The 131,758-nt window shown below is 45.4% G+C and overlaps 1 protein-coding gene and 1 pseudogene across 5 annotated transcripts; one reads left to right on the forward strand and one right to left on the reverse strand.

The window, feature by feature from the left end:
• The first annotated feature begins 25,967 nt into the window (after positions 1 to 25,967).
• Slc23a2 (solute carrier family 23 member 2) lies at positions 25,968 to 116,906 on the forward strand. Of its 5 annotated transcripts, none has more exons than XM_029472175.2 (16): positions 25,968 to 26,023; positions 68,101 to 68,355; positions 75,453 to 75,551; positions 78,413 to 78,529; positions 80,467 to 80,624; positions 91,481 to 91,569; positions 92,489 to 92,553; positions 93,680 to 93,861; positions 97,473 to 97,593; positions 98,050 to 98,206; positions 102,355 to 102,502; positions 103,990 to 104,095; positions 107,227 to 107,356; positions 108,655 to 108,792; positions 111,128 to 111,223; positions 112,492 to 116,906. In XM_029472175.2, the coding sequence occupies exons 2-16, from the start codon at positions 68,248 to 68,250 to the stop codon at positions 112,722 to 112,724; spliced, it is 1,947 nt and encodes a 648-aa protein (XP_029328035.1). In that variant the 5' UTR covers positions 25,968 to 26,023; positions 68,101 to 68,247; the 3' UTR covers positions 112,725 to 116,906. The 5 variants fall into 5 exon arrangements, with proteins under 5 accessions (XP_029328035.1, XP_021039752.1, XP_029328046.1 ...); XM_021184093.2 differs by lacking the exon at positions 25,968 to 26,023 and adding an exon at positions 26,174 to 26,254; XM_029472176.2 differs by lacking the exon at positions 25,968 to 26,023 and adding an exon at positions 58,235 to 58,361.
• On the reverse strand, positions 68,852 to 69,986 carry LOC110310925 (heterogeneous nuclear ribonucleoprotein A3 pseudogene; annotated as a pseudogene).
• Positions 116,907 to 131,758: the final 14,852 nt, after the last annotated feature.

The raw sequence follows: 131,758 nt of genomic DNA on the forward strand, positions 1-131,758 counted from the left end.
GAAGTCTTCACAGATAATGTGATAGTACACCTCAGAGATCCCAAAAACTCCTCCAGGAAACCATCAACAATTTCAGCAATGTGACAGGGTATAAAATCAATGCTCAAATCAATAGCCTTTCTATAAACGAACAACAAACACTGAGAGAGAGATGATGGCCAACTCCCAGTTACAGCATCAGAGAAAATAGGGGAGCTTGGAATAAACCCAAGAAGAAGGCCTGTACACTCACTGTTAATGACTGTTTTCAGAACTGTCGAATAATGGCTTATCACTGGATGGTTCCCGTGACAACTGATAGGGTTCATAGGGTTATAATTGGTAAGGAGAAAGGGATCAGGAAGCCAGGTTATCTTTATTGCACAAGCAGTTTTGCTTGAGATTCCCAGGGCAATGTCTGGGGAAAGGAACAAAGTCCTAACAAACCAAGGTCAAGTTCAGTCGCCTTAACCTGGGTCATTGCTATCCTGATATAAAATATCTGTACAGAAAAAGAAGATTAACCTCAAATGGGCGAACGTCAGTACAAATGTTCCTTTTGCTGTACTTCTTCCTTCTCAACTGGCAGAGGCTCTGACCAGACTCCAGGATGACGGCGCTGTTCCTGTTCATGCCTCCATAATTCCCTTGTCTATTAAAAACATTTTATTTTAGATATAACTTATTATTTTATGTGTGTAAATAAGTTATGTATCCATGTATGTACATGCCACCACATGTATGTCTAGTGCCCAGGGAGGCCAGAAGAGGTGGGATCCCCTGGAACTGGAGTTACAGATGGTCATAACCCTCCTTATATGGGTGACGGCAATTGAACTCAAGTCCTCTGGAAGAGCAATAAATACTTTTAAACGCAAAATCAGCTCTCCAGCCCGCCTTATCCTCCAGGTTTCTTGCCTGGTACTTCTTGGGTTCTTTTGAAACACATTTTTTATGCTGTAGCTTAGCATGGCAGTGAACTTACTATGTAGCTCAGACCAGCCTTTAACTTGTGGCAATGGGACCTCATGTGCCTCATGATACAGCAAGAAATGTTCTTTGTTTAGATAGAATCTCATTGTGTATGTCTGGCTGGCCCAGAACTCACTATATAAATCAGGCTGGCCTTGAATTTGCAGAGATCCACCTGCCTCTGCTTCTTGAGTGTTGGGATTACATGTGTGCCTCACCACATCTAGAGGAATATTTTTAATGTGTAACTGAGTAAAATTGGTTTGTAAATTTTGTGGTTGTTGTTGTAGTTTGTTTTGTTTCTCAAGACAGGATTTCTCTGTTTAATAGCCTGGGCTGTCCTGAACTCACTTTGGCCTCAAACTCACAGAGATCTGTCTCTGTCTCTGAACTGCTGGGATTAAATATGTGTGCCACCATGCCCGGCTCCTCAAAGGTTTCTTATGTGAGAAAAAGAACTTGCCAGGGTGGGGTGGTAGGGTAGTAGGGTTGTGGGGTGGCAGTGGTGGTGCATGCCTTTAATCCTAGCATTTGGGAAGCAGGGGCAGCTTGGTCCACACAGCGAGTTCAAGGACAGCCAGGGCTATCTGGAGAAGCCCTGTCTCAAAAGAAAAAACAAAAACAAAACAAAACAAAAAAACAAACAAAAAATAGACTATTAATCAATAAGAACTTAGTGATTGATGGGCAAAAGATACCATCTCACTATGAATTTGTTTTGGCTTTTGAGACAAGGTCTCACTATGTAGTCCAAGTTAAGCCTTAAATTTAAGTTTCTTCTCTCTCAACATCCCAGGTACTAGGATCCCAGGCATCTTCCACATGTATAAAATATTTCACATGGGTCCAGGTGTGGTAGCACATGACTTTCATCCCAGAACTCCTGAGATGGAGGTAGGTGGATCTCTGTGAGTTTGAGGCCAGCCTGTTCTACAGAGTGACTTCCAGGACAGCCAGGATTTACAGATAGACTCTGTCTTAGAAAACCAAAAAACTTTCCTAATCTGTAACTTTCCACTTTCCTTGGCTGTGCAAGAGTTTTCAGTCAATGTGTGTGAATAGACAATGACGAATCTTTTTTTGGTTTTGTTATTTTTGGTCTTTTGAGACAGAACTGCTCCATTATGCAGGCCAGGCTGGTCTCAGACTCTTGTAGCTCTCCCTGCCTCCGGCTTCCAGTGCTGCCATTACAGATATAAGGTACTACACCCAACGACAATGATTACAATCCCTCCCCACCCCCCAGTTAAAACGTGTAAAGAGATCTCAATATTTTCATCTAGATTTTTGTTGGTGGTGGTTTTATTTTGAGGCATGGTGTCACCCTGCATCCCTGGCTGGCCTCAAACCCACAGAGATTCCCCCTGCCTCTGCTTCCTGGCACTTTTTGATGCATTTTCGCTTCCTGGAAAGCTTAGCATCCCAGTCCTATTTACCATGAGTCCACTCCTCATACATGTGTGCCTCCATCCAGAGATCATGCATTTGAGGAAGGCAGAGCATTGCTGCGGAACAGTAAAATATAATAAGGTGGAAGCAGGGGAGGTTTTTAAAGCCAAAGTAAGGAACAAATGTTTGGGTTTTTGACTCAGCGCCTCAATCATGCCTAGGCAAGCACTCTATTGCTAACTGTATTCCCTGTGCTTGAATTCACTCTACCCTGCTGTCTTGTACTCTCAAGGAGGAAGGAAGTTAGGTCACTGAAACATGTTCTTGAAAGATATTGAACCCTGGGCTCTTTCTCTTTTATCTTCTGCTTCCATGTCATGTGCAGCTCTGCCCCAGCATCTTCCTCCCATTCGTGCCCACACTCTGTCTCATCCTGCCTTGTCATAGGTCCAGAAAAAGCAGAACCAAGTGAATGACCATGGACTGAGACCTTGGAAACTGTGAACCCAGACTGCAGTTTCTGTTTCTCTTTCCGTTTTAAATGGTGGTGATTAAACCTACAGGGACTCAGGCATGCCAGTCTACTGTTCTACCCTGAGGCATGACCCTCTCCTATCTCTTCACTTTCTTAGCTGTCTCTCCAGGGAGACCTTCTGTCATAATGCCACAAGGTATAAAAATGTATATGCGCGGGGCATGGTGGCACACGCCTTTAATCCCAGCACTTGGGAGGCAGAGGCAGGCGGATTTCTGAGTTCGAGGCCAGCCTGGTCTACAAAGTGAGTTCCAGGACAGCCAGGGCTACACAGAGAAACCCTGTCTCGAAAAACCGAAAAAAAAAAATGTATATGCATAGGCCCATGTGAAGAACCAAAGCCAGGCAAGAGCCACAGAAGCAGGAATGCAAGTGGGCCCCCCTCCTGGCACACGATGGCTGCCTTCTCAATAACTTGCCTTCAGCTTCCTGGGAGCCTTGGCAACCCTGCCACCCCGTGATCCTCACTTTTAGAAAGTTCAGTAAATGTTTGTTTGCGGTTGCTTACATTGGGATTACTTCTTACACAGCATTAGCTAACTGATAGGCCTAGCAGTTCTGACCTTTCTGTGGCAACCACAAGGCCTGCAAACTGTGGCACGCTTGTCTGTTGCTTCTCCAGTTCTTCACTTGTCTTCCTTTTCACTAACTACTCTTTATCAGGAATAAACGTACTGCAAGAAGGTAACCCTGTCTCTTCAAGAAAGAGGCTGACATTTCTTCAGTGAGAATGAGTGGGGAGAGACACTTGCTGTGCAAACCCGACAATCTAGTGCCTAGTTCTCATAGTGGAAGGAGAGCACCGACTCCCGAGAGGTGACCTCTGATCTCCATGTGTGCACATGGCAAGCACTTATCTGCATCCCATACACAATAATAAATTAATTTTAAAGAGTCCATTTGAGAATAATGAAATGCAGGTAAAGGCCATTCTATTACTGGCGTGTGAGGTGTGGCAAATGCTCTCTGGCCCCAGTCACCTCAGACCTTTCTGGTGCCAAGCATCTATTAAAATGTTAGCATTGGCTAGGTATGGTGGCACACACCTTTAGTCCTAGCACTTGGGAGGTAGAGGCAGGAGGACTTTGTGAGTTCTAGGCCATCCTAGTTTACATAATGAGCTTCAGGATAGCCAAGACTACTTAGAAAGATCCTGTCTCCAAAAAAAAAAAAAAAAAAAAAAAAATGCTGGCATCATCTTCCATGGGTGTGGTTTTCCCTACTCCCTTCAAACACCAACCTATAGATTTGCCCAGGGACAAAGGCTGAATGTGTTGAGGAGTTGATAGCCCCAAGCTCCATTCTAAGCCACCCATGTCTCTTGGGAACTAGAATTGTCTAACCCTCACCTCCCACTCCTATCAGGCAGGATAAATGGCAGGTATGTACTTTCCAGTTTCTCAGAAATCCCTGCGGGGGCTGAAACCCACTCCTCTGGGCAGCGTCTCTTTCCTGTTTTACCTCCTCATCCCCCAAGATGGGTATTTCACCTGGCAAACATACCACCCATTTTACCTGTTAGTGCTTGAGCCTCGTCTTAGGGTCGGCTTCTAGGGGACCACACAGAGACTAGATGCACCCACAAAAGCCTGATAGGATACGTTCTGATTGTCTCCTTTGAATCTACTGAGATGATCAGTTCTTGCCTCTTTAGTCTGAAGCAGTGAAAGTCACATTGGCGCTTCAAGACAGGGAAACAGCATCCTTGTCATCCTGGATTCAACAGTACTGGGTGGCCCTTCTGTCTGTCATGCCTCAAGGGAGTCTGCCCCACTGCCACAAATTATGTATTCCTGTTTCCCACACTGGGGGGAAATCACAGGGTCAGCACATCTGGACTACAATGGCTCACGGTATCCCGACCACGGCACTCATGCCCCGCCCCTCAGGAGACATAGTTAATGCTGTTCCATAATTGTCAAATTGTGGGAAATTTATGATCGAAGCAGAGCCACCACCACGTTCTTTCCACTGCCCTTTCTAGTTTGATGACAGATCTGCTGGGAATGACTAGGTCTCGTTTCTTAGCTGTGGCACCACAGAAAGTTCTTGTTCCTCTGTGGTTATGAAAGTTGCTTGTGCACACTTGGTTTGGTGAAGTGTTTAGTGGCTAGAATTTTTAATTTAGATTCAGTGTCAGTATTCAACAAGTATTTCTGTTTGCTTGTTTCCTCTTGAACAACTTTTAGTGGTTGGTATTTTTCAATAAAGCTTTCAAATGGTTAGTCTGATGTACATAGTCAGCCAGGGAACAGAGAAAATTGATGAACTACGGCCTCAAAAAAGACACAGGAAAGAGGTCATTTGTTTTTCAAATACCCTATTCCATCCCTCAAACCCTAAGAATCTAACTAAGGGCTTAGTGGTAAGCACTTGCCCAGCATGTGAGGCCAAGCTGGATCCCTTGTACCACTCAGTGAAGCAGGAACAACTTTTATCAAATAACAGGTACATCCTGAGTGAACAAGAGCCCAGAAAAGCTAGGAAAAACAAAGGTGGTTCCAGTTGAAGGTGAGCCCAGCACAGAGAAGACATCGACTTCCTGAGTCAGGCAAGGTTAGGAGGCAGGAGGCTGACCTAACAGTGATGGAGAACTGGAGACCAACATTCAAGGATGTACAACCGTATCACAGAGCCACCTGGTCGTCAGCTCTTGGCTAAATGCTTCATCTTCAGGAATTGCCCTGGAAAAAGTTGGACAATCAAAGCTGACTTCCAGTGGTGATCCCCAACCTGGGTAAGAGAGAGGGAAAGACGCAAAATGGCTTTTCTTTTTAAGTTTAATTAATTTATTTGAAACAGTCACACCATGTAGCTGACCTAGAACTCACTATGTTGACTAGGCTGGCCTTGAACTAACAGAGATCTGCCTGCCTTTGCCTCCAAACTAGCAGCCCCCTTGGTGTTTTCTCCCTCCCCCTCCCCCTCCCCCTCTCCCCTCCCCCTCTCCCCCTCCCCTCCCCCTCCCCCTCCCTCTCCCTCTCTCCCCATCCCCCTCTCCCCCTCTCTCCCCCTCTCCCCCTCTCTCCCCCTCCCCCTCTCTCCCTCTCCTCCTCTCCCTCCCCCTCCCCCTCCGCCTCCCCCTCCCTCTCCCTTTCTTTTCCTGAGACAGGGTTTCTCTGTGTAGGCCTGGCTGGCCTGGAATTTGCTCTGTATACCAGGCTGGCCCCAAACTCATCTGCCTCTTCCTCGTGAGTGCTGGGATTAAATGTGTGCACTACCACCACCACCCAGCTCCTTGCTTTTCTTAAAAAAAATAATAATAATTTTAGAATTATATTTACCTATCGTGTGTGTGGGTGGGTGTATGTCTGTGTGTGTGTGTGTGTGTCTGTCTGTCTGTCTGTCTGTCTGTCTGTCTGTGTGTCAGTGTGTCTGTGTGTGTGTTGGGGGATGTGCTTGTACAACAGCTTTAATGAAGTCACAGAACCAATTTCAGGAGTTGGTCTTCTCTGACACTGGGAGCTACTACAAGCATGTGGAGGTCAGAGGACAACTTGTGGGAGTGGGTCTCTCCTTCTAATGTATTGTTCATAGGGTTCTCTGGCTGGGCAGGAAGAGCCTTTACCCTCTGAGCCATCTCCCTTGCCCAAGTTTGCTGTTCTTACACCCTCTATAAACCATTTTCAAAGACAGTTTGAGTAGTCACTTCAGCACAAACATACTAACATTCAAATAATACAAAGAAACTTAGCATGCCCAAAACACAGAACATACAGCCAATGGGTTGTGTTGGTAAAGTGATGACCTTTTAAGCATGAGGATCAGAGTCCAGTCCCCAGAATCCATATAAAAATCTGCATGCGATGGCATTCGCCTGTGATCCCCATCCTGCAGGGGCAGAGAATGGATCTTTGAAGCTCACTGATCAGCCAGCCTAATTAGCCCCATGTCCTAGACACACGCACGCATGCACACTGCACTTTGAAGTCAGAAGATGTTAGGATGAGGATGTTGGGCTGGATGAGGGGAGCAGAGACTGTATATGCCCTTGGATTAGAAATGCAGAGGGTCCAATGTGGTAGTGTATGGCTTTACTCTTAACACTTGGGGAACAGAAGCTAGTCGATCAATCACTGTGGGTTCAAGAGTAACCCTGTCTCCTGTTCTACATAGCAAATTCCAGGCCAGGCAAGTCTGTGTAGTGAGAAATTGTTTTTAAAAGGAAAAAAAAATCAAGAGGTTTGGGACATCCAGGGGTTTGCAGAAGTTTGACCTTGAAACAGTGACTCCCAGACTCTTGGACTGTGGGAAAGAGTCCTTGATTCTTAGCTAAAGTAGTTTTGAATTCCTGTGGGTTAGCCTCAGGGATGTGGTCATCAAAGAGGATGGGAATGGCAGTTTTATTTTCAAGGCCTCTTCTTCAACTTGGCTTAGCATTTGTGCTATATCTGATTCATATACTGTGCACAGGGATGGGAGTCATGATATTCAGGAGGAAGCCAAACGGTCTCCCCCAACCCCCACCACCCCTGGCAATCTTGCTAAACCTAGTGCCACCTGCCTGGTGGTCCCAGTACTCAGAGCACTTGAGAAGGAGGCCAGCCTGGGTTACATCCCTTTCAAAGTGATATAAAACAAAGCAAAAGCAAGACGTAGTGAAAAGTAGCTGCCCTGGCCACTCACCTATAACGGTGGTGTTTTACACTGTGGACCACAACCCTGAGCAGAATGGACTGGGGAGCGGGGAGGCTGATCCTCCATCCCAGACTGTGTTCCCCAGAGATCCAACATCACCTGAGGCTTGGAGGACAGACACATCCCAAACTAGCCTCAGTTCAACTGACTCAGAACCTAACTTAGCAATGTTTCAAGCCTGTACCAGATGGCCCAAGCCAAGGCTTTCAAATCCAGTCACCAGCTGAACCAGAAAGGTACAGAAATGCGCAAGGAGCCTGTGTATAGAGCCTGGGAAATGCCGACAGGATGTTTCTCAGCTTCCTGGGCACAGGGCACTTCATCTCAGTCAGAAGCCATGCCAGCCAGGCCTTTAGATTCTTTTCAAAAGGAGCAGGAAGTACAGTTTGCTGTGTGGAATCTTCAGACTTTTTTTTTTTTTTTTTTTTTTTTTTTTTTTTTTTTTTTTGGTTTTTCGAGACAGGGTTTCTCTGTATAGCCCTGGCTGTCCTGGAACTCACTCTGTAGACCAGGCTGGCCTCGAACTCAGAAATCTGCCTGCCTCTGACTCCCGAGTGCTGGGATTAAAGGCGTGCGCTACCACGCCTAGCATCTTCAGACTTCTAAATGCTGGCCACCAATGCTAACACGTATGTTTAACTTTGAGAAATTATGTACAGAGGAACACAAAGGCCTAAACATAAGACACTTATAGGTCAGTGAAAGGACTCAGAGGGCAAAGATACCTGCCACCAAGACAGACCTCATTTGAGCTTGGTCCCTGGGTTCCACATGGCGGAAGCCATAGAACTGAGCCCTTCAAGTTGTCCTGCGACGTCTGCACATGCAATGTGACATGAATGCACCCATCTCCCTCCACAAAAAATAAATGAGTAAATAAATAAAATGAAATTTAAAAACTTAAAGATACAAGGAAACAGGAAAATCTTCATGGTACTGGATGTGATGTGGCAACCAGGAAGAGTAGTAGTTCATGCTCAAAATCCCAGTGGTCAGGAGGCTGAGCGAGTAGGGTTGCTGCATCTATAAAGCCATCCTGGGCTACAGAGGAAGTTCTGTGCTAGCCTAGGCTACAGTGTGAGACCTTGCCAAAAAAACAAACAAACAAAAAAAAATAGACAAGTTGGATTTCATCAAAACTTCAAATTTTATGTATCAAAGGACACTGTCAGGAGGGTGAAAAACCAGCTCCCAGGATGGGAGATAATACTTGCAAAGTGTGTGGGGTTTTTTGGTTTTTGGGTGTGTGTGTGTGGGGGGGGGGGGGGAGACAGGGTTTCTCTGCGTAGCCCTGGCTGTTCTGGAATTCACTCTGTAGACCAGGCTGGTCTCGAACTCAGAAATTCACCTGCCTCTGCCTCCCAAGTGCTGGGATTAAAGGCGTACACCACCACGCCCGGCTGCAAAGTGTGTGTTTGATAAGGGTTAAGACTGAATACTAAAAGAATGGGCCAAACCCACAATAATAATATGCAATGCATGGCATCTTCTGGTCAAGAATGGGTGAGCTAGGCCAGATGTGGTAGTGCACACCTCAATCCCAGCATTCCAGGGCCAGTCAGGCAGATCTCTGTGAGTTCAAGGCTAGCCTCATCTATATAGTGAGACCTTGTCTCAGGAAACAAAACAACAAAACAAAACAAAACAAAACAAAACAAAACAAAACAAAACAAAACAATGAGTTACCTAAATCCAACAGTGAGAAGACACCAACAAACACAGAGGGACTGAGGGATGCTCTGCCAAACCCGAGACCTGGACTCTTCCAAGGCACAGGCATCTCCAAAGGCAAAGAAAGGGCAGAAACAGCTTCAGATGAAAAGATTGAGAGGCCCGACACAGTCAAGGACCACATCGGCCCTGAGTAGATTCGGGATCAAGAGAAAAAGTCTATTATTCTTTAGTACTTCTTGCTGCAGGGGGAGGGAACATGAGTGATACAGACCCAAGAAGACAGGGCCCACCTCTAAATTTTCCTTCTGAAGGTATTGTGGTCCGGCCCCAGAAGACACCCCAAGGGCCACCAAACACTGCAAATCAAGTGAACTGCAAGGGGGGGGGGGGGGGGACAGATCCTCAACTGCCCGGGCTCTTGACTGGCACCTGGCAGCAGGCCTCAACCAGAGGGTCCTGGAAATGGAGTAATCCTTCCTTATAGACGAATCCTGGAGCTAGAGAGAGAGAGAGACAGAGAGAGAGACAGAGAGAGAGAGACAGAGACAGAGAGACAGAGAGAGGAGTATGTTTGTGGTATATGTGTGTGGTGTGGTGTGTGTGTGTGTTGTGTCTGTGGTGTGGTATGGGTGTGTGTGTGTATGTGTGTGTGGGGTGTGTGTATATGTGTGTGTGGGGTGTGGTATGTGTGTATGGGTAAGTGTGGTATGGGTGTGTGTATATATGTGTGTGTGGGGTGTGGTATGTGTGTGTGGGTGTGGTATGGGTGTGTGTATATGGTGTGTCTGTGTGTGTATGTATGTGGTGTGTGTGTATGTGGGGTGTGTGTGTGTGGTGAGTGGGGGGTATATGTGTGTGTGTGTGTGTACTAGATTCTAGGAAGTGGGTGGGTGGTGCAGATTTGGGGATAGCTATGAGAGGGGGGACCAGGAAACTCTGCAGATGGAGACCTTTCATCTCTCTTGAGCACACCGGGCTGTACTGGAACCTAGAGCCTTGCAGCTGATGAGTATAGGCTCGCCTCCTGACAAACTACCTCCCTGCTGGACTCTACCTGCCCACCTCTTTTAGGGTGTTTTCTGTACCTTCCCCACTGCATTTAGAGGCCCAGTTTGAATTTGACATTATATTACTTCAACTTGAGCTTGATCACTCAGACTCCAACACCACCTTTAGAGTCTGTTTCCCCCAAATCCTTGTATTTCTGAAGGGTACAAATAAAGATAGGGTTGGGCATAGTGAGAGATAGCCTGTTTGCATTGGCCAGGGAGGGAAAGAAGCCACCTTGGCAAATTGAAGGTGTGTTTGTTATATGGGATGAGGAAAAACAGAATCTGGGAAGAAGAAAGCAAGGTGACCCTGTTGTTTATCTAAGGTGGGCTGCGACCCCTTTGCTGGTTGAACAGTTCTCTTACAGAGGTTGCTTGAGACCATTGGGAAACACAGATTCACATTTTGATTCATAACTAGCAAAATTAGAGTTATGAAGTAGCGATGAAAATAATTCAATGGTTGGGGCTCACCAAACACAAGGAACTGTATTAAAGGGCTGAAGCACTGGAAAGGTTGAGAACTTAAAGCAATCTGCAAAGAATGTTATCGGGACAACTCGAGGAAGTTGAGTGTCAACAGCATATCACTGAGCAGTGTGAGCTCAGCAGAGTTCATTCAGAGTATGACGCTGTAGTGTGTGAGAATGTCTTTCTTCTTGGGAGATTCATAGCAAAGTGTTTAGAGGTGAAATGTCATAATATGTATTATAATTCCCAAATGGCTCAGGAAAAAAAAAAAAGAAAGAGATTCAAGAGCCTTGGTGAAGGGTTTGAATAAAGATATAGCCTGTCTTCCTTGTGAAACTGATGTTGAGCACACACTCCTACACTATAACAATGAACAGGACCAAATGGGATCTCTCTGCCTCGGGGACATTATCCTAAATGGAACAAGCCAGTCACAGGAGGGCAAACTCTAGCAGTTCCAACAAGGACTAGAAAGAGAATGCTCAGGACGGCTGGGCTGGGGCAGGATAGCCCATTAGTGGGAAGTTTCCATTTTGTAAAATGAAGGTTTTTAGCTATCTGCTACCTACCAATGTGAGCACTACTGTACACTCAAAAATCATACCACAGAAGAAGGGAAAAGAGGAGAAAGGGGTGAGGAGGAAGAGAAAAGGATGTACGGAGAGGAGCTCAGGTCGAGATGCTTTCCAAATTAACACACTTAACCTCTGTCACATTAGGACGCGTGAGGGGAAAGTTGCCTAGGCAGTCAGACTTGGAATCCAGTGCTGTGCTTGCTTCCTCCGCTAAGCAGGTGGCCTTCCTTGGCTTTCCCTTGCCCCAAGGGCTTCAGCTTTCAATCATATACTCTCAGCGCTCAGTGGAGAGCAATGCAATTTGGCTTTCAGCCTCTGCAGTAGAGGAGGGTGCGCTGGAAAGCCAGTTCAGTATGGACTGCGAGTTTCCGGCGCACTCTTCCACACAAGATACGTTGCCACCGCAAGGGTAAATCCTGAATAGTCTGACCCACATCCTCTCTGCTGCTTTGTTCCATGGAACCCTCCTGACCCTGATGAACTGGAACCCTTGAAACTGTGAACAGAAATAAAGAGGCACGATCATGTGCAAGTCCAATCCAATCTCACGTACACACTTACTCTCATGCTTTCTCTGTATACCCACATTCACATACCAGCACAATTGTATATACACTCACACTCTGGCCCACACGCATACATTCTCTTTCACACACACGCATGTATGACATATTTTCATACACTCACACACACACACAAGAATGTGTCTTTTTAGAGGCTATTTAGAGGCTGGTGGTGTAGTTCAGTGGTAGAGAACTCAAATCTTCTCTAGCAGCCTTCTGTGAGTGCTGGGCTCAGGTGCGCCTGGCATTAGTCTTGTGTGTGTGTGTGTGTGTGTGTGTGTGTGTGTGTGAGAGAGAGAGAGAGAGAGAGAGAGAGAGAGAGAGAGAGAGAGAGAGAGGAGAGAGAGAGAGAGAGAGATCTCACTATATAGACTAGGCTAGCCAGAACTCACAGAGATCTGCCTGCCTCTACCTCTACACTTCCAGAGGGCTGGAATTAAAGATAGGCACCATCATTTTATAATTAGCCTTTTCTCTTTCTCTCTCTCTCTCTCTCCTTTCTTTCTTTCTTTCTTTCTTCCTTCCTTCCTTCCTTCCTTTCTTTCTTTCTTTCTTTCTTTCTTTCTTTCTTTCTTTCTTTCTTTCTTTTCTTTCTTTCTCTCTTTCTTTCTCTCTTTACCTAGCTGTTGTGAATAGCACCATTTTTAATTTTCTTTATCATCTAGTAAAATGCCTGCACACTGTTGAAGCTTGTAAATATGCCAACATTTACTTAACCAGGTCTTTTTAAGTTTTTATTTATTTTTTGGCAGGATGGTGGGAGTGGGTGGGGAAAGGTGGGGATGCGTTGAGACAGGGTTTTACAATCTAGCTTTGGTTGGCCTGAAGCCCCCACACCCCACCTCCTACCCATGGAGACTGGGTTTCTCTGTGTGGCCTTGGCTGTCCTAGAACTTGCTCTGGAGACCAGGCTGGCCTCAAACTCAGAGATCTGACCGCCTCTGCCTCCCCAGTGCCTTAAATAAAGGTGTGTGCCACCAGGCCCAACTTTGGTTCCTATATTTTACAATCAGTCTTTGACATGACAAAAATTAAGAATTAACAAAAATGTAGGTTCTTAATGATCTATGTAATTTAAAAATCTGCATTTAAATTTTTCTATTGTGGATTTGTTTGCTCAGCTGCTAGGCTGAATGTTTGCTTAAACTTTCTGCTTTAATAAATGAAGTAGACCCCGGTATGGTGGCACATACCTTTAATCCCAGGACTAGAGTGGAAGAGGCTGGTGGGTTTCTATGAGTCTGAGGTCAGCCTGGTCTAGGTAACGAGTTCTAGGATATCCTGGGCTACATAATAAGAACTTGTCTCAAAATGCATTAAAAGATGAGTAGAGAGCGAGCTCATGGTGTGACATGGTGACAGAGCACTTGCCTTACACTCACAGGACCTTGGGCTCAGTCCCTAGTTAAGGAGTGGTGGCAGATTGGGAAGAAAGGTGGCAATTAGCAGCTAGGGGACAATGCTTTGAAATGTCAGACAACCCTGTCTGAGACTCCACAGGCTGGAAAACCATCAGTGAGGTACTTAGCAGGTGGAGCAGGAACACTTGGAAAGGAATCAATCCCGTTCGACAGCAGGCTCTCCAGCAGCTGGCAGCATTGTCTGGCTTGGAGTTCCACTCTCCATATGCTGAATTCAGATTCTGGAATAAGCCCATTATTAAAAGAAAATCAGGCTTCAGGCAAATGAAGATATTTACAGAGCCCATCTGGCCCAACAATCCCAGACTAAATTCCTAAGCAGACTTCCTCCCAACTCAAGAGGAGCCACATCTTAAATAGTTAAGAGTATTTTATTGAAATGTCATCATGGCCTGGCATCATGGTGCAGGTCTATATTCCTAGTACTTGGGAGGCAGAGACAGGAGGAGAGCCAGCATGGTCTACATGACCATTTGGGGGTTCCAGACCAGTTATGGTTACAAAGTCTCAAAACCAACTCTCCTCAAATAAAACAAAACCAAAAGAATCTATCATAAGGCCAGCTGTATTGATTCATGGCTTAAATCCCAGCACCAGAAGGCTGAGTCAGGGGACCAAGACTTCAAGACTGAGCCACGCATGGTGGCATACACCTTTAATCCCAGACCCCAGGAGCCAGAGGCAAGCTGATCTGATGAGTTCCAGGCTGCCCAGGTCTGTATAGTAAGTTCCAGAAATCCTGTCTCAATAATCCATAAATAAGTAGATAAATAAGAACTCAAGGCTGGCCAGGCAGGCAGGTGTACTCCTTTAACCCCAGCACTCAGGAGACAGAGATCGATGAGGTCTACATAGCAAGGTCAAGGTAATCCTGGCTTTCAAAGCAAGACTCTATCTTAAAGAAAAAAAATCAAACAACACATACAAACCATCACAGGGCTGTGGATGTAGCTCACCAGTAGAGGACTTGCCTTGGACAACCAAAACAGAGCAAAGGCAACAGAAGCTAACCCATCATGTATAAGAACATAGGGGTGTCAGGCTCAGCAAATAAAGTGTGGGAAACTTAATTAAGTTTTAATTAGGGCTGGGTGGTGGTGGTACATGTCTTTAATCCCAATACTCATGAGGCAGAAGCAGGCAGATCCCTGTGAGTTCAAGGACAACCTGGTCTGTAGAGCAAGTTCGTTCCATGACAGCCAGGGCTACACAGAGAAACCCTGTCTCTAAAAACCAATAGATAGAGGGCTGAAGAGATGGCTCAGCGGTTAAGAGTACTGACTGCTTTTCCAGAGGTCCTGAGTTCAATTCCCAGCAACCACATGGTGGCTCACAACCATCTGTAGTGGGATCTGATACCCTCTTCTGGTGTGTCTGAAGACAACAACAGTGTACTCACATACATAAACAAAATAAATAAGTCTTTAAAAAAAAGAAACAGGGAAATGGTGACATATTCCTTTAAAAAAAGATGGATAGATAGATAGATAGATAGATAGATAGATAGAGATATTAAAAAAATAAAATGTCAGTTTTAATTTGGGATAAGCTATATGTATAGACACAGGAGCCCTATCCAGGGATGTGTTTTCTTTCAATCTTCTTGCTTTTTTTTTAAGAAAAATTTTAAAAAGATTTATTTATTTATTATATGTGTGTACACTGTGTCTTCAGACACTCCAGAAGAGAGCATCATATTTTGTTATGGATGGTTGTGAGCCACCATGTGGTTGCTGGGATTTGAACTCAGGACCTTTGGAAGAGCAGTCGGTGCTCTTAACCTCTGAGTTATCTCACCAACCCCCTTCTTGCTTTTTAATAACATTCATTTGGTTGTTCTTGGGCCACATGAAAACAAGACACAATCCCTTTACAAAGGACTTATACAAGAAAATCTGTTGCGTGCAATACTCTTGAACTAGGAACAACTGAATATAAATTGACAGCAGAATAACAAACAAATGGTGGCCTTTGTGTAATAGGACATTGTGCAGCTGTGCTGTGCAAGTCAAGGCGCCCAGACCACTTATAACCAGACCAACTCCATCTTGGGTTCAGGCTCCATCTTAGAGAACATGACCTAAGGTTAAACTCAAGTTAACCAACAAGCCTGCACCCAGCCCTAGTCTCCCTAACAACCACCAATCAGGAGGAAAGTAGAAGTTACAGTTACATCTAAAGATATTTACTTATAATAGTCTATGGTTTGGCTCCCAACTCTAGCCAATCATTTTAAAGGGCAACAAATTCCATAATAGCCCCCCCCCCCAATTGGATGTGTGCTAAGCCGGAAACCCCCTTGTTTGTTTGTCTGCCTCTATAAATGCTTGCTTGAAACTGGTCTCTGGGCTTCACCCTCTTGTCCCGCTGTATCAGTGATGGTGGTGTGATCCAAGCTCGAGCTTGAATACAGACTCCAGTGCAGTTGCATTGGAATTGGCTCCTTCGTGGTCTTTTGGAGTTTGAGAAATGGGCACAACAGTAACACTGGGGATAAAAACCAAACAAAATGCTGAGGAAACTGTCAGCCACAGACGAACACAGCCACATGACTCTGTCTAGATCAAGTACAATAAACGGACAGCTCTAACATTGACAGGCCAGTGATTTCCTGGGAGAAGTGGCTGGAGAGTATCTGAGAGAATGCTGGGGACTCTGAGTACTGCATAACCTCATCTGGGTGGCATTTCAGAGACATGTATTATGGAAAACTTCAGACAACCCATTATTCAGTGAACTTTACATATGTTATACCTAGGCTTAAATTTTTTTAAGATTTAAAAAAAAAAAAAAAGCCTTTTTATTATCCAGGCAGTGGTGGTGCACACCATGCATCTCAGCACTTGGGAGGCAGAGGCAGGTGGATCTCTGAGTTTGAGGCCAGCCTGGTCTACAAAGCAAGTTCCAAGATAGCCAGGACTACACAGAGAAAATCTGACTCAGAAAACCAAAACAAACAAATAAATAACCCCCAAACCCCAAACACAACAAACCAAAGATAAACAAACAACAACAACAAAACCAAACCCAACAACAAAACCCCCAAACAAAAAACTAAAACCCTTTCTATGTATGTATATGTGTTTATTTCTGAGTGTATACCAAATGAGTTTAGGTTCTCATAGAAGCCAGAAGAGAGCATCAAATCCCCTGCAGGTATAGGTGGCTGTGAAGTGCCCTGGGTGGGTGCTGGGCATTGGACTTGGCTCTGTGTCTCCAGCTTCTATACCTAAGTTTTAAAAGGGAGGGAAGATTATTTAACTTATTTCAGACCATGCTAGGTATTGAATTCATACCAGGGAATGAATCTATTTTTGCATTTGATTACTCTTTACTACCTCTGGGCTGATCACTAACTTTTATGGTGTGTATTTGTGACAGTGCCCTGGTCAATCGTGGTAACAATGATCTGTGGCATTCCTTGTCTTCCAAGGGCCTTTCCCGTTTTCCCTTGATATCCTTTTCCTAGATAACCCCATTGAATCCTTAGGTGAGATCACACCTCACTGATGGATGGCTGCTGTGTGTATGACCCAGCCCAGTCTCTTCCCCACCCACCATGTCCACACAAACGAGTCTCCCTACGGAAACCCATTGGTTGACCTGGTGGTTCTTTAAGAATTTCACAGATGGAAGCCTCCTAGATTGTCCCCCATCCCACCCTCTCCTATCTGCCTTATCCATGCTCCAAAGCTACCCATGCTTCCTCCCTTCTCTTCAGTAGTCTAGGGACTTCAGAGTACTTTGTATCTCTTCCCTTTCTGCACAGTCACTGCTCTTGGTCCAGGCCCAGTACCATATGCCACAGCAGACAGAGCAATTCTTAAAATGTAATATGACCATGTCTATTTCTTTTCTTTTTTTTTTAGATGTATTTACTTTTATGTATATGAGTGTTTTGCCTACATGTATGTATGTGCACTAGGTATGTGCCTGGCATTCTCAGAGGCCAGAAGAAGATGTCAAATCCCTTGGAACTGGAGTTACTGAGAATCAAACCCTGGTCCTTTGGAAGGACAGGCAGTGCTCTTAACCTAACTGCTGAGCCATTTCTCCAGCCCCATGTTTGTTTCTCACATCATATTTCTTATAACCAGAAACCAGCCAAACAGCATGCCTAGTCCTTTATTCTCAGTGATGGTTCAATGGGGCAGGTGAATATCAAGTGTCATGAAACCAGTGCCTTCCAGGCAGCGTATAGCCAAGGAAGAGTGGGGTCTCACAATCTCAGTGGTAGACGGCTTAAAATGAAGGTCTCAGGTCCCACTACTATAAAAAAGAATACATCTTTTTATCCTACATACAAATTCCTACTTTCTAAGGTACACATTCTGATAGCTTCCCCTCCTTCAGTCTGACCATGTGTCCTAGGCCTCATTCTTAGAGGTGGACTATACTGCTTTACACAGATATGGTTAAGTGGAACTTTTTTCAAAGTTTGGATGTCACGTTTAATAATTTTTGCAGAATATGTACAGAAGAATGCACGTAACTCTGTGGCATAATGAAATCTCTCAGCGTCTAACACTCAGATCATCACACCCAGCTCCTCAGAAGACTCCTGCCTCTGCTTAGTCACTGTCCACCACAGAATGACAGCATCTGGGATTCTATACTGCTGAGACCCTTCCCAAGGCTAAGTGTGTTAAAGGGCTTCTAAGTTCAAATAATTCCCTTTATCAAATAAAGCTAACGTTTTCAACCCACATCTGGTTACCAGGTTTTGATGTAATGATTCCTTGCATGCATTCAATGTACATTACTGCACTACATTATTACTGTATTGCATTAGAAATTACTATATGTTGTACACATTCCTCCAATATCTCCTACTGTTTCTCCCCCCTCCTATCACCTCAGGCTATCACCCTTTGACAGTTTTATAAAAATTTTCCTTTACCCCAGCAATGGAGACATTCCACGTTTTCCATCTAGCCTGCCTCCTTCTAGGTTTTTATGTGGTTAATTTTACATATCAACTTGACCGGGACAAGAGATGGGCAGATAGCATTAAAACCTTCTTTCTGGGTGTGGCCAAGCCTGTGAAGTTGTTTGCAGAGATTAGCATTTGAATTGGTAGACTCAGGAAAGAAACCTTAACTCTGTCAAGTGGGCAGGTCTCGGCAAATCTGAGGGACATACAGCTAGGATGAGAAGTCAGGAAAGCAGAGCTCATTGCTCTGCCTGGAGCTAGGAGGTCAGCAGCTGTAGCTCTCAGACATCGATAGGCTCAGGCTGAGTCACACCACCAGCTTTTCTGATCCTGCAGCGTGCATGCCAGCACATCCTGGGACATTCTGGTGTCATAATCGAGTGAGTGAATTCACTTAATAAATTCCCTCTTAGATGTCTGTATCTCTCTGTGTCCTAATGATTCTGTTTCAGGAGCCAGCAGAGTGTGTCTACCTGGCTTCCCAGTTCTCTAGGAGCCAGGGAGGCTGACCCCAGTTCTCCTTCCCCTTCAAAGCTTACCTTCATGGTTTGGTCAATTACCAGCTTGTGCATGGGAGTTCTGACTATGTTTGAAGAATGGGCATACAGAACTGCATAAACCAAGATATCTGCCCCGGGGAACTGACATCTTCTGGGAGAGAGACAAAGAAAACCATATATCACTCAGTAGGATTTCATTCTAGATGGTAAGAAGTGTAGAGAGAGTTTACTTACATCAACCCAGGGATTCGGAAAGTTTCCAAGAGAAGGCTAAAGTGAGATGTAATGAAAGAGAATGTTCCAGAGGAGTGGGGCCATCAAGATGGCTTAGGGAAAAATGTCCTCTGACCTATAAAAGTAAGCCCGTCATGTGTAGTTCCCACACAGAAATTTTTAAATATTAAAGAGGGGAGTTCAAGTGGGTCAGACAGCAAAACCAATAACAAAACCCCACACTCTATTTATCTATCCATCCATCCATCCATCTATCCATCTTTCTGTCTGTCTGTCTGTGTGAAACAAAGTCTATATAGCCCTGTTTGTCCCAGAACTCACTATGTGGATCAGACTGGTCTCACACTCATAGAGATCTACCTTCCTCTGCCTCCTGAGTGCTGGGATTAAAATAGTGTACCGCCATGCTTGGTTAAAAAGGGTTTTGAAGCCAGGACCCAGACGTACTTTCTTTGTTCCCAACACTGGTGTTAGACGAGGACCAGACGGATACGAGACTGGGGACGAACTCTGTAGAAACACTGTAAAGTAGGCAAAGCCGCAGGAAACGCAGCTGCAAAGCCAAATGAGGACGAGCTTCCTGACAGGACGTAGCATCCTTTGTGCCAAATGCCTCCAGAAAGTTCCAGCAAAGATCCCCAGATTGTGTAATTTGGAGAATGTGGCTAATTTGCTAAGGCAGTTTCAAAGGAGAACCAGGGACAGGAGCCAGATTGCCAGTGGGTAATGAGAGGAGAGAAGTGCACAAGATGGTGCTTTCTAGAAGCTGGGGTGGATAAGGCATTGGAGAACCCAAGTTTTATAAAGAAAGGTGGGGTCAGTCCTGCCATGCAGAGGGTGCCAGAAGGATGGTGGTCTTGGAGAGCCTTCCATGGCCTGCTGGTTAAAGGGATCTTCAGGAGAAAGTGGGTTTGTGGGTAAGAGTGTGTGTATTCAGGTGATGGAGCATATCTCTGTTGATCGATCTATCTATCATCAGAAGGCAAGAAGCAGTGTTTCTTGCCAGGGGTAGGAGTAGGGAAAAATATGCTAAGGTAAGGAGCTGGAAGTCATTTGCAGATGAAAAGGGTCTTTTGTGAAGAACCAACAAAGGAGCAGGAATTGGGGAACCTGTGAACCTTTTGTGCTACAGCTCAGGTCTTTGTGGCTGACTCTGAGTCACTTTGGGCATCACTAGGAGAGAGAGAAGGTATGGAAGAGATTAAAGGGCAGTGGACTATGCTTTGAGCTCTCTGACACATAAATCCTGTTCCCATTAGTGTGTGCTAGTGTGTGGAAAGATTCTGAGAACTGATGTTCTCAGTTAGACTGAGACTTTGATAGACATTGCCAAATCATAGTCTAATAGCTGAGTCCATTTCCCCTTTCTTCTACCACTAATGATGCAATTAATCTCTGCCCATCTGGTAGGTGAAAATATTAATGACTAAATTTTCGTTCCTTCTTCTGGGAGAGAGCCACCAGTCCTCAGAGATCAGTAGCTAAGCCCTGTCCTTCCAGGTCAGCTCTTCTCTACCCGTCCCCAGGTTGGATCCTTATCTGGATTGATAATTTCCTACCTATACGCTCATGCTTCTGATCTATATTCTCATCTTCTTCCTATCTGCATACTTGGCTTTTTCATGCAGATTTCTCATTCACACTCCTAGTTATTACAGGTCTCCCGAGGTCACTGCCTTTTGGCTTTTGCGGCACACAACTGCATCCTCCTGGTGATAACCTGGTGGTGCGATGTTCTTTATTTCATGGTCCAACGATACAGTGTAATGGTTCTTGCTCTTAAAACAGAATGAAGAAAATGAAGTTGTATCGGCACATACTTGTCACTCCAGCACTGAGGAGACTGAGGCAGGAGGATTACTCTCAACCTTTAAATAAAACTCGGATATATGCTAAAACAGAGATGACTCAAAAAAAGAATTGTACTAGGTGGAAAATGTTAGAAAAGAAAAACAACCCGGGCGTGGTAGCACACGCCTTTAATCCCAGCACTTGGGAGGCAGAGGCAGGAGGATTTCTGAGTTTGAGACCAGCCTGGTCTACAGATTGAGTTCCAGGACAGCCAGGGCTACACAGAGAAACCCTGTCTCGAAAAAAAAAAAAAAAAAAGAAAGACGAGAATTGTTTGATTCCATTTATGAGATGCCTAGAGTAGGTGAATTCATGAAGAGAGTGGAGCCGTGGTAACCAGGAACTGGGGAGAGAGGCTCTTGGCATTCACAGCGTATCGAGTTTCAATTTGTAGATGAAAATTCTGCAGATGGATGGAGTGATGGCTACAAAGCATGAGGGAACCTGACAATAGCGAGTATTGTCAGGAATGACTAAAGGGCAGGGCATGGCTGTGTATCCTTTAACCTCAGCGCTCAGCAGAAGAACAGGTGGATCACTGACTTCAAAGCCAGCCTATTATAGCAAGTTCCAGGCCAATTCAGGCTATACAGTGAGACCGTGTCTCAAACAAACCGCATCGTCCCTATGCCCTCCCGCAACAAAACCCCACAAAACAAATCCTATCTGATGAGTCTATCTGTTGTTCCACAGTAGACATATCTAAAGAGAGAGTGTAGACCTTGTGGTTATCAGGCGCTGAAGGGAGAGGAGGGAAATGAGATTACAGACCTGAAAATGCTCTAATATGAAGCGGTAATAATGGTTGTACCAATGAACTGTATTTTTAGATAGAGACTATTATGTCATGTGAATTATACATCAACTTACAAAAAGAACGCATGGGGGTAGGCAGGGAGAGAGCTTCGTGACACACAGTTCCATTTCTACTTTTCAATCCAGAGGCACAGAGGTTGCTATGTATGTAGCTTAGGCTGGCTTAACACTCCATCCTGCCTCAGAAAATTTGAGATTACAGGCTTGCTTTCAGCTTATTACTTTTGTTTGTTTATTAATTGAAATACTGCTTCAATGAAGAACACTAAAATGGAAAGAAAGGAAGAAAGAAAGAAAGGAGAAAAAAAGAGAGAAAGAAAGAAAGAAAGGGAGGAAGGAAGGAAGGAAGGAAGAAAGAAAGAAAAAGGAAAGAAAAAGGAAAGAAAAAGGAAAGAGAGAGGAAAAGAGAGAGAGAAAGAAAGGAAAGTCTCTAGGTGTGGCAGTCCTCTTCATTTAAAAGGCAGAGGCTGTTATGTTAGGTCTTTGGGGATTGGAGGCTAGCCTAGTCTACATAGCTAGTTTCAACCAAGTCAGAGGTATGTAATGAGACCTTGTCTGAAAAAAAAAAAAAAGGTACAAAAAGCAGCAGTGATTTCAGGCAGGTCTCCCAGAGCTGCCCTGGGCTGGAGAGTGACAGGGTGCTAGGTGAAGCCAAGGTGAGTGCGAAATTCTCAGTCTCTTGCAAGCACTTGCCCAGTATTAGGTGAAGGTTTTCCCTATCGCTCAATCTGATCTCTCCAAAATTAAAATGTCTTTCCTGAGTTTTCCTGAAGAGACAACTCAAAGTCAGAGTTAATGGCCAAGAAATGGGGTACAGACTGTTTGCTTTTGTATGAGCTAAGAATGTATGTTTATAGTTGAATCCTAAGTAAAATCTTAGCAAAATACTGTACTAGGGAGGTCAGGTGCTATTTCAGTGATAGAGCGCTTGCCTACCTGGGTTCCACACCTTGCCTCCCCAAAGGAAAAGAATATACTTAATTATACAATTATTTTTTATTGTATTTTGAGTTTCATTAAAAAAAACAAAACCAATCCAAAAACTATAGGGATTTTTTTTTTTTTTTTTTTTTTTTTTTTTTTGGCTCTTGATGCACAAAATACAAAACATTTTATTCTTTGGCCTTTTTCAGACACTGTTTTATGTAAACGCCAGAGAAAATGTTAGAAATACTCTTGAACTTCTAGGTATGTATAAGGATGGATTAGCTGCCAGCTACAGTCATTCCTATATATGAGGGGAATTTCAACCAAATTAACCAGTCATAAAACATTCTTGGGGGATTCTGTAAATTTGAGTTTAGGGAAGTTAATGAGGGCTGGGGGGAGCAGAACAGTGCTTATAGCTCTTGTAATAAGAAAGGAAAACCATGGGCCAGGTGTGGTGGCACACACCTTTAATCCCAGCACTTGGGAGGCAGAGGCAGGAGGATTTCTGACTTCAAGGCCAGCCTGGTCTACAGAGTGAGTTCCAGGACAACCAGGGCTATACAGAGAAACCCTGTCTTGAAAAACCGAAAAATAAATAAATTAAAAAAAAAAAAGAAAGAAAATCACAGAGAAAGGAAGTGAGAAGAAAATGCCCATGTCATTTTTGAATTGATGACGACAAAATGCTTATTTGTAAGAGTGACCCTCATACATAGGAGTGACTGTAGCTGGCAGCTAATCCATCCTTATACATACTTAGAAATTCAAGAGTATTTCTAACATTTTCTCTGAAGTTTACATAATAAAACAGTGTCTGAAAAAGGCCAAAGAATTAATGTCACCCATGTGTCACTGCACTGAGTGAATCTTTTGTACGCATGACTGCACTCAGTCCTCATTGGAGCCTTGAAAAGTTGAAGTCAGGGAGACCCTTGATGTCACCTCCTGTTCACCAGTGGTAAAATGTAGTACTTTGTTCAGAAAGAAAAGGAGGGCATGAGATTAAAAAGTCAAGGGTCTTGAATGTTATGTTTTGGAAGAGACTAGATTCTGTTTATCTTTGCTGGGTCATTATTTAGACAAAGGGGCCCCACAGGATTCTCAGAAGGGATGTCAAATGGTCAGTTGTGTTTTGAGATGATAACAAAGATGGTTTTGGGAGGCATCTCTTAGGAGGTTGGAGAGTTAAGAACAAGAGACGGGATCTGCAGGTACAGAACACTTCCCCTGTTCAAGCTGACTGCAGGTGACCCAGTGGACACAGAGTCAAAGACAACTTCAGGGTTTGGGGTAGCAAAAGCAGAGAACTCAGATAAAGAGCACTCTGTGAAGGGAAGATGAACTAGGGATGACTGCAGTACAGGGGACTGGCTGGTTTCAGGACCCCTCTCGCCAGGGCACAGAGAGCTTCAGATAGGCTAGTCCGGTAATCGTTATATACACTGTTTGCCTGTAACCTACAGAAACCTCTCTAGACTATTGTAATTCCGAAGGCAATGCAAATACCATGTAAATAATTGTGTTCTGTGCAGGACAGAGAGACACAGGGAAGGCTCTGCATACTTTCAGTACAAAAGTGCCCTAAACTGGAAAGTTTTGATCCACAGTTTTTGACTCGGTACATGTACATTCTGGGGGGACAAATGGGGTATTTATAGTTTCTGGAAACATTTGGGAAGTGTGTCTAGAAGTTCAGAAATGACTGGTCTGGAAAGAGAGGTAATGGGGGAAGAGGGTGGTGAGAAGCAGAGAGCATGGGGAGTCTGAGGAGAAAAGGACATCAAGGGGACCAACGTCTCTAGAAGCCCACACCTGAGAAATCCTCCCATCACCAACCTGGGTGGAAAAGAGTGGGACAGTTAGAAAGGCTGAGTGACTTTATCACATAAAAACATCTCCAGGAGGGGGTTAGTCAATGGAATGTTACTAAGCCAAGGAAGGAAAAAAAAAAAAAAAAGATCTGTAAACAGGCAAAAGGATTTGGCACTTAGAAGGTCACAGATGACGTCTGAGAAAGCGGGAGACTGATGGTGCTTTATAGTGCTTGTTGAGTGCGGAGGGTGGGGGAGGAAGAGATGCAGGAAACCAGGGAGGGAGGGGGGAAACCCGGAGTGAGGTAGTGCTTTAGGATTGGAGGTAAAACTATGAAGGGAGAGTTAGGGAGTGGGAGACAATATACATGGGGGGAAAATGAAGAAAAGAGATGAACTGAAAAGATCATGGGTTCTTGATCTTGGAACAGGCCTTTTATTCCAAAAGGTTCCATACTGTTGAGCAGAACACACATATTTTGTTTTTAAGGGTGGCTGGAAACTCTGGCATAGAAAGAGTTGTGTGCTTCTCCGGTGCTGGTTACATACAGAATCATCTATTTTCTTCATCTTCAGTGAAGATGGAATACTAACCTATGGTCTTCCAGAGTATACTGGATTTTACAATTCAACTTACTGTTTTTTAGGTTTTTGTTTTTTTTTTTGAAACAGGAGTCTAAGTAGCCCAGGCTGACTTCAAATTCATCGTCTTCCTGCCTCTGCCTGCAAAATGCCGGGATTACAGGTGTGCACCACCAAGCCTCACTGGTTTTATTTTAGTGTGAGAAGATTTAGAGAATTACATATTGATTCTCTCAGCTCGTCCGCACTAGCCTACTTTATAAAATGCCCGTCTTTGCTGGTTACGGCATGCCTCTATTGATCAGTGTGCCATCAGTCCTCAAGACTGCCAAACATAAACAATTCAGGAATAAAATCTGCTTTTTGTTTTTAAAGATGAGGTCAGCTGTGGTCGACCATTCTTTATGGCTCTCCGGAGTTGCTTGGGGATGAAAGGAATTACTGGGTTAGAAAAACAACCAAGACAGTGGTTTCAAGATGGAAGACAGAAGAGAGAGCTAATTATTAGGGTTTTGTTTGTTTTGGTGGAGGTTAAGAACGTAGTTTAGTTACAAATTAGTATCTTAGACCACCGTCTGCAGCATCACCTAGAAACTTCCTGGAAATGCAAATTTCGAAGCCACACTTCAGTTTCAGCACCTCTGGGGGTGATACCCAGTCTTAATGATGCCCCCCTGGGCAAGACTGCCCGGCCTAAGTGCTATGTGTTTATTGACACGCGGCCTTTTGACTCACAGCCTAAGTGCCCATCCAGCAGGCATCCCCTGGGGGGACACTTGAGAAATACAGAATCACAGGTTGCCCCTAAACCCGCTCTATCAGAACACACGCCCCAGAGAAATCAAGCCTGGTGTGTCTTCTCCCGCGTCAGCATAAGCAAGGAGGCTCTCTTTCCCCAGCGAGTTCGGAAGCCTGACGGCCCAATTGGATAAGCAGCGAAATTGCTTTAAAGCGCGTTACCCACTGGGCCGGGTACACTGCACCCCTCTTGCTGTCACCCCACAGCTACTGCAGGGCTTGGGGTCCTGCAGGGTAGAAAGGAGGCTCTGAAGTGAAAGTCTGCGAGCATCTAGCATCCCAGGCGGCCCCCCCCGGAGCAGGTGTGTGGGGAAGGGGTCTGCGGCTCGGCGCCCCGGGGCGCGCGGGCGGAGCCGGGGGTCGGGCGGGGAGGGGCCGGCGCGCGGGGCGGGCGGCTGCGCGGCTCCCGCCCCCGGCCCGCCCCTCCGCGGCGCCATTTTGCAGGCGGCTGCCGCGGGGACCCAAGGCGGCGGCAGGCACTGCGGCGCGAGCGGTGCGATCGGCGGGACGCGAGCCCAGCGAGCTGCAGGCAGGTGAGAGCCGGGCCGCCGCTCCCCACGCCCCACGCCCGGTCCGCGGCAGCACCTGCCGGCAACCCCGGTTGCTCGCCGAGCCCACGAGGCCGGCCCGCGCGGCCCCCGCGCGCTGTCACCCACCCGCGGCGCGGCCTGCGCCCCCACGCCGGCTCGCGCGGCCCGGCGGCCCCGGCTGCTGTGTCAGGCCGTGCGTCCCCGGCGCTCACTGCCGCCCCGCCGGGTGCCCCCGGGACAGCCACCGTGGGCTCGGCGTGCTGCGTGGCTTGCTGCGCGCCCCTCCCCAGGTGGTGAGCCCCGCATCCCCGCGCCCGGGGATTCAGGGTCAGCCCGAGGGGCGGGGGGTGGCGGTGCTGTTTCCAGTCTGGCTTCCTTCCCTCTTTGCGGAAGGCGACACGGAGTAATTTTAGATGCCGCTGCTCCAACGTCGCGACCTTTCCCGCTGGCCTGCCCCGCAGGGGTCCGGGGTCGCCTTGTTGCCTGCGCTCTTGACCGAGAAATTGACATTGGAGTGTGATAACTTGAAGGTGAAGAATTGTCTCCATCGTTTGGCCGGAGATGTCCCATTAGATGTGTAGCCTATGGGAACTCGGCCTTTATTCCGGATGAGGGGCTTTAAGCGGGTCTGATGGGAAACTCCTGATCTCAGCGCAAGGGGTGAGGGCAAGTGCACAGGGAAGAAAGTTAGCTTTTTGAAGGCTACCTGGGGCTGGGGCATTTGCAGTAGCTGTTAGTCTGCTTTTTGCGGTGCTGGGAGACCGGATGATGGCGAAGATGCTATCCCTTCTGACGCTTGGGTCCTCTGAACTAAGGCGGCCAGGGATGTGAGGATCTGGGATCTGAGTCCTGAGACAGCCTGTTTTGAGCTGTCATTAACTGGCCATGTGACTTCCCTTAGGCAGTTTTCTCCTTTCTGAAGACTAGGCTAGGTGGCTGAAATTTTTCTATGTTTTGTGTTTGAGTGCTATTGGGCTGAGGCCTTACCTGTTCCGTTTCTCTGCATCTGCCCTTTCATCTTGTGTGACTTTGCTGGCCTGCAGTCCTTTAAGGTATTTGACTCTGGTGAAGTTTGTGAGAGGCCTTCTTCACCTTTAGAAGTTCAGGATTCTCTTCTGGGTTATAGTTGACCTTATCAGGGTCACTTTGGAATGTAGAACTACTCTCTATGTTAAGCTCATCCAAAAGTTAATAGCTTTGGGCAGTTGAGGCTGTGCACCGAGTTAGCACTCAAGACACATCTGGTAGTTAGTTAAAAGGAGGCCCTGAGCATCCTCAGGCAGACATCAGCGAGGCACGAGGTATCTGTTCTCTAGACAATGTCTTTTGCTCAACTGTTAACTGATTCTTTTTATACCAGAGTATTTCCACCACCCCCACTCCCACCACTGTTTTATTCTTGTGGGAAGTCATTTTTGTAAAAAAGTAGGTGTTTGCCCGGCGGTGGTGGTACACATCCTTAATCCCAGCACCCAAGAGTCACAGGCAGGATTTCTGAGTTCAAGGCCAGCCAGCCTGCTCTACAGAGTGAGTTTCGGGGCAGCCAGGGCTACGCAGAGAAGCCTTGTCTTGGCCACCACCACCTTTAAAAAAAAAAAAAAAGGGGGAGGAAAGAAAGTGGGTGTTTGAGTGGCATTTTTTTTTTTCCTTTTTGTCCTGGCTGACCTGAAACTTGCTCCAGGCCAGCCTCAAACTCAGGGAGAGCTTCTAAGGTCCAGTTTAAAGTTCCACCCCTTGCCCCTTATTCCAGATACTTGCCTGGTGTATGGCACATTATGCAGAGATTAAAACCTCTACTAAAAAGCAATTAGGCTGGGTGTGGCGATGTAAATGTATAATCTTAGCAACTCAGCCTAGCTGGTGGAGATGGGAAGAAGACAGGCTCCAAGCCAGCCTGGGATAAAGGGCAAGACCTAGCCTTGTAAAACAACACAGAATATTTATTTATTTTGAGACAAGGTCTTTACATGCAGCCGTGGCTGGCTGGAATTCATAGATCTACCACATCCCAGTAGTGAGACTAAAGGGGTGTGCGTACCACCATGTCCAACAAGAAAGTTAAAACAAAAAAAAACAAACCTTCCTAATAGAAGTATTTAACTAGAGGGCTGGAGAGATGGCTCAGCAGTTAAGAGCACTGGCTGCTCCCCCCGCCCCCCCTCCTTGTTTTCTTAAATTACAGGATCTGGATTTAATTCCCAGCACCTACATGATGTCTCACAATCATCGTTAACTCCAGGGACTCCACTGCCCTCTTCTGGCCTCTGTGGTATGAACACTGCACACACCTGAGACAGCACGCTCCGGGGACACCACCCACACACGTTTTTTAAAAAAGTACTTGAATCAATATGACTGTCCAGGTGTGAGCTGAGCCAGGACAACACCAGTGAATATGCTCGAGAGGATGGGAAAAGGTCCACGAGACTTCAGCCCCACATGGAGAGCTGTAGGCAACCTCCCAAAGCTGGGAGTGGCAGAGGTGATCCTCCCCAGGGAGAGTACCAGTCGGCTGTTCAGTGCCAAATGGTCAGTCCTGACAGCACACATACAAGTAACCGAACAGTTATATGTAGGTATATGTATGTGTGCGCGTATACACACACACATATATATGTACATATATGCATACTATAATAATTAGTGAGAAAAGAGGCCCTGAAATTAAAGGAGATTGGGGAGAGGTACATGGGAGGGTTTGAAAGTAGGAAAGGGAAAGGAGAAATGTAATGGTCTCAAAAAGAAAAAAATTAGTGTTGTATATGGTTTAGATAGTTGTGGGGTCTTTTCTCTCCCTCCCCCTCCAGAGCTAAGAATTGAACCTAGGATCTTGTGCGCACTGTACCACTAAATTCCTTGCCAGTGCTATTCTTATAACTTTACTAGATTGAGTCCCCCTTATGGTAAGACCTTATTTAACCTTAATTATCAACTAAAAGCGTTCTCTGAATCTGAGCACATTGTAGGGGTTAGGAGCTCGGTAAACGATTTCTTTGGTTGGGAGAGCAAAACAGTTCACTCCATAGAGCAGAGTATGGATAGGGCTATCTTTACTTGTCATGCTGGGAATTGAACCCATGGCTTTGGCATGTTAAGCAGGGGTTCTGCAGAACTTCACCCCTGGCCCTGATTTAAGTCCTCACAAGGACATTTAGTCTAGCCATTGCTGTTTGAGAATTGGTGTGGATAGGGTAGGGCTGAGGTGGTGAGCAGGTCAAACCATGGTGATTTACTGTGGGGAGACATTAAGAATTGACTGGATTCCAAGGTACGGCTAGACAGGAGGATGATAGGAGAAAGAAGAGGAGGAAGAGTGTGTCATGGAGGAAGACAGACAGACAACAGAGACTCCTGCCTGATACCTGGAACAAAAGTGGTTGAGGGGCAGGTTCCGGGTATGTGACGTTGTGCCCAAACATGTCATACTCCAGTCAGGAAATGAGGTATCCTGAGCTTTTGTCCCCACCGGCAAGAACACGCTCAGGACAACCGGAATCTTCTGCGGCAAAAGCTTTATTGCTTACTTCTTCAGGAGCCAGTGGAGAAGAGAGGAGAAAATGGCGGAGCCCCATTTATGGAGGATTGTCCTCCGCCTCGGACGTGTCGCTCCCTGATTGGCTGCAGCCAATCAGTCACGGGAAAGGCAGAGCACATGGAGTGGAAAACTACCCCCGCACATGCGCAGATTATTTATTTACTGCTTAGAACACAGGATGTCAGCGCCATCTTATAATGGCGAATGTGAGGCAAACGGGATCTCTTCCTGTCTCCAGACTAAACCTTGGTATCTTCTCAGTACCCTTAACTTACCCCCCCCCCCCCCGCCCTCCCAGTCTAGGCAGTGTCCCACCCCCCCTACTCCCCCACCCCGAGTCTAGGCAGTGTCCCCCCCCCCCCAACCTCCCCCCTCCCCCAGTCTAGGCAGTCCCTGTCACTCCTGGGAAGTTTACTCCATGAAGAAATGTCATCTTTTTAGTGCCCTGTCAGAGAAGGCTCACTTATAGGTTCCTCTCAGAGCACCTGATGACTAGACTTCTGTCTCTTTCTCCAGGGTATCTCTTTAAGTACCTGGTGAAGGGTACACCTCCACTGTGTGTGTGATGCATGCATGTCTGTCTGTGTCTGTACACATGTATGAACAAGAGGACAACCTTGAGTGTTGTTCCACAGGTACTGTCAACATTTATTTATTTTATTTATCATTATTTTTTGAGATTGTATTTTTGTGTGGATAGGTGTTTTGCCTGCATGTAGATCTATGCATGCAGTATTCTTAGAGGCCAGAAGAGGGCATCAGGTCTCTCTGGGATTGGGGTTGCAGGTGATTGAGAGTGGCCATGGAGGTGAGGGTATTAAACTTGGGACCCCTGGAAGAACAGCCAGTTCTCTTAACCACCCAGCCATCTTCCTCATCCAGAAGGTGTGTTTTTGTGGCTGAAGGCGGGACAGGAGAGTAGTAAAAGGCTGTGTTTCTTTCCTGGGGTTGGGAGTGGTAGGTTCTCTCTTCATCCAAGGTGCTGCCAACCACCCCTGCTCTTAGAGACAGCTCTGCCCTTGACTCAGTGTTTGGAGCCGTGAGTGCTGAGATTGAACCCTAGTCTTCAAGAGGAGAGTCAGTGCTCATAACTACATTGTCGTCTCTTCAGTCGCTATTTATTTTGTATTGAGACAAGGTCTTAGAGCTTGGAACTGGCCTGGTAGGCTGTGTGACTGGCCATCCAGTCCCAGGAATCCACCTGTTTGCACTCTTCCAATTGCTGTCTCCCTGGACTCGCCATTTTTTCTTCAATATGTGTGGGAAGCTTACAACAAAGTCGAGTCCTCCCAGTTTCGTCATTGGAAGTGAGTGAAGCTAAATAAGAGTTATGTCTGTAGGAACCGATCTCAGCAGTAAAGGAGACCCTGCAAGGATGAGGCCTCTTGCCCCGGAAGGGACCACTGGGATGATTTGTGTGCTCATGGGTATGGGTCAGTAGTGCTGAGTCTGTTTGATCCACACCTCTAGGGTAACTACTGGGTTTGATTTCTCAGATGGCCCCCAAAACTCTGCGGACTTAACGATACAGAACTCCACTTCCAGATCTTATTCCTGGTGGTATGAAGAGGGCAGAGAAGCCAGCTGGCTGTGTGCTGGGTGCTCTACCTGGTACTGTGTGTGTCACTACTGTAGTTTGGTCATAGCCCTGTGGGGTTTACAGTTCCCATTTCACAGTGGGGAATGCCTAGGTTTGGAGGTTTCAGCTGCATGTTCATGGTCACAGTGCCATTGAGTAGCGGAGTCAGGATTTGATTCCAGGCTGGTCAGTCACAAACTCAGCAATTAGACTGGAGCCCTGCTGTGCCCTTTGGTCGTGCACTCTTGTCAAGGACTTGAGCTTTGGAGGTGGGGTTTGACTGGGAGGGTGGGACCAGCAGTGATGGAGGGGTGAGGTGAGCAGAGGGAAGGAAAGGTGAGGAGACTGCCTGCGGGGGGGGGGGGGTGGGGGTGGGTGGGGGGGGTGGGTGGGTGGGGGGAGGGGGGAAGCACACACTCCGTGCAGCCAAGAGCAGCTAGAGGTGGGGTAGAGGAAGTCAAAATGGCCCTTGACACCGTCCTGGTGGAAGGCCACCAGAAGATGCCTGGAGTGGGTGGCTTCTTCAGATGTTCCTTCTGAAAGCTCCAGGGTGAGTGACTGGGAGGAGGCTGTGGTAGCTGCTTCTTCTGCTCTTCAGGTCTGAGTTCTACGGTTGCCTGATCTGTGCTCTAGCTTAGACTCCTTTTGCTAATGTAGTAGTTACCCAGGACACTTCCCTCTGGTTTGTTGTTTTTAAAGCTGGCTTCTCTATGCTCAAATAAATACACGACTTACGACAATTAAAATTGACTAGGCATCTCCTTCCTTCCTCTTTTCTTTTCTTTTCTTTTTTTCTTTTCTTTCTTTGCGACTATGTCTCTCTGTGTAGCCTTGGCTATCTTGGAACTCACTCTCTGACCAGGCCGGCCTTGGACTCAGATCCACCTGCCTCTGCCTCTCAAGTGCTGGGATTAAGGTGTGTGTACCACTCCTGGCTTTCATGCATTTCTTTTTATCTAGAGCTACTCAGCTTTTATGATATGGCTTCACAGCATGTCTCACAAATGTGCCCAAGTCTCTGAGGCCATGGCATTTCCTTCAAGCCATGTTCCATCTAAACACCAATATGAACGATTTATTTATTTATTTATTATATGTAAGTACATTGTAGCTGTCTTCAGACACTCCAGAAGAGGGCGCCAGATCTCGTTAGGGATGGTTGTGAGCCACCATGTGGTTGCTGGGATTTGAACTCTGGACCTTCGGAAGAGCAGTCGGGTGCTCTTACCCACTGAGCCATCTCACCAGCCCGTGAACTGTTTTCTATCCCATCCCTAGTCTCTGCACCCAGGGTCAGTCGCCCTTGGTCCTCCCCATCTGCACCCAGTGTTGCATTTGTACTTTTGTCCTAAGGTTGAAGATTCTTTAACTTTGATTTAAAATCTTTTCCATAGTTTCTCTACACCCAGGATCTCATAAATATTAATTCATATTTTCTCTTGTTTTTTAAAATTTGTAGTTAGTATTTGTATTGGAGTACAGTGTGAGGTAAGGACTGTCTCCCCTCCAGTTTATTTCCATCACTGTTCATGAATTCACCTTATTAACATACCCACTATTGTAAGTGTTTGGACCTGCCGTGAGGTATACTGTTTGATCGTTCTTTCTTCTTTATTTAATTGCCTCTGTGCAGTCAGTCATTTAACATTTATTTATTATTGCATGTGTGCAGACTTATCACAGTTGTATGTGTGCAGTCACAGGATCACTCTGAATTGATTCTTTCCACCATTGGGTCCTAGGGATCAAATTCAGGTTGTCAGACTTCCTGGCAAGTGCCGTCATCAGTTAAGCTGTCTCTTTTTTGAGCTGTCTCTTTTTTGCCCAGGTAACCCTATGTTACTGGGGATGACCTTTAACATCTGCGTCTCCTGCCTCTTCTGAGTGCTAAGATTGCAACCATGGGCACCATACACAGGGTTCGTTTTGTTTTGTTTTGTTTTGTTTTGTTTTGTTTTGTTTTGTTTTGTTTTGTTTTGTTTTGTTTTCCAAGACAGGGTTTCTCTGTGTAGCCCTGGCTGTCCTGGAACTCACTTTGTAGACCAGGCTGGCCTTGAGCTCAGAAATCCGCCTGCCTCTGCCTCCCAAGAGCTGGGATTAAAGGCATGTGCCACCACTGCCCAGCTATACACAGGGTTCTTAAATTTTACTTTAAAATATTTTAAATTTAATCTTATGTGTATGGATATTTTTCCCATATGTACATGTACCATACGCATGCAGTACCTGTGGAGGCCAGAAGAGGGTGTCAGATCCCCTGGAACTGGAGTTAGAGTTGCGCTCCCACATGAGTGCTAGGAATTATCCTTTTGAAGACAAAGAAGCCAGTGCTCTTAACCGAAACCACTGAGATGTCTGTCTAGTCCCATATTTAACAGATATTTTGCTGAGAAGAATGGCCCATGCCTGTAATCCCAGTACTTGGGAGACTGAGCCTGAGGTCAGTCTAGGATCTGTGGTTCAAAGCCAACTTGAATGACACAGACCTTACCCCAAAACAAAGCAGAGCACAGTGAGTGCCTTGGATGCTCTGCTATGGCTGTGCCTGGACCTCTGCCAACCCTGGGCAGAGTGGAGGGCTTTAAAAGTCTTACAAGAACAGGGTGTGCGGATCAGTTCTCTACTGCCGCATGGTCCTGGGACTGAGCTCAGGTTGTTGAGTTCACCTGCGCGTGACTTAACCCCTGAGCCCCTGAGTGTCTCTAGGAAACATGTAGGACTGGCCCTGGTCACTGGGTAGTTCTCCTGTAAGTCCCCCTTCCTGGCTGGTTTGAGGATGACCTTACATTTCTTGCCAGGAGGAATTGGATGTGTTATATTTCCCTTTTAGGTTCTTTCCAGAGCTTTCTAGTGCTTAGCCAGACCATTATATTGTGTAGCTGCTTGCCCTTTTCTGTCAGACTCTTTGAAAACAGTCTCTTCCTCAGAGAAGTGTTGTGGATTTTGTTTTTCCCCATTAAAAAAAAAAAGGTTATTGCCTGGTGGAGATAGACTGAGTAGGTCCACAGCACCAGGTTCCCCTCTTTCCCCTCTCCCCAGCTCGTTCACCCACCTTGCAGCTGAGCTCTGTCATGTCGGAAGTCCCTTAGTTCCTGGGATGCTCATGTGGCCTTGCGTTTTCCTGCTTTCCATCTTTCCAGAGCTTTCTAGTGCTTAGCCAGACCATTATATTGTGTAGCTGCTTGCCCTTTTCTGTCAGACTCTTTGAAAACAGTCTCTTCCTCAGAGAAGTGTTGTGGATTTTGTTTTTCCCCATTAAAAAAAAAAAGGTTATTGCCTGGTGGAGATAGACTGAGTAGGTCCACAGCACCAGGTTCCCCTCTTTCCCCTCTCCCCAGCTCGTTCACCCACCTTGCAGCTGAGCTCTGTCATGTCGGAAGTCCCTTAGTTCCTGGGATGCTCATGTGGCCTTGCGTTTTCCTGCTTTCCAGTCACTGGTGGGTACACGTGCGCTCCCTTCCCGCTCCCTCTGTTTGGGGTCCACTGTAGACACTTGCAGGGCTGAGTGGCTTACGAGTGGAAAGCTCATCTAAGCCCTTTGCTTTTGCCTGGGAGGTGGACTGACTGGGCAGGAGTCTGGAACAATACTTCTCGTGACTGTCGAACACAAGCTGAGTTCCTTGTTCAGTGATAACTTGGTGCAGTCTTCAACTCTATAGAATTTCTTTTCACATTTGAAATTGTACACTTTTATTTCTTTTGGTGTCCGTCAACTTCTAAAATACGTTTTCTAGATTTCATTTTGACTGTCCCACTTTCCAGCAAGATGTCTCTGTCCCTGTACAGTCTGATGTGAGCTCGGGTGGAAAGACACCTACTCTCTGCCCAGCTGAGGTTGTTCAGATTTCTGGGGTCTCTATTATATTCTAGTAATCTATATGTATGTCCTTATGCCAGCATTGGGTGTGTCCTTATGCCACCCTGCCTAAATCACCATAGCTTTCTGTTCCGTTTTGAAGCTGTTAAAAACCAAGCCTCTGGTTTTGTTCTTTTGCTATTCTTGGACCTGTGTATTTTCTGGGAATTTCAGGATCAGTCTGTCAGCTTTTGCTACAAGGCAGATGGGATTTTGATAGTGATTGCCTGGAATCGGTAGATCAGATTTTGTTAATGTAACATCATAAAAATTTATGTGGTTGGGTGGCGGCGGTGGCTGCCTTTAATCCTAATACTTGGGAGGCAGAGGCAGAGTCAGGTGCATCTCTGTGACTTGGAGGCCAGCCTGGTCCACAGAGTGAGTTCCAGGACAGCCAGGGCTATTACACGAGAAACCCTGTCTCAAAAAACCAAAATAAATAAATAAGAATAAAAAAAATTGCTGACCCCAGGCCATTGATTTACCCCAGCCCCCATCACCCATTTATTATTTATTTGAAAAAAAAAAATGCTTGGAATCACTGTTCCTCGACTGAAAAGCAAACCAAACTCACCTGGGGACGTGGAGAAGCCGTGGATGCCTGGCCTCAGCCCAGAATTTGAGGTGCAGCTTCAGCATTCAGTCAAGTGTTGGAGTTTTAAAGATTATTTTCAGGCAATCTTACTGTGCAGCTAGGGTTGAGATCCAGTGCTGTAAAGCTCAGGCGTGTGTCACTTTCAAAGCCCCGGCACAGTTAGTTGATAACAGGATTGAAGGGAAACACACACGTTGCTTACTGACTGTAGAGCCTCTGTCTGTCTGCATGGATATTGTGTCGGCTTTGCCAGGTCTTAATTTAGTGCTCTCCCCCCCCCCCCCCCATTGCAGACTTTGTTCTGATAAATTAAGTGGTTTTGCAAATTGACTTTTCCTGGCTGTGTATAGTTTGTCCTCATTGGTCTGTGTAGAGAGCAGAGATAGAGGGGTCCCTGAAGGGTGTCACTTCTCAGAAATCTGACTTTGTAATCAGAAATGAACTGAAAAAAAATATACTGGCGATTCATAGCTGTTGTAGGAATGTCCTAGAGAACAAGGAAGCTGTTGGTCAGAATCACTGGAAGGCTCTCGGGAAGTGAGAAGCCATCCTTCTGCTCCCCAACCATGAAATGGGGGGCTTGTGGTGAAGTAGCCATTGCTTTCCGAATACTCGGGGTTGCTTGTTTTATGTGAAAGTAAAATTTCTGTATCTGTGTGTACATCCACACATTATGTACAGCTGTCAACCCAGAGGTCAGTGGGCTTTTAAAACTTCTTTAGATCAATGAGACTGCACAGTGGGTAAAGATGCTTGTCACCAAGCAGACAGTCTGGCTTTCATGCCCATGGCCCACAGGTTGGAAGGAGACCTTACTGTGACAAATTCTTTCCTTATTTCCATGTGCATGCCAAGGTGTGGGCCCTCCAATAAAGAAATGAAGGGCAGTAAAGACCAAAACCCATCCGAACACAACTGAATCGCTAAGTACTTCTTTAAAACCTGGCTTCTAACAACTTGATTGTCTGGAATGCATCACCTTTTACATGATAAGTCTGTTGAGTCTTTAGCTTCTGAGCTTCCCCTACCCCACCCCCCATTTCTCTTGCTGTGTGAATAGAGACAGTGGAGATTAGCCTTGTTTGTAAATCTAGGTGCATTTTTCTGGTTATTTAAATTTTTGAAAGGAGCATCATTTGTAATATGATGGAATTTTATTTTCATTTGCATGTGTATTTTTGTGTGTCCTTAGTCTCTGAATGTTCTCCTGTGAGTGTGTGTGTGTGTGTGTGTTTGATGTCTTTCTCAATTGCTCTCCACTTTATTTACTGAAGCAGGGTCTCTTGTCAGAACCTAGAGTATCAGGAATTCTTGCTATCAGCTTGCCATGGATCCTGTATTGGGCTTGCACGTGGCCCACATGCCTGCCAGACTTTCATGTGTGCACTGGGAACTGAACCCAGGCCCTGCACAAGAGCAGTAAGTGCTCCACAGAGCCATCTCCTCCAGTTTCTGATGCACTTTAATGATTTTGTTTTGAATTTATATTTTGTCAGGCTTATTTATTTACAAGTTTTCTTAGTCGGTTTTTCCTGGTGGTTTATAATAGTTCTTCTTTGTTTTTTGTTTTTGTTTTGTTTTGTTTTGTTTTGTTTTTCTTTTTGAGACAGGGTTTCTCTGTGTAGCCCTGGCTGTCCTGGAACTCACTCTGTAGACCAGGCTGGCCTCGAACTCAGAAATCCACCTGCCTCTGCCTCCCAAGTGCTGGGATTAAAGGCGTACACCACCACGCCCGGCGAATTTAGACTTTTTTTTTTTTTTTGGTTTTTCAAGACAGGGTTTCTCTGTGTAGCCCTGGCTGTCCTGGTACTCACTTTGTAGACCAGGCTGGCCTCGAACTCAGAAATCCGCCTGCCTCTGCCTCCCAAGTGCTGGGATTAAAGGCGTGCGCCACCACGCCCGGCTGAATTTAGACTTTTAAAGATATTCATTTTAGATTTATTTTATGTGTATGAACTTTTTGCCTGCATATATTTATGCGTGTGCACCACAAGCATGTCTGGTGCCTGGGGAGGTCAGAAGAGGGCATGATACTCCCTGGAAGTGGAGTATGGTTGTGAGCTATCTTGCAGGTGGCCCCAGATTTTTTCAGTGCTATTTTTGCAGTAAAAGGTGGACGAGAGGCTGTGCTGTTACCCACAAGGAGCAAGGGAGGGGTGGTGGGTGTGATTCCCAGACTTTCTGTTCAAGTTCTAAGTTTGGGTACATGGGTATCGGGAGCACCTATGCCCTAAGGCTTAGCGGCATGTAATGTCTGTCTGGGGTTGGTGTTGGAGCGCTCTTTTTGATCCTTCTGCTCAGTAGAATGACAAGATAAAATTCAAAACTGTCCTCATTATGCTTAGATGAAAGCCCCAGACGACTCTAATGCTGGATTTTGGGCTTTATTTGAACTGAGGCTCCCCCATCAGTCTTTAATAGGATTAGGGCTTCCTGGTCCTCTGACTCTGAGGTCCTGCTTGTGGCTTTCAGGTATCCAGCAGGATACAGTGTCCTGTTGAGGGCCTGCGAGTGCACCTTGGCACTTCTCACAACTGAGAAAGGAGACAGACAGGTCTCTTTCTGTTTCCTGAGCAGCTGGTGACTGCTGCCAGCCGGGTATGAGTCCAACCCCTCTGTGTCCTCCGCTGCCCCTTGGAGGGGGTGGGGCTGCGGCATTTCTAAGAGTTCCCTGATTGGTTGCCCTCTCACTTGCGGAGGTCTGGGCAGAGCCCGTTTCAGCGCTTCGGTTTTGGGCCGCGCGCGTTCTGAGTCACTGCAGTGTGCTTATCACCTAATTGTGATCACGCCAAGCCATTTTGGGAAAGGCGTTAGGAAGTTTTGGTTCATGCAGGTACAATGGCCTTTTCAGAGTGATTGGAGGTTGGCTGTTCACGTGGAAGGGAAAGCAGGATTGCTGTGGTTTTTTGGTTTTTGGTTTTGGTTAAAGGTGTGTTTGACATTGGTGATTGCCATTGGACTTTTAAACTTTACCGTTTTGCCAAGATATAATATAATTGTATTTTTATTATGTCGATCGTAATAATTAGGATGGTGAAGCCCTAATATTTTCTATCTCCTTTTTTCCAGAGATGAGAACATATTGTCCTGTTTGTAATATGAAATTAAACATGATGTCCTGGCTAGTATTATGTCAGCTTGACAGACGCTAGAATCATCTGTAAGGCATTTTCTTTAATAGTGATTGATGAGGCCCAGCCCATGGTGTGTGGTGGGTTGGTGGTCCTGGATTCTATAAGAGAGCAGGCTGAGCAAAAACGATGGAAACAAGCCAGTAAGCAGCACCCTTCCATGGCCTCTGCATCAGCTCCTGCCTCCAGGTTCCTCCCCTGTTTGAGTTCTCGTCCTGCCTTCCTTCAGTGATGAACCAAATAAGCCCTTTTCAACTTGCTTTTTGGTTGTGGTGTTTCATCATAGCAGTAGTAACCCTAACTAAGACATAGGCCAGTGAAGAAAAAAAATACCTTTAAAATTTTTTTTGAAGATATTTACACTAAGTTATTGGATACAGTTATACTTAATAATTTGATTTGCATATTTATTTATAAAATGTAGCCTAGGCATACAGAAAGCACATGTACACACATCTTTTAAAAATATATGTGTTACAAGTATTTTCCACATATTGAGAGTTTGTATCAGTAGTGGTGTGGGCCTTGAGTGATGGTAGCTCAGTGGTTAAGAACACTGGACACTCTCAGGGAACCCAAGCTTAAAACTCACCACCCACATGGCAGGCAGTAACCATATAACAATCTGTAACTCCAGCTCCCAGGGCTACAGTGCCATCTTCCCATCCACAGGCATTGTGTGTGCAGACATGCAGGCGCTCATACACATTAAAAAAAAAAAATCCTAAACCAGAAAATAAAGATAAAGCTAGAAGTTTTAGTCTGGGATGTGGGTGGGGCTTCTAGGCCCTGCCCCTGTTTGAAGAGCTCTTGACAGTTGCTGGAGGGGTAGTCAGGGTTGGGGATGTGAGCTGGGAGGGAGAGTGCCCGTGAGCTCACGGAGGAGCTGGACATAGACAGTGCCTATGTATGTGTGGATGGATAAGGTCAAAATACATTGTATGCAGGTTTCAAAGAGGAAATAAAAAAAGAATTCTCATCACCTGACATTGAGAGTCTTATAGTTTATACTTTGTATGTGTAAGATTAATTTATTTTCACTTTGTGTGTAAGAATGAGTTGGATCCCCTGGGACTGGACGTGCTTGTAAGGTGCCATGAGCTGAACCGGGACCCCCTGCAAGAGTAGCCAGTGCTTTTAACTAAGCTGACTCTTCGCCTCTCACCCATAACTAAGCTTTTAATTAACTCATTAAACGTTTTGGAGGGCAGGGCTTTATGTCGTTTAGGTGGGCCTCAAACTTACGACTCTTTGGCCTCAGCGTCGAGTGCTGGAGCACGTGTAGGTGTGTGTTTCTATACTCGGGCTGGCTCCAGATGGGCAGACGTGGACGTGAGTGCGCTCTGCTGGTTGGTTCTCTATTGCTAACAGATGGGTTGACTCATCCCCAAGCCAACAGACGGGCACCATGTTGGCTCTGTGGTATTTATGGTAAAAAATAATTGTTGTCATAACTTATTTAGACAATCCTTAAATATTGGTCATTGTTCTACTATGAAAGTGAATATAGTTATACCCATTTAGTTAATTTTTTCTAAATAGTTTTGTCAGGTATGTATTTTTAAGAGGTTTAAAGATCCCCCAGCGCTGGGGTCACAGGCAGTTTTGAGTCATCTGACACGAATGCTAGAAATCAAACTCAGGTTCAGCAAAAGCAGTCATGCTCTTAACCCCCGCCATCTCTCCAGCCATTGATACATGCTTTTTTTTTTTTCTTTTTTCTTTTTTTTCCAAGACAGGGTTTCTCTGTGTAGCCCTGGCTGTCCTGGAACTCACTCTGTAGTCCAGGCTGGTCTCGAACTCAGAAATCCACCTGCCTCCCAAGTGCTGCGATTAAAGGAGTGAGCCACCACTGCCCAATACGTGTTTTTTATTCAAGATAATTATATACTGTGCATGGAGGCATACTCCTTTAATCCCAGCAGTTGGGAGGCAGAGGCAGGAGGATCTCTATGAGCTGCAGGCCAGCCTGGACTACATTAGTGAGCTGTGATAGTAAAGGTATGAACTGCCATGCCTGGCTGGCTGCTTTTTTTTTAAGATTTATTTTCGACTAGAAATATTGAGCTGAAAGGGATGACTACTTTTCTGGTTTGCAGAGTGGAGGGACTTCCTAGGCATGAAGGTCGTATGTAGAAGGACTGAAAAGGTACTAGGTCAGACCTCGGATACACTTTTAACTGACCTTGAAGAGTTAGAGCAGTACCACAAAGGCTCAGGTGGGGGAAGCACCCACAGTTCTTTAAGAACTAGATATGTGGGCCCAAGGAGCCACGCTGATGCCGGTGCTCACTGCTTGCTTTTAGACAGAGAAAGGGCAGGTGAGTCGCCTAACTGGGGGACCCTCTCTGGTCTCTCAGGCTGGGGCAGTTCTTTGCATCTGTCCTTTTCTCCATTCACTTAGTTACTTGTTCAGTGTTCAAAGCAAAGGAACAGCTACCACAAACAAAGCATTTTCCTCGCTCACTTACATTCCAGGTGTAAGCTCTCTCAGCCCTTAGAAGCAGGAGCAGCAGCCACTGTGCTGACCTTGCCTGCTCAGCCTTAGTCTGCACTCAGGACCTTTCCGTCCCTGTTATTTAGATCATGACGCGGATTCTCTCCGCTGATTACTGTTTCTCCTGTTAAACTGACGCCACAGCCTGGCAGCTGAGAGAGCTGACGTGGGGCTAATATCCTTCCTGACTCTTTTTGCTGCTGAGCAATAAATGTCTCTCAGGGAGACAATGATGAGATCAGTAATTGACGTTAAGCCTGGGAAATAACATGCTGATAATTCTCAATTATTTCTGCTCCACACTTTTTGGTAATTTTATGTGTTTTCTGTGTGAAATCAAAGATTGGCAACTGCATAGGTTGAAATCCTTTATCTAGAATACCTAGGACCATAAGTATTTGACTTTTTTTTTTTTTAAGTTGAGTTTGTACGGTGAGATTTTAGGGATAGGGCCCAACTCTAAACATGAAATTTTTTTTTTATTTTTTTCTATACTTCTAATACATATAGCTTGAAGGTAACTTTATACAATACTTTAAAATAGTTGTATACATTAAGCAAAGTCTTGTGGTATGGAATTCTGTGTACTTTGTTATCAGATTGGGATTTTTGGTTAGAGATGCATCATAGTCTTGTTATAACTGTGCTACTAAGCAACAGGGATGCATGCTCCTTTGTGAGGGAGGAGTGGGATGACACTCCGAGCCCCCCCCCCCTTTGATGTAAGGCCTGTGACCTGTGAATGGAGGGTGAGTTTTCTTGTCCCCCAGAGTGTGGGGTGGGAGGGAGGGACTCTAAGTTGAAGGATGCTCTCTCACTGTCAGGCCTGGTTTGTTCCTGAGACCCTTTTTAGTGGCTAGGAAGCCACATCTGTCAGATCAGCGTTAAAACACTTCCCCCAAATAAGTCTTTCACGTGTCTGGGACTTTGTTTGCACTTTATATAATTTGAGGCTAAAATGAGATCTTAACTGTGAATTTTGAAATTTGCCCTTGGGGAATACTTATCTTATTTTTAAACGAATTCTTTTAGCTCTTTCTTTCTTTCTTTCTTTCTTTCTTTCTTTCTTTCTTTCTTTCTTTCTTTCTTTCTTCCTTCCTTCCTTCCTTCCTTCCTTCCTTTCTTTCTTTCTTTCTTTCGATAAGATCTCATTGTAGCCCTGGCTGACCTTGAACTTGTGATCCTCCAGCCTCTACCTCCCAAGTATGGGATTTATATCAAAAGAAGCATATACATGTTAGAAAATAATTCAGAGTTTTCAGAATTGTGTTAGTTAGGAAGGTCTCACACTCTGATGCTCCTCTTCCCTCTGCAGAGCAGCCCAGGGATGTTCTCCTCGGTGTATGTAAACACATGCATAGATAGTTACTGTTTCTCAATAAAGGGATATTGTGCAGCCTGCAGTTTTCAAAGCACTGTACCCTTACTTTTAGGTGTAAGCAGTCCATTTTAAAGGACTACTTTTTCATGTTGTACCTATTAGACTTGTTAGTTTTACTTTAAATTATTTTGCTTTTTATTTATGCGTATGTGCCTGTGTGAATTATGCAGTGTGGTGCTGTGGAGGCCAGACGATGGTAACTTACAAGCCGTAGGCGTTTGCTTCACCGGGGGTCTAGCGGCAAGCACTCAACCACGGAGGCTCCATGCCCTGTGCCCTCCTTACACCTCTTGTGGTGGTTTGAGTGTGCTTGGCCCCGGGAGGGGCACTATTTGGAGGTGGAGGAAGTGTGTTTCTGTGGGTGGCTTTGAGAGACCTTCCTCCTAGCTGCCTGGAAGTCAGATTGCTAGCAGCCTTCAGATGAACATGTAGAACTCTCAGCTCCTCCTGCACCATGCCTGCCTGGATGCTGCCATGTTCCTACCTTGATGATAATGAACTGAACCTCTGAACCCCAATGAAATGCTGTCCTTATAAGATTTGCCTTGGTCATAGTGTCTGTTCACTGTAGTAAAGCCCTAACTGAGACACCTCTTGACTCATTTACAGTGGTGATTGTTACAGTGTGCCTCTTTTCTCATTGTAGCCCTGGCTGACCTTGAACTTGTGATCCTCCAGCCTCTACCTCCCAAGTATGGGATTTATAGCTCTATATCAAAAGAAGCATATACATGTTAGAAAAGCATATACATGTTATGAAGATTTTATTTTGGTAAGTTACATTTTTCTGACTTTGCATTGTTTTAGAAAGAAAAATACATTTCTTTATTCCTATTCTAATCACTTAAAAATTTTCCTCCCTTCCATCCAACCACCCATCCATACATATTTCTGAATAAAAACAGAACAAAACAAAAACAAAAACCCAGGTTCATGCTGGCTTATTGAGGGTCAGACTGGAATTCCTCTGCTCATTTGCCTCTAGCCCACTGGAGAACGCTGGACTAGCTCACCCAAGAACAGCTGGTGAGAGTGGAAACTAATCAGCCTGAGAGTTTCCCATCAGTCTGGATGGCCAGGCTCATGGCTAGGGCGGTGCTGGCTGTACCCGAGATAGCCACTAAGTCTGGCTCTAGGTTTTCGCTGTAAATGTGACATGTACAGGCACATGTCACCTTTCTGTTGCCGTGATGAGATACGATGGCCAAAGCAACTTCTAGAAGGAAGACGGATTGTCCATAGTCACGGCAGAGGCGTGGCAGCAGGTGGTCAGAGCAAGAAGCTGAGAGATCATATGTCCAGCTACTTCACAGGAAGCAGAGAGCAAACTGGAGGAGGGCTGGGGCCGTGAATTCTCTAAGTCTGTCCCCAGTGATACGTCCTAAAAGTCTATAACCTCCCTCAACCGTGCTGCCAGCCGAAGAGCAAGTGCTGAGGCACATATGCGTGTGGGTGACAGTCCTCATTGAAGCCACCCGACGTTGCCGTTTAATGATTCTAGAGGAAGCCGGAGAGCTGTCCATCCTTTAGCTTTAGAAGCAGGGCATGACCATCCCAGTGTGTAACTAAATCCTGATTTTGGTAGTATTCGAGCAACATGGAGCACTGGTAAATTAAATGCAGGGGCTTCGCTGTCCTGATGGGCACAAACTCCTACTTCCTCACTCTGTGTCCCGAGGCCTGTCAGAAAAGAAGCCCTTTACTCTAGGATGTAGACCAGTCGGTCCATGAGTTGTGCATGGGTACACAGACTTCAGAGTACTGAGCCCTGTGTGAACGGCGCCCTTTCCTGTGTACAGATACTTGCTTGGGCTGAAGTTTAGTTGGTGAACTGTGATAGTAACTAACAGCCACAACTAAGCATAAAGCAGAAGAGTTGTGATGTACTCCAATAAACTCACCAACACTGCTTTAGAAATGACTCCCTAAGCCGGGCGTGGTGGTGCATGCCTTTAATCCCAGCACTCGGGAGGCAGAGGCAGGCGGATTTCTGAGTTCGAGGCCAGCCTGGTCTACAAAGTGAGTTCCAGGACAGCCAGGGCTACACAGAGAAACCCTGTCTCGAAAAACCAAAAAAAAAAAAAAAAAAAAAAAAAAAAGAAATGACTCCCTGTGTTTCTAATCAAAGCCCCGTGCTAAGGACATGATGTTTAAATCCATGAAAAAAAAAGTCCAGCCCGGTGTGGTGGCGCAAGCCTTTGATCCCAGCACTTGGGAGGCAGAGGCAGGCGGATTTCTGAGTTCGAGGCCAGCCTGGTCTACAGAGTGAGTTCCAGGACAGACAGGGCTACACAGAGAAACCCTGTCTCGAAACAAAACAAAACAAAAACAAAACAAAGGAAAAAAAAAGTCCAACTGAGAGCAAAGTTGACTTTGCAGGTAGTCTTCTAAAGTAATATTTTTGAAAATGTTTTGTGTGCCCGGTGGTAGGTCAGGGGCAGGGGCATCTGAATTTGAAGCCAGCTTGGTCTACAGAGTGAGTTCCAGGACAGCCAGGGCTACACAGAGAAATCCTGTCCTGAAAAAAAAATCAAAAGAAAAAAGACAAGACTGTATTTTGTGCGACAAGAGGAGAGTTTTGTTTTGTTGGCACTGGGGTTTGAACATGCTAAGTAAATATTCTAACCACTGAGCGGCAGCCCTAGCTCTTAATTTTTATTTTATTTTATTTTATTTTAGACAAGAAATTATGTTGTTACCAAGACTCACCTACTAACTTTGAACTTCCATATCCCAGGCTGACCTCAGACTCACTCTGTAGCCTAGGCAGACTTTGAACTTGTGAGCTTCCTGCTTCAGTCTTCTAAGTAGTTGTCATAGACCTGAACCTCCACAGGAACGAACGTGTCGTATGTGACCAAGCTTGGTTTGGGCTGGAGCCTTGAAGATGTTCTGTAACAGAGAAGCCACTGGAAGAGCTTTAGGATTGGGCATGGGTGGGTGAGAAGTGGGCTCCATCCCTGCAGAGCACCTCCGGCTAGGTCTAAGGTTGCTTTAGATTTTAATCCACCACTAGCTTTTCTCCAGCTAGGATTTGGTTCTGCTTCCTAGAACTTGCCCTTCAGTTTCGATCCTGGAGCTCAGCTGCTGTAACAGTGACTGGACCGGTCCAGACCGCCATGGGTGTTCCTAAAACACAAGTAGTGGAGCTGTGTGCTTCTTCATAGAGCTCTGCCAGGAGCCCCTTATCCCTGGAGCCCCCTGTACTGACCTCGCCCATTGTACACTTTAGGAAGAGCCTGGGAGTGCTGGACGAACTGTTAGGTGAATGCTGATGATAGGATGGTGGACTCCTCTAGGCCACATTCAGTGTCTGCACAGGACACCCCAAGACCAAGTTCTCAGCACAAAGGAGATTTATTTACCCCAGAACAAAGGGCAGGGAATGTGAGACAAAGACAGGAGATGAGGGAGAAGTGAAGGGAACAAGGGAGAGTGAGAAGGGATATTTGCCCCACAGAAGGTTCTACAAAGGACTGCCTCTGGATAGAGAGTGGACAGATGTGGCCCATAGGCAAATGGTGGTTAGGGGAAACCCATGTTAGGATGAGTTGGCTCGTTTGATTGGCATGTTAAGTAGGTGATCCTTGTTAAGTAGGGGCCTTTTGGTTGCTGGACTTCAGTACTTTGATAGCGGGACCTTGGTGGTCAGCCTCAGGAGGACGAAGTGGCCAAGGGAATAGACCTTGGTGGCTAGGATTAGGAATGTAAAGTTTAGCAAGAAAGAGGGACTAGGGGAAGGGGAAGGTCAGTCAGAGCCATGTTTGCCATGCTGGGGCCTGCTAGAGCCTGTCAGTAAGTAGATTAGAAAATAAACGTGTACCATCTTGACCCTCAGATTAATTACAAAGTAGGAGGTAAATATTTGTTTTGCTTTTTTTGCTTTTGGCTTTGCTTATTATTAGCAAAGCTTTGTTGAGTGTGTTGCTGTTGGCTGTCCCGGGGTCACCATGGCAGTGGCCTGCTCTCTCACCCTTCCTAGCACTCTGCAGTGTGGTCACCAGCCTTGAACCCTTGCAGAGCACTAAGAAGCTTTACTCCCTCTTTGTTTCTACTGTTCTCACCCCCAAGCTTGATGGACAGGCAGTGCAATGTTTTTGTGCTTTGTTTGTTTCACTACAAGAGATTAAACTCATGGCCTTTGGCATGCTTAATCTCCAAGCTGTGCCCACAGCGTACCCCTCCCTGCCCCACCCCCTTTTTTAACTTTAAAAAAGATGAGGCAAGGTCTTTCTCACCAAGCTATTTGGCTGGCCTTAACTTCTGTAGCCCAGGTAGTCCTGGCCTGTCTCATTCTCCAGGGAATCTGGGCTCACAAACCTGGGCTGCCAGCCTCAGCCCTAGTCTTAGTTAGGTTTTCCTTTTCCTTTTCCTTTTTCTTTTTTCTTTTTTCTTTTTTCTTTTGTTTGTTTTATTTTGTTTTTTGAGACAGGGTTTCTCTGTGTAGCCTTGGCTGTCCTAGAACTCATTCTGTAGACCAGGCTGGCCTCGAACTCAGAAATCCACCTGCCTCTGCCTCCCAAGTGCTGGGGTTAAAGGCGTGTGCTACCACTGCCCGGCCAAGTTAGTTTTGGCATTTTAAATGATATTGCTACAGCATCTCTTATGGGGGACAATGGCCTATTGGTAAGGTTGTTAGACAGTACCTAAATTAGTGTTGATAGATATTGGCAAATTGTCCTATAGAAAAGTTACAAGAAAGGACACTCCTAGTCCTACACTCTCTCTTATCAAAACCAAATGAATTGAGTATGCTATGAAATACTATGTCATGATATTTTTATTTAGTTTTAATTTATATATTGTGAAATCCTCTAAGTGTATAGTTACAAGACCTGTTATAGATGCATAGAAGTGCGGCAAATACTCTCAACCCCAGGCACAAGCCGGTGAGTGACAGGTGTGAGGCTGACGTGAATGTAGTGACTTCTAGGCTACTCAGAGTTACATGGTGAGACTAAAAAAACAAAAACTAACATACCTAATCAATCAATAAATGCAAAGTAAGTGCTTTTAAAAATATGTATATACTCCATATATATACAATTCATCTCCCGTTCACCATGTGGGTTCCCAGGATCAAACTCGTGTAGTCAGCTTCAATGGCAAGTACCTCTTCCCACTAAGCCATCCCTCCAGTCCAATCATTTATTTAAAAAGAAATTACGTTATTTTCATTTATAGTAAAAGACATCTGTGTTTACTATTAAAATAAGCCTAGGGCTGGAGAGATGGCTCAGCAGTTAAGAGCACTGGCTGCTCTTCCAGAGGACCTACAGTTGATTCCTCGCACCCACCTGACAGCTTACAATTTACTATAACTCTAGTTCCAGGGGATCCAGCCTCCTCTGTCCTCTGCAGCACAAGGCATGCACATGGTGCATGAATACAGACAAAACAATCATATTTATATAATAAAATAATAAAAATAAAAAAGACAGCACATTATAAAAATTAGGAAGACATATCCTTAAGCCTGCCACTATGGACATTTTTGTGTGTTTCTCTGTCTTTTTGCTCCCACATGTAATATTTCCTCTGCTTAAGCCATTGTCATTAAATAAACACAGATTATATTCCTACACCTAATGTGCATTGATGATGGAGGCATCAGGTCCATCATTGTCTTTAATGGGCATTTACCAAGTGTATCACCAGCTCAGCTTGTCTATCATCCTTGGGATTTGCTTCATTAAATACACTTCCTTATTTCTTTTTCCTTTTTAAGATTGATTTATTTTTATGTTACATATATGAATGTTTTGCCTATATATGACAGTGCCCCATGTGTGCAGTGGAGGCCAGAAGAGGAACTGCAGTCACTGATTATGTGCTGCCTGCCATGTGGGAGCTGGGAACTGAGCTTTATTGGAAGAACAACAAGTGCTATAAAATACTGGGACATTTCTTTGGCACATCTTACTTATTTCCTTCTTTTTCACTTGGTTGGTTGGTTGGTTGGTTGGTTGGTTGGTTGCTTGCTTGCTTGCTTGCTGAGACAGCGTCTCACTGTGTAGCCCTGGCTGGCCTGGAACTCATAGAGAGCCACTTGCTTATGCCCTTGGGTTTATTATCACCACTCCTTACTTATTTCTGTTCCTAATCTTGTTTTTTCTTCCTTGCCTAATGTTTTTTGTCTAGCTACTTCCCAATTGTCAAGAGTGTTTTATATTTGATCTTAATATCCACGGTTTTTATAGATTGAATCATTAAGGGATCAAAATATTTAGACTAGGATGGAAAGATGGCTCAGCAGGTAAGAGTTCAAACTGTTCTTGCAAAGTTTCCAGGTTCAGTTCTTGATATGCATATGATGGCTCACAACTGCCTGTAACTCCAGTTCAAGGGGATTTAATTAATCCCTTTTCTGACCTCTGCTGACATGTGGTGTACATAAATACACTCAAGCATATACATGCACATAATATTAAATATTTTAAAGTTTTAGGGCTTCTGAGATAGAGGCGAGTGTTCGTGACTGTATGTTACATGCCAATACAGTGTTATTCATACAAGGACTTACCTCTGCTTTGTGTTTTGGTTTGGAGGATTTTCTAGAAGCAGTTCATGTTTGTCTTAGTTAGGATTTCATTGCTGTGAAGAGATGTCTTGACCAAGGCAACTCTTATAAAGGAAAACATTTAATTGGGGCTTACAACTTCAGAGGTTCAGTCCATTGTCATCATGGTAGGAAGAATGACAGCACTCAGGCAGACATGGTGCTGAAGGAGTGGAGTGTTTTACATCTTGATCTGAGGGCTGCCAGGAGGGGACTGTCTTCTGCAGGCTAGCCACGAGGAGGGTCTCTTCCACACTGGGCAGAGCTTGGGTATAGAGACCTGAAAGTCCACCTACACTGTGACACACTTCCCCCAACGAGGTCACACCTATTTCAACCATGTCATGCTTCCTAATAGAGCCACTTCCCATGAGCCAAGTATGTTCAAACCACCACAACATCTGATACCAAGAGTCAACCATACATAAATTTATTTGTTTCTTCTTCTTCTTCTTCTTCTTCTTCTTCTTCTTCTTCTTCTTCTTCTTCTTCTTCTTCTTCTTCTTCTTCTTCTCCTTCTCCTTCTCCTTCTCCTTCTCCTTCTCCTTCTCCTTCTCCTTCTCCTTCTCCTCCTCCTTCCTCTTCTTCCTCTTCTTCCTCTTCCTCTTCTTCCTCTTCCTCTTCCTCCTCCTCCTCCCCCTTCCCTCTTCCTCTTCCTCTTCCTCCTTCTTCTGAGATAGGGTCTCAGTATATTGGTCTGAAACTCACTCTGTAGACCAGACTGGCTATGAACTCAGATCTGCCTGCCTCTGTCTCCCAAGTGCTGTGATTAAAGGCATGAACCACCACACCTGGCCTCATAGCCTTTTGATCTTCCTTCTTGAGATGATTGTGCAGTGAACTCTGAAACTTAGGGTTCCCAAAGCTGTGTTCCATTTACATTCTTGAGATGGCTCTGTGAAGGACAGTTTTGCTTCACTTTCCTGTGTGTGCTATGACTATTTTCCATGCTTGGACACTCGACTCTACATACCTCTCCCTACCCACTAGATTTTCATGAGCACTTCCTTCTTGATTCTGGTCCACCTGTGGGACTAGCTCCACGTCCCACTGGGGCTCTTACTCATAGTTGTACGCTCTGTTTCTCTCATTCACTCCAGACTGTCTAGTTAGATGGGTCCATTCCCACCGTGGTGCATAGACCACAGTCACAGTCAGAAAGCTGTATGATTCATCTCATTTCATTTGCTTTAAGACTGTCAGTACTATAACCAGAGATGCCAAGCTTGTCCTAAACTAAGAACAGACTTTTCATCTTCATGACTGAGAGCAAGCAGGTGACAGACAGCACAGTACTTGGCTTCCTAGCTGAGAGCACCTGCTGTGTTTGGAGCCAGGAGCATGCTTGAGGAGCAGTATAGAAACAGCTAGGACTATACACATGTAGAAGGATGTGGGGATCTGCCCCGTTAACAGTTTTGAGCAGTGAGGAGGAGTTCTTGTTCTATTGTTATCTGTTCCCAAGAGACCTTACTGTGTTTGGAATTTTGCTTTGAGTTTGCAGTCTGTGTGGTGTTGACGTCACCTTCTTACTTTCTGACTATCAAACATGTTACATAAAAACTGTTTATGGTGTGATTCTTAGCAACAAGACAATTAAATATTTACCAAAGAAATTAAGTAGTTTCAGGAACCCTTGTAAACTCATGGTGACTTGCATAAGAAGGAGAGAAAAAAGATGGCTGGTTGTGTAATGGTGGGCATGAAAGAGATTACAGGTAGGTCAGGACTCTTGTCCTTTCAACTAGAGAGAAATAGTTTTAAATCAGCAAGTTGGTGTTGGATCAGATATCCTACACATCAGGTGTTTACTTTGCAATTCATAACAGAAAACAGTAAAATTACAGTTATGAAGTAGCAACACAATAATGTTATGGTTGGGGGTTCACCACCACACGAGGAACTGTCTTAAAGGGTTGCAGCATTAGAAAGGTTGAGAGCCACTGAGTTCGAGGCTTTGTATGTGAAACTCAGTTTCTCAGATGATAATATGCTGTGGTGGTTTGAATGAGAATGGCCCCATAGGCTCGTACGCTTTGAATGCTTGATCCCCATTGGTGGCAATTTGGAAGGATTAGGAGGTGTGTCTCACACACTGCTGAGCTTGAGAGTTCAAAAGACTATGTCATTCTCAGCTCTTTCTGCCTCCTACTTGCCATTTGAAATTTAAGCACTTGGCTGTTCTGCTGCTGCTCTGCCATCATGGACTCCCTGAAACTGTAAGCCCAGTTAAATGTTTTCTTTTATGAGTTGCCTTGGTCATGATGCCCTGTCAAGGCAAAAGAAAAGTAATTGAGATATACCCTTTTTGTTATGACTTATTTTTATTTTATCATACGTATGGTCTGTCTGTGTGTCTGTTTGTTTAGCTTAAATGTATGTATATGCAACACATGCATGCCTGGTGCCTGCAAAGGCCAGAAGAGGGCATCAGATCCCCAGACACTGCAATTGTGGGTGGTTATGAACTGTCATGTGGGTACTAGGAATTCAGGTCCTCTGTAAGAGCAACAAATGCTCTTAACTGCTGAGTTTTTCTTTCTTTCTTTCTTTCTTTCTTTCTTTCTTTCTTTCTTTCTTTCTTTCTTTCTTTCTTTCTTTCTTTCTTTCCTCCATCTTATCTTGTGATCTTGTGGTGTTTGTTTGTTTGTTTGTAAAGACAGGGCTCCTTTATGGCTATTCTGGAACAAGCTCTATAGAACAGGTTGACCTTGAATTCACAGAGATTCACTTGTCTCTGCCACCCAACGTGCTGGGATTAAAGGTTTGTGCCACCACACATCCCTCCTCTTTCTTTAAAAATATTTTACTTTAATTATGTGTGGGTGTGTTGTGGGGAGGGTATGTATATGCACTTGAGTCTAGGGAGTGTGGAGCTCAGAGGTTATGGATCTCTAGGGTAATCAGTCCTATAGAAGATCAGGACATACTCTTAGCCACTGAGCCATGTCTAGACCCAGAGGCTCACAGTCTTCAACATGCAGTGTGGTCGTGAGACATGCTTATGTCTCTGAAACAGCATTTTCTTCTCTAATTTTCTAGTGTGTACTTAATTGAGATAAATTACACAATTATAATAGAAGTCACATACTTTTCTGGTAGTGATGTTAAATAAAATAAAAAGTAAAATTAATTGTAGTCATTAATCTGTGTGAGAAGTCTGCCATTAGATAATACATTTTTGGCTTCTAAGCTTTGGAATTTAGGGTTTGCATAATGTAAGCCAGACTTTCAGGAGCTGTGGAGTAAAATCCATTTATACAGTGTATCGTAGTTTCCTAGTGCCCAGAGAGTGCTGTGGACCTCTGCAGCTAAAGTGATTACTGCCCCACTTGTCTTCCTCCCTAGGATTTAAATGTTCTGTGTGTGATTTGCCTGCATGTGTAAGGGTACCATGTATGCGCCTGGTGCTCATGACGGTCAGAGTAGGAGCAGATCCCTTGGAACTGGGGTTGGGATGATGGTGAGCTGCCCTGTGGGTTCTGGGAGCTGATGCTGGGCTGTCTGCAAGAGCAACAAATGCTCTTTAGCCCCCTTGCCACATTGAAGATGTGTATAATGTATGTGTATATTACATTGTATATAATGTATGTGTATATTACATTGTATATAATGTATGTGTATGTTACATGCTTCCACGGTTTGCACAGGTCTTTATTTTTAGGCATTAGTGTTTTCCCACTTGTCTTTAGAATTTTAGTGAGCATTCTTAATGAAAAATTCTGAGTATATTCTATTTAAACTAAGATACATTCTTTAAAATGTACTTTTAGTGCTTTTGATGGATGACATTGGATGACTAGAGACACCATCCCAGTTGGCACTCTCATTAGCAGTATTGTACATCAGCTAGAGCTTTGAAAGTTATTTTGTCATTTTATTATTTGTTGAATTATAGATGTCATGCCTACTTCTACATATTTTATATTTTTATAAGGATGCTCATGCATAACTGTACTCCTGTCAGCAGTGCATTGAGACTCCTCAGCACAGAAGAGAGTCTAGGCCAAATGAGCCTTCTCTTAGGCTGATGAGTCTTGAAGATACCAAGAAAGGAAAGGGACGAGAACACAGCTATGTGAAAGTCAGAGAGTGTCCCCGAGGGCTAGCTCAGCACAGCGCAGCAGGGCTCAGTTGGGAAATGCTGTGGCCCTGGAGAATTCTTGGTCATACTCTAGATTTCGTGTTTGTGTGTGTGTGTCCAGAACCCAGTTTTTACTCACAAGCTCCTTCAGTGGACCAGTCCTATTATTATTCATTTATTAATTTGGCTTATGTGCAGGTGCCAGCCCGTGGAGGTAACTCCTGGAGCTGGAGTTACATGGACTCAGAAGTAGGCATGAGTCTCATAACGTGGATGCTGGGAGCCAAAGTCTACGAAGAGCAGCACGTGCTCTGAGTGGCCAAGCGGTCTCTCCAGCCCCAACTTACTTATTTTGTGAGTTTTTTGGTCTGTTGAATTCAGCTGGAGATAAACTGGGTAATAAGGTGACATTCTTAATCACACATTAACAATGTGTTAATTAAATCTCATTCTAATTTTTTAAAAAATATTTTAAATTATTAAGTTTCCTTTCCCTACAGCTTGTATAACATTCCATTAGTCTGCTACCTCAACCCTGGCCTTCATGTTCTAGGTCATTAAGTCGTCAGGTATACCACCCTCCCCCAACTTCCTGCCCTCCCACCTGATGTAGGCTGAAGGTCGATGTCTGTAGACATCACAGCGAGATTATGTGAGATTATGAAGTAGTCACCTCATTGAACAGCACTATAAACCCACATCTGTGACTCCCTCTTCCCTTACAGGTTTTGAATACAGTTTAATTTGAAGTATTCTGTTTGATTACTAGAAATGAAGTAGGTGCCTACAGGAGGGGGCGGCAAGCAGAACAAGCAGGTTTTTTTCCCACTGGATTACCTTACTTCAGTCGCCTGCTGCTGCACATGCTTTAGAGAGGGCCTCTGGCTCTCAACCATGTGAATGTTGGTTCCCACTCTCCTTCCCGCCCTGTCCCAACTGGGATACTCGGATAGGATCTGAGCGGGAGGAGGCCGTTCGTGTGGGTGAAGTAACTTCCACCTTACTGTTTCAGTTCTCCAAGTGCTCGCAGGCACACATTCAGAGTCATACATACCTTGAGATTATAGATCAGTGGGCAGTGTTAAATGATGCCAAGGACGGCAGTTTAATAAGCCAAGGCAAACAGTGCCCCCATTCTTCTCCCATAGATCCTGGCCTTTCAGTGTGAACCTTCACCTGCCTTCAGCTTCTCCCCACTGCACTCCCAGGTTTGGGTTACTTTGCCCAGGTTTTGTTTCTACATTTATTTTAAGTGTGCAGCTTGCTTGTCTTTGAAATATGATCATTACAGTTTTCGTGCATATTAAATGTTTAATGGGCTGGGGGACAGCTCAGTAATACTTGTCTGGTGTGCTTGAATCCCTGGCACTTAGGGAGGAGGGGGACTATGAGGTTTCTTCCTTCTTTTATTTTCTGCTGTGCTGGAATTAAACCCGAGGCCTGCAGATGGCTTTGTATAAAATATCTCTGCACGTGTGTGGGTGGGGATTAATATGTCCTAATAATGAAACAGAAACTTCTTTTTCACAGTCTGCCACCACACCCTTCTTCTTCTTTTTTAAACACACTGTTTAGTACTAGATGGTCCCTGCAGTCACCGGAAGAAGGGGAGGCTTTTCTCCCTCAGCCATCCCATCGCCCAGGACTGGCTGTGACTAGCTCTGTGATACACTGGGGAATGCTGGCTGGGCTGCACAGCCCAGGTGCTGGTTGAGTTATTAATTGAATGAGAGGTAAGGGGTCACCTGTTAATAAGACAGAAGTTGCTGTGTGAGTCAGCATCAGAAGTAAGTTGAAAATATTTTAATACTCTTCTGTATGTTGAAAATGTCCAGAATACATTTTCTTTAACTCTGTCCCAATGCTGGGGTCCCGTCCCAGGCCTTGCAAGGCCAGGCTAGCACTCTCCCACTGACTGAACTGTGTGGCTCCAGATCCAGACAATTTTGTTTTTGTTTTTTTGTTTTTTGTTTTAAACCTTTACAAGTGCCAACTAATTATTACAACACTAGAGGGCGCTGTTAATTAATGGGTTCTCTGCTTTTGGCGCTCACAGTGGCTCCCCTCATTCATTAGAGTCAGCAGAGGTTTTGTTCGTCTGATAATCCTAAATTTCTCATGTTCTCAGGTTAACAGGAGCACAGGCCGGAAATGTCAGTTGTAACATTTGTTTGCAAAGTCACAATCAAGCCACACAGATCTATTAATTTTTAAATTTAAATGTTTAATTGATGTACAGAATAACCCCTTCCCTTAGCAAATTCCCTTCCCACTTACTTTTGCGTGGGCCAGTGCAGGCCAGGTGCTCCTCTGTGTCTCCCAGCCCAGCCCAGCCCGGTTTGTTCCACTCAGCCTCGTCCCCTTCCTTCCGTGTTCAAGCGACAGCTGCTCTTCCACCTTTCCATCTCTCTCATGGGCCACCTTTTAGTTTCCTGGTCTGAACACACGATTATAAAATTACTTATGTTTAAAATTAGAAGCAATGTGCGCAGGAGAGATAGCCTTATTTGTCTTACCTCACTTGATATGTTTTCTAAATTCTTAGAGAAAAAAACAACAAAAAAGATATTACATTAATAAAATGAGATATTTTCAAGTGCGTACTCATTTTTTTAAACTGCATGTGTGTTTGTGTGCATATATGTGTGTGCATGGGCATGTAGAGGCCAGAGGACAACCTTGGGTGCCATCCAGCAATGTCATTTCCTTTGAGATAGGGGTCTCTCACTGGCCTGTAGCTCACCAGTCAGGCTAAACCAGCTGACCAGCAAGTCCTAGGGACCATCCTCACTCCCTCCCCAGTGCTGGGTCACAACCATGTGCCACCATGCCTGGCTTCTTATCTTTGAAAGGGGTTCTGAGGGTCTAACTTGGGCTTCAGGTTCACAGTTAGCCCTTTATTTAAAAAGCCATTTTTCTAGTCTCTCCCATGATGGTCCTAGCCCCTTCTTTCAACAGGATTTCTCTGTATAGTCTTGGCTGTCCTGGAGCTAGCTCTGTAGATCCATCTGCCCTTCCCAGAGTGCTGAATTTAAAGCTGTATGCCACCATGCCCAGCTGGTAATTTCTGATGAATTAAATCTTTTCATTGCATTTGTCCAAGTTTACTCTTTTAATTGTTTTGACTTATTTTTTGTCTTGAATTTAACCCTACACAGTTGGTAAGAACAGAGCTGCTCACTTGCCTCCTACTACACTGAGAGAGACATTAGTAGAGCTTTAAATACAGGCAAACATGAACAGCACTGGAGTCCCAACACATGAACAGCACAGGAGTCCCACTGTAGAGATTAACAGGAGTGCTCTGTCTGCACGCACAGCTCTTCCCTCGACACAGGTGCAGTGTGGGTCTAGCTGGTGGGAAACCCTGTGAGGCAGGTTTGTGTTAGGCTGTGGGAGTATCATAGTTCATTTGTACCATTTTTGTTTCTTCAAGGTCTATTTAATTTTATGCTTAGATGTGTTTTCTCTGTCTGTCTCTCTGTCTCTCTGTCTCTCTGTCTCTCTCTGTCTCTCTCTCTCTCTCTCTCTCTCTCTCTCTCTCTGTGTGTGTGTGTGTGTGTGTGTGTCTGTGTATCTCTGTCCTATGAAGTCATCATAGAGGCCAGAGGAGGGCATTGGATCTTTCAGGTCTGAAGTTCTAGTGATTGTGAGCCACCCTGTGGTGCTTGGAGCTAAATTCTGGTACTTTGCAAGAACAGTTGGTGCTGTTAACCAGGGAGCCGTCTCCACAGCCCTTTCTCATTTCTGCTTCTCAGAGTTCCTCTACATCCTTGCAGCGCCTCTTCTCTGGAATCCCCAGAGCATTCTGACTAATGCTTGGCTTCCTGGGTCCACTGACGATTCAGTGGGTGGGGGATCAGTGTCCTGGCCCTCTGGGGTCCCTTTCTTCTTCTCCAGGCTTCCCCTGCTCCAGGAGTCTTCTCCTCTGGCCCCATGGCCTCTTTTCCCTCCACACAACAGCACTTTCATCAAGGTTGTGTGGACAGTGGCCCTCTCTGTTCTCCTGGTTCTTCTCTCTCTAGCCGAGGGTCCCCTCTTCTCAGGTGTGCAGCTCTGATGGCAGAGCCTCTCCTGCCTCTCACCTGAGCCTGTCTGTGTTCCCTCTGGTCTGGGCAGTCTACTGTAAGAGATGGGGACAGATGCGGGAACGCTCTAGGAGGGGAGGTACTCCCTGCCTCACTTCAGTGCCTGCTGGCCCTGTGATGGAATCAAGACTAGGAAGGGCAGTCTGTCTGTCTGTCTGTCTGTCTGTCTGTGCAGTCTTTTCCTCCTCTGGGACTGTAGTTAGGCCCTGTCTACCGCACCCCAGGGACTTGGGCTGTGTGGTTTGTTGTGAGAGCTTATTTTTGTTGACTTTGCTTACTTTGTAATGATGGGGTCGTGCCGTGACATCACTGCAATTCTTTGAGTTTTGCAATCTGATGTCTTTGGGCCCTGATAGGGGGAAAGAAAAACTGTCAGTGAGTAGACGTAATCTCCCTTTCCAGTGAGCTGGCAGCAGCAAGGGCAGACTTGCTCATCTGAACTGTTTGAAAAGATAGGTTTTAATTTCTCTTCTTAGTTTGGGTTTGAGAAATACAACCGCAACAGCTGCTGGGGTTCTGTGACAGACCCAGCCTGCTCTGAAGAAGCCTGCTGCAAGCCTGGTTTCAAGACCATAATGGAGGCCTGCAGTAACTGCTCGTCACCAGGCGGTGGCTGTTGTGTAATACAGAGAGCATTTGATGAGGTGCGGTTAGTTATACAATTTTGGCCAAGCTCGTGTGGGATATAAGAGCTGAAATTTCTTCAGCACCTGAAAGCAGCTCCTGCTGCACCTCAGGACAGTCACAGACTGCACAGGCGCGGTGGGTCGCACACTGACTGTAGGACGGTTAGATTCCATTGAAGGTATGACCATTGCTCGGTATAAGAGCTGCTGCTTTGGGGGATGAGTTCTGAGGCTTACTGGACTGTGTCTGAATATGTCTGTGCCTGTTTCTTATGTGTGTTTGTGACCGTGTGTATACCTATGTGGCCATATGTCTGTTTCTCTCTCTCTCTCTCTCTGTGTGTGTGTGTGTGTGTGTGTGTGTATGTATGTGTGTGTGAGAGAGAGAGAGATGCATATACACGTGTTTTTATGAGGGAGACAGAGACAAGACTGTAGTGTAGGTGGGTGAGTAGTTTATAGTTCAGGTTCATCCAGATGTGTTACTAGAAATGTCCAGACTTCCTCAGTGCTGTCAGGGACTATTTAAAACTTGGTGACTGAACACTAGCATTTTTGCAACTGTCAGAAGGCAGTGCCCCTGGTCATACACGTGAGAGCCAGTGCAGAGCATGACAGGCTGTCTATAGCAATGAAGTGTCACCTGACTTCCTGGTCTTAAGTCCTGTTGGGACTAGCAGGGCTCTGTGTGTTCTGTCTGTTTCCTTTTTACAGCCTTTTAGAACTTTGGAGAAAAGCAAGAATGAAAGCAAAAGGAAATGTAAATAACAAATTTCATAAAGAGCTGGGGCCTCTTTTATAATGGAGTACATTAATTTTTTTTAAAAATCCTTAACAAATTATAGGTTTTTAGATTTTAAGAAGATTTGGTTTGAGAGTTTAAAGAAAATTATGATTACTGTGGTGTCTGACTCTAAGTGATTCCAGTTTCTGTGTTAGGTTGATAATATTATTATTATTATTATTATTATTATTATTATTAACATAGGGTTTTGTAATGTTACCATGGCTTGCCTTGAGTTTTCAGTCTTGAAAGCTTGCTTGGGCCAGGCAGTGGTGGCGCACGCCTTTAATCCCAGCACTTGGGAGGCAGAGACAGGCGGATTTTTGAGTTCGAGGCCAGCCTGGTCTACAGAGTGAGTTCCAGGACAGCCAGGGCTACACTGAGAAACCCTGTCTTGGGGGGGGGGGGGAGGGAGGAAAAAGAAAGCTTGCTTGGGCTTTGAATTGTATGCCATTGGAAAAAATACTTTGAAAAGGATTTCTTAGGAACATTATCCCTGTGGTGGGGGATGGGTGACAAGGGCAACAAAAGTAATTGCAGTGTAGTTTAGGCAAACCATAGCATCAGTCCCTTAGGTAAATACCTTATCTAGGAAAAATCTGCAGGTGAAGTGCAGTCTAGGTGGGTGGGCAGGAAAAGATAGAGGTTTGCAGATGGAGGGGGAATCAAGAGAACTGAGCAGGCAAAAATCTAACAAAAGTAGGTAGACATGTGAATTATCTAGGGTGTAAGTAAGTAGAGAGGGGCTCTCTGGGGTTATGAGAAGGAGGTTTGACTTTGACGTTTGTTACAAGGAAAAGATAGGAACATCCCAATGAGGACTGGTGTGGTCCAAAGAGGAGCTCAGAGGGATGGGTCAGAAATGCTTCTCCAACAGGCCTGGCTTCTCTCGGTGGGGGAGCAGAGGTGGGGAGCCACCCAGAGCTCACTGGTGTGCTCCTCCTTAGAGGGAGGGCTCCTGGTGCTGCAAAGAGAGGCTGGAGCAAGGGATCAGTACATTCGAGAAAGTTGTTTGTAGCTCTTGACAGTAAATCAGGAACTTAGGTCTTTCGTTGGCTTGTTCCAAAATAGCTACCAGTCTTCAGAGCTTTGCCCTGTTTTCATTTTAATTTTTAAAATGATTTCACTTTTATTTTAAAATTGTCTGTGCATGAATGCAATGCCTGTGGAGACTAGAACAGGGCATCCTGGAGCTAGAGTTACAGGTAGTTGAGTTACCCCACACGGGTGCTGGGAATTCAGCTCAGGTCTTCTGCTTGCTAATTTTATGTCAATTCAGTGCATGCTAGAGTCACCAGAAAGAAGTCTCAACTGAGAAAATGCCTCCATATGACTGGACTCTAGGCAAGCTTGTAGGGCATTTGTTAAATTACTGATTGATAGGGGAGGGTTTGGTCCATTGGGGCTGGGCGACCCTTGAACAGGTAGGTGGACCTGGCTTCTATCAAGAAGCAGGCAGAGTAAGTCAGTGAGCAGCATCAGCCTCACTCATGGCCTCCGTCAGCTCCTGCCTCCAGGTTCCTGCCCTGTTTGGATTCTGTCCTGACCTCCTTCAGTGATGAACATGAATGGACCCCATCCCCGCTTTGGTTGTGGTGATTCATCACAGCAATAGTAACCCTAACTAGGACAGGGCCTCTAGAGGAGAAGAAAGAGCAGAGGCTTGTTCTGCAGGAAGCCTGCTGTGTTCTCAAAATCCTTGCCTAGCTCACTTTTGCTCTTCGGCATGAACATACCAACCTCTTAGCCTCAGTTGCTCTACTTTGGAATAGAGACAACAACCCCTACCAGAGTTTTTAAAAGAGTTAAAGAAAATCATATTTGCATTTAGAATGTACGTTCATTTTTACCTTATTGCTTAGTTAGGGTTTTATTGCTGTGTACAGATACCATGACCAAGGCAACATTATAAGGACAGCATTTAATTGGGGCTGGCTTACAGGTTCAGAGGTTCAGTCCATTATCACCAAGGTGGAAGCATGGCAGCATCCAGACAGGCATGGCACAGGAGGAGCTGAGAGTTTTACATCTTCATCTGAAGGCTGCTACTGGAAGACTCCCAGGCAGCTAGGATGAGGGTCTTAAAGCCTACACCCACAGTGACACACCTATTCCAACAAGGCCACACCTTCAAGTAGTGCTACTCCCTGGGCCAAGCATATTCAAACCATGACACTGATTGATAAATTTTCATGTGAACCTTGCTTTTCAGAAGGATTGGGAGAAGCTCAGTTGGTGAAGTGTTTGCTACACGAGCATGAGGACCCGAGTCTGATACCCATGTGAAAAGCGAACCATGCTATGTTTATAACACGCATATTTGTATTTATCACTGCGGGTAAGGTGGAGACAGGTGGGTCCTGGGCTCACTGTCTACTCAGGAGCTCCAGACCTAAGAGAGACTTGGTTTGGAAAAACAAGGAGGGCATTTCCTGAGAAATGACACCAAGATTGTCCTTGGGCTTCCACATACACCTGTATGCACACATCCCCCATGAACACACTCCGTGTACACCCATGCACAGTTAGCTTTCCATGAGTTTCTGTAATGACTGGTGATTACCATATTGTTATTTGTTTGTTTGTTTTCGGGTACTAGAGAGGAAGCTCAGGGCTTGTGCATGCAGAGACTGCCGGCTCCTGTGCTCTCGGAGGTGCTGCGAGCCCTACATTTAGGTCTTAATTCTAGCTCTGCCTCTCCTCCCCTTTGATGTTCCAGCCACGAGATTTCCCGGAATAAACCGGGAGAACAACTGCTAAGTGTTGTTTCTCTGTGACTAGCATGCCCTTTAGAAAAAGTTGTTTCCCTAAAAGCTGTGAATGCCTTTTATATCCTTGTCCCTGTGTCCCTCATCTGCCTGCTGAGGAAGCTGAAATGATGCCAAGTGCTGTGGAAATGTAGAAAAGGAAGAGGCAATTCAGGAGCGCTTCCGAGGAGGCGGCCGCCTGAGTTCAAATCTGGAAACTAGAGATAGCCTGGAAATCAGACCTAGCATGGCCAGTGTAGATGGCAGCTGGAGCTGGGGAGGCAAATCCAGGATGAGGAGGCGAGAGATGGTTTTACCAGTTTTATTTAAATAGTGTTTGGGGAAGCAGTTTCTGCTGGAAGATTCCAGGCGGACTTAGCATAAATCTTCTGATGTGTAAAGGTCAGTTCACAGGATACTGGCCTTGCAAGCATGAAGTCTGATCTCCTAGAACCCAGCCAGGGAAAGAGCTGTGTAAATAGTCACATTTGTGACCCCAGCATCCCTGGGGCTCAGCAGGAGGTCAGTGTAGCTTGAGTTGACATGTTCCAGGCTCAGTGAGAGACTCAAAAGACCAGGTGGATTGTAATTGAGGAAGGCACTCAGTGTCAACCTCTGGCCTGTGATCCATGTACACATACATGTGTGTGTGCGCACATTGGGGGGGGGAGGGAGACAGAGAGAGAGGAGGTTGCTAGTAGACTTTGTATGCACAAGCGAACTGTGCTGACACTTGGATGGTTCTTCCTCTTCCCCCAGCTGAGTGTAAGTGAATGTGTTTACCTCCCGTGGACTGACTGTCACCTCGTGGCATCTCTAGGCATTGGGGCAATGGCTTCTTGAACAATTGTTCCTGCCGGGGCTCTGTAGACAGAACCTGGTTTCAGAAGTGGAATTTGCCATGAAACCTGGATTCCCCCACCAGAAACCAGGCTTCATCCGATCCTCTTGAAATGCTTTTCTTTTTCTTAAAATTTTTGGGACTGGAGAGATGACTTAGCAGTTAAGTGTGCTGGCTGCTCTTCCAGAGGTTCCAATGCCCTCTTCCTGTCTCCATGGGCACCAGGCCATATGTGGTGTACAGACAAACATTCAGACCCAATAACTAAAAAAGTAAACTGATCTTTTCCTAAAGAGAACAAATCCTTAAGCTAAGACGGTGACAAAGGGCTTGCTTACCAGCCTTTGGTGCATGAAGGTGATCCTTTTCATCAAAGCAGGGGTCGAGCCATTTGTATAGGATCCAGGCAGATTTAGTTTTGTGGGAAAGACTGCACTGCTCTTAGTGGGCACTTCCCATGCCTCTTGAAACTAGTGTTGTCATCTTGCTGTGTGCATTCATGGTTTCCCTGAGTGTTTAAGTTACAGTCCATCCAGGCTCGGGACTCCTGCTTTTGCGTCACTATAGAGCTTTTATATACGTGGTTTTCAGACTTGATTTAATTGACCCACGGTGCAAAGATAGCATTTTACCTTGAAGCTTGCTATAGAATACCCAAAGCTTAGTAATTTAAAAAGAAAGAGATTTACCTCATAATTTTGGAGACCAAAAGTCTAAACAGAATGCTGCTAATGTGCAAAAGGCCAGATCCAGGGCTCCAGCAAGGCCAGGGGCTTGGCTGACTGTAATTACCTCATGCCAGGTGACGTCATGTCCAGGGTCAGGAGAGATCACACAATAGAACTGGAAGCTAAAAGTATGCTGCAGGATTTGACTGCTTGTTTATAGCATCTCTTGTAACTGGGTTTCCAGAACTGCCAGAGTCCTTAGTGTCTTCCTGTTGGCTCCTGTGACATCAGCACACTGAGGATCAAATCCCCAGCACAGACGAACATCTAAGCACCACGCTAAGTTGCTCTTATCTTGGGAGTTGTGCTCAGAAATTGCTGCTGTGTCTGTTTTTGTATGTAGCCCTGGCTAGTTTGGACCTTTCTATTTAGTCCAGGCTGGTTTTAATTCCACCCCTGGGTTTTAGGCTTTGCCACTATACCTGACCTAGACTGAAACCTTACCTGTGGGATAACAATTCTTCCTGCCCTGGCAAGCTGCTGGCAGCTGGCAGCCTATTTATTTCTGAGTTTGCTTACCCTAGACAGCTGATATCAAAAGAGAAACAGGTGAGTGAGTTGCCCTTGTATGGTGGACTTTTCTCACTTAGTCTAAGTGTCTTACTGTTTTTTTTTTTTTTTTTTTTATTTTTTGTGTGAACAATTTTCCACATGAATAAAGGTTTCTGTGCAGTTTAAATTTTTTCTTCATTTATCCTATATGTGAGTGTTTTTGCCTGAATTTATGTCTGTGTACCTTGTGCATTTCTGGTGCCTGCAAAAGACAGAGCTGGATCCCTTGGGTCTAGAGGTAAGATAAGAAAGGCTGTGAAGCTGCCATGCGGGTACGAGGATGAACGGAGTTCCTCTGTAAAGAGCTGCAAGTGCTCTTAGCTGCCGAGCCATCTCTCCAGCCTCTGTGCAGTCTTTAAATTCAGCTCTATGGCATTGTTTTTAATGAGTGGATCGTAATTTTACTGTGCCACTAAGTGTTTGTCTTAGTCACTACCTTAGAATATACTGCTGGAAGTAGTGTTCTTTCAAGACATAGCATATGCAAGGCCCTAAATTCAGCCCCAGGACTCTAGTATGAGCCTTATGGTACACAAAACCAAATCACCTTCTCATCAACTCATTTTTCACCAGAAATATATGAGTGTCTGTTCTTCCCCATGCTTTCTTTCATTGGGAGTGTTAGAGCAGATGACACTGGCAGAGGTGGCTCATCATTACATTTGACTTTAAGTAGGACTCAGACATCTATTGTGCTGTTTGTACTCAGGGGACTGGAGATGGAAGCACACTGTCCTGCTCATGGTACACAGGGGATTATGGTTTCTGCTTATTTTTAAGATTGACTTAGAAAGTAAAAATGTTTATATGCTATTTTATATCTATTGCATTTTGTTCCTTAATTTTGATTTGTCTCTATACTGAAATCTAAAGAACTTTATATTATGAAATCTGTCAGTCTTAATTTAATCTTTAATGATAAGCCAAGAAAAGAGTTCCCTAGTCCTAATATGTAATTATGTAGTAGACTTTTAAAATATTAGCTCTTTCACTGATTTTTGTGAATAGTGAATTGTCTGTCATGGCCTGAATTACATCCATACCTACCTATACCTTGCTGTGCCACTGTGTGACCATACCTACCTATACCTCGCTGTGCCACTGTATGACTGTTCTTGCTCATTATTCCAAGAAGTTTTTTGGGGTATTGAGATTACATTTTTATCAGTTTTGCTTATTGAAAAATGAATCTCCTTGTAGTAGCCCCAGGAGGTCTCTGTTCCAGTGGTCACTCAAATCAAATAAGATTATGATCACAGACCAGAAATAATTGTTATTTATGTAATAAGAGTTACACAGTGTGCCTGGCATAAAGGCCAATTAACAAATAGAAAATGGCTATTATTACTGTCATTGTCGTCATTACCCGTCAACCACCCTTCCCTCTATCGAGTGGTCAGGGCCCAGACAGCCAGAAGCCTGGCGCATTGTCTATCCTTTCGTAAGGTTGTAAGGAGTAGTAGCAGCCTCGACACCCTTCATTAGGGAACTTATCTAGTGCTAGAGTTCTGGAAGACTTTCATTTTTTATGTTAACACAACACACACAATTTAAGACCGTTATTATTTGTGTGTATGTGGGAGTCTGTGCAAGTGTATATGTACCACTTGTGTGTAAAAGCCCTCAGAGTAGAAGAGGTGTTGGGTTTCCTAGAATTGGAGTTACAGACAGTTCTGAGCCAGCATGTGAGTGTTGGGAACTGAACAACAGGTTCTCGGCAAGAGCCGCAAGTGCTCTTAACTGCTGAGCTACCTTTCTAGTACCCACAATTTTTAAAATATAGTTTTCTAATGGTAAAAATATTATATGTATATATAATAATATATTATTATTATTTTCTTTTTTGAGATACAGTCTGTCTACATAGCCCTGACTGTTTCAGGACTAACTATACAGACTAGGCGAATCTCTAATTCACAGAGATCTGCATGCCTCTACCTCCCTCATGCTGGGATTAAAGTATTCACTGCCACACCATTCATTCATTCATTCATTCATTCATTCATGTGTGTACCTGAGTGTGGATTTGTAACCTTGAATGCCATGCTTACGGAAGTCAGAGAGGGAGTTGGAGCCTATAACTGGAGTCACAGGTAATTGGGAGCTGGGAATAAGAACAGTATGCACTCTTTTTTTTTTTTTTTTTTTGGTTTTTCGAGACAGGGTTTCTCTGTGTAGCCTTGGCTGTCCTGGAACTCACTTTGTAGACCAGGCTGGCCTCGAACTCAGAAATCCGCCTGCCTCTGCCTCCCGAGTGCTGGGATTAAAGGCGTGCGCCACCACGCCCGGCCCAGTATGCACTCTTAACCTCTCCTCTCAGCCATCCCTCTGGTCCTGTGTTATCAGAAATTTAAACAGTCCCTAAACTTTCCTCTGCCTTTGTCCCTTCCCCCTTTTGTGTCCTTTCACCTTTGCATTTCCCCCAGACCTTGGCATTTCCCATGCAAAACAACTCCCTGTGCGGGTGAGGTCATTGATCTTGTGTTAGTACACGGTATCTGACCCTGTGGCTGTCCCTGTGAGCCATGCATACACACCACATTCATTTGTTGTTCCTGTAACCCAAAGCCTTCCACAGAGTGTGGTCTGCGAATTGGAGGGTGATGGCCAGCACTGCCTTCTCCTCCTGAATAATCAGCTCTCTCCCACTCGCGGCCAAATACAAATATTGCCATTGGAGCTCACAATTGGCCTTGTGGAGAACTATTTTAAGTAGATGTGGCTACGGTAAGAGTGTAAGTGATCATTTTTCACTCCGGGAAGGTGTGATGGGTGTCTCGGATTCTCTCTGTTCAAGAATGCAGTTTGGAGTCTGGGAGATGGCTCAGTGGTTAACAATGCTACCTTCTCTCCCAGCACCTACATGGAGGCTAACAAGCATTTGTAACTGCAGTCCCAGGGGATCTGGTGCTCCCGGCACCAGGCATGCTCACAACACAGGCTTACAGGAAGGCAGAACACCTATAGACATAAAATTTAGAATTTAGGGGATTAAAAAAATAAGACTGTAGTGTGGCATGCCTGCCGGCTGCTGTGTCTTCTTTTCCCTTTCTGCTCTTGTGACTGTGATCAGCTGTCATGTGCCTTTGCTTAACTACCCCAAATGGAGAAGTCTTTAAAAAGAAAGTTTCCTACTTGATTCTTACACACCCTTTAGTTTGGTTAGACTTTCCTTCTTGGAGGGAAGATGCTTGCTGTAATAGGAAGCACCCTGAGTGTGCTCTGCCCCTCCCACCCTGCCCACTCATGTCAGTCTTGCTTCATATAGAGCCGGGCACACCGGGGCTTGTTGTGTTGTACGTGTGCCAGCCCTTGCTTGTATGCTTTGTGCGTTCTCATTTTTGAAGACAGGTTTTTCACATGTTTGTTAATCCCCGGTGGATTAGCTGTATTGTCCAGGTTATGTTTCGTGGTTTGAAATTGTTTTAATTTTTTTCTCTTTTGAAGTGTTGTCTACCTATTTGTTGCAAGATCTTTCTGCTTTTGAATTTTTCTTTTCTTTTCTTTTCTTTTTTTTTTTAAGTTTGGGATATTGGGTATTTCTTTGTTGAATAATTCCATCTCTTGGATTCTTCAGCCTTGTCATATCCATCTCGGATTTAGTAGTGGTGACCTCTCTCTTCCCACGCACGCCTTGTGTACCTTCTCTTTAGGTATTAGAGGGAGGCCCTGGGTTTCTTCTGAAGTGCGTTTATGTTACCTAGTTAAGCATGACTGCTCTGACTCCCATTTTGTGGCATTCTTACAAACTGAGAACGCATGCTCTTGTTTTGTTTGAAGTCTACATAGCCATGTAGGTTATTTTTATCTTTTATTAGATGTTGAATGCCTTCTGCCTTCCATAGCATAGGTAGAGGATTTAGAATTATTTAAGTCACCTTTTATTTGTGAAAAATTGGCTATATCTGCGTTGTCTTAAATTTTAATTAAAATTCATTTCTGCATTGACACAAGCCACTTTTTAAGTGCCAGATGCCTACATATATTAGCTGGACAGGGCAGGTAGAGAACGCTTCCATCAATGGAAATGGTCTATCTGGAAGCTCAGGGTTAATGCACATTATAGGAATACCTTAGCTGTTTTGTTTTTTTTTTTCTTCCTAGAATTCTAATATTTTGACATACCATTTTCCTTCTTTCTCCAGGGGAATGGTAACTGACTATAGTAAAGGGGGTGGGTTCCTGAAAAGCATTGGTGTCTTGTCAGCTGTTTGGGTACAACTTGTACCTGCCTAAGTCTCATGACTGTTGCACTGTCTTTTGCAGGTGATAGGAGGTGACAGTAACCGCCATCTAAGACTCCAGTGTTCCAGGTGCTGACGAGCTGCCTCTGGTCTTAAATTCCTGGCTTGACTAAGCCTTCCCTGTAACCACTCCAGGCCAACCGCTGTGTAGGTTGCTCAGCCTTCCTTGATGATGGGTATCGGCAAGAACACGGCATCCAAATCAGTGGAGGCTGGGGGCTCCACGGAAGGCAAATATGAAGAGGAGGCGAAACACTCGAATTTCTTTACTCTCCCGGTAAGAGTGTTTCCTGCCTGCAGTTCTTCTCTGGAGTATACGTAGGACACATGTTAACACTTGTGTTTTCAGTGAACATTGTGGCATTGAAAATCAACTGTCTCTCATGATGTTATATTGGCTGTACTCTTAGATAGCCTCAGGGGACCTGCTTGAGTTAACCCAGGAAGGAAGTACACACTGCTATTAATGGTTTTTTTGTTTTGTTTTGTTTGTTTTTTAAATTCCTTAATTTTTTATTCCTGGTACCACTACCACAATTTTCAGGGCAATATACCTGATGTAATGAAAAGAAAAAGAAAAAGACAAAGCTACAACAGATAAAACACCTCAGGAATGTACATCTAATTGACACTACATTGTATTAATCAATAGCTGCACTTTTTGCAAACTGTGGCTATGACAGTCCGGAACAAGAAGGATTTCCTGTTTAAGCTGCAGTAACTTTTCTGACTGTGGATCATCATTCCTTCTGTGGCAGATTTTTACAGTTCCTCTAATGCATTTGGGACGACTGTCTCAAAGTAACCTGCAGCTTTCCTGACAACTCCTCACTCTCTCTCCTGCTAAGAACTGTTTTATTTTTAAACCTTCTGCTACCATATCCACCACTTCCACCTCCAGATCCATAGCCACCACCATAGGGACTGCCTGAGCTTCTTCCACCAAAACTGCCCCCTTTCATGGGTCCATAATTTGATTGTTGCTGTCCACTATAATTTCCAAAGTCATTATAGTTCCCACCATCACCATAGTTACTTCCACCAAAATTTCCTCCTTCATCGTAACCATCATAGCCTCCTCCTCCACCACCACATCCACCGCCCTGGTTTCCATAGCCTGGTCCACCACCTCCATAACCTCCTCTACTACTGGACCAGGACCACCACCATAGTTGCCACCATCACCTCCAAATCCATTATATCCACCATCACCACCTCCATAACTACCTCTGCTGCCACCACCTCCACCACCATAGCCACCTCTTCCACCAAAGTTTCCTCCACGACCAAAGTTTCCTCCATGAGCCATAAAGCTGCCAGATCCACCTTCACGACCTCTCTGTGATCCAGCAGACTGCATCTCTTGTTTAGAAAGGGTCTTTTTCACTTCACAATTATGCCCGTTAATAGTGTTGTATTTCTGAACAACAATGTTATCAACTGTGTCATGATATCAAAAGTTACAAAAGCAAATCCTCTCTTTTTCCCACTCTGCCTGTCTTCCATAACCTCTATGGTTTCAATCTTGCCGTACTTTTCAAAGTCGTCTCTCAGGTTATATTCTTCCGTATCCTCTTTAATACCTCCAACAAAAATTTTCTTCACCGTTAAATGGGCACCAGGCTTTACAGAATCCTCTCTAGAAACGGCTCTCTTTGGTTCCACCACACGTCCATCATCCTTGTGTGGCCGAGCACACATTGCAGCATCCACCTCTTCAACACAAGAGTAGGTCACAAAACCAAAGCCTCTGGAACGTTTTGTTTGGGGATCTCTCATTACCACACAGCCTGTAAGTGTGCCCCATTTCTCAAAATGTTCTCTTAAGCTATCTGTGGTTTCAAAGCTCAGACCACCAATAAACAGCTTCCTCAGCTGCTCTGGTTCCTGTGGATCATGGCCCTCCATTTTGAGACCTGACTCGCCTCTTCCAACTCGAGTTCAATATCTATTAATGTTTTTAAAACCATTCCAGTGCTTACTGTGTTCTGGAGAGAGTCTTCATTTTCTCTCCAAAACTGTACTGTTAGGAGATGTAGTTCAGATCTAACATACATTAGCTACCTGAAACTGGCTGATGGTTCTTTGAGAATTTTATACAAATGTAATTTGAACATACTCATCTCCCCTGCCCCCCACCCCCTGCAAAATCCTCTTACCCCTTGCTACCCAACTCTGAGATTTCTCTTTTGTTTTCTTTTCCCACTGAATCAAGTTTGTGTTGCCCAGCTTGTCTTGGGAGTTGACTGCCCTGCTGTGTGGTTGACCACCCGTGACTCACATCATAAGGAAACTGACTCCGTCTCCCTGTAGCCATCAAAAGCCAGTAGCTCCTCAGGACTGGGGAGCTCTAGCACTGGGGATTCCTGTCTTAAAGCCTCTGTTCTTACAGTCCTATAGAGCCTTCTGCGACACCCTAATGGCCACATTCTAACAAAGTGCGCTGCAGTAGCTGGTACTCAGCAAGAGTTCACAGGTTCTTGCTCCTCTCCGCTGGGTCTCCTCTGGGGATTCCTGTTGGGTTGTATCTCACCTGGTCCTTTAATGCTACTTGTGACATGGCTGTCCCTGGCTCATAGTGAAACTGTAGGCTGCGTCCAGCTTTACATAGAGAGGGGTGGATGGCAATAAGGATGACTAATGTGTCTGGCACTTACCAAGCCCTTGGGTCATGAATTTCCACATCTTCTCTACAAAGAGGCTTACAAGCACTGGCTTAGAGCTGCATGCTGTGGCCTCGGTGTGGTCTGGTTCCTCTAAACCTCATTTTGAAATGTAATCCCCATTAGGAAATATGAAGAGATGGTACCAAGTAGGATTTTGAAGAGAAGACTAGAGCTCTGCCCTTTTGAATAGATAATCTGTTTGTGAATGCAATTAATAGATTAATGAGTGGATTGGCTGTGAAAGCCAGCTTAGCTAGGTCTCTCCCCAGGTGCTGTTCTCCACAGCTCCCAGACTCTTCAGGCAAAACACTAGACACAGCCTCTTGAAGCTGGGTCAGAAGCACAGCCATTTTCCTTCTTTTCTTTAACCTGTATTTTGTATGGATGGATGCTTTGCCTGAATATATGTCTGTGAATCACATATAGGCAGTGCCTGGATCCCCTGGTACAAGACCGTGTGGGTGCTAGGGACTGAACTTAAAATGTTTTGTGTCTCTCATCTCAGTGATGTGGAACCGGTATGCCCAGAAGCCCAACCCTACCCCTGCAAGACTGTCTTCATCCGGCAGCACCTCACTGCCCACATCAGCTCAACATTAGCTCTGCTCAGAGCCACTTCCTCAACCACCCTACAAGCCACGTTATTAGTGCAGATCAAAATCAAATCTTAGAAAGATTAAAAAGCATTTCAGTGTCTGTGCTTGGCCCCCTTCCTGGCTCCCCAAGGCCTCTTGGGTTAAGCTGGAATTTCCTAGCTTGACACCAGTGCTCACCCTCGATGGGTATCCTGTAGAGTATCAGGATTGAGTCTTATTTGCCCGGGACATAGCTAGGATCGTTGAAATAAGCATCTGAGCTTTTGTGTAGCCCAAGGAGCATCTGTTGTGTGAATATGAATAGACAGAGTCAGGAGGACAGTTGGAATTGTGAACTTTTGCCAAAATCTGTATTTGGAACCCTTTTAAAATTTAGAGTTTAGTGAGATTGGCTACAGTGGTGCTACTTGGTTGTAGTCCAGGATTCAGAAGGCCAAGGCTAGAGAAGCTCTGGAGTGTAAGGCTAGCTTGGGCTACATTTTGAACCTATCTCAAAAAATTTGTTTTTGAGGTATAGTGTATATAACATAAAATTTGGAATAGAGTTGTCAGAGACATTATATATATATATATATATATATATATATATATATACATACATACATATACACACACACACACATATATATATATACACACACACACACATACATACATACACACACACACACACACTCTGTTATGTAACTACTACCTCCTCCTAGTTCCAAAACACCTGTGTTCCCCCAAAGGTACATTTACCCACAAAGCAGAGCAGCCTTAGTTCATGAGTTACTCTACTCCAGTTGTTTTGTGTTAGGAAATTCATCCTGCCCATGTGTTCTCCTGGCTTCCCGGGCCGCTGAGTGATGCAACGTGGAATGCTGTAGCTTCAAGTGCAAACTTGAATTGGGCTGGGAACGTGGGTCTTGCTGCAGCTACCACAGACAACCAATGTCACATACCCAGTGTTCGTGTAAGAAGCTGTAGTGTGATTAGAATTCTGTGTGTTTTTCTGTTTATTTTGGTCTGGTTTTTGAGGTAGGGTCTTGTTCTGGTCCAGGTTGGCCCTAGACCCATAATCCTCCTGCCTCAGCCTCTGAGAGCTAGGATTATAGGTATGCACCATTGTACTTGGACAGAAATAGTTTTAAAAGCAGACCTTTGCTAAGTAATATAAGAAAATCCATCTCCTTTAGAGCATGTTAAATTAGAGCCCTATTCAGATCTCTAGCATGCTTTTAAACTTAGACTTGGGTCTACGTGCTTACAAATGAGAAATTTAATTTTTTGCTGCTACAAAAGTCAGTGGATTAGAAATCTCTCCAGAATTCCTCAGGCCAAGGAACTTTATACCCGCTGTTGCTTAGTTAGCTATTTAGTCTTTTTAATGACTCCCTCTTGGAGAAAGAACTTGTGTTCGTTATAGGAAACTACCAAGTGTGTAAAAGGAAAAGGAGGGCAAAATGACCTTTTGACCAACAACCACGGTCACTAGATGGGAGTAAGGTGTCGTTGTCCTTTGATTAACAGCCACGGTCACTATATGGAAGTAAGCTGTCATTGTTCTTTGCTTTAAAGGCAATGTGAAGACGATGCACATGTTGAGTCAGCAGGTCTGAATGTTCAGGGAGTGTGAAGAGTGGAGATTAAAAGTTGTGCTGTTGCTGTCCTTGACCCAAAGTTTATTGTTTCTGGATCTTTTGCCAACCATATGGATAGCTGGGGAGCTCTTGGCTTTGTGTGCTAATACTATTATTATTATACTTTACATAGTATTACTTGGACTTTTTCCTTTGCCAACGTGTGAACTTCAGTTTCTTTTCTCTCCTCTCTCCTCCCTCTGCCTCTCATCCTCCTTTTTCTTTAGACTGCCTCCTGCTTTGTAGCCCAGCTAGTCTTGAACTCAGCAGTATGCTTGTTTTTCTTTGTGTATTTGATGAGAATTTTATACAAGTATACAATGTATTTTGATCGTATTCAGCTTCCTGACCACCTCTTAGTTCTCCCAGACTTTCCCATTCTTCCTTCTAATTTTATCCCATGCTCTTCTTCCTGTGGAACAGAGTTCAGTTAGTGCTGCTGTAAGTATGTGCATGGGTGTAGAGCTGTGCTTCTCAACCTTCCTAACCCCTGACCCTTCTACATGGTTCCCCACGGTGTGGTGACCCCAACTAGAACATGATTTTGTTGCTACTTCATAACTGTAGTTTTGCTACTGTTATGAATCATAGTATAAATAAATACCTGATACGCAGGATGTCTTACATGCAATCACTATGAAAGGGTCATTCTGCTCCCAAAGAGGTCTCAACACCCAGGTGGAGAGCCATCAACTGGTTCCTAGGCAACCACAAGCGGCCAGACCACTAGAGAAAATTGATTTCCCTTTCTCAACAGCCATCAGCTGCTCGTGTTTCTCAGCTAGGAGTAGGACTCTGAAGCCCTGTTTTATTCATGCTGGATCCTGCATGGGTCTCTCCCTCTCCCCCTGTTGATTTGGGGGTGCTCTTTATAAATTGTTGATTCAGTCCTCCTTTCTCTGTATTACACCTATAGTTTCTCTTAGACTGTCATCAGTGTTTCTGTTTTACAGTGCTGAAATGTAAACTGTGTTTTTATCTTTTGCTAATCTACGTTTGGTTGTTGTGGTTGTGGTGTTTGAGGTAGGGTTTCCTTTTGTAGATCTCCTGGAACTGGAGCTACCTACATAAGATGGTTGTGAGATCCTCCCGTATGGATGCTGGGAGTTGAACCTTGGTCCTCTGCAGCCACTGTTTGTAATCACTGAGCTATCTCTCTATTCCTATATATGGAATTTTTATTACAATGATATACTTCTAACCAGTACAATCTGTACTAATTGATTTATGAACTAACTCTCTCTCTCTCTCTCTCTTTCTCTCTCTTCCTGAGTAGGATCTCACTCTGTAGCTCTGGTTGCCTCTATTCTGTGTTTTTAAAAACTATTTGGAGGCAGTACAGTGGCAGCATCCGCACTGCCAGCCTTGGGAGGCTGAAGCAGGGGTATCCCGAGCTTCAGGATAGCCTGGGCTATAGAGCAAGAACTTGTCCCCCAAATAAACAAACAAAATGTAATTCTGCTGTTGCCACTTGTAGCTAAGCTATAGGTGGTTTTCCTTGATGTTAACATATCAGTAAGAATCACTCTCCTGGGACTAGAAAGATGGCTTAGCAGTTAAGAACAGTTGTCAGAGGCCTGGGTTCAGTTCCCAGCAGTACCCAAGCTGGGTTAGGGGACTCATAACTGCCTGCAACTTGAGAGTCAGAGGATCTGACGCCCTCTTCTGGTCTCCCCTGGCACCTACAAACTTAAATACACATAAATGTCCATTTTTCTTCTAGTATCTGAGTGTAACTAGCTTATGGCTAGTTATTTATTGTTACACCTAAAAAGTGCTTGTTTTCTTGGAGTTAAAGCCTCTTTTACTTTCAGTATTGCATCTTTAGAAGAGATCCCTAGGAACGGAACCATTTGATGAAGGAATGAAAATACTTTGTTTCTTGTTTCTAACCAGATAAATCATGTTGTTCCTCACCAGAGGATGCACAGCATAAGGCTAGGCCTCCTTTGAATAGATTCCAAGATGGGTGGGCTCTCCTGCTTCCCAGTGTCTAAGCAGCTGCGCGCGCACAGCAGGCTGCTTAGTTATAGTCTTCTGACTGCCACACTTCCTCTTTCGAGAGCAGACAGGCAGCTAGCTACCTTGGTTCCTGAGGAAGTGATCCTAACCAAAGCAGTGTAGACACTACCACTCAGCAGCAGCCCGGTCACCTACATCGCAACCCTGGCTCATGGGTCACTTCCCTTGCCCTGGAGAGTGTTGAGGATTCTATGGCTAGAAGTTTCTTTGGAATGTTCCATTTCTGTCTTTCCTGGGGGGCTCTGGCTTACCCAGCTCCAGCTTCCTATGGGAAGCTCCACACTTCTCCATTTAAAGTAGCCTATACACATCTATTTCATTTAAGAAAACAAAGTTTGCCACTGCAATATGTAATATGCAGTTTAGGGCTCTCTTAAGAATTATGGGAGGCCATTTAGAAAAACCATATTTCCCTACAGCAGAATGGCAAGCGCTGAAACCCCTTCTCACCGTAGCCTTTCTCTTTAGGTGGTGATCAATGGTGGGGCCACATCCAGCGGAGAGCAGGACAACGAGGACACGGAGCTCATGGCAATCTACACCACAGAGAACGGCATTGCAGAGAAGGTACCCATGCTACCCCTTCCCACTGCCCGGCCCTGTTTCTGCAGGGCTTTGGGGGTCTGTATGTTTGTTTTGTAATGGAAGAGTCATAATTACTAGGTTTTAATTGTCTTAGTAGCAATTAAGGTTAAAAGCTCTTAAGAGTCATTATCTAGGTATTTGTAAAAGCCTTGGCCAGAATGTTTGAGAACAGTGGGAAAGAGCTTGAGGACCAAAAGTCAAGTCTGATTACAGAGGTGACTCAGACTCTAAGGAATTACCATGACTCTCTGGGTATCAGCTTTTCACCTATTAAATAGGAATAAAAATATAAGGTAAGTGTACCTAAGGTGGATATCTGAAATCAAAACTGCCAGCTACCAGTGTGGCATTCTAAAGCATGGTCCATGCATGCATACATTCATGTGTGTATGTATGTATGTATGTGATTATAGAGATAGATTTGCATTTACATATGTACACATACATACATGTATATTTGTGTGTGCTTATTCATTGTTTTTTAAATAAAATTTGAATGACTGTGTTTGTGTACTTTTTTTGTTTTGTATGACTATAATGAAATGAAGTAAAGAGAGTTCTATTCTGGCTTAAAAGGTCTGGAAGGAGAAGATAGGCAACCCTAGTTGACATCGCCCCAGAGAGTCTCATGGCACATAAGAACCAATGCTCATATCCTGACCCAGAAAACAGAAAGGGGGCAGGGGCAAGCAGGGTCCCACAATGCATTTCAAGAGTTCAGATCTTTGTGTCTGTGCCTTTGTTTGTATGTCTGTCTGTCTGTTTTGGCTAAAGTGGACTTTGTTTACAGTCCTCTACCCCAGCTTCCAGTGTTATCTAAAATCTATGTTTTAAAGGTCCATGGTATCTTAGGCTGTTGCCACCCTTGATGAAGCCTTTAACACATGGACCTTCAGGGGCATTCATTAGGCAAACTAGCATATACTAAGGAAGGGCTTTATTTTGCCCTTGGTTTTATTCCTTTGTGTAATATATAGGACAGTGTGGAATTTACCTTGTGTGGTGAGCCCAGTATGTCCTTAGTCCTGTCTGTGTAGAAGTGTTTCAGAAATTGCAGTTGGGTTCAGGTGTTTCTTAATGATTCGTAGAATCCATTCAGTTTTCACCCTCGCAGTTGTGTATAGAGATAAGCTGCAGATTAAAGTCCTGGTTGGAAAACTACAACAGCAGAGTTAGAGAGACACCAGGCCTCTCGACACCTTTCCCCCAGTGAAGGCAGGCGGGCAGTGTTGTAATTCTCCCACAACAATCCATAATAGTTCTCATGAAATATTGTCAACTAGGGAAGCTCACCTGAGCTTTGGCATGGAAAGTTTTATCAGGAATCAGCCTCTTAGGTATGGCTGGCCACCATGTAGCTGAATTTAGAGTCTAGTTTCCCAGTGAACACGCTGGTAACAGGTGACCCAAGGGTCCTGCCATAGATGGGACTGTTGTGTAAACTGTTACCTTACCCCAAGGCTTCAGAGGAAGAAAGGAAGGAAGGAAGGAAGGAAGGAAGGAAGGAAGGAAGGAAGGAAGGAAGGAAGGAAGGAAGGAAGGAAGGAAATTGTTGTTAAAATCCAAGAACAAAAGCAAACACCTGGGAGCTGGTGTCAGGTGAGGCCAGCCCTTCCTTTGGAAGGCGGAGAGAGTTTGAGTAGCCCAGCCTGCTGAGCCAGTCCTGTCCTAGTCTCTCATGTGCACGTGCAGTTTCTCTGTCATGTCTACTACTACAGTCTCTGAAAGACACAGTTCCATTCTAGCACATTCAGCACTGCAGGCCTGTGAGCGTCTGTTGCTGGACCAGAGGCAAATGTTTGTTCTGTAACATTTGTGTCAAGTGTCAACTTCATTAGGCTGTACCTTTTAACTGTAGACAGTGAGGCAGAATTCCAGTGTTTATGGAAAGGGACTTAACCCCCAAGTTTGCCCCCTTTCAAGGGACACTAGGTGGCAGGGCATGGAGTTAGCAGCTCCTTGTGGGCTATCTCCATCGGAAATGGACTACGGGCTCACAGTATTAGCTCTAGCCATTTTTTGTGGAACATTTTCATTTTGTTTCCTATTATTTTGTTTGCTAGGTTAGAAAATATTTTAAAAGTACATATCGTGTTAGTTACGTTTTAATTAATGTGGTGAAATACTGTGACAAAGGTTTGTTTGGAGCTATGGTTCCATGACTATCACTGCAGGGAGCATGGCAGCAGGCAGGCAGCTAAGCGCTCAAATCAAAACCACGACAGGAAGCAGAGAAGCCTGCACCCAGTGACGTACTTCCTCCAGCAAAGCCATGCCTCCTAGTCCTCCCCAAACAGCCCAAACTGGGGACCAGGTACTCAAATGTCTGAGATTATGGAAGACTTCTCATTCCAACCACCAGAGATTCTAAGACATGCAATTAATTATTTACAGAGGCTTAGAAACTAGAGCAATTTTAAGACTCCATGGAAAGAAAGACAGGGTTTCTTCAAGCCATCTGTTTAGCTGATGTCAAGACTGAATAATTGCTAGGCTGAGTTAGTTATCTTGGTGATCTTGACTTTTAGATGCATGCAATACTTAACATTTTAAAAATCTTTATTGCCACATAAAGTATTAGAAATGATATTTTTTAAAATAAATAAAGCCGAAAGAGTTCAAGATTTGGGCAGAGGCTCTGGTCAGGGTTGGTGCTCTTGGGAATGAGGCAATGTCATGGGAGTCAGAGCCCTCATTCTGAGAATTACCTCTCTGAGGTACTCAGGACAGAATGGCTGCACCAGCAGAAGGTGGTTCTGGGTAGTAGAGGGTTGTGCTAAGTCAGATGGAGCTAACATCGTTCCCGGCAGTGACTAGCCCCTCTTTTCTCCTCTCAACTCCAGAGCTCTCTTGCAGAGACCCTGGACAGCACTGGGAGCCTGGATCCCCAGAGGTCGGATATGATCTACACTATAGAAGATGTTCCTCCCTGGTACTTGTGCATATTCCTGGGATTGCAGGTGAGATGATTCTTCTAGGGTGTGTGACCTCTGGCCTAGAGCTTATACTGTTTACCGGCTAAATGTTTAAGATAGTCGGTGTTTAATTTTTATTTTATTATTTTTAGTCTGTGTATTGTGTGTAGGCATGTGACTACAGGTGGCTGTGGAGGCCATAGGTGTTGGAGCCTGATGGGGGTTCTGGGAACCGAACTCCAGTGTCCTGCAAGAACAGTACATGTGTTTATTAAACTGCTGAGCCATCTCTCTAGTCTCCAAGTTTTATTTTAACTAAGATTTATTGTAAATGTATTTTACAAGAATGGTGTATAAGAATTTTCAACATTAATTTCAGAACAGCAGGGAAAAGAAAAGAACTGGGAAGTAAATGCCGAGGGAGTGAAAAGTGATGGGGGCGGGGGGGGGTGGGGCTGCAGGGGAGGTGGAGCTGGGGAGGGGAGACAGCAGAAACAGAAAGGGGTCAGTAGCCTGGGCCTCCTACCCAGCCTTAGCTATCCACAATCCTGGAAAATATCATGACCAGGAAAAGAGGGAAGACTCTATTGTCTTTTAAAGGAAGGGAACTTTGCTGCCTCCCAGCCTTAGTCTGTCTGCCGTACCTTCGAACAGGTGGGGGATGATGACAATAGACAGGTCTACTGTGACTTTAGTGCTTGTCCTGCTCACAGGATTAAAGTGACTTTTGAGAAATGGGGGGGTGCTCTCTCCTTCTTGGCCTCCTACCTGGTTTCTGACTCCTGCGTTGGGTTTGGACCCTGTTTTGAGGTCTGACTTTCCACACTTCCTTGCTCAGTGTGTGACCAGTTCCCTTCAGGGTTCTCAGGTGGGGGAAAGTCAGTCTTGTTGCTCAGACCCCATGTCTACTGGGAGCTGGACTGTGCCTGGTCCCACTTCTGGCAGCCGGAGGGCTGAACGGGCTTGGTGAATAACCCTGGACCTGATATGAGAGGCCCACCTTTCAGGCATTTCTAGGATAGTCACATGGGAGTGACAACTCTTTTACCTCCTGTTCCTAACTATACACAGTACCTTGTGCACTGCATTGAGGAGTTTTCGACAGAACACACCTGCACATTTGAGATACAGTCAGTGTGCTTCTCTGACTTGGGCAGAATGGGAAGCTTTGGGGAAAAAAAAGAGGGAGTTCACAGAACAGAAATAAAGAACTAGAAAATTAGGGGGAGGAAGGGAAATGAATTGTGAGTGCTGGAGCTGTCCTCAGAGGCCACGGGAGGGAGGACAGGGCACTTAGAGGGAGAGTGAATCTCTGCCCAAGAGTGCTAGACCACAGAGCAAGGTAGAAAATGCCCTCTGCTCTGAAGTATATTCCCCAGACCTGAGAGGGCTGAAAGCAAACGAAAGAGCCCCACAGGCTAATCTCTTAGGAATGCAGATGTGAGCATCCCAGCTGGGTTTGCTGCATTCCTGTTACTCCTGGATAACAGGAAGACTGAAGCAGGAAGATTATGGGTTTGAGATCAGCTCGAGCCATATTGTGAGTTTGACACACTGTGGATTCCAGAGTGAGACCCTGACTCCATAAAACAGGAGTAAAACAAGACCTTGTCAGATCACGTCCTCGAGCGTGCCTAGCGAGGGTCTCCTTCACGGCAAGAGTTGTTCAGCACAATGTACTTAACATGCTGGACAAGTGTTAGTGGGCACAAAAAGTAAGTATGCCTAGTAAGAAGTATCTAAACTTCTGTGAGACCTTCCTTTGTGCTGATGTGAACTCGTGTCAGTGATGTCATAGGACATGGGTAATAGGGAATGGAAAGTTACAAAATGGCGGGACACGTGATCAGAATGTGTAACTCGTGTAACTAGAGCGTCTTCATGTGGTCTGTATGTCCTAAAGACAGCAGGACACCAGTGTTAAGGGCAAATTAAGCAAATCCAGGGCAGGTTTACCTTTCCCCTTGTCTCTCCTCGAGCAGCACTACCTGACGTGTTTCAGTGGCACGATCGCGGTGCCCTTTTTGCTGGCTGATGCCATGTGCGTGGGGGATGACCAGTGGGCTACCAGCCAGCTCATCGGGACCATTTTCTTCTGCGTGGGAATCACTACATTGCTGCAGACAACATTTGGATGCAGGTGAGACAGATGTACTATGGGATTTTTACACCCCAGCAAGGCACTGAGAAAGATGGGCACTTTGCTCAGGGCTACTGGACAGATCATTTGGTGGTACAGCATATCCCAGTGGCCATTGGTCTCAGCATACATTTACAAGGTGTCCCTGGCCCCATATTTCCTCTCTTCATGAAGGGAACAATTGTGCAAGTTGGAAAAAGTCTTTTCATTTCTGTGGCTGGCTGGCAAGGCACTCTGGTCTCTAGCACGCCGTCCAGTCCTCTGCTGTAGTTCTGACCCAGTCTCTTTGACCCAGTTTCTATCTGGTCTCTTGCACTGTCTCTGCTCTCTGTGCACTCCCCCAGCTCCTGCCATCTTTCTACCACTCCCCTCCTTGGGCTACCCAGGCTGTGTTTTTCCTAGTGTACAACTTGTGCACTCTCTGCATTTCCCAGGTTTCTACCTCAGCCTCTGAGCCCCGCCCTACTTCATGTCCTAGTGGCCTGCCCACAAAGCACCCCTGCACATCCTCTGCCCCACTTGTTCCCCTCCAGAGATTCCTGAAATACTCTGTTCTCCCCTGAATTTCTACATGTGTTTTATGTTCTTTGGACTCACTCTTCTAATGTGGCCTGCTCCTCTGTCTTTGCCCCACTTTCTCATGGTGCTCTTTTTGGTGCTAGCTCTTTGGCTCATTTACCTTTGCATCCATAGCCCCGTAACAGTGTGGAGCTGAACTAGGAAGTACAAGTAGCAAGCATTCCTAGCTTCTGTAAGCCGGCCTTTTCTTCGTTTCCACAGTCAGTCCTGTTCTCAGCACAGCTTCCTACTTGCCCAGGCTCTGCTGGTTATCCTCAGAGCAAAGTCTGTGGATCTCTCTCTCTCTCCATTGGAGACAGTGCAAATGGGAATTGCTTTTCCCTGCTAGGAAGAGGCAGCTAGAGGGATACTGAGTAGCAGGCAGCTGTGACCTGGAGTCCAATGTGCCAGAATCCTCAGAACTCTGAAGGGCTATCCTGCCAGGGGCCAGTGAGCACCTGGGGTGTTTGGCTGCAGTAGAGGTGGAGTGGGAAGGTGAAGGGCAGTTCCTTTGCAGGTCTGCTGGTGGAGAGAAGCTGTTTGCACTGGAGACCATGGGGCTGGCAAGCTGTTCCTGTTAGACACTGACCTAAGGGTCAGAGATGTTTTCATCAGGGGCTCAGAGGAGAGTAGGGGTGTCATTGATATGCTAGGGAGGGAGATGAACCCAGGCTTTCACAAAATGTCCAAGCCAGGCCGTTAAATGTGGTAGGAGTGACACTGGTATTTGGTGTTGATTATCCAAGACTTTGGGTCACAGATCTGGTGGAACATCTTTTGTTGGCTTTACATAGTACACAGGGCATTGCACTTTGAGGGAGGAAATATTTTTCCTAACTAGCTGATATGACCTATGGTTGTTAAAGTTGGCTAACATGGAGGTGGTGGAAGCTCTTCCTGATGGCTGCATCTGCCTGTGTAAGCTGCATTCCTATGCCATGCCAAAGGCCTGGCCAGGAGACTGCTGAACCTGTTGGGCAGACTTACATAAGATGACATAGCAAGTGGACCTCAGGAACTTCAGGCAATGCTCTTGGTCTTGATGGCACCCGTTTTTAAAGGCATCAGGCATTAGCCCATGGAGAACAGTGAGGTCAGCGCAGTTCACCTCTTCTGTCCCCTAGAGAGCAGCCAGTCAAGAAAGAACTAGAGAGGGTGCTGCCACCTGCCCACGTGGGAACTGGAAATCAGGAGCTACTTGTTGGCGTGGGGTGTCTGTGCAGTGACGAGCAGCCTGTCTCTCTTCACCATGTGTGGCTACATGCTTGGTTCTTTATCAGTAGGCCAGCATCCCATCTAAGAACCAGGCAGTGAGTGCATACTGTCTGGGAAAATGGGTACTATGGTATCAAGCTGGACCTGGGATGTGGGATTCTGTGGCTGTTGAGGCATGGGTGGTATCCAGTCTTGACCTATGAAAGAGGGAAAGTTCTGACAGCCCCACAGATACCTATTGAGCTATCTGTAGAAAGTGCAACTGACTCCAGGTGGCAGGCAGACAGGACTGTGCATGTATGGTGATGACCATACCCCAGAACATTATATAGGGTCATAAGAGAGGCAGGGATAGCATGTCTAGGACTTGAGGAGGTGGCAGTAGTAGAGATAGGTCCCAGAGACTTGTGGTTTGGGCCCTAAAGGATGAGAGTTATCTTTCACCTTGGCAGAGGTGGAAGCAAAAGCAGTTTAAGTTATGACCTAGCGCAGGATTCCTGTCACCAGGTGCGAGCCAGGACCGACTGAGCACTAAGACCCCGGAGTGGTAGGACTGTGCCTTGAAGGCCTTAGCCATATGACCACAGAAGAGTGGTGGGACATACCTTCTCAGCCTCAGGACATAGGCAGCTATCATATCCTTGGGAGGATGAGGGAGACTGCCTTCAGTGTCCCTGGGTGACAGTTATTGTCTGTATCTTAATCATCTTTTGTAACTTTGCAGGTAATTGGGCAGTTGTGGAGTGTAACTGCTAGATAATGGTGTGGACCATCACCAGTGCTGAGAATTAGCATCTCAGTTGGCGTTTGAAATTTCTCTGTTTAAAACAAGCAGTTCACACCAAGGAGATGCCAGAGTGGACAGATGGGGAGGGGTGTGGCGGTGTGGGGATGGAGCCCAGAGCTGGGCTGATCCCACCCCTCAGCTAAAGGATTGTATGTAGATGGTTTGTGCTTTGGTTTACTAGTCATTTTTTCAGCCTTCCCCTCACAGAAGTTTTTTCAAGTTAAGCTTTTGTGATTTCTTGGATTTCCCAACTCTGTGGTGGTTTATCTGTGTTGTGTCATTAAGTTCTGTATTATGTGTTTTTCTGGCATTTGTTGGCACTCGATGCTTCCATCGCACTGGGCAGCTAAGGTGATTGGGCCCTGCCTCTGAGGGGTGAGCCTCTTCTGAGGAAGCTAGAGAACAGGGAAGGAGGAGTGGCCTGTGCCTAGATCCTCCCCGCTTCATTATTGCAGCCTTGAAACTATTGTTCCATAAAAATAGAGTTCAGGAAAGATGTTGGATTTGGATGCCTTTAATTTCAGCTCTTTGGAGGCAGAGGCAGGTGGATCACTTTGAGTTTGAGGCCAGCCTGGTCTATATAGAAAGTTCTAGGGCAGCCAGTACTGCATAATGAGGCCGGTTTCCAAAAAAGAAAGAAAGCCGAATGGATCTTTGAGAAACAAAGATGTTGAAACAGATGTGTCTCTTTATAGACCTAAGGCTGAGCCCTGCGTGTTCCTCCCTGGCAAACCTAAGGCTGAGCCCTGCGTGTTCCTCCTTTGCAGACCTAAGGCTGAGTCCACAGTGCTCCTCTCTGGCAGACCCTTCCTTCCCGAAGCTTTGCTGCCTGAGAGTGTCTTCCTTGTCTCTGGAGACCACCATCGTTTCCATAGGGGGTTGTGACGGTCACTCCCTAGAGCATGTGTATGTTGGGTGGGCTGATTTCCAGGACACCTCTTCCCGGGCGTCCCCTCTGCCTTCCCGCATTGCCTCTCCCTGTACTTCCATCTTCATTGCTCAGCTCCTTTGATAGAGACTCAACAGTTCTACATTTGGTTACTTGCTTGGTTACATTTGGTTAGTTTTAACTACCCCTTGAGCTTGTTTTTAAAATCTCCCCCTCATCGGGATAGGGTTATTCAAATTCTCCTTAGCCCACAGCGCCAGCTTGCAGTGGGCATGGCTAGAGGCCCCCACCTCTGTGGAGTCACCGTGGAGGAAGGTTCTCTGAAACCCTGTGCTTCTCTGCCTCACTGATTTTTCTCACAGATGTGGCTAGAAGAGAACCCCACTGTCTTTAGAGGACCCCTCAAGCCTGCTCCAGGAGCCTCACTACTCTGTCATCCCCAATACTGTAAGAGTGCAGGTAGGGGCTACCAAAGGGGCCTCTCGTGGTCAGGCACAAACCTGCTTAAGCACATAGCAGATTCCTTTGCTGAGAGCCACTGACACTAGTTCAGTATCTGGTTTCTGATTAGCCACTGCCCATAAGAGAAAGTCTCCTGCTTTCTATCTTAATAGCTTCTTGTAACCATAGGGTGTGTGTGACAATGTGTAGTATATATGTAGTGGGCTGGTGGGGAGTGGGGTCTTGCACAAGTGGTATACTCCCTGAGGGCAGCACATTTTCCAGGTCTTACATCTGGGGACTTTGAGCCCTCACTATCAGAGTGCAGAGAGGTTGTTTAGGGAGGTTGGAAATGTCCCCACATTTCATCATCCCTGAGGAGTCCTTGTGTTTGTGAACCATTTGGAAGTGAAGTTGCAGATGGCATGCTGTTCCACTCTAAATGGAATGATAGTCTCTGAGTAACCACAATGCCATTTATCAACTTGAGAAAATAATTATTCCATCATACCATCTAATATGCAGTCTACATTTAATTTCCCCAGTTGTCCCTAAAAGATGTGTTATAGCTGTTCCCCAAGCCTCTCCAAGCCATGATCCAATTAAGCTTGTACAGTGTTTTGCTTGCTATGTCTCTCAACGTTTTAAAGTCCAGGCTAGGTGTCATGGACTCAGACCCCAGTTTGTCTGGTTGTGTCCTTATGGTGCTGTCTGACTGGGTGCATAGTCTCCCACTTGCTGTGAGCTGGAAGATGGGCCAGAGGCATGGATGATTCAGGGTGAATGTTTCACCCAAACTGCCAAGTCAGTGACATCATGACCCTTAGATTATGCCATGCCACGCAGCACATAATAGCTGGTTGTAGCATTCCCACAAATAAAAAGTTTACTGCCTACTTCACTAAGAAAGCATCTTAAATAGTGTGGTGAAGTGGAAGGTCAGTGCAAACCCGGAAGGAAATGACCTTGAAAGACATCATTTCTAGTCAGCTTCACTGGGTGACTAGACTCACCATAGACGTGGTGGCTTGGATCCCTTTGTACCACTTACCAGCCATGAGAATTCAGCCACACTGCCTAGCTCCTCAAAGACCATTCCCCCAGAAGAAAAATAATATGTAGCATGTTAATGAGTGTTGTGCAAGGTAGTGCCTGCCCCGCTGGTGCCGTGAGCTAGCTGTCATTATTACCTGGGCCCTGGAAGGGAGGTAGAAGTTTGGTGGAACAGCATGTCCCTGATGACTGTTACAGGATTGGGTGTGCCGGCCCCCTCTCACACAGGCAGCATCCTGACTTGGATGGATTAGAAAACAGCAGCAGTCATTCGACCCAGCCCCTCCTGAGGCCTGAGCCCGTCCGGCCTCCGTGGCGTGTTTGCTGGGGCAGGGATGCTGTCCACGTTTCCACAGACTACTCTTTATTGTGGTTGTTCTCATCTTCAAGGTCAGGGATTAAAAGACTGCCTGACTCTTGCTATTTTTGGATTTAACAAATTTCGTTCCCTCTACACTGTTTTTTGGTGGTGGTGGTGGTGGGGGATATTTCTTAAAACAGGGTTTCTCTGTGTAGCCCTGACTGTCCTGAAACTAGCTCTTATAGACTAGGCTGGCGTTAAAGTCACAGAGACCCATATGTCTCTGTCTTCTGAGTGCTGGGATCAAAGGCAGGCCACATCACCATCTGTCTTCTCTACACCTCTTTTTATTTGACCATGAGATGTGCTAGCCTGGCACATTCCCCATACCACAGGTTGCCCATTCTCTTCCTCCATGCTTCTCCTCTCTAGGCTGGTGGCTGACAAGGGTGAAAGGAATCAGGTTCTCACCAGATGTTAGGGGAAGGAAGCGCCTTCCACTTCACACAGCTTTGAAACTGTTACCCACTAGCAGTGCTTTACCAAGCATACCCATAAACCCCCTCAAAGTATTGATAAAAAGTCCTGTGCTAGGTGTGGTGTACATACCTTTAAGGCAGATAGGTCTCTGTGAGTTTGAAGCCAGCCCAGTTTACATGGTGATTTGCAGGCCAGACAAGGCTACTGAGACCTGTCTTAAAAATGGATTAAATAAGTAAATACCCATTATCTAATGAGTAATTATACTAACTCCTAATTGTATTAACATGCAATAAAATGCACCTTTTCTAAGGTGTGTAGTCAAGTGAGTTTTCCTGTGCACACAGTCACATAATGTTTATAATCGACAGCATTGCAGTCAACAGATAGAGAGCCGCGCCACGTGATGCAGCCTTGTATTTGGCTTCATTTTATGCTAACAGACAATGTTTGCAAAGGAGATTATCCAAAGGAAAAGGTGATCTGATATGGTAAAAAATGTCCGAGAGGTGATGGTTGTCCTGGGAGTATTTTCTTCTTGATCTCCCCCCCACCCCGCGCGCCCTCGCCCCCCCCCCCCCCCCGCCCCCCATCTAATCTCAATTCTGGCTACTACACATAGGGCCTAGAAACAATGAGCCCACTCAGTGTGCAGATCTCTGGTCCTCACTACCAGTCTTTAGGCTAATGGACTAGTTAGTGTTCTCTGAGCAAGTGGCTGACTTAGAGTAGGGCCTGGGAGGACAAGTTGAACCTGGAACATCTCATACTGGAAAGCTATGTTCAGAGAACAATAGGACACGTGGAGCTCCCTTCCGAGGGAACAGGAGCCAACAGGCTCTTCTGGGCAGGTTTGGGCAATTCAGTTATTAAGAACATGCATAGTAGTAAGTTATAAAACTTAAATTCATGTGCCTGCAGTGATGCTCAGGAAAGGAAGGTGGAGAAACAGTGGAGAAACAGGAAAACTCGTCTTTACAGCAAAGGTCGATTATAAACATAGATAAAACCCTAGGAGGGCAGTTTGGGCCACATAGCAAGAGTGTGGTTCAAAATATTATTGATTGGTAATTACCAGAGGATCGTAATATCTAAGCCTCATTCTAGAATTTAAAGTTAGTGGTAATCACTTCAGATTATTTGCTATTAGTGAGAAGACATGTCACCTGATGAGGTGAGTCATCCACCTTAAAGAAGCACCTTCACCTGATGGGTGACATCCTGATGGGTGGGTTCCAGGGTCACAAGTAAGTATTGAGAGGTCTCCTTGTCAGGATGCTGAGTTTGTGGTACACAGGCTTCGATTGTCCTGGGTATGGGAACTGTAGATACTTGAGAAACAATTAGAGAAATATAGTTATGCTTGAATATTAGGTTATATTACTGTTTTATTGTTGGTTTTCTTGGGAGATATAGACAGTTCTAATTGCTGCTCAAGTGTTTGAGTCAAGTAGTTTCGGTCTGTAATCTGATTCCCAACAGCTGAGTGATGAGTGAGCAAACAGCACCAAAGCGCTGCTAATTTACAGAGGTTCTCTGTGGCGCACTGCTTTGCTTTCCGCCAACGCCGTCCAGTCCCTATTCCTGGTGGTTGATTCAAGTGATGAAACTTGGTCCCTTAAAGCCCAGTCTGTTTGATCCGTAAGGATTTCTGTTTTTTCATTCTTCTGCCGTCCACACTCAAGCCAGCGTTCATTTGTGATTGATAACTTTTGCACCAGGTTTGGTCATCGTCTGTGCTGAGGAAGCACAGACTACACTTCAGTGAAGAATTCTGTCAGAGCAAATACACTGTGCACCTCCATGGTGCTTCCGTGGGGCACGGGGCCTTTGGACTGTCAGAGACCGGTCTCCTTCCATAGGGATAGCAGCGCTCCTGAGATCTGTCGTGCGCACTTCCTTTCTGCTCTCTTCTCAACCTGAACAATGCCTCACCCAGGCAGCACTGTAAATCCACATGTGAGGAAAGCCTAACTTCTTAACTTTAACAAAATTACTTTCCAAGCACGCTTGTAAATAGCTCCTTAAGCTCTTTACTGCTGGTCCTGGGAATAAGATTGTGAGTGAAAGGGCTGTGTCTTTCTCTTAGACAGTTGTAGTTTCTGGACAGGACGAGCAGACCAGTATAGAGGGGAACCATTAGAGGCTAAAATAATAGCAGGTCCTGGTCCTTGCCGGCTTGTCACCAGAGTCAACACCAAAGGACTTGGAGGTTGGTCAGGTAAGGACCACACCTAGATCTATGGCACAGCCTGTTCAAGTCTGAGAATAGCTTCCAGGTGACAGTCACCAGTCCCCATTTCCCTCAAAGTGATCCTTCCAGAGCTTAATCCCCTGAGCATTTTCCTTTTTGCCTACAGGTACCACTGGTCCCTTTTTACCTTCACTTTGTTCCTCTCTTGGACGTCCCCTGAGGTTTTGTATCTGTGTCCTATGGACTCCATTTTGCACCTCTTCTCTTTGCCTGGGTTCCTCATAGCCTCTCGGCATGTGGCTCAGTGCCTCTCAATCTTTTAAGAGAACCATATTTGATAGGTGGCAGAGCCCCACACACCTCCCCTCACACACCTCCCGTTATCTCCTAGGTGACTGATGTTGTCTCCTTCCCACAGCAGCAGCTCCTCAGGACCCAGGAAGCTTTCTCTCTGCCTTTGGTTGTGCTTGTGTCAGGCCTGGCTGCCATGTTATCAGATGACAGGATCGTTGTTATCCTTTCATCTAGAGCAGTGCTTCTCCACCTTCCTAACAACCCTTTCATACAGGTCCTCATGTTGTGGTGACCCCCAACCATAACATTATTTCATTGCTACTTCGTAACTATAACGTTGCTACTGTTATGAATTGTAATGTAAATATGTGATATTTCCAATGGCCTTAGGTGACCCCTGTGGAAAGATTACTCATACCTCCCTCCTAAAAGGGGTTGAGGCCCACAGGCTTGAAAACTCCTGATTTAGCACAAAGGGATTGGGGCCTTAAGGGGGTCTGAGGTTCAGCTGCACCTTGAAGTAATGGATCAGAAATGCAGATTTGGGACTGGAAAAGATGGCTCAGCAGTTCAGAGTACATGCTGCTCTTACATAGGACCCAGGTTCAGCTTCTGCCCCCCACCACTTGCAACTCCACCTCCAGGGGATCCTGTGCCCTCTTCAGGCATGCATACGCACAGACACATAATCAAAAATAAAATACTTTTCAAAGCTGCTGAATTGGTATCACCACCCCAGAATCAGAAGTTGTGCTGTAGACACAGACAAGCAGCGCATTGATAGACTTCTGGTGCAGTCTCCCTGGGAAATACTCCACCTTTTGACATAGCGAGGTTCCTGTCAGCTGTTCACGTGCTCCTGTAGCGTTTCCCAGGAATTTGAGTCATGTTTCTGATTTGAAATGAGGCCAGCTGAGCAGCTGACAGCCCATCTTAGGAGACTTCATTGTCACCTGCTCAGGACCCCAGAGCAGCATTGTCCCAGGCAGCACTGCAGCCTAGCTCTTACATAAAATGCTCACCTTAGGTGCCAAGATTAGGTTCGGATTAGGGTTTAATAGAGAGTGGAGCTCAGCATCAGCCTTGACTTCTGTCACTTGCCAGGAAGAGCCAGTGGGTGCAATGATCAAATGACTTTTAAGTGCAGTGGGTGTGGTGCACACCTTTAACCCAGGAGACAGAGGCAGCAGATCTCAGAGTTTGAGGCCATGCTTTATGTATTTGAGTTCCAGGCCATCCAGGGCTACGTTGGAATGACAACCCCCCAAAGAATATAAATATGAATACATATATGTATGCACACATATATGTATTCAATTCAATGTTATGTTACCCTATTATGCCTTACTTAACGTCTGAACCTGTGGTAAAATGGTGTTATTTGGACTGTTCAAGATGACTTCCATTCTTAATGGCACAGTGATATCTCTTTATCCTTATAATATATTCCTAAAATTTTATGTGAGGAATTTCCATAAGTCAGTGGCTATTTTCCCTTTGATGTACATTCCCACTAAAGAGGATCAACACATTTTGTGGCACTCCAGACCCCTCGAACACGGTAATTATAACCACATGACAGTTGAGGGTGTGTCCTGGTTGTACTTAAGAGGCCCATCTCCATCTTGTAGTCCGCATCCTACCTGCTCTTCCTGAGGTCACTGTGGCTAATATGGCCAAGAGGGTGTTTTTGACAAAGGAGCGTGTCAGAAAGGAGCACACCAGGTTCTGGGATTGCCCAGCTGCCAGCTGTTCTTTGGCCAGGACAACTTCTACTTCTGTGTACCCTTTGTCTCTGGCACAGAACTTATCAGGAGGCTGCTGGGTTCGAGTCAGACCACTGGCAAGGCCGTCTGGGCAGCCAAGGACGTGTGCTTAGCCTCCCGGGCCTGCAGACAGCAGGAGCACGATCTATCCTTTACCTTCAAATACTGTGGAAAGTAGAGATTACGTCCTTACGCCAGCTGCTAACTTAGTGCACACAGCTGGCTTCCAGGAAAAAGTCGTTGTGATTTGATTTCTTGCACTCAGTTTGGGAATGTGGGCAGGAGATTTTATGGGAAGTTTACCAGGTTTCTGAACCCTTTAAAATGTATTAGAATACTTTTAATTTAAGTATTTTATATGATTAATGAGAACATTTATTATAGATACTCTCATATTGTAACTTACAACTTTTTGGATACATATAGATCATTAATATGATTTTAATATTTATCTTATAACTAGGACAGACTTTAACTCTCGAAATGAAGCAATGGAATAATAAATGAAAATTTGAAATGGAGGAGGAGGAGGAGGAGGAGGAGGGAACTACACTGGTGTTTATTAGGGATCCCATGAGCTCAGGCAGCAGGAAAGCAGGAAGCCCAAACCCCCACTGACCCACCTCCAGGGGAGAGGAGACAGTAGCAGGAACACTGGGGTGTGAGCACTGAGGCCAGAGCAGCAGGAGCAGGGGGGATGGGAGAAACTAGTGGCTCCAGCTATGTGCTGTCAGAGGTCTTCACAGAGATTCTTTACAGGTGTGGCTGTGTGACTCATGTGCTGCGTGTCTATGGAAAAGACTGTTAAGCTGTCAAATAGTGAACTACCTCGGTAGTTCCCGATGCCGTGATCATGGTTTTGGTCTCGTTTCTTTTAGGTTACCCCTGTTTCAGGCCAGTGCTTTTGCATTTTTGGCCCCTGCTCGAGCCATCCTGTCTTTAGATAAATGGAAATGTAACACCACAGGTAATTGCAGTTATTTCCACATATGTCATTGGGGTCCTTTAAAGCAGGTGGAAAGGGGGCCTGGACACCTGCCAATAACAGCATTCCTTCCTGTATTGAGCATAGAATATACCATCCCGTAAGCAGCTTAGAATGCTCCAGTCTGTGGACCGTGCCTGTTTCTGTCTTTACATCTCCTCTTCATCCCTAACCTTAGGGCAAGCTAGGGCCAGAAATGACCTCGTTTGCCAATGAAGCTGATAAAATAGGGATAGGATGAAAATATTTGTGCTGTTTTCCTGCCTCTCTCTTTCAGTGGATTTTATACCTACCATAGTCACTCTCTCGCTGCATCAGCATCCTTCTCTGAAACATCTTTGCTTTTTAAGGATCTGGCTACTGTGGTTTTCTGCAAGTGACTTTCATTCCCCTTCGTGGTGATTGCAAAGAGCCTTACGGAGCCTGATAAACTCAAGGAGACGAGAAAATCAGACTTGTACTCTCAGAGCAGCTTATATTTTGAGATTCTAGGAGCCAAGCTTTCCTGGTCTTGCCTTCCCTGCTCCTAGGGGTCACTTTGTGACCATGGATTTTGTTTAGGAACTGGAAAAGGTCCCGCTTTATCTAGATTTTTCAAACCTCAGCCCGGCATTTGCTTTTGGGCATTTCAGGTAGCTGTTTGCAAAGAGTGGTTTCTGTGAAGCCGGCACTGGCTGGTAGCCCCACTTCAGTCAGCCTTTGACACACCGAGGAGCTCTGTCAACCAGTACATTTGGTTACTTAGTACTGGGAGTCCATCTCCAATAAGGCCTATTGTTGCAGGTTGAGTCTTAGGAATTGATACTTAATGCAATGAAGAAATAATTAATGGTTAATAAATATGTGCTATGAAACATTAGTGTCACTCCAAAGAAAAATCTCTTTCCTTTTTGTTTTCAAGAGATTACAGTTGCCAATGGAACGGCAGAGTTGTTGGAACACATCTGGCATCCCCGAATCCAAGAGGTAAATCCACTCATGTCTTTCTACCCGTCATGCTGACTGTGCCCAACAAGCTGCAGTTGCTTTTATTAAGTGCCTTTTGTTTTCAGCTACTGGGATGCCTGTTTCTACTGTCTGTTGAGCTTCATGTCCCCAGTCAGTCCCCAGGCCTGTCTGCTTATGTCGTCCAGTGTGATGGCTGAGGCTTGTTGGCTCTCGAGAGCAGGTCTGGCTGCTTTTTGTCTGTGTGTTGTTAGCTGTCTTGTTGCTGTGTTGGAATGCTAAAGACAGCTTGAATGGAGAAAGCTCACTGTCCCAGGCTTTGTCTGTTGTGGTGGGGAGGTCATGTTTCAGCTCACGGCAGCCAGGAAGAGAGTGAGGAACACAAGAAGGGATCAGGGCGAGATAGAGTTCCCAGACACACATCTCAGTGTCACTTCCTTCAGCTAGGTCCCATGTCTTAATAATGTCTCATGTTATGAGCTGTCCATTAACTGTTGTCTCTGGAAGCAGCATGATGGACACCCCCAGAGGTGAGCTGTTCTCAGCGGGGATCTCAGAACAAGCAAGTTGTTAGTCATGCCTCTGCTTATTGAAAGAACTAAAGATAATTTGGGGGGTCATAGTGCACTTAATTAAGCAGAGCTGACTAAAGCTCTCCCCAGATACAGAAAACTAGCTGATGAGTGCGTATATATTCATAGTGTCACCATGAAATCTTTAGATTTAGTACAAATGTCACTTTATGTGACAAAGACATTCTTTTAGAATTTTTGTCAGTAACTCTGTCTTTTAGATGTCTTTCAGGGGCTTGGTCTTTTAAAGATGTCTATACTGAAATATCTCGCAGGGCTGGATTGCTCATCTGAGAGCTGACAGATCTGTCCATCTCACCGTGCAGTGGAGAAAGCAGCAGACTTGTCGTTAGTCCCCATTTCTGCAGTTAACCTTATAGCAGCAATATCATGTTAGTGTGCTGGTCTTCATTTACCTCCACGGAAACCCTGCTTGCAGGGCCCTGGGAAGTATCCCAGCTTTCATGCTGCTATATGATAGGACTTGTTGCCTTGAAAAAATGTCAGTTGTACGATTGCAGGTAATGTTCTGAGTGTTTGACATCACTCTCAAACTTTACCCTTTTCTATTTCAGATCCAGGGGGCTATCATCATGTCCTCACTGATAGAAGTGGTCATTGGCCTCCTTGGCCTGCCTGGGGCTCTGCTGAGGTATATTGGACCCTTGACCATCACACCCACCGTGGCCCTCATTGGCCTCTCTGGTTTCCAGGCAGCAGGAGAGAGAGCCGGAAAGCACTGGGGCATTGCCATGCTGTAAGTGTTCTAAGAGAACTCCAGGGGTGGGGGACAATTTTTACCATTACGTGGGACAGCCTTGTGGAGTACTTGAAACAGTCACACTAACTTGAGAATGAAAAAATCTATTAAGACAATGTTCTGCCGCTTTAAGTTTAATTCAGTTCAGGCCAGGGCTAGTTAAGTGATTGTTTTAGATTGGAGTTTGAGACATGGTAAAGCTCACGTGGTTCCAAAGGCAGACAGCAGTGATGTGTGCGATGGGAGAGTTGTCAGATTTGTTCGTGGTATGGTCCTTGCTCCTGCCCTCTGAGGTCATAAGAAGCCTCACGCAAGTTTGCTGTGCTGAGCCGGGCGTGGTGGCGCACGCCTTTAATCCCAGCACTCGGGAGGCAGAGGCAGGCGGATTTCTGAGTTCGAGGCCAGCCTGGTCTACAAAGTGAGTTCCAGGACAGCCAGGGCTACACAGAGAAACCCTGTCTCGAAAAACCAAAAAAAAAAAAAAAAAAAAAAAAAAAAAAGTTTGCTGTGCTGGTTTAGATGAGGCTGGCAGCAGAGAGATGTTGTGGAAGGACTTCAGTGCACTGTGATGGTGAGGCCGCAGCCTTGCACAGGGTCTGCTTGGGCAGTGTTGGTCCTTCTTCTGCGTAGAACCAAATGCATTGGAGATGTTGATCAGTAGTGCACGTTAATAAAGACATGTAGGACGTTAACAATCTTCTAAGAGAGAATTCACACTCTTTTTTACATGTGTAGAATAGATGTAAGGATTATATCATAGGTGAGTGCGTCTGAGGATCTGTCAAAATTTTACCAACTAATAAAAAATTTAAAACAAACAATTTCCAATTTTTTTGTTTTGTTTTGGGAAATATTTCATATTTAATAACAGAGAGCATTTATTAATTTCTTTTACTGTGCCTTTGTGTTCTGTTTAATGGTCACATAGAAGGTAGGGACTGGTGTTCTGTGTGCTTAACGAGTGAAGAGACAGAAGCACAGTGAGGCAGTGTGACTTGCCAGAGTCACACTCCTAGTCAGACAGAAGTCAAGATTCTCTGAGTCCATGTAGCCTGACTGAGAGAGACTTGGCTCCTGCTCACTCCTGCCTCTGTGGTGTGCAGGTATGGAAAAATACCCATGCATAATTCTTCCTTTCTCACTTCACTGAAGGTCGGTCAAAACCCTCTCCATACAACATGTATATATATGTACTGCTAAGGGATTTAACTCAGTCAGTACTAGAAAGCTAACATTGTGTTTATAAAACATTAAAAATTAAGACCAATAACAAAAAGATTAGGGGAAAAACTCCTAAGAGTTTAAAAACACATGAAAATTTATATAATAACTCCTAGTCATCAAAGAACTTGGAGCCATTGCTAATGGTTAAGCACCTGACAGTAGCAACGCTAATAACTATGTAGTGCTTAGAGTGTCCTGGAGAAAGTGCATGTAAACTTTCCTCTCCAGCAAATCCTGTGTCCAAAGTGGGGGAAATTAATATAAAAGCAGAGAAACAAATAGAAGTAATACCCGAAAGCCATCTGTCTAAGCTAAAAACCTTACAGACCTGCCTGACAAGGCTGAGTGGAACAGAGTGTGTGCGTACATATGCAGTGAGGGCTGACCCTGTAGACCAGAGCGATCTAGACCAAAAACAGTGAAATTCTTCCAGAGAAATAAAAAAGGCAAAAATGGACTCCTCATACCATTCCCTGGGAATCCCTTTAGGAGCCCCATAGCATCCAGTGTCCACTATGGGAGAAGCACATGGACTTATTGCCACCCCATAAACTCTGCAGCTAGCTCTCCTATCACTGCTCCACAGGGTGTCTGGTTTTAGAGGGAACACACCCTAGATTCCTCTCCTGCCTTTCTCCACACTTACAGTTTGTTATACTCTCCCCTCCCCACTGCCACATGCCGCCCAGGACAGATTCTGCATCTGTGCTCCTCCCCGGGGCTTTGCTTCTCTTTGGTCCCCAGTTCTCCTTGTCCTGCCTCTTTCTGACCATTTCTATTCGATGCAGGGCTTAGCCATCAGTATCTCCCGGGACCGTCCCTCTGTCCCTCTTTTGAAATCCCAGTGTAGACTCAAGCTAGACTTCTATCAGATCTTCTCTCTTTCTCTCTGTGAGTCTCTTAAATGTATTTGAAAAGAGAACACTACAGTGCAGGTGGCTGTTGTTTGAAACAAAGATGACAGGTAGGGTTGGGGCTCTTTGGGATATTGTAGATAGTGTTCATCTTGAATAAATAAGCAGTTTCAAATACTATGTTGGCTTTGGTGGTAGAATTTCTGTTTTGTTTTTTGTTTTTATAAATTTCTCTGCCCCAGAGGAACTGAAGTGACTTGGGCCCCATGAGTGTTCTTAACCTTGACCTAAGCTCTCAGACTTCAATGGGTTAGCACTTCATCCAGTCACCAACGCAGGCAGCCTGTGCTCAGCCAGGCTTTGCACTACACCTCATTAGACATGCAACAAAGAAGTCAGTGTTCATAGCTGGTAATCCTATGTCCGCAATTGGGATTATTAAGCTAAGCTCTGAGGACACTCTTCTTGTCACCTTTACCTTAGGCGGCAAGTGAAAAATGTTGCTCCAGAAAGGGTTAGACAGAGTGCTAGGTGATCACTCACATCCATCCTCCTATCTATCCCTTTGCTGTTTCTCTGATATGATCGATCGACCTACCCGGGAGGATGAGAAATGGCCTCCCATTTGCCAGCCACTTGGGCCTTCAAGTCGGTCCAGGTGTCCTGCTCCTGGAAGTTCAGGAAGATCAGGAAGTTTTGTAGTCAACCCAGGCAGTCTTGCCTCTACAAACAAGTGTAGAAGAAATAATTAATCCCCCCAGTCAAGTAGATCTGACCGAATGGCTGGCTTAGTGCCCGTGGAATGAGCACGCTCACAGAAAGCTCCTCTCAGGAAGCTGTGCGCTTTCCTTTCTTTTTTAATTTAATTTTTTAATTTTTTTTAAGACAGGGTTTTTCTGTCATCCCTGACTGTCCTGGAACTCAATCTGTAGACCAGGTTGGCTCAGACCTGAGATTAAAGACATGCACCACCCCCACCCCCACCCCCACCAGCAGCCTCTGCACTTTTCTTGAATATTGAAGTTTCACCTTTCTTTTTTCCAAAATGAATTCAATATGAGTAAGTCAAAAAATAAGGGAAAGTGGGAAAAATAGTCACCAGTCATTTTAAAATGTGACGCTGTTCCCTGGTGGCATTTGGTGTGGGGGGGGCCGTGTGTGCACACTTCTCTTCCACTGATGTATGTGTACATGAGTGTACACTTCTCTCCTCTTGGCATGCGCAACAGCCTCTTAGCTGCTTCAGGCTGATTGCCTGTTGTAAGTAAACGCTCTGGTATTGTTGTATCTGGTATCATTTCCTTCCGTGGAGTGAGCTTTCCCCTTCTCTGGGGTTTCTTACTTTAGTCAGCATCAAGAAATTCTAGGCCAGCTGTTTGTGACGGTTTTCTCCAGGTAGGAAAGTGACATTTCCAAACTGTAGTGAGAAGGACTAGCGTTGCATGCATAGTGAAGAACTGAATACATGAAATCAATGGAAACTTTAGCTACAACAGCTTTTAATTTTATGAATTTTCTTTCTCTTCTCAGGACGATTTTCCTAGTGTTACTCTTCTCACAATATGCCAGAAATGTTAAATTTCCTCTCCCAATTTACAAATCCAAGAAAGGATGGACAGCATACAAGTTCCAGCTTTTCAAAATGTTTCCTGTGAGTAGCCAATCATGTCGCCCTCACCTCTACCACAACATTCCTTTGTTTACACGTAAGACATTAGGTAAAGGAAGGCTATAGGGAGACCCTCCTACATTTGTAGTGATGATCCTGAAGGGCCTATTACCCCAGTCAGCACAGCCTTGAGGGCTAGATGCCGTCCGAGTAAGGGTCTTGATCCAAGATCAGATCACATTATTTTGCAGTGCCACAGAAGGACTCTTGTCCATGGCTCTGGCCTGTGACCCACGTGGTCTCTGCAGGCCTGTTACCCATTCTTCTCTTACTGGCCAGACCTTGGAAGGGTCCAGTGAGTTTACCTGCATAAACCTCTCAGTACAATTCCACTGAAGCAGTTCTACACAGTACTGATGATGGTGGGCTTGGGGGTGCTGGTTCCACAGTAGGAAGGGATATTTTACCCACCGAAGATTCTGCCCTTGACCACTCCAGATAATCCTGGCTATCCTCGTGTCCTGGCTGCTGTGCTTCATCTTCACGGTGACTGATGTCTTCCCTTCCAACAGCACCGACTATGGCTACTATGCACGCACAGATGCCAGGAAGGGTGTACTTCTGGTAGCCCCATGGTTTAAGGTTCCATACCCATGTAAGTATCAGGAGGGCCCAACGGAGAGGGGTGGGAAGCAGGCAAAGAATTCTACATAGTGAAAAGCCTTTTAGAATGCTCTTTACATAGACATGTTTTCTAATCATTTATGTGTTATGTGGCTCCCACTTTTCCCTTGTTGAGAATAGGGCCTTTTTGTTGTTGGCCACCATGCACACCAGGCTGGCTGTGCTGTGAGCTACAGGGTCCTCCTTTTCCACCTCCTCTCTGGAGAAGCACTGGAATGACAACAGATATGCAGTACTGTGTGGATTCTGGAGATTTAAGCCCGTGTCCTCATGCTTTGCATAGAAAGCACATGGCAAGCTCATTACCCACTGAGCCTTCTCCCTAACCCTAAAGCTAGAAAATCGTAACGGCCACTGTGGTCATTAGAGAATTAGTGGAGGGAAGTTGTACCCAGAGGTCAGTCATCCACACACAGTCACTGACCAGTTCCCCTCTCAGGTTAACTATTTCACCTTCGGAGCCCTGTTAGGCTCTAAAATACTAACAAATGTGAGCTGTCATGGCAAGGGTTTGAGGGCCACTGCTGAGAAAGACAAGCACAAAGCCCTTTGGTTCCAGAGCTGGGAAAATGAGACCTGGAGATTAGCTCGCAGGCCGCTCCTGCCTGGCAGTTTATGTAACCGCTTTACTTTGGTCACAGATGTAGAGGTAAACTGATACTTAATGGCAGCCGGAAGCTGGAGCTTAGGCCTCAGTATTGGGTAACTCAGTGGCAGAGCACGAATCTCCCCAGATCTCCTGAGTGACATGCAGCGTTCTCTAGATCCCAGCTCTGAACTGTACGCACCTGAACAGTACAGTGACTGTAATGCTGGGCCCACATTTTGGGGTTTTCTTAGAGAATGAGCTTTGCCAGGTTGAGCCAGTTACCCCATTGAGCCATTTTATTTACCTATTTTACAATGAGAAACTTAAAAAGAAAGAAGAGCCAAGAATATTAAGGTTGGGTCAAGATGACTCCTCCAGGCATGCTGAATGGTGGCAATGTTGGCAGCTCTCTTTGTTCCTGATACTTTACAAAAGCTTTAAACAGGCTTAGCCTTCTAAAATAACATTCTTGTCACATGGCGTCTCGGGTGTATTTATATATACTATTCTGTTTCCAGAAAAATGTGCTTGCTTCATAAACATACCTATAATCCAAGAGAAAATGAGACTAAAGGTTACTTGGTAAGGCACCATGGGAGGACAGAGTGGGGAAAGAGCTTCCTGAGAGGGACTTTCCAGGGTCCTCATGGGGCCTATACATGCGATGGTGCCACTGAATAGCCAGGTGTGGCATCACCGTGACGGCGAATAAGCCTTCAGCTGCCTGCCAAGATCTAGCTGTCTTCTACTCAGTTGCTCTGAGTAAAAAACCACCCTCAGCCCTCTGCACTTTCCAGCAGTTTGGATCAGAGAGAAAGTTTTCAAATATCAAGCAATGCTCTCAGCCTTCAATATAGGAAGATTGCCTAGGTTAATATTGATATACAGACTTCTGGTCCGAGATATCAGCAGTGCCAAGGTTGAGAATCTGTTGTACCACCCTGAACAAGTTGTACTTAAGCCAGGCACATGTCCCTATAGATTACCAGCTCTGGGAGGCTGAGGCAAAAGGATTATGATTTTGAGGTCACAGACAAACTCAAAACTAGTAGTAAACAAAGATCTAGTTAGAAGGATCTTTAGTAACTCTATCTATCTTTTATTGCCAATATGAATAGACTCCTGATAAACTCACTTGGCCCACTTCTTGGAACTATTAGGAATGATAACCCAGATGCCACACAGTGGGGAACTATGAAACATGATTCTGGGGCAGGAGTCAACCCTGTAGCTCTGGGCGCTCTGAGATGACCAGGAACAGTTAAGACGGGAAAGATGACATTCAGAGTAAGATGCACAGACCAGGGCTGGAGCCTGGTAAGCTGTAAGGCAGAAGAAAAAACAAGACGTGAGTACACACATGCAGAATGAAAACAGCAGGCAATCGGGCTGGAGAGATGGCTCAGTGGTTAAGAGTTCTCCCAGAGGCCTTGGCTTCTACTCCCAGCAGCCCCTCGATGGCTCACTCTCCACCTGTGACTCCAGCTCCAGTGGGGATCTGATGCCCACTTAGGGGCACTGCACATACAGGGTGCACCACCATCCATGTGGGTACACTCAAAACATAAAATAAAAGTCTGGAGAAACTTAAAAATATTTCAAACTTAAATGTTGGTATAAAAGATTTTTAGAAATCAGACTTAAAGCCCTCAAATAAAAGGGATTTAAAGCATACTTCATGAAAAACGAGGCAGGTTGAGTCTCCTCTTTTTCCAAACTGATTGGGACTCTGGATGCCTTAGAATTAGATAGTTTTGGATTGGGAGTCCTTATACTGTATCCCCAGAATACTGAGAGTAGGTCTAAACATGAAGGTCATATACATTTCACCCAGTGACACGCAACTGAAGGTTGTTATACACAGGCTTTTTAGTACAGCCGTGTTTATTTTATTTTTAATGTATATGGATGCTTTGCCTGCAAGTGTATCTGTACATTATTTTCCTTCCTGGTACCCATGGAGGCCAAAGTGGGTGTTGTATCTTCTGGAGCTGGAGTTATAAATGGTTGTGAGCTGCCATCTGGATGATTGGAATCAAACCCAGGTCTGCATAAAACCCAGTGCTCTTAACCTGTGAGCCAGCCCCCCAGGTACCTGCATTTTGACTGTAATCTAGCACAGAACAGAGTTGGGATTTTCCACTTGTGATGTCATGTTAGTTCTTTTGTTAAAAAAAAGAGAAAAAAAAAAGCCGGGCGTGGTGGCGCACACCTTTAATCCCAGCACTTGGGAGGCAGAGGCCTGCGGATTTCTGAGTTCAAGGCCAGTCTGGTCTACAGAGTGAGTTCCAGGACACCCAGGGCTACACAGAGAATGTTTCTCTGTGTAGAAACCAAAAACCAAAAACAAACAAACAAACAAACAAACAAACAAACAAACAAACAAAACAAAACAAAAAACCCCAAACACCAGATTTTGGAACATTTTGTATTTTTTAGTTAGGAATATGTTCAACTGAAAATGGTAGAGTCAAATAGGAATCTTTCCTCAAAATCAGGATACTAAAGGGAAACCAATGTTAACATTGTAACAGCCAAAGCTTATTTCAAAACTCCAAATGTAACTTGAACCAACTCTGAGCAAAAGTGCAGACCCGGCAGTGAGGCTCCTCCGACTGTTCCCGCTGAGTAGGAGGACAGCCCCGGCCCAGCCCAGGAGCACTCCTGCCCCAGGCTCCAGCCCCGGTCTGTGCATCTTACTCTGAATGTCATCTTTCCCGTCTTAACCTGTTCCTGGTCATCTCAGAGCGCCCAGAGCTACAGGGTTGACTCCTGCCCCAGAATCATGTTTCATAGTTCCCCACTGTGTGGCATCTGGGTTATCATTCCTAATAGTTCCAAGAAGTGGGCCAAGTGAGTTTATCAGGAGTCTATTCATATTTGCAATAAAAGATAGAGTTACTAAAGAAAAATGAGTTAACGTTTCCTAATATTATTTGTAGTCTACTCTGACAACAAAGAAGCCTGCCTGTAACAAGGTGGCAGGGCGGTGGCACACTTGACTGTCAGGCTAGAGTAGCTGGGGCCAGTACCTTTTACCCTGATTCCTACCACTGGAATGTAATCCCAGCCCTGTACTCCCCACACTCTGGAACCTGAGGCAGGGGGCTTGCCTATACACACACACACACACACACACACACACACGCACGCACGCACGCACGCACGCACGCACCCACCAGAATATCCAGGAACTCTTATTTCAAAAAACAAAAGCAAAACAAATTTCTGTTCCACCATAGCAGGCACTGTTAAACTACACGTCATTAGAACTGTGAGGGAGAGAACTTCCCACCTCTTCCAGCCAAGTGATGGCTTTCTTAAGATGAGGGGTCAACTCTCATCCAAGGCCCCAACTCAGTAACCTTCCCACACATCTAGTGTCTTAATGATTTAAGATTTAAAAGTAGTGAGTTTCCAAGAGCTTCAAAATCCTGCAGAGCTGTTGCAGAGTTCTCTGAGCTCCTTCTAACTTTTGCCTGCCTCTGAGGTAAGTGGGCATGTCTCTCATGGCTGTCTTCCCTCCTCAGTTCAGTGGGGGATGCCCACCGTCTCTGCAGCCGGCGTCATCGGCATGCTCAGTGCCGTCGTGGCCAGTATCATTGAGTCTATCGGTGACTACTATGCCTGTGCCAGGCTCTCCTGTGCCCCGCCGCCGCCTATCCATGCAATAAACAGGTATGGCCCAAGAAAGACCTGCTCATCTAGCCTTGGGGAAGAAGCTGAGAGCTCTGGATGATGACAGACAAACCAGGATGGCCATTTGTCTTTGGCCAAGTCACTGCTTCAGCACCCTGCTTGTCTCATGGTGACACAGAGCAGCATCCTACCTCCCTTCCTCCCAGTCTCTCCAGCTGAAAGGAGAGGTGGATACATTCATTGCTTATGAGTTTGAAGCCACTTACACAGGAAGCTCAGCAAAACAGGCATACATGTTGCCATTCTTTGCTTGGCTTTGAAAGTAGACACATTGTCTACTTTGATTTCTGTTGTCTTATTTTCCCAAATGCTCACCTCACCCTGCCCTGTCCCAAGAACTCAAATTTTAGGTTGATTGTAGTAGAACAACATCTTCCTGGTTATATAGAGTCTATAGAGTTTTTTCTGAGTTGAGGAAATTGTGTTTTTCTCCCATTCAGTCCTGGCCACCATAGTCAGGCAGATGGCAGGACGTTTGTCTTGCATCAGACAGTAACTGCTGTAGGTATGTCAGTGGATATATTTCAGTATCAGACAGTGACTGCTGTAGGTATGCCAGTGGATATATTTCAGTATCAGACAGTGACTGCTGTAGGTATGCCAGTGGATATATTTCAGTATCAGACAGTGACTGCTGTAGGTATGCCAGTGGATATATTTCAGTATCAGACAGTGACTGCTGTAGGTATGCCAGTGGATATATTTCAGTATCAGACAGTGACTGCTGTAGGTATGCCAGTGGATATATTTCAGTCGCCCTTCAGAATGGTCCGCTCACAATCATGATTCACAGAAACAGACAAGAGCAGGGAGAGGTGAGAACTCTGAAGATCGAGAGTCTGATGATCTGTGGGGTTTGCACTGTTTTAGCTTCTGGAGGTGATTGGGGAATTGACCATAAGGAAGGTACGGAGAAAGGAGCACAAGGCGCCCCTCCCTGTCGTTGCCCCTCCAACACAAGGCATCATGACTTGTACCCAGTGTGGGCAGGGGCTCTGTAAGGCTTTTCACAGTTCTCTCAAATAAAATTGCTACATGTGAGGAGACTGCTCATTTTAAATTTTCAAAACAAAAAAATTTTTTCAGTAGTTACAAAGCATTCTTTCCTAGTGAAACTATCTTAATAGCAAAGAATCAAACTGATGTGTCTTACTTCAAAGCACAGCTGATGCTTCTTTTAGATTCAGTAGTTCTTTGGTTTCATTTGAAATTATTTTAAAGTATTTGTGTCTAATGGGTAGTGTGGAGCTAGCCTTCTTAGAGTTGCTGGGCATATGGGGAGTTGTCCTCAGCCCATCAGGGAAGGGACCTGAGATCCTGCAACTGCTACTGGTTAGCACCCCGCCCCTCCCAAGGGGGCATAATACTTGTCCGTTTCAAACATGAAGAGCTGGTTGCAGTGTTTCCCCAGGAATGACGGTTTCTCTTTCTCCCCCCCCCCTTTTTTTTTTTTTTTTTACTTTTAGGGGTATTTTCGTGGAGGGTCTTTCCTGTGTTCTTGATGGCATATTTGGTACCGGGAATGGCTCTACCTCCTCCAGTCCCAATATTGGAGTTTTGGGAATTACAAAGGTATAAATGTTTTCCTAATTAAATGGCTGAGCATCTGTCTATTTCAATAATGGGTCTGACCTGACCCTTCCCTTGTGATTATCTTCCTTCCCCATCTCCTTTTCCCCTTGGATGAGTTTGGAGTGCCAGCTAGGAGACCTCTCCTTGATGGGCCATAAAGTAGCAGGCATCTGGGTATAGCTGTGGTGTCCTGCAGTCTCAGACATTGATTAAACATCTGCCTGTGTCAGGCCTCTGTTTTAGGCCTTTGGGTGGGTGGTGCATGATGAAAAAGAAAATTGGAATTTACATCAGAATGAGGGAAGACCCCAGAATTCAACAGAGCATGTTGGATGAGAGATGCCTGTTACTACAGAAAACCATCTGTCACATTAAATAACGTCTCTGACTTCTGGGACAGAATCCCTTTTCAGTGAAATCTGTGGAGTCACGGTGAAGCAGATCCCAGGCCTGACTCCTAAACTCATCTGACCCTACAAGCCCTCTACCAGACCCTAGTTACTGACATGTAAACCTACAGCTGTCCTGCCCCCAAGCCCCACTTCTATACCTGTCAGCTTTATTATGCACAATTAAACTTTATGTCCTGCCAAATAGTGCCGCTTGCCAGGATGTGGTGAAGTACTGGTTGGCCCAGCAGCCATTGGATGTTGTGTAACTAAAGACTGTTAAGATTGGTTCCCCTTTCTTTATGGGTTGCATGAGTCATAAGTCTCCTTACCTGGGCAGCCAATCCGGAAACCTTCCAGACCTGTTTGACCTCTAGCTCTCTGCAGGATTCTATAACCAGATAAAAAGAAACCCAGTACTGTTTGGTTCATCTTGATTACAAATCCAGGTGAGAGGGAGCAGCATCCAGATGCAGGAAGCACACCTGACTTGTTTGTTGATCTTCCCATAAGAGGCAGGGCTGACGTAAGCTCAACTTCACGTGTACCGATGGCACCATCTGCTGCCCATTGCTCCCAGTACATGGCACGGAGGGAGGGAGACTTTATGGGTACTTCCTTCAGTGCCATTGCTGGAGTCCCAAGTGCTACCTACGAAAGGCAGCAGATGTGGAGCCTGGGGAGCTGAAGGTATGGTCGAATGGGCACCGTGTGGATTAACCAGCCACCCCTGAGCCTCTGTTTTCCCATAAGCCTATGGGCAGATAAGTAGTTATAAATAGGCAGGTTGTAAAATTGCTGAGAGGGCCTCTTGTTTAGCAAGCACCATCCTTCTGTATCCGTATAGATGCCACAGAACAGCTAAGGTCACTGAAAGGAAACAAATACCCTTGACAACATGACCGTGCTGGGTGGCTCAGGGGGTGACTGATCTTTGAATGGTACAGCCTTACTGAAGTGGCACCCAACAGTACTGACTTTGTCATGCAGGGGAAATGAATCCATGAGTACAATTCCCAGGAGGCCAGAAGGTAGCCCCAGCGCCCCTGGGTGCAGAGCCCTAGGCAGCTGTGAGTCTTCAAGCATGGGTGCTGGAAGAACAGGATGAGCTTTTAACCACTGAGCTAGCTCTTCAGCCCATCATTTATATTGCTCGAATCCCTTATTTCTCCAGGCAGAAGCTGTATCCATTCAAGACACTCACAGTCAAGTCCCTAGTCTACATCTGCCTTAGAGCAGGGAGGTGGGGCTTGGAGCAGAAATATCTATGTGACCCTAGCCCTGTGGCCAGCTAGGAAGGCTCCCTGCTTGGGGTAAGCGGGTATGAGCTCTGCACTATATTAGACCTCTCATCCTGCTAAATGGTATGGGACAAACAACCTTTATGAGTAAGGCACAGCTTCTACGTCCTGCAGTTCCAGGTCTAGATCCACGCTGTCTACTATGATGGCCAGTAGCTTCATGTAGCGGTGTTCACTTAAATAAGTTAGTGTTACGATTTCCCTTACCCAGTCACAATGACTGGCTCAGTCATGTGCTAGTAGACAACAGCACATTCAGAAAACACGTCCACAGTAGCAATCTTCTGGACAGACAGGGCTGAGCCAGTGAACCAGACTTGGTTTGAAAGGAGGCTGGTCTGTCCTCCACAGATCTGCCTGCATTTTATGGCAGCTCTGCTGTTCCAGCTTTTATCCAGTTACTTCGTTCCTTGACTTGGAATTAACCTTCTCATCAGAGATGAGCTACCTTCCTAAGTGTGGGCCATGTGCCCCACAGAGAGGACAACAGAACGCAAGCAGGATGGGCTGCCCTGGCCCCATCACTTTTTCTCATCATGGTCACAGCAGGTCACCTCTTTGGTCTCCGTGCCTTGGTCTGTAAAAGTAGCTTGCAAGATGTTAGAATATTTCACTTGATACCAGTTTAGCATGGCTTTCTGACATGTTCCAAGTACCAGCTATGATACGGATACTTTCAAAGGCGCAATGAGCAAGCAGACCAGCAGCCGGGCTCCAGTGTTTGCATTCTTAGGTCCCTTCACTATACCACCTTTTGTGGTCAGACAGCACGAAAGGAGGTGACTCCGGGAGGTAGAGTCACAAGTACTTCTGGTGAACTGTTTTGGGTGAAGAGTCATATGAAAAAAGTGGGAGAGAAGCAGGAACAGTGTGTATAACTGTTGCATCCATGATCCATGACTCCAGCCCATAGGGTCATTTCTTTTTTTTTCTTTTTTTAAAAAAAGAGTTATTTATTGATTGTATGTATGTGAGTACACTGCAGCAGTCTTCAGACACCCCAGAAGAGGGCATCAGATCTCATTGTGGGTGGTTGTGAGCCACCATGTGGTTGCTGGGATTTGAACTCAGGACCTCTGGAAGAGCAGTCAGTGCTCTTAACCACTGAGCCATCTCTCCGGCCCCCAGGAGCTCATTTCAACCAGGAGCCCTGAAAGCCCACACTCGGCAAAAGCACTATAATCCAAGGAAAAAATAAAATCTTAAATCTCTAACTCCTGATTCCTGGGGTCACCTGTTCACAGCTGAAACTGAACTGAGGTGGAGGAGCACCAAGTGGCAAAGACAGAGGGCGTCTTGGGTTGTCTCTGTAGTCCCTGTTAACAGAAAGTTTAAAGTAACCTAGATCCTGTCCTAGACACTGCTATATTTGCGCTGGGCCCTGGGAGACTGGGTTGAAGAATGGCGGGTAAACCTGTGTCTGCACCTGGTGTGTCCACAGGTCGGCAGCCGCCGGGTGATCCAGTATGGTGCAGCTCTCATGCTGGGCTTGGGCATGGTTGGCAAGTTCAGCGCCCTCTTCGCCTCCCTCCCAGACCCTGTGCTCGGAGCCCTCTTCTGCACACTCTTTGGTAAGAGCCCACTTCCTTGGTAGCAGTTTACCATCACGTGCTGTCTTCAGGTTGGCAGACTCTTTAAAAATCAAATGTTTACTGTTGCTCGTTGCACACAGACTTTCTACACAGGCTTCAGTCTTCAGACCCAGTAGAAGTTTTGTGCACTAGAAACTCAGCACTCAAAATCTGGACCATAGAAACACATGCAAAACATACTTGTCTGAGAACACTTAACTCTGAACCAAGCACTGAGCTACACAAATGCAGAATGAAAGCAGTGTTCCAGCTTCACCAAACACATTCAGCATAAAAGGTGTAAAAGAAGCCGGGCGTGGTGGCACACGCCTTTAATCCCAGCACTCAGGAGACAGTGGCAGGTGGATTTCTAAGTTTGAGCCCAGCCTGGTCTACAGAGTGAGTTCCAGGACAGCCAGGGCTATACAGGGAAACCCTGTCTCTAAATAAATAAATAAATAAATAAATAAATAAATGGTGTGAAAGTCACCTCCTACACAGTAGCTAATTCTTAATGGAAATCTAACAATAAATCTAATGGTTTCCACTTTAAATTGTAAAAGATGGTGCTTCAGAAACATAAAGATTTGCATCAGTGCCCAAGCTAAAGGTATGTTAAAAATAGAAGCAATCACTAAGAAAATGATGTGAAAATTAAGATAAAATCTAATCTTTTTAATTTAGAATATCTATTTGACTTAACTCAGATATATTGCCCCAATAAATGAACCCTTTCAACTGACATTTTCACAGTGGGACTTTGGATTTGATCTGCACCTTTCAGATACAGTCATTGTGGACATGCACTATCCTATGTGGATTTAATCAGAATGCTTAGAGAAAGCAAGAGGTGGCTCAGCACTTAGAGCACTCGCTGCTCTGAGGGAACCTGGGTTCAATTCCCAGCCCCCACATGGTGACTTACAAGTCCAGTTTCAGAGCACCTGACACTTCTGGCCTCTGGGCACCAGGCGCACACTTGGTACATAGACATGAATGTAAGCACCGTATTTCCATACATAAAGTTAAAAAAAACTAAGCTGAACCATTGTCTGTCTACTTGATTCAAAGAAAATGTAGTGTGATGCTTGTGTGTGATGTAATAATTTGGGTCAGAGATGGGTGGTCGTAGTTCACCGACCCTCTCTTTCTGCCACTGCACTGGTCTCCAGGCTGATTTCTGAGGGCCAGAGAAAGGACACGTGGGAGTCTGTTCTCAGCCTCCGGGGTAGCCTGTGGGCGTGCGGTGTGCCGCAGATGAGCTCAGTGCAACTGTGTTCTGATGCTTCTCTCCCCAGGAATGATCACAGCCGTCGGCCTCTCTAACCTGCAGTTCATTGACTTGAACTCTTCCCGGAACCTGTTTGTGCTTGGATTCTCCATCTTCTTTGGTCTTGTTCTTCCAAGTTACCTCCGACAAAACCCTCTGGTTACAGGTAAGAGAGAGCTCTTGAGTCTTGGGTAGGGCAGTTGGGATTTCAACCATAGAGTCACAAATAGCTCTTGTAATGTGAAGGGACCTTGGAACCTCAGGTGTGTATTGCTGAATGTTTTTTCTCTGTCTTCCTTCTGAATCTTACTCTGATTATTTCTCTGGAAGCCACCAGGACATCCCATAGACATTAGCATGTGCCTCCATACTTGCTTGGGGGTGCCTTCGAATTGGTGTTTTTGTTTGTTCAGTTGGTTGGTTTTTCAAGATGTGGCTTCTCTCTAGCTCTGGCTTTCCAGAGAACACTATCTGTAGACCAGACTGGCCTCAATTTGTAGAGATCCGCCTGCCTTTGCCTCCCGAGTGCTGGGATTAAAGGCACCCGCCACCACACCTGGCTTGTCTTTCTTTTTTTTTCACTTTTTCTGTTTTATTTTACATGTGTGAATGTTTTCCCTGCATTTGTGTACATGTTCATCAGCTGCACGTAGTGCCAGAAGAGGGCATCAGCTCTCCCTGGAACCAGAGAAACAGAAGAATGAGAGGCACCATGTAGGTGTTAGAAACCAAACCTGCCTCTGCAAGAACAGTAGGCGCACTTACCCAGTGAATCGGCATCTCACTGACCTCCAGGGGATCATTGTTTAAATGGGTGCCTCTCCTTTGTCTCTGTAAAACTGTTGATTTCTCAGACTCATACTGTGTTAAATTGTATAATTCCTTAAAACTCAACTTCACAGGCTCTGATACAAGTTTTTCTGTTTTCAATTCAAGAATACCTATTTAGGGCCTAGAAAGATGGCTCAGCCGTTATGAGCTCCTTTTAAAAAATTTTTTTATATTTAATTTATGAGCATGAGTGTTTTGCCTGCATGTATGTATATGTACCACATGTGTGCCTTGTGCCTGAGAAGGTCACATGAGGGTTTTGGATCCCCTGGGACTGGAGTTAAAGACAGTAGTGAGCTATGTGTGTTCTTGGAATTGAACCTGGGTCTTCTACAAGATGATCAGGTGTTTCTAACCAGCAACTCAACTCTGCATCCAGCCCTGAAGCCCTGTGAGCCCTTAATAGTCTTGTAGAGGCCCTGGGTCCAGTTTTCAGCATCCACATGGAAGCTCACAACTGCCTGAATAGGAAGTCTAAAGCTGTCTTCTGACCTCTGCAAGCACTGCATGCTGATAGTGCCCAGACCCATGCAAGCAGACACACATCCACACAAGAAACAAGTCTAAATAAAGAGTGCCTATTCAGGTCCTACTCTTTACAACCCTGCTGTCATGCAACATGGACAAAGGGGGAACCTTTTTAAGAAGTATCTGTTGCTACTGATATATTTTACAATTGAGTAATTCAGGACCATTTGTTCAAATATTTTACCTACATAGGCTCTCATATGTAGTCCAGATTGGCACTGAACACACTTAATAGGCAAGGCTGACCTTGAACCTTTAATCGTTTCCTCCTCCTCCCAAGTGCTGTGGCCATAGGCATGTACTACCTACCATACCTGGCTCAATATGACTAGGCAGGTAATCTACATTTGAGGCCAACCTGCTTACAGAGTGAGTTTAAGGATAGTCAGGGCTACATAGAAAGACCCTATCTCAAAAAACAAACAACAGCAATAAAAAAAAGACACCCATTTTTAAAGTGGCATGAACAGCAAGGCCCGGTAGCTCTTTTGTAATCCCAGCACCCAGGAGGCAAACACAGGAAGATTGCCATGAGTTTGATAGCAGCCCCAGCAATGTCATGAGTTCCTGGCCAGCCTGAGCAACCTCCTCGTAAATATTGTTATCCTTTTATTATTCACCTTGTAATTTTTACAGCATTATAATAGTCGTTTGTTTAAAAGATTTAATTTTATTTTATAAATATGTGTGGTTTTCCCTGTGTGTATGTCTACACATTATGTGTGCAGTACCCATGGAGTTAGGAGACATTGGATCCCTGGGAACTGAAGCTGCACTTGGTTGTGAGCCACCACATGGTGCTGGGAAGAACAGCCAGTGCCTTTAACTGGGGAGCCACCTACTATGCCCCACTTCAGCCATTTTTAGTACTGAATCTTTTGTAAGTCCGTAGACCACACCTCGGTACCTCCACAGTCTGTTACAGTGTTAAAGTCACTTTATGTGGCTCATCTGCTGGGCACCATTGTTAATACCATGGGCTTCTTGCCACAAGTTGCAGTAGCTCTAAATGTTACTGGCAAGAGTATGTACACGTGTACAACTGAGAGTTTCAGGTGTCAAATCCTCTGTTGACTTTCAGAGCTGTCCAGTCTGCTGCCTCCTCCTCATAACTCTTAATGGTGACTCTGTTCTGTGTCCAGGAATAACAGGAATCGACCAGGTCCTGAATGTCCTCCTCACCACCGCTATGTTTGTAGGAGGCTGTGTGGCTTTTATTTTGGACAACACCATCCCAGGTATGTGCTGTCTGTTAGGCTTGTTAGATGCACAAGCAGTTCTGGAGGAAGAACAAGGCCTCAGTGTAGCCCAGGTCTTGAGCTTTGTCACCTGCCGTTGCCATAGAGAAACAAGAACCACAAATAGTGCTCTGCCAGTGAGTACCAGCTGGCAGGAGGATCCTCCAGCCCAGGAGGCCAACCTCGGTAATATAGTGAGACCCTGTCTTGGGAGTGGGAATAGAAATAAATCAGTTCAAAGCTGTCACTGCTAAATGCTGTTTTCTGAAGTGGTTGAGGTGGCGCTCCATCCAAATGACTGTCACAAGACAGCACATCAGGCTGAGCCTGCTGCTGTGCATTTGCATAGTCCTGAGCTGCTGTAAATCCCTTAGAGATGGCTGCTGTGCTATTGTTAGATGCTGCCTTTAAGGACAGATGACACAGTCCATCTGTCTGTGTCTCCCATTAATTCCTCCACAGTCTTGTGCATGAGACATTTTAGTGTTGGATTGATTTTTTTGTTTTATTTGTTTTGTTTTAAAGAATTATTTATTTATTTTATGTATGGGGGTACATAGTCACTGTCTTCAGACACACCAGAAGAGGGCATTGGATCCCATTACAGATGGTTGTGAGCCACCATGTGGTTGCTGGGAATTGAGCTCAGGACCTCTGGAAGAGCAGTCAGTGCTCTTAACCACTGAGCCATCTCTCCAGTGGGTTGTTTTAAGGGGCAGTCTTAAAACCTTCAAATCCAAGAACAAACCAGTAAGTATACCTCCCATCCCCCATATCAAACTGGAACAAAACAGCAAAGTTTAGGTAAGTTCAGTGGTTCTTTGAAGACAATGTGTGTTTTACATTGTCATTTTAGAGAGCCAGTTCTTTTACTACATTTCATAATAGATTGTGAAGAAGGCATGGTGAGGTGACTAGCCAGCCAGTCAGGAGACTGGATCAGCGATAACCAGGAGAGTGGTTACCTGCCTAGGTCAGACTAAAGCAGTGAAAACTGAGTCCTGTAAAAGGACAGGGAAGATATGAAGTCAGGAAGTCACTTCACTGTGGAAAATGGGGCATAAAGAGCAATAGCCACCCCAAACTTTATAATTTAGCACTTGAAGAGCTAAGTATCTTCAGTTCCTCAGGTTTTCTGTTGTTGTCATTGGTTTCTATAATGGAGGGGGGTGTGTGCGTGCTCATACACATGTCTGTCTGTCTGTCTAACAAGCCTCATTGCTAAGATAATTAAGTATTTGTTTTGTGTTTCTGTGTGTGCGGAGCAGGTACCCCAGAGGAAAGAGGAATCAAGAAATGGAAGAAGGGTGTGAGCAAAGGAAGCAAGTCTCTGGACGGCATGGAGTCCTACAATCTGCCATTTGGCATGAACATTATTAAAAAGTACCGATGCTTCAGCTACCTGCCCATCAGCCCCACCTTTGCAGGCTACACTTGGAAAGGCTTTGGGAAGAGTGAGAACAGCCGGAGTTCAGACAAAGATTCCCAGGCCACAGTATAGCCTTTGCTGCGCCCTGTGGCCTGGCCACAGTGAGGCATGTATCTGTAGTTCCTTGCTGAATAACAAGAAGATATATGTTTGTATATCTACATGGCATCCTGCACCTCAGAGCTAAGACAGGTTGCACGTCACTCTTCTGTTGTGGGTGGTGATTGTGTCCAATATGGTGTCTCGCTTGTGTCCTTATTGGTCCCTTACCCTTTCTGTGTCCATTGCTGGCCATGGTCACTGAACTTGAAATCACAGCCCTGCCATTGGAGTGGGCGTTTGGAATCCCTAGTGCTCCTGCTTTCAGTCCCCTCTGCCTTCCAGTGCTCTCTTTCCTACAAGCTGCTTCGAGGTCCAGGGGTCTCTGCTTCTTAAACACTATGTTCCAGTCTTCTCATGTGACCTCAGCCTGAACCCTGTGGAGACCTCCTCTGGCCAGAGGGCCACTGGTGTCCTCACTGTGTTGGGATTCTGTTATCCCTGATACCCCAGGAGCCTATTGACCTGACTGAAAATAGTGACATGTCTGTCCTGTGACCAGATGTGAGTGTGCATAAGGTCCTGTCTAGCTGAGACTGACCGGAGGGCGGGGGGGGGGGGGGGCACTGTATAGGAGACTGACAGGGAGCGGAAAGGTCCTGACTCCCTCCCTCCTTGTCACCCTGGACCCTTCCAGGCCAGCGCACCTTCTTTTTTACTGGCTGAGACACCCTATTTGGCATTTTCACTGCTGGCTGGTGTGATGGGTGTTGAGTGCCCACAGATGAGTCTATGGATGTCTTGGCTCTGCTGTCCTGTACTTGCGTGTGTTTTATTCCTATTTAATGTTATTGACTCTAGCGGATCTTTGAAATCAGTGTTTTCCGTGTGAACTTCCAACCTTGCAACCCGTTCTTGTCCTTACTCTTGACTCCATCCAGAAAAGAACCAGCATCTGCAAACGCCGTGGGCGCCATCAGCGAGCGAAGCCTCTCGTGTCGGCTGTTGAAAGCCAGTGGCAGCTGTCATGGCTGTGCTTTGTACTGCTCTCTACCATGAAAGTGTAAATACTGTAATGTCTAATCTATTTATCACAACTGACTACTGGACCAGGGCCCAGAAATGTGGGTCAAGTTACATGTGAATTTGTTTGGTGAAGAAGGGAAGCTGGGATGGTAACAGAGCGTCACCACATGGGATGTGCCATTATCTAGCTAAAATCATTCTTTCCTTCCTTCTGTTTCAAGTCATTGCTGCCAGATCTGGCTTAATAAGACTTGGTGTGGCTTGTCAGGTCACATGTCCACCAGATCTTGATTCTTGCAGGAGGGAAGATTTGATCCCTTAGTGAAATAGCCTGTGGGACTTGTTAAAGAAGATAGATAGTAAGAAAAGCAGCCATTGAGTGCCCTCTGTGAAGAGTTCTAACTTGGAGAACAAATCTCTCAGACAAATGACTTGTACTAAATTTGGCTTTGGTTTCCAAGCCAAGGGAAAAGCTGAAGACATGAGTAATGATCTTGCTTCGTGAGATTGTACCTCTTAAGTGGCTATGGACCTGGCTAAACTGTGGGTGGCAGTGGGCATCCCCATCACCCTTAGCAAGATGTGGTTCTCAGTGCCTGTCATTGGTGTGTGTTCCTGTGCCCAGACTGGCTCAGTGTCATCCTGTTGCCAGGTCTTTGTGTTTCTGCAGCTCTCATGACCCTTGAGAGTTTTGGGTTGCAGTAACACCTCAGGGCCACTGCATTGTTTTGCCAAAATCTTACTCCAGATTAAATACAGAACTTGGTTTCTAACCGTATTTAGTTTTGTATGTGTGTTCAGACAGTTAGTGTTTTGGAAGCACACTGGTGAGTAGCTTTTTGCCCCTCCTTCCTTAGCAAGCCCGTTTGATTGACAGCTCTCCTGCTCTGAGTTCACTCTGTGCCTCCATTTGCATTTTGCTTAGTTGATCCAGTTACTCCGAGGTGGAAAACTGGTAAGCGTCTCAGATCTGCAGTATTGTGGTGGTACTCCACTGAGCAGGAGTCCACTCAGAAGCATGAGGACTTCCTGTAATCCAGGCCGTGTCCTGCCACTATACCTGTATTGCTGAGTGCCGCCCAAGTCCTCTATTTGGCTGTAGTCTGCTCTGGGGCTTTCACTGTCAGTCTGGGGCATGGGCTCAGCAAGTATTTGTGTGGTCAAGGAAGTGCTATGCCAACATCTTCCATTGGAAACAGGGTTTCTCCTTCTTGCTTCATCAGAGCCAACTTTTGATATTCTTGGAGGGGACAGGAGGTGGGAGCATAGAGAGGGAGTAGCCTGCGAATGTGCCTCCAGTCAGTGGGGTATTGTCTGCACCACTCTGAGTGATTGTTACCTTGTAACCACTAGTAAGCTTTGTTCATGCAGCTTGTAGTCCTCCCAAACATATAGGGAATGTGCGTTTATGTACCAGATGGGGAGTGTTGAGGGGATATGGTGGCTCTGTGATCTGTCTGTCCATTCGTGACCAGTGTTCACCTGCGTTACTGGAACTTGGAGCTACCCTGTTTGGTTACCAGTGGACTGTTAGAAAGTATTTCAGATACGAGCAGCTTACAAGGCATTTCATCCCTAGTTCTCACAGTGAACACCTGCCTCCTCCCTCTCCTGAGAGCAAGCATTTGTGTCAGCCACAGGAAGCAGAAGTATTAAGGGAAGAAGTGCTGGTAGCTACCCTGTGGGGAGACTCCCGAGGAAAGTAACGGGCACCAGGCTTCATGACTTTCATTCTCATTTATAAGTTAGACATTCATTCACTAGAACATTTATGCTCAGAATCTTCCTTAAGAGGGTGTCCAGTATTAACTTTGATTGGGATTAATCCAGGCAAAAGAAGAGACTTTATCAGAGAGTGGAGTGAAGCATTGTGGGTACTACCCGTGTCCCATGTTCACAGTAACAAATTCACATGCAGGATTTACTTTATACTGTAGAATACTGACTTTCATGATGACAACTTGATTTATGCATGAATATCAACAGTATTTCCATATAGTAAAATAACATTTCTGCCCAGGATAATAGTCACAGTTTTCCAGGGAGGGAATGATATAATTTTCATGACAATGTCATGTGCTGATAGAATTTCTCCATTGATGAACCTCTAGTATGTGTGTATACTTTATTTACCCATGTGTATATTTTATGATCATGATCTAAGCTGTTAATTCTTTCATTCATGTCCCTGCTGAGACACTGATATTAGCAACTTAGAGTTGGTGAGTTTAATCTTCAGTCATACCAGCTCCAAGAGATGAGGCCTCAGTCCAGAACCCATCTTCATACAAAAGCATCAGTAGCCTGCAGGTGGCTGTACTTGGAACAGACGTTTGGCTGCCAGTAGCAGGCCTGGCATGGTGTGACGAGAGGGGCCTAATTACCTAGCTGTTGCTGGACACCAGCTGTGCATACCTGAGCATGCCCAGTGCATGTTGGGTCCATGCACAACTCCTGGACCCGAGCTTTCACCAAGCTCTGGCCTCCAGGGAGCTGTGTCTTTCTCTGTCCCATTAAGATTTGGGCACAGATAAGACATCTTCCACTTTCCATCCTTCCTACAGCTAGAGCCCCAGTAGTGTGAGAAGGCCCCATATATGGCAGCATTCAGCTCTCATCCATAGAGCCCCAAAGCACACTTGTGCTGGGCTTCCCTTCAGCAGCCTCCCAGACCTCCCCATTCTTCCAGGATGCTGTCTGCCAGGTCACCACTCTGAACCCAGCATTCTCTGGTCGCTGTATGTTTCCAGTGTTTAAACACTCATCACCGATGTTGCTGTCTGCTGCCATCTGCAGTCCAGTGAATCCTTTCCTGCCTGTCCCTAACAACTTTTATTTGACACATTAAAAATGTCTGACTGTCCTTAAGACGGTAGCGATGCCTCTCCTTTATTTGAGTTTTGTGACTGACTTTGCCTATATATCTCTCTGGGGTTTTGTTTGTGTTCAATTTTTATTTTGCATACTGAGGGTATTTGGGGTGGGGTTGTTTTTTGAGATGTGTAATTCTTTTATGGAGTTTTTAAAAAGAATTTTCATATTGTTTTTTCTAACATGGCTTCATTAAACGTTTAAGTATTTTAAAACTATGTAATATTTGGACCAGATGTTGTGAATAACAGTAGAGAAAGCTATTTTATTCTGTATTTTTAAAATTGTTCCGTACAAATAAAAGCTCTCCTGGATGTAGTTCTGTTGTCACGTGCCTCTTTCTTGGGCTGGAATTCAATTAAAAGTCACATGTAGTGCGGTTCTTAAGAAACAGAGCCCCCGACACACATACAGCGGAGGACTGCTGGGCCTGGCCTCAGCAGGAGAAGATCGAGCCTAACCCTCAAGAGACTTGAGACCCCAGGGAGTGGGGAGGGCTGGTGGGATGGGGATAGGGCATCCTCTTGGAAACAGGCAACAACTGGACTGGAAAAAAATAAAAGTAATTTTAAAAAAAAACGCCAATGAGATTGGGGGAAAAAGCATATATATTAATTTATTATATATACAATAGTTAATATACATATAAACTATATATGTGTGTGAATTTATTAAATCAGCTTATGTTAGTTGCTCTGTCCTTGAGGCTGGGTTGCTCAGTAGTTAGAGTCACAGCTCACTGGAGAAAAAAACAACCCAATAGTCTCTGTCCACAAGGTAAACCTGAACGCTCCCTGGAAGGATGCTGGTTCTTAGCCTGAAATAGAAGCTTGGCGACTCTAAATCTGCTATCAGTGAGGAGTTAGCAGCAGCAGCAGCACAGGAGTCAAGAGGAGACCAGGCCAAGCAAGAAAGAGGCAGGCCAGCAACCTTTCTCTTTTCGTCTTAAATGCCTCCTTTTTCAAGAAGCTGGGCCTGTTCAGAGGTTCCATTAATACAATGAGGATGGTCCTTCAGGTGAGACTCCCTTCTCAGGCGAATCTAATCTGTGGTAAATTGACGTTGAAACCATAATACCACCACCCAATGGAGGCAAACCGACTAGTAAGGAGCTAAGTGTAACACCCTCACAGGATTTCTTGTCAGCACCTAAGAACTGAAAGCTGGGGTGGAGTCTTGAAGGGGACAGAGGAGCTGGTCTCCCCTAGATTTAGGGACAGGTTAGGGTGAGATTTTAACCCCTTTATAAACAGCAGCCACACCAGAAGGCCAAGTCATAAGAGGCAGGAAAGGCCAGGCACTGCTGATTTGCAGCCAGGCCCCATTCAGTAGGTGCTGTGCTGGGGAGGAGGCCAAGGGCAGATCTTGAAGTGCTAGTCATATTTTTCAAATTGGAGCAAACTTAGAATGACCCAGTCTCCTTCCTGGATCCTTCCCTGACAGTCCAGGACAGTGACACTAGCTGCTTTGTGGGCCATACAGTGTACTGCTGCCATTCTCTGTCCAGGGAGTGATAGCTGAGGTTGTCCTCTGCCTCTGAGCACACGCAGAATCAAAGAACAATCTAGATGCTTCCAGAGAGAATTAGCAGATGTGAACCCCAAAGAGCTAGGATCCAGTGGGCATCAGTGTTCTCCTTGGTGAAGTCTCTCTCCCTCCCCCTCTATCCCATCTCCCTCCCCTCTCCCTATCCCTTCCTCTTTTCATCTCTCCCTCAGCTTAGAGATGTGGTCTCTTTGTCCCACAGAGTGGTATCAGACTTATAATCCTTCTGGCTTCATTTCCCAAGTGTGAAGATGACTGGTGTACCATTATATGGGACAAGAAGGCCCAACATTTCAATGCATTGGATAAGTACTTCCCCAGGAAGAGAAACAACCTCGGAAGTGCTGTGTGTGATAACTGAAGGGTGGGTCAGTAAGTAGCTTGCTGAGTCTCTTAATAAAAAGCAATAACCAAAGGAGGAAAAAAATATCCACAATGATACCAAATTAAGGCCATACATGCCAGAATGGTAGTGGGGGGAAAAGAGGACCTAAGACACGAGAGAAAGAAACAGGCCCAAACAGACCAGTAGTTACAAATAACCAAACTGCCAGTCAAATGATCATCTGACCATGTAAAGATCCTAAGACATGCTCCTAAACATTGATGTTTAGAATCATGTTCTGTGATTGTTAGAAGCAGCAGTTGTTCCTTCTAAAATTGATAGTGTCTTAGCAATCCATATAAAGAAAAAATATCTGCTCCTTTTTGTTGAACCTATAAACAACTGGGCCTAAAAACCTAAAAACAAATATGTTTAATTTTGTTGTTTTATTTCTAAAAATCAGGCTGCTGTAGGTTGGGTTGGAGAGGGGCTGACATGGCTTAAATGGCATCCTCTATCCTAGACACACTGAGGAGCATTGCTTACAGCCTGGTTGTGGTTTACATGGGATATACAAAATTACAAGTAAGAAACTGAGGTGAAAATCACCCTGGGCCATTACTAATCGCCTACCAAATCATGGGAGCCGCCCTGGAAGGGAGAGATCCCGGGGCCAGACCTTTCTTCTCCACAGCCGAAGCGTTTCTCAGAAGTTTCTTTCTGACTTCATTCACTGAGGGAAGTCCGAGTTTGTTTAGCAGTAGGATTTGTAGTCCCTTTGGTGGATAATTTTCTCCCAGGCTCATCCTATGAGCTTTTCCTTTAGACTCTGGACACAGCCTGTTATCTAATGTCCCTATCTTTGCCTCCATTCCATTCCCAGACCCTTGTTTATTCATCTGTGACTAATTACAGACCCCTTCGTATTTGTGTAAACAGGCACTTAAAAGTAACGGAGTTACTTCGGAATCTTAGGGAGGTAGGGTTATGGGTTACTTTTAAAACCTCGTATTTCCAAACTACTTTCTACTTACAAGTTGTATACTTCTGTTGAAAGAAAAAAAAGAGAGAGAGAAAGAGAGAGTGAGAAAAGAAAAAAGAAGAGAGAAAAGAAGGAGTGGGCAGGGAGAAGGGAGAGAGGAAGGAAAAGAAAAAAAGAAAAGAAAAAAACCTCAACTTTATTTTTCCTCTCTGAGGAAGGGTGTCTGAGCAACCTGTCCCCCCTCCTGAGTGTGGACTTTCATCTGTAATGAGACTTTGTCCTAGGTCCTAACTCTAGCTCTGAACTTTTGGTCCTGAGGCAGTAAGAGCCTGGAAACTCTGAGCAGGGCTGAGAAGCCCAGCCTTCACCAGCATCGCCTCACATTTGCTTCATGGCACTTACAGTTTAATTACATGCTCAGGTAAGACTTGATCGCTGCCTACGTTTCCTACTGAACTTACAAACTCCAGCCCTGGAAAGGTGCCCTGCATACAGGTAGCAATGAAAAATGTTTGTAGAAGTAGGAATTGCCCTGGCCTATAGTCCTAAGTATGCCAGAGGCTGAAGCAGGAGGATAGAAAACTCAAGGCCTGCCTGGGCTATTGATTGAGGTCAAGGCTTGCCTGGGTGGCTTGGTGAAACCCTGTCTAAGAGTGAATAGTAACAATACAGAGGAGTGCTGAGAGCTGATTATTAGCATTCTTCCCTAGCATGTGCCATCTGTCACCCTTCTCCACCCCAATCCCTTCGAACCCTCCAATACTAGGTAGGTGAGGAAGAAGGTTAGAGGAAAGAGGAGGCATCCATCTCATTAGACTGCTTCCTGCTGATTTAGGGGCGTTCAATTCCTTGGAGCAAGTCATCAGGATATCTCCAGCCAGCATACCAGCAAAAGCAGCAAACACAAGCAGCAACCAGCAATCTAGAAACCACCCAAAGCAACAACAACAGGGGCGGCGGCAGCTAACAGCAGCCTCTCAGGCCTTCGGTGTTTTTATACCCTCGCAAGAGTCCCCAGAATTCCAAATGTAAGCTATCTTCAGCTGGCAGACTCATGCCCCTGCCGGAGGACAAGGTCAGTCATAGTCAGCTGCTGTGGACAGAGTCTGAAGCAACCCCACCCATACCCCACCCCTGGGATTAAAACAAAGACATAGACACGTAACATAACTAACTGGGTTTCTCAAGAAACCCAAATTCTCACTACAGGAAATGCAAAGACAAAAAGATGGATCAAGGCAGACAGAATGGCTGAGTGGATAAAGGTGCTTTCTACCAAGTCTATCCTCAGAACCTACATGGTGGAAGGAGGAACCAACATTTGCAGTTGTTCTCTGACCTCCACATGCATGACTGCCAACCACCCCCAAAAAGTAAGCAAATAAATGTCGTGGGCAGGACAAGCAATTATTTGCCAAGAAATCACCAATGAAGTGAATGAATTTCTGAAAAATATTTGCAAGATAGAAAGTTAAGTACTCTCAACCCATGGAATTCCTTTAAGTGCTTATATTGCTAACTATGCTGCTGTGTCCATAGTAAGGTTCCTGGCTTAGTAAAGACCATATCTCCGCCTCCATGTTATCAAATGATAACCTCAGAGCACCCCAAAACACTTCCCCTTGGAGTAATTTAATGAAGAACGAGCCCAGATTTGAATTCTCTCTACTCTCTCTATATCTTCTGCCATTTCCTGTCTGTGTGCTGTGTGAGTTTGAATCTGTGCCTGCCTGAATGCTGTCTTGTGAATCGGTCCCTGTGCCTGTGTCTCTCTGTTCTATGTCTGTGTCCCTAACAAAGGGCTTTTGCTCAGTAATTTTGGAACACAGAAAAGTATCACATGGGGAAGGAACAAGCGATTAAGTCATTGACTCCAACTGACCCAGCTAACAAACAAATGTTTACAGTCAAGCAATATCCATGGAGTGTCTTCAACATGTCACCTTAGAAAGTTAATAAGTTGCTTTCAACCTATTTGCTGTTTCCAGTATTTGTTACCATAACACACACACACACACACCACGCTATTCTGGGTCAAGGGCATATAAAAGTATATAACTTAAGATTCCAGCTATGCATTTACTAAGTTATAAAAGTTAATCACATGGGAAATCCAAGGCTAGGAAAGTCAACTGTTACATTGGTTTTTTTGTTTTGTTTTTTGTTTTTTCCCCCCTGGTTTTTCGAGACAGGGTTTCTCTATGTAACCCTGGCTGTCCTGGAACTCACTTTGTAGACCAGGCTGGCTTCGAACTCAGAAATCCGCCTGCCTCTGCCTCCTGAGTGCTGGGATTAAAGGTGTGTGCCACCACCACCCGGCTACATTGTTCTTTTAAAGGCAGATTAAACTAACAGGTTGAGTTCACAGGAGGATAGCAATCTTAAATCTTAAGTGGCCTGAAGGTATATTATTGACTCTGGCTATGAGGTCTGGCAAAAGTCCAAGGCTCTTAGAATGTAAGAGACATTTGTGTGTTGCACAAATATTGCACTGCCACATTGGTACTCTAGAATTGCATTCTTGATTTTAAACAATGCAACTCGTGAAAATATTTTAGTTCTGTTTTATGTGTGTAAGTATTTTGTTCATTTATATGTGTGCACCATGTGGGTGCCTGGGGCCTAGAGATGGAGTCAGTTTCCCCGGAACTAGAGTTATAGGTGGTTATGAATTGCCATGTGCTAGGAACTGAACCTGGGCCTTCTACAAGAGCATCCATTGCTCCTAACCACTGAAACATCTCTCCAGCCCCTGTATTCATCACTTTAATTGAGGGAGGTTATTGATAGCTAACCAGATGTTCTTTCAGCACTAAACATTTTTATTGTATGATTTTGAGTTTTTATTATAATGAATTTAGTATCCTGTGATACTTTCTGCTTTCGAACTACATTTTTTATTTGTTTTTTTGTTTCTTCAAGACAGAGTTTCTTGGGCTGGCAAGACGGCTTAGCAGGTAAGAACACCGACTGCTCTTCCACAGGTCCTGAGTTCAAATTTCAGCAACCACACGGTGGCTCACAACCACCCGTAATGAGATCTGACGCCCTCTTCTGGTGCGTCAGAAGTCAGCTACAGTATAGTTAATAAATGAATCTTTGGGCCAGAGCAAGAAGGGACTGAGTGACCAGGACCAACCAGAGTGAGTGGGGTTGACTGGAGCAAGCAGAGGTCCTAAAGATTCAATCCCCAACAGCCACATGAAGGCTCACAACTATCTGTACAGCTACAGTGAACTCACATACATAAAATAAATAAATCTTAAAAAGAAAAAAAAAAAGGCAAGAGTTTCTCTATGTAGTCCTGGCTGTCCTAGAACTTGCTCTGTAGACTAGGTTGACCTCACATTCATAAAGACCTGCCTGCCTTTGCCTAGGACTAAAGGCTCCAACCAGATTAAAATCACTAAAATACAGTGAACACTGTCAGTGTCCTGGACTTAACACATGGCTGTGTCTATTTGCTAACACTCAGTAAGGAATTTCACAACTGTATTCCTACATGTAGCTATTTATAATCTGGTTTTGTTTTCTATATTCAGTGTGAGCATTCTTTTTTGGTTTTTCGAGACAGGGTTTCTCTGTGTAGCCCTGGCTGTCCTGGCACTCACTTTGTAGACCAGGCTGGCCTCGAACTCAGAAATCCACCTGCCTCTGCCTCCCGAGTGCTGGGATTAAAGGCGTGCGCCACCACGCCCAGCCAGTGTGAGCATTCTAATTAGTGCAGCTTCATAAATCAATTAGGAAGCTCTTAGTCACTTATGATCTAAAATCAGTATCAATTTCCATGGTTTCTCTCTCTCTCTCTCTTTCTCTCCTTCTTTCAGATTTATTTCTTTATCTTATATAAATATATATGAGTACACTGTAGCTGTCTTCAGATACACCAGCAAAAGGCATTGGATCACATTACAGATGGTTGTGAGCCACCAGGTGGTTGCTGGGAATTGAACTCAGCACCTCTAGAAAAACAGTCAGTGCTCTTAACCACTGAGCCATCTCTCCAGCCCACATCATAGTTTCTTAAAAGAAGACTCCCCAGGTCCCAGAGGCCAGAGCTAGATTGCTAACTGGCTTGATCTTATGCAGGTTTTGTGCAGTCAGCTAGAGCTGCTCTTTAGTTCCCGAGTACAGTGTGGCCTTGTCATGTTCAGAAGACACTGATCAGCTACAGCCCTTCCAGACCTCTCTGGCTCTTACAATCTTCCCATCACCCTTCTTCAATGTTCTCTGAGCCATGAGGCGCTACCTTGTGGCTGAACACTACACTTTGAGCAGTTGCGAATCTCCCCATTAACCACTGTGCACATCACAGAAACATTTCCCGGATGAGGACAGAGAGCTGCATTGATCCGTGGGTACGTGGATACGTATGTAGAATCAGTCGGATGCTAGGGCATGTAGCAAACAATAGTGAGAGGCTCCCCATGGGTGCCTATGTGCTCCCCAGGCACCTAGCTCTTGGCCACATTTGCAATACCAGGCTTGAATTTGCGCCTGTGAAGCTGGCCTGCAATCCAGAAAGTGGGTGGTCACTCCCCATAACATTCAAAGCACTCTAGTGATGCAGGCGTTAAAGAATTTAAGTGTGGAGATCCAAGCATGAAAGAAAGAAGGCAATAAATACACTTGTCATGTAAAAGAGTGAGTGAAAGGAAAGAAGCAAATGCCCCATGGTGCACTTCCCCAGAAGCGCTGGGAGGTTTATCTAAGAGCCTTTGTCTTGGGAAAAACAACCAGAATCAAAGACTGTGCCTCAACTCTGGCATCCTACTCTGTGGGAGCTCCTACTGCATCTCCCAGTCTAAGCTACGCATTTCCCAGATTTTCCTTCCCTACACGGACTCAGGTCCAGGTTAGCCATGGAGAAATGGGAGTGTGCTCTAGAAAGAAGCATCAGATGGCAGCAGATGGGCAGCTGAATGGCATCATTGGTGCGACCAGGCTGCAGCTCACCCTTCTTCCCCCGATCTGGGCTCTGCCATCTCCCACCAGCCACTCCCTGGCATGTGAAAAGAAGACACGGGTGCCAGTGTTTCCTGATGGGACTCTTTGGGTTCGGGCTTGTCCTTCCTTTCCTTGCTTTGGGTCCACCTTTCCTAACTGTGTAACTCTAGCTGCCCTGGGCTTTCTACTTCACACAGAGAAAATAGCCTTCCTTTCATAGAGTTCTTCCTCAATTCCCTGCCGGCCTTAAAGACATTACCGAGGGGTTGGAGCTATGGCGTAGTTGATAAAGTGTGTGCTACACAAGTATAAGGACCCGAGTTCAGATCGCCAGTACCCATATGAACAGCTGGGCAGGGCAGCACATGCCTGTAATCCCAGTGCTGGACCTGACTGATGGTCAACCAGCGGGTCCAGCTGAATCAGTGAGCTGCAGGTTTGGAGAGAGACCCTACGTCAAAATAACAATTAGAGAGTCAATGAGAAGCACACCCATGTGTGTACAAGTGCATGTGTGCCCACACATGTGTCTATTAACCCAGAGAGAACTTGTACACACACAAAGGGTGTGGCCACACCTACTGCTACCTCAAGACTATGTAGTCTATGCCCATAGTAAATTCAAAGGGCATCCCATTCGTTAGGAAGGCAATCCCAACCTCTTCACCATGGCCCATGTTACAACGGTGACCTGACTTCCTCCCACCCCTCTGTCCTTCTCCTCTGAGCTGACCTTCTCCCTGTGTTTCTGGGTGCAACCTTATCATTCCTTTAGAACATAGCACACAGACTGGACATACATTCTCTGTGGAGACTCACTTAGCTGCTTCAGAAGCTGGCTTCCCTGGAAACTAGGATCTGGAGAGGAATTGGTTAAGCTTGTTAGAAGGGCTGGACAGTTCAGGCCTGTTCTCAATCAGGGCACAGTGGGAAGGCATGGGAAAGTCTCCATAGCGAAATGATTAGGTTGAACGTGGGAGAGAAAGAACATGCTGATAGTTCATCTCCACGTGTACCGAGGAGGATGGGGGTCGGGACAGGGAGGAAAGCAATCAAGGTCTCACAGTGCTGAAACCCTGAGAGCTGGCTTTGCGACTGCAGAGACCGGGCCAGCTCTGGCAGAGGCTCAGTGTCTCAGGGTCGGCTGGAAAGAGCCCATGGACTCTCTCCTGCTGGTTGTGCAGTCCTGCCCGCCCCTGTTTGGCGTCTTCCTGACGCCAAGGTTTCTTCCAAGGTTTCTTGGCCCAGGAAGCATGCCTTTTCTCCAAGCAACTCCCAGCAGCTGGCTCCTCTCTATAACCCCACGTGAGAAGGAGGTGGTGTATGCTCCCTGGCTAGCCCTCAGTCTGAACTCATTCACACACAGGGAAAGATACTTGGTGTTGCTGAAACACCATGGGACACAGGCAGCTCATTTCATCTTGGGTTCTGACTCTTGGCTGTGTAAGTGGAACATAAAACACCTCTCATTTCCACACTGCTCCAGGCACACAGCACCACACGCTGCTTTCCCACTGAGCTGGGGCTTCATGCCTTTGAACTTGCTACTCTTTGCCTCAGTCCAGAATGTTTCTCCCCATCTTAGGAGCTCCTGCCACCTCTTAAGCCTGGAACCAGATGTCAGCAGTTTCATAAGGTTGCCCCTTATACAGCTTATTGTTCTTTCTTTCTGGACACTTCCACGTAGTGCCTGGCACTGAAAATGGTGGAGATGGGTGCCATCTTCAACTTGAGGAATACTTGTTCATCTTACAATAGTTCAACAAATGCTGGAAGGCTCGTTCTGAGTTTTTTGTTTCTTGTTTTTTTATAAGAGTGTTCCATGTAGTTAGGCTGGCCTTAAACTTACTACAGAGCTGAGGCTGGTCTTGAACGCCTGGTCTTCCTTCCCAGCTCTGGTTCTGAGTTCATCACGATGCCCAGGTGAAAGCTGATACACCTGCTGTCCACAGACTCTAATCAGGAAATCGTCAACACACTTATGCTGAATTTCCATGTTAAATATTCTGGTGTGCTACAAACAATACTTAAAAATCATAATTTATTCTCTCCTTTGAAACTCTGTGCAGCTGGTAACAAAAACCGTGATGATCGAATTCAGGCAAACCTGGCTGTTTAGGTTAGTTCTGCAATACCTCTGTTGGCCACACCCTAATGGTGGTGATGGGACTATGTCATATCTTAGCCATCGGGATGAGAAGGGGCTTCTGGTCTGAGTGGATGGCATGCTTGCTGTAGGTTCAGCCTCCTTCCCCCACAGTCCCTACCAAGATATCCCACTTTCCACTCGATCCCCAGAATGGCCCAGGTATCGTCTATGTTTCTCTCACCCTGATTGTAGGACACCCATGGGGTCCAAAGCTATCTGGTTCTACCATGGCTGAGGATGCCCAAGACAGCTCCATGCTGCAAGGTCTCTGACTACTGATGAGACCCCTCACTGGTCTAAATGCGAGGATCTTATTGTCGAAAGGCTCCCTTCTGAGATGACCTTAGACGGAAGGTCTCTGGCCACCTTCTCAGGATTCCCGAATCCCACAGCTGTGTTTCACTCCTCCATCTGTGATGACCAAACAAGCTTGCTTCCTCTTTTTTTCTCCATCACTTACTTGTGTTTGGCTGCTGCTATTATTCATTCGATTGTTTTATTTCTCTGTGAGGACAGCGTGAGAGCTACACATGAGACGAATCTCCGTCCAAGGCAGTTTAGCACACCATAGTTAGTGTTTGTTTTTCATCCAACACAGCTCTACTGAAGCCCTGAGACAATGCTGCTGTCCCTGCGGAAGCTCTCTAGCAGTCTCTCGCATTACTTCAAACCGACTGCCAGCTCTCGGAGCTGGGCCATTTATTCTGCATGGACCTTTCACTCCCTGCTTATGCCAAGTTCATCGTTGGCATTTTAGTTTGTCAGTACAATGGTTTGTAAAATCCATGTTTTATTCTTATAACCACAAATCTAATAGTTGCCTTAACAGGGGTACAGCAGTGCTCACTGTGGTCTCTGGCCCGCTTCTTCATCTCTTTAGCCAGCTTCACTTTTGAGTATTGTTGCCTTGCCCCAAGGCATTATGGGAACCCTGGAGGAACAAGAACATCTCACTGTTCTCTGAGTGCTGCTGGGCTAAAGTATTTAACGAGGCTCATTTTTAATATCTGGGCATTTTAGTCGGGCAGTGGTGGTGCATGCCTTTAATCCCTCACCTGGGAGGCAGAGACAGGCAGATTTCTGAGTTCGAAGCCAGCCTGGTCTATAGAGTGAGTTCCAGGACAGCCAAGGCTATACAGAGAAACCCTGTCTCGAAAAACCAAAACCAAAAAATCCCCAAAACAAACAAACAAACAAAACCTGGGCATTTTGACCTCTATTCTGGGTGGCCAAAGAATTGTTGTTCTTAAAGTATAGTAACGAGAACAGACCTAATGCTTTGGTTCCATTTGCTGTTTCAACAGCTCAGTCAGTGTTTGTTGACTGGGGCTTCTAGGTGTCAGGCATTATTGAAGCATTGGGGACCTGGGGGAAATTCAAAAGGACAAAGATCATGGTCCTCATTTGCTAAGGTTTGGATCATCAGTATATCCCAAGGGCCAGTGTGTTACAGACACCACTGAGGCATTGGGAGAAACTTGCAGAGGTGAGGCTAATGTGTGTGTGGGAGGGGGTATATGCATTCGTGGGGGGGGGCGGTCCGTGGTAAGTGGGATGTGGTAGTTTGAGCTTTCCTACAGCAAACACAGAGAGCAGAGCACTGACTGCCATGAACTCCGCCCTCCCCCCCATTCCCATGGCTTTGTTCTCTGTCTATGTGTTTCTTCAGATCAGCACTCACCTCTCTGCTGCCTCCTTGTATTATTTGGAGCCAGAAAGAGTTCTCCTTTAGCCAAGATGCTTGTGTGTGCCACCTGCTGATCCTCCAGCATGTTATCTCAGTACAGGGATATTCAGTCACTGTTTCATTGTATTGTAACACCTTAGTGATTCGTCTCTTGAGGGCTGAGAACAAAATCTGACACGGCAGGTGTCCATTGCACGTTTGTTGAGTGAACTGACAAATGACAGAGACATTCACATCATAGTTGAACTTCAAAAGGGTGCGAGCGAGCTAGGAGAAGATACTGAGCAGGAACTTCTGCTAACCTCACAACTTGGCTGGGGTAGTAGCTGGGCATTGTGTTTCTGCCCAGGTTCCAAGGCCTGCTGGGAGACTAAGCATGAGATAAGCTTGACTCCACCCAACTCAGGGACGTAAGCCAGCCTCAGCCTCAGATCAGGTTCCTCACCAGGTTTCAAGTGTCAGTGGAATCAAGCTAGCAGTCTAGGTAAGGATCAGCCGGCATCACGTCTCTGCTGAGCCTGGCTGCTCAGAAGGAAGGAAGCAGAAGTGCCGAGGGACCATACTTCTGTCTCTGATCTTGAATGAGTCACTTGCTGGCTTGGTGCAGGAGTAGAGCCACCTCCTGAGACTGTGTGAGGACTGCATGAGCTGCTGTTTGTAACACGTGGGGGTTCCGAATGGCAATCACGCGTGTGAGGTACAACCCATGTGTTGCCCCCACAGACACCACTCTTGGGCATTCAATACTCTGCCAAATACATTTCTTCCTTTCGTTAGCTGTGTGCTGAGTACTCACAGGCAGGCAGGTGGAGGAGGACAAGGACCACAGCTAGGCTGGTTCTCAGCACAGCAAGATGCTCCCTGCAGACGTGTCTGGAAGCCCTTCTGTGAGGCCACCAAGGAAGCAGGGCAAGAGGTGGTGATATTGCTAAGGAAAGGTGACACTTGGGCCAGCTTTAAAGGTTAAGGAGCCCCCATTGTGTATAACTGTAAGAGGTGGAGAGGTGGTTCAGTGGTTAAGAGCATGGCCTTTCTTTCAGAGGACTCAGGTTCAATTCCTAGCATAATTACCTATAACTTCAGTCCTCTTTTGGGTTCTGTGGGCACTAGGCATGTATGTGGCACACAGACATATGTGCAGGCAAAATACTCATACATAAAATTAAAAACTAAATAAAAAAATTTAGAAGAAATATATGTATAAACTCCTCCCTGAGATTGTATGTTTAATGTAGGCACTTCCGGAGGTTGCACCCTGGGCAAAGCCTTCCCAACAATACCATAGAAGAAACAACTCAGCAGAGAGGTTAGTAAGGGCCTCATGCAGCAAGGCAGGACCTGGGGAAACCTGTGAAGTATGAGAATGCATGAATCCAGGGATCCACCATCCAGGATCTCTCAAGGATGCTCAGGACTATGGGCCAGTAGAAGAGGTTTGCAGCCTGGCCTCAAACCTGAGCAGAAGGGTAACAGGTCAGCAAGCCATATGAGCACTCAGACACCCCTAAGTCAGACATGGTGGTATGTGCCTATAATCCCAGCACTCAGGAGGATCAGGAATTTGAGACCAACCTCAGCTACATAGCAACTTTAAGATCAGCCTACATGATATGGAACCCTGTTTCAAAACACCAAAACAGCAAACAAACAAACTCCCCAGAGAGTTAAAATTATTTTCCCTTCGGCTTATCCCTCATCCTCATGGGAACACTGGCCCATCTCCTGTCCAGAGTTCCTCCTCCCTGCTGGCCAGTACTGATGGCATCTAGACTCTCAGGGAGCTGACCATGGATACAGGATCTTTCATCCTACATGAGTACTGGGGCACAGGTTACTATTAGGCATAAACTGGAGAGCAGATGGAGAGAGAGAAAGAGAGAGAGAGAGAGAGAGAGAGAGAGAGAGAGAGAGAGAGAGAGAGAGAGAGCGCCAGGGAGGCAAGGTCCTGTAAGACACAGTCCACTGGGGCCTGTTGCTCTTCCTTCTCAGGCTCATTTACAAGCAAATAGCGAGGTGACTTGATTTCTCTAAGTCTGGGTTCTGAGCCCATTAATACATCGTTGTACAAGATGCTCCTTGATACTGCTCTTGGCTTTGTGATGCTTGCTTCTCCTGCCTTTTTTTTTTTTTTAAGACATTTTCTTCATTTACAATCCAAATGCTATCTCCTTTCCTAGCTTCCTCTCAGAAAATCTCCTATCCTCTCCCCCACTCCCCCTACTCCCCAACCCACCCACTCCTGCTTCCTGGCCCAGGCATTCCCCTATACTGGGGCATAGAATCTTCAAAAGACCAAGGGCCTCTTCTAACATTGATGGCCAACTGGGCCATCCTCTGCTACATATACAGCTAGAGCCACAAGTGCTACCATTTGTTTTCTTTGATTGGTGATTTAATCCCAGGGAGCTCTGTGGGGACTGATTAGTTCATATTGTTGTTCCTCCTAAGGGGCTGCAAACCCCTTCAGCTCCTTGGGTCCTTTCTCTAGCTCCTTCATTGGGGACCCTGTGCTCAGTCCAATGGATGACTGTGAGCATCCACTTCTGTATTTGCCAGGCACTGGCAGAGCCTCACAAGAGACAGCTATTATCAGTCTCCTGTCAGCAAACTCTTGTTGGCATCTGCAATAGTGTCTAGGTTTGGTGGTTGTTTATGGGATGGATCCCCAGGTGGGGCAGTTTCTGGATGGTCATTCCTTCAGTCTCTGCTCCAAACTTTGTCTCTGTAACTCCTTCCATGGGTATTTTGTTCCCCCTTTTAAGAAGGATCGAAGTATCCACACTTTGGTCTTCCTTCTTCTTGAGTTTCATGTGTTTTGCAAATTGTATCTTGAGTATTCTGAGTTTCTGGGCTAATATCCACTTATCAGTGAGTGCAAATCATGTGTTTTCTTTTGTGATTGGATTACCTCACTCACGATGATATCCTCCAGATCCATCCATTTGCCTAAGAATTTCATAAATTCATTGTTTTTAATAGCTTGGTAGTACTCCATTGTGTAAATGTGCCACATTTTCTGTATCCATTCCTCTGTTGAGGGACATCTGGGCTCTTTCCAGCTTCTGGCTATTATAAATAAGGCTGCTATGAACATAGTGGAGCATGTGTCCTTATTACAAGTTGGAGCATCTTCTGGGTATATGCCCAGGAGAGGTATTCCTGGATCCCCATAGTACTACGTCCAATTTTCTGAGGAACCACCAAACTGATTTCCAGAGTGCTTCTGTCTTTTACCTGCCTAATGTAGTGGTCTGCACACTGCAGATGCCTTATACATAAACTTTGAACAATTGCGAGTGCTTATTCTGTTTGTAAGGACTCACACCAAAGAACACTGTTCCAAGTGGAAGAGAGGCTTCGATGGGATGGAACCTTGGGTCAAGGAAATTAGAAGTGATTCCTAGAAAAATTCTATGGCCTACTTCCTGTACTTGAAAACAGTTCAGGTACTATGTATATAATACATTTAGCAGGCTATCTTCTAAGTTTAATCTTGAGGCTTTTCCTCAAATGTGTGTGTGTGTGTGTGTGTGTG

Source organism: Mus caroli, unplaced genomic scaffold, assembly GCF_978045245.1.
Source record: "Mus caroli unplaced genomic scaffold, Mus_caroli_1 scaffold_2, whole genome shotgun sequence".
NCBI classification, from domain to species: domain Eukaryota; kingdom Metazoa; phylum Chordata; class Mammalia; order Rodentia; family Muridae; genus Mus; species Mus caroli.

Coding starts and splice junctions, on each gene's coding strand:
- Slc23a2 (XM_029472175.2), top strand. CDS start 68,248: ATGATGGGTATCGGCAAGAACACGGCATCCAAATCAGTGGAGGCTGGG. Junction 80,625..91,480: donor CAGACAACATTTGGATGCAG/GTGAGACAGATG, acceptor CGTTTCTTTTAG/GTTACCCCTGTTTCAGGCCA. Junction 108,793..111,127: donor ACAAAACCCTCTGGTTACAG/GTAAGAGAGAGC, acceptor TTCTGTGTCCAG/GAATAACAGGAATCGACCAG.